At 35.2% G+C, this 144179-nt stretch overlaps 1 protein-coding gene across 1 annotated transcript; it reads right to left on the bottom strand.

Moving 5' to 3' along the window:
- Positions 1-60029: 60029 nt before the first annotated feature.
- On the bottom strand, positions 60030-119518 carry LOC122755070 (mitochondrial import inner membrane translocase subunit TIM16-like). Its single transcript, XM_044003449.1, is given in 4 exon segments — positions 60030-60130; positions 60133-60403; positions 115279-115436; positions 119503-119518. Coding segments are annotated over 4 exon segments (546 nt in total).
- Positions 119519-144179: the final 24661 nt, after the last annotated feature.

The following is a 144179-nucleotide window of genomic DNA, read 5'->3' as shown; positions in this document are numbered from 1 at the left end:
TGAGAAATAATTGTGAGTCACTGAAAAATGTCCAAGCGAGGAAGAAAAACAGCAATCTCTGTGTAAGAATGATTCTTATGTGGGAATAATAATAATAAAAAAGAAGAATGAAAGATTAAGATTGGAGCCAAGAAGACCAATAAAGGGGCTAGCACAGTAGTTAAGGCAATGAGGGATCATACTAGGGTTATGGAGATAAGAATTAAGGAGGTACTGATTCCAAGGAATATAGCAAAGATAAAATCAACAGGATTTAACAATTGATCAGATATAAATAAATGAAATAGAATGACTGTTTCATTCTTTGTATGTGAATCTTCATCACCAACTCAGTGCCTATCATATTATGGGCACTTAAGAAACAGTTGGTGACTGATTGATAGACAAGAGAGAAAAGGTAGATAGTGATATTAAAACAGAAACAGTAAAGTATCAAGGAAGGACAGATTTAAAGGAGAAAATAACTTTGGTTGTAAACATGTAGTTTGAGTAGTAAATGTGACATCCAAGTGCAGACAACCATTAGGCATTTGAGGATATTGGTCTGAAACTAAGAAAGATCAGGACTGAAGATACACATTGGGAGTGATTTTAATAGTAGGGGCAGTTTAAGCCATGGGAATGAATGGAAATTGAAAATAGTCACTGTGTAAAGAGACAAAAGAAAAGAGAAAGGAATGGGAGCTCCACGGATAGGTTACTGATGAAGGAGACAGAGGAAGATTAGTTTACTGAAGAAATAAGAGTGGTGCATAGTCCTACAATAATTGTGTCAAGGACACTGAAGCTCAGAATGAGCTGATACTGTGGGAAAAGATAAGGACAACAAAAATAACATTCTAAAGCTATATTTGTGGAGAAAGATGATTAAAAATAGGATAAGGACACTGTTCATAGTAGGTAAAATTATGATAACAGTCTATGGAAAGAAAACTTAAGTATTCAACACTTGTTTTCTCTATTGGGGGAAATTTCAGGATTGGAAAGGATAGAACCAAAATGGCTGGTAAGTAATTGAAACTCAAGATAATTAAGGCAATTACTACAGAGAAACATTTTCCCATAATAAATTAGGTCCAAGATAAACTCCATAGTAGTGAAAAAACTGTAAGATAAAATTACTGAGATGCTGTCAGTGATTTTGGAAAAATTGGGAATGGGAGAGATTGCATGGGAAAGGTTACATAAGATTGAACAGGAGAGGTGGGAGCATGGGAGAAGGACAAAGGTTCTCACAATTTTCTAAAAAAGGAAAGAATATGTGGTCTGAAAATCAAACATGCCAATAAGCTTTGACTTTGACTCCTAACAAAATTCCAAATCATTTATTATAAAGTTTGTTATTCAACATCTGCAAATGTAAGGCACAACAGTATAATGACAGAATGGTTTTACTAAGGAGGGATCATGCCAGTCTAAGCCCATTTCCTTTTTCTTTTGGCAGAAATTGGTAGATTAGGAATTGCTGTTTGTTGTCCTTTGTGCTCAAATGGCCAAAATGACATCCCTAGCTTGGAGTCAAGGTAGAATATGTCAGAATTTGTTTTATCAGACCAAGAAGAACTCAGGATGCTCTACCACAGTTTGGATATAAATAGTTGATCAAAAATTTGGAGTGGAAGGGATTCCAATGGATAGAGCAGTTGGGTGGTAGTTGGACAGAACATCAGTCTCAAAGTAAGGAAGAACTTATATCAGATGCAACCTCAGACACTTAGATATGTTGGCTGGCACAAATCATTTAAACTCTCAGTCTCAGTTTCCTTATCTGAAAAATGGAGATAATAATAGTATCTACCTTATAGGGTTTAGGTGAGGATAATATGAAATGATATAGGGTATTTCAAAAGTCTTAATGCAGTTTTAAGTTTATTAAAACTTAAGTAATATGACTAGTAACTATCCTCAACATCTAATAAAACTTAAAACTGCACTAAGACTCTGTGGACACCAGGTATTTCATAGCACTTTTCAAATTGTAAAGTGCTACAAAATGCTAATTATCTATATTGTTAATATTATTGCTGTTCTCATTATCATTATCTTATTGCATATGGTTTACCTAGATATTTCCAAAGCATTTGTCAAAAACTTATGCTGTTATCCTGTCCCATAGAATGAACACAGGTAGACAATTATGAGTATTACAAACTGAATAAATGGCTGAATACAAAGAGTTGCCACTAATGATTCAATGTCAACTAAGAAGGAAATCCCTGGTGGTTTGTATAGAAACCTGTCCTGTGTTATTTATAATATTTACATATGAAACAAACCTAGGATAGATTGCTATCATATTTTATGATAGTCAGAATATCCAAATATTTTGAAAGGGCAAAATGTTGGGCTGAATTTTGTAAGGAAAAAATAAGGATAAAAGTAGAGTCTTTTACTTGGATTAAATAAAACTCAACTTCAAAAATATAAAACTCAACCTCAAAAATATAAAGGGAGTGAAGAGACTGACTAGACAAGTAGTTTGCCAGAATAGGGTGAGTGGGTTATAGTTACCTAAAATCTCAGTGAGTAAATGGTATGATATTATAATAATCTGTATACATGTAAATAGAAATATTAAACTCATCTCCATCTGTATTATGGACAGAGAGTGGAAATTGGACAGAGATTTCGATGTTATAGGGAAATAGCAAATAAGTATATTATTGATAACAATTCAAGTCTGTGCATTCCCTAAAGGTGTCAAACACAAAACCATTTTGCAGTGTAGCCTGAATCAGATTAAAATGTAATTGAGAAATATTTGGCAAAATAAATAGAAATATAATGACACATAGATAACATCATGTGTTTTCTAAGTCAATATATTGCCTGCAGGGGTCCTCATTTATGGTATAGTGACCATTTGAGTTTGACACCACTGGCATACAGCACTGAATTTAGTAACTTACCCAGGGTGACAGTGTTTCTCAGAAGTAATTTAAAACTGTAAAATAAGACTATTTGGGGGGGATAGAAATGTAATGGCAATCTTTTCAATGATCAATAATCACAACTCAGAAAATTTGATTGCTTACAACACTGTGTTATAATAACAAAAAATGATAAAGGAAAAGATGGAAATGCTTAAATTAACTGATGGAAAATTAAGTAAGCAGAACCAGGAAAACAGTATACAGAAAGAACCATAAAACAGTCAAAATTAATGTTTTGAAATTACAAGAATATGCCTGGGACTTTTCTGATTGACTTCTCCATTATGTCCCATAAAACACATTATTGGAATAATGTCACCAACTTGTAAGATTTCATCAATATTAGTACTCCATCTCATCATTAGACTCTACCTCTATGATTAGAGGGGTGGGGCATGAACTCCAAACTTCCATTTAAGGAGAAAGCTCAGCTCAGACACCTCTTTTCTCCTCTGTCTGTATTACCATGGGACTACTCCAAATGACTTTTTCACCATGTCCCACAAATTTGTTTAATGAAATAAATATTGAACTGAACTCAAAAAAAGTGACTACCATAGTGTGGGGGAAGATCTCTGAAGATTTATTTTACAGAGTCAACTAAATTTATTAGAATCTCCAAATGGAGAATGCTTTGTCTCTTTTAAGAAAGTGAAATGGGGAATTATTACACTTGGCCTCATGAAGATAAATTCTTGCTATAGTCGAATCCCCAGTAGAGATCTTCAAGAGAGGAAGTAAAATTCCTAAAGGAAATAGGTTTGATAGATTTAATTTGTATAGTCCCACTCCTGTACCCTGACCTTATTCACAGACTTTCTTGGGGTCAATTAGTTCCCATCTTCTTGGTGGATACCCAAAAGAATGGTTTTAGACTTTATCTAAGGATCCCCCTCACCACACAATCAATCATACAGGAGTAGGGAGAATAATTGGTGAAATGTAAACAGGAATTGAGGACATTTGTGGCTTGGACAAATATTGCAGTCAGTTGGAACTGCAACTTGTAATGGAGGAAGAAGTCACAGAGCCTCTGTTGTATGGGGTGGAATCCAACAGAGATCCTAGAAATATTTCAGGAAAATAACCATATAATACCAGGTATTCATTGGGTAAAATATATTTATTTTCTAGTAATAGAGATGAAATAAGCTGCAGTGTTTTGTTATGAACTTCTTTTATAACCCCCCAAATGTTAACTATGAGTGAGGGAAAAGTATCTAGCAGCTTAGATAAGAGTACTACAGGGAGTAGAGTTGTCATGTACATCTCTACAGCTGTTCATGACCTTATTACATTCTTTTTTTTTTTTTTAGAGGCAATTGGGGTTAAGTGACTTGCCCAGGGTCACACAGCTAGTTAAGTATTAAGTGTCTGAGGCCGGATTTGAACTCAGGTACTCCTGACTCCAGGGCCGGTGCTCTATCCACTGCGCCATCTAGCTGCCCCTATGACCTTATTAATATTGTAGATTCCTAGGTAGACCAGAAGTAGGGATGAGTGGTATAAAGCAATCAACCTTGCCAATGTAATTTTTCCTCTTTTTATTAGGCTGAGACAGTTTGCTTTCACCCATGAGGGAGTTGGATATATCTTCACTATTCTTTCCCTGGGCTCCTTACCTGTCCTTTATACTGCTATGTTATATAGGTAGAGACCTGAAATAGTTATCCCTTACTATGAGTAGTAATATATTTTACTACATTTATGATATTCTGCTAGCCAACCCATATGAGGACAACATATGAGATGGATATATATATATATATATATATATATATATATATATATATATATATATATAGAGAGAGAGAGAGAGAGAGAGAGAGAGAGAGAGAGAGAGAGAGAGAGAGAGAGAGGGGGGGTATGAGGGACAAGGGGTAGGAAATCAATCTTAAGAAAATGGACCCAGTTCACTCAGTCAAGTCTGGGAGAATACAATGAGCAGTAAAAATCCACAGGATCCCAGGCACAGTACAGAATAAGATACTGAAATTTTCTTCCCCCACAATCTAAGAAGGAAACCCAGAAACTTATTGGACTATGAAAATTTTGGAGAGCATACAATCCCAACCAGGGTTTACTGATTGCTCCTATTTACCAATTTACTCACCAGTGTGCTTCTTTCAAACAAGACCCAGAATAGGCTACAATCCTGAAAGCATGATATCTAACACAATTTCCTCTTGAATACTTTATACTCTGCAAGATCCATATTTCTTTAAGTTCTTAAAGAACAGGATAAGTTAAGCCTTTGTCATGCACCAAGAGGTAGCTAGAATAAGTGACTATTGGGCTTTTGGAGGTCCAAGTTCCCCAGAGCAGGCTCTCATTATACCACTTTTGAAGACCTGCTAGTTGCCTATAATTGGACACTAGTTGTTTCTGACAATAAGATAGTTTATTATATAATATAATCACCTTTTATCCAGAATTGCCTATTATGAGTTGGATGAATCTAAAATGGTACCTCTAATAATATGGGTAGCACTAAAGGTTTCTATTGCTAAATGGAAATGCAATATTAAAAATGATGCTTGCCTGGATCTTTCTAGTATTAGTGTTCTTCACAAATAGGAGATGGCTTTCCTATGACTGAGGCCTCCCATGTCATACCCACAAACTCTGACTCCCTCACTTTTGTAATAAGCCTCTGTCTATAAAAGACCTAGTCCCTGAAGAATCACATTTTACCTAGTTTGCTGCTGGCTCCATCCTCTACAAGTGAGGCATACAGAACTGACTTTAGCAACCAATAATCCAGCAGGGAATGCATGTCCTGGCAAGGCCCTCCAATGGGAGGAGCTCCAGACTACATGCATATCATGTGAAAGATCTCTGAGGGACAGGAAAGAGAAGATCTTTACACTAATTCCTGGGCAATGACCATGAGTATGAACAATTAAACCGTACCTGGAGAACACAGGATTGAACAAGGGAAAAAAGTTCTCCTATTAGGTAGCAAGAGCAATAAAGAAATTGTGCCAATTTGTCCCCCCACTAACAGTTGCTTTGGGAGCGTTTCCACATCTCTCAGATTCATCATATGCTAAGTAAACAGTTTGAAGCCACTTCAGTAATAGCTGAGATAGGAAAGAGGGTCATTTCCAAATATGGACATTGGGATGGTAATGCCATATTTCCCTGAACCCAGTACAATATGATGCCACTAAAGACAAGGCAGTTATTCATGCAGAATCCTTTTCCTTTATTTAGCTGTATCACCCATCTAACCTGAGTGGTCTTCAACCTCTCATCAACTGGCAAAATAGTACTTTCCCTTCTCAGGCTAAGAGGTTTGCATCTGCCAATCAACAGCTTCATATTTATGTACCTGACTTCCCAGATCAGGTGTGCAACCTCACAGAAGTCATATCTATGACAAATCAGTGCCACTATTGGAAGGAAAGGACCTTTGGATCTAATGTTTTCTAGAATCATTTTACTAGGGAATAAAAATGGAATATTTTTAGACAGAGTTCTGCCAATTTATTCTGACCATGTCTAATTTCTTACCCAGAAGAGAGTTGTCTTAGCCTTAAGGACCTTGACCTTTTAGGAGTCTTTTATTTTTGCCATGGAAAAATTCTGCAGGACCCCTCCCTTGACAGATTTCCTTTTTCCTTTTTTTTAGGTTATACATTACACTCATGTTAAACACATTTCCACATTATTCATGTTGTGAGAGAAAAATCAGAACAAAAGGAAAAAGCCACTAGGAAGAAGGAACAAAGAACAAACAAAAAAGCAAGTAGTGAAAATATTATGCTTCAATCTGATTTCAGACTCCATATTTTTTTCTTCTGGATGTGGAGAACATTTCCCATCATGAGTCTTAGCATTTTCTTGGATCATTGTATTGCTGAAAATATCTGAGTCTATCGCAATTGATTATCACACAATGTTGTTGCTGTACACAATGTACACTTTTTTCTGCTCATTTCATTAAGCATCATTTCATGTAAGTTATTACAGATTTTTCTGAAATCTACATGATCATCACTTCTTATAGCACAATACTATTCCATTACATTTGTTTATCACAACTTGTTTAGTCATTCCCCAATTGATAAGCATCCTCTCAATTTCCAATTCTTTGCCACCACAAAAAGAGCAGCTATATTTTTCTTATGTGTGTCCTTTTTAACTTTTTATGATCTCTTTGGGATATGACTTCCTTTTATTTGGGAAAGAAAACTTTTTCTCAGAAAGGGTTTGGGTGACAAAGTGTTACTATTGTTTTGTATTAGTAATAGGGAGGTTAACCTATCACTATAAAACTAAGGTGGGTGTGTATTTATTTGGAAGAAATGGGAACCTTTACCTGCCTTGCTAGTAATCCCTTGGATGAGAATGAGGAAGAGTCCCTATTTAGCCCCAAGGAAGAAGGGGAAAGCCTCTCTATAGAGGCTCATAAGGGGGAAAATTTTGTATAATTCTCCCGATGTACCTATCAGGGAAAAGAAAGTTTTGGTAAGTGGGTCAGGGAATATTGAGAGGGTGGTAGTACAGAGAGAGTCTCCATATCAGCATAAGTACAGGTACAGATTGCATACAAAAGGCTTATTATGACAAATTACCCACTTTAATACAGATGACCCTAATGCATAATTAAGAATAATTGACCACACCAAATATGCCTGTGGTGTGGTCCTGATATTCCTGTAACTGCTCCTATTCATTGTCACACCAAGTGAAGAAATATGTGACTAGACATGTCATCATCTTTACTCTGGCTCCAATGTTGTAGGGGCTAAACAAGTTCAACCTCATCACCTTGCATTAGGAGACACATTGTGAATTGTAAAGATTTGGCTTCATCAAGGGGTGGAGCCAAGATAGCAGAGGAAAGGCAGTGACTTGCCTGAGATCTCTCCAAGATCCTTCTAAGTACCTTAAATTAACTCAATAAGACAATTTCTGTAGCAGCAGAACCCACAAAAAACAGGGTCAAATAATTTTTCTAACCAAAGACAACTCAGAAGGTTGGCAGGAAAGGCCTGTCATATAAGGGCATAGCCCAGTGCAAGCAACACCAGTGCACACCCAGGCCCAGAACAGACCCAGCCACAGCCAGAGCAAAGCAGGCTTTGGGAGTATATGAAAGAGCAGTGGCAGCAAATGCTTCTGGAACTCAGCCCATACAGGGTAATGGAGTTGAACAATTGGCCAGAAGGAGATTACAGAGATCTCTTTGCTAGCACTGAGGCGTGACTCTGTTGTCTTGCCCATACTAAGATCCAGGTCACAGGTTTGAGTGGCAATCCCAGGATTGGGAGAAGCACAAGCACACAAGAGATTGCAGCCACAGTGGAACAGGACTCTGTTCATAGGTCCAGGGCAGAAAAGCAGGCCTGTGTTTGCTTGCAAACCAGAGCATAGGACAGGATAGTAGTAAAAATACCTCTCCTTAAATTATACCACTTTGGAAGAACTAAAAACTTAAAAATACCTAGAAGTATCACTGAAAACAGCTGCAAAAATCCCCAGAAGCTTGAGATAATGCTACCTCCACTGTGGAAACAGTGCCCCAATTTAACAAAGTGTTAAAAGTAAAAAAAAAATAGGCTGGGAAAATAAGCAAACAGAAAAAGAAATGTTGACCATAGAAAGTTTCTATGGTGACAAGGAAGATCAAAATATACCTTCAGAAGAAGATAACAAAGTGAAAACTCCTACATCCAAAGTTTCCAAGAAAAATATGAACTAGTCTCAGTCCATAGAAGGGCATAAAAATGACATTGAAAATAAGAAAGGTAGAGGAAAAAATGGAAAAAGAAATGAGAGTGATGCAAGAAAATTATGGGAAAAAAAGTCACCAGCTTGGTAAAGGACACAAAAAATACTGAAGAAAACACCAGCTTAAAACCCAGACTAGGCCAAATGGTAAAAGAGGTTAAAAAAAGCCAATAAGGAAAATAATGGCTTGAAAGCCTGAATTGGTGAAATTGAAGAAGAGGTACAAAAGCTCTATGCAGAATATAATTCCTTAAAAATTAGGAGAAAGCAAATGAAAGCCAATGATTTTGTGAGAAATAAAGAAACAATAAAACAAGATCAAAAGAAGGAAAAAAATGTAAGGCAATGTGAAATATCTAACTGGAAAAACAACTGACTTGGAAAATAGATTCAGAAAAGATAATTTGAAAATTATTGTAGTATCTAAAAGCCATGATCAAAAAAAGAACCTAGACATCATCTTCTAAGAAACTGTCAGCTAAAATTGTCCTAATAGTCTAGAACCAGAAGGCAAATAGAAATGGAAAGAATGTACCAATCACCTGCTGAAAGAGATCCCAAAATTAAAACTTCCAGGAATATTATAGTCAAATTCCAGAGCTCCCAGGTCAAGGAGACAATACAGCAAGCACCCAGAAAGACACAATTCAAGTATTGTGGAACCACAGTGAGAATAACACAAGATCTAGCAGCTTCTACATTAAAGGATCAGAGGGGTTGGAATATGATATTCTGGGGGCAAAGGAACTGGAATTACAATCAATAATCACCTACACAGCAAAATTGAGTATAATCCTTCAGGGGAAAAAATGGAATTCAATGAAAGAGGGGGAATTTCAGGCATTCTTGATGAAAAGACTTGAGCTAAACAGAAAATCTGACTTTCAAATATAAGACTCTAGAGAAGCACAAAAAGGTAAACAGGAAAAAGAAATCATAAGGGATGTTAAAAAGTTAAACTGTTTACATTCCTAAATGGGAAGATGATACTTGTAACTCATAAGAACTTTCTCATTATTTGGGCAGTTGGATGGGGCATATTTTGACAGAAGGCACAGCTTTGATTTGAATATGAAGGGATGATATTTTTTAAAAAAATTAAGGAGAGAGGAATGCACTGAGAAAGGGAGAGGTAGAATGGGACAAAGTATCTCACATAAAAGAAACAAGAAAAAACTTATAAAGTGGAAAGATTGGGGATGTGCTGGGGAGTGAGGGAAACTTACTCTCATCAGAATTGGCTAAAAAAGGGAATAACATACATATTCAATTGGGTATAGTAATCTATCATACCCTGCAGGAAAGTAGGAGGGGAAAAAATGAATAAGGGGTTAGGGGGGAATTAATAGAAGGGAGTGCAGACTGGGGCAGGGGGTAGTCAGAAGCAAAACACCTTTCAGGAGGGACAGTATGATAGAAGATAGAAAGTAAACTAAATGTCATGGGGAGGGTATAGGATGGAGGGACATACAGTTAGCAATAGTAAATGTGAAATGTTGAGCAAGATTCTCTCAGAACAACCTGGAAAGACTTACTTGAACTGTTACTAAGTAAAGTATACATTATATAAAGTAACAGCAATATTTTAAGATGATCAGCTATGAATGACTTGGCTATTCTCAGCAATGCAATAATCCAAGCCAACTCTGAAGGATTTAGGAATAATGCAATCCTCCAGAGAAAGAACTGGTGTCTGATTACAGAATGAAGAATGTTTATTTTTTTTAAGTTTCTTTTTCTTTTTTGTCTATTTTCTTTCACAACCTGACCAATGTGGAAATGTTTTACATGACTACACATCTATAACATATTGAATTCCTTGCATTCTAAGGAGGGTGGTAGGTAGGTAGGGAGGAAGAAAATTTGGAACACAAAGTGTTAAAGATGGACATTAAAATTGTTTATACATGTAACTGGTGGAAAATAAAATTCTAAATAAATCAGAAAAAAATTGATATCTTCCACTACATGAACTATTAAGACTTTAGACTAGGTCCTTCTAAAGGGGGATGGGGGGATTGGGAGGGAAAAATCCAGGTTCTCTGATGAACTCTCTTATAAAATGGAAGCAGAAAGCAAAGTGGATTAAAAACCAAAATCCTACAATATGTTGTTTACAAGAAACCTGTTTGAGGCAAAGAGCTACACACAGAGTAAAGGTAAAAGACTGGAACAGAATATATTATACTTCAGCTGAACTTTTAAAAAAAGCAGGGGTAGCAATCCTTATCTCAGAAAAAGCAAAAGCAAAAAAAATTGATGTAATTAAAAGAGATAAGGAAGAAAACTACATCTTGCTAAAAGTTATCATAGACATCTGAAGTAATATCAATAGTAAATATGTATGCACCAAGTCGTACCGCATCCACATTTCTTAGAGAAATTAAGTGAGTTACAGGAAGAAATAGATAGCAAAACTACATTAGTGAGGGACGTCAACTTCTCCCTCTCAGAACTAGAAAAATCTAACAACAAAATTAATAAGAAAGAAGTTAAGGAGGTAAATAGAATTTTAGAAAAATTAAATATGATAGAACTTGAGAAAACTGAATGGGTATAGAGAATATACATTATTTTCAGTGGTACATGACACATACACAAAAATTAACCACGTGTTACGGCATAAAAACCTCAGTCAAATTCAGAGAGGCAGAAATAGTTAATGCATCCTTTTCAGATCATGATGCAAAAAAAATTATGTGTAATATAAGACCATGGAAAAATAGATCAAAATTAATTGGAAACCAAATAATCTCATTCTAAAGAAAGAGTGTGTCAAACAACAAATCATACAATCAATAACTTCATCAAAAATAAAGACAATGAGGGGCAGCTAGGTGGCTCAGTGGATAAGGCAATAGCCCTGGATTCAGGAGGACCTGAGTTCAAATCTGACCTCAGACACTTAACTAGCTGTGTGACCCTGGGCAAGTCACTTAACCCCAATTGCCTCACCAAAAAAAAAAAAAAGAATGACAATGAGACAACATACTAAATCTTATAGGTTGCAGGCAAAACTTTTTTAGGGGAAATTTTATATCTGTAAATGTCTACATGAATAAAATAGAGTAATAAGTGATAAATTAATTAAGCATGCAACTAAAAATGTTAGAAAAAGAACAAATTAAAAACACCCAACTAAACAACAAATTGGAACTTCTGAAAATTAAAAGATAGATTAATAAAATTTAAAGTACAAAAATTATAGAATTAATAAATAATTGTCTCATTGCCCTCTGTCTAAATTTATTCCTATCATCTGCCCTAATACTGAGAAATTTATTATGAGTTAGAAGTATCATCTTCCCATGTAGGAATGTAAGGCGTTTAACCTTGTAACATCCCTCTTGATTTCTTTTTCCTGCTTACATTTTTATGCTTCTCTAGGGTCTTGTATTTGAAAGTCAAATTTTCTATTCAGTTCAGGTATTTTCATCACAAATTCCTGAAAGTCCTCTTTTTCATTAAAGTTCCATTTTTCCCCCTGAAAGACTATATTCAGTTTTGCTGGATAGGTGATTCTTGGTTGTAATCACAGTTTCTTTGCCCTCTGGAATATCATATTCCATGCCCTCTTATCCTTTAATGTAGAAGCTGCTAGATCTTGTGCCATCATAACTGAGGCTCCATAGTACTTGAATTGTTTTTGGCTGCTTGCAATATTTTCTCCTTCACCTGAGTACTCTGAAATTTGGCTATAATATTCCTGGGAATTTTCATTTTGGGATCTCTTTCAGGAAGTAAACAGTGGATTCTTTCAATTTCTATTTTACCTTCTGCTTCTAGAATATCAGGGCAATTATTCCTGATAGGTTCCTGGAAGATAATGTCTAAGTTCTTTCCTTGATCATGGTTTTCATGTAGTCCAATCATTTTCAAATTATCTATACTGGATCTATTTTCCAGGACAGGTGTTTTTCCAAGGAGATATTTCACATTGCCCTCTTTTTTATGCATTTGGATTACCTTTATTGTGTCTTGATTTCTCATAAAGTCATTAGCTTTTATTTGCTCAATCATAATTTTTAAGCAATGATTTTCTTCAGAGAGCTTTTGTACCTCCTTTTCCACCTGGCCAATTTGGGTTTTCAAGCGATTGACTTTTTTTTTCATGACCCTTCTGCATCCCTCTCATTTCTCTTCCCATTTTTTCCTCCAGCACTCTTACTTTATCTTCAAAGTCTTTTTCAATGTCACTTTGGGCTGAGAACATTTCATATTTATCTTGGAAGCTTTGGATATAAAAGTCCTGATGTTGCTATCCTCTTCTGAGGGTGAACCTCAATCTTCCTTTTCACTAAAGAAACTATCTATGGTCTGTATCTTTCTCTGCCTACTCATCTTGCCCACCAATTTTGTGACTTTTAACTCCTTCTTAAAGTGGAACACTGCTTCTAGGCTTCACTGTCCCAAGCTTCAGGGGGTGCTAGGTGGTATTATTTAAGGAGTGGCAGATTCTTCACTTGCCTGGCCTATGGTCTGGTATATAAATAACCACAGGCCTACTTGCTCTTCAACCAGAAAACAAAATTTTTGTTTTGCTGGGTTGATAGCTCTGGTGAGCCCGCACCCCTCTCCCACCTGGGCTGCTGCCACGCACGGTTATTTTCTTGTTCCCAACAGGGATAAAACAACTGAGCTCTGACTCAGTGCCAGAAGAGACCCCTGTAATCTCACCCAGGCAACCACTCATCCCTCTCAACAGCCTGTGAGCTTAGTTCCAGAAGATAATGGTGGAGCAGCTGTTTCAGAAGCTCTGGGTGTCTTTTTCTCTGGCAAAGCATACCTGGGGCTGGATCTGTGGTGGCACAACCTCGTGCTTGGGTTCCACTCCCTCCCCAGCACAGCAGACCCCTCTTTCCAAAATTCTAAGCTAGCTTTGGCTGGAAAATAATCCTACCCTGTCCTTTTGTGGGTTCTGCTACTACAGGTATTGTCTTATGGCATTATTTTAAGGGATTCAGAGAGATTTTGGGGAGAGTACCAAGGAGTCAATGCCTGTCCTCTGTCATCTTGGCTCCACCTGAGAAGTCCTTCTAAAAAAAAGCTATATATTTACCAAAAGTTATAAATCTAAAGAAATTTTTGAGAGATAAATTTCACTAGAGGGGTATTGGCAGAAACTAGATTGCAAGGGTCCAAGGAGTCAGTAAATAGTGACGAACTATAATTATCATGTCCAGGCAACTTTTAAAAAAAGGAATTAAGTTGTAAATGGGAAGAGAAAGATATGAGAATGTGATGAAGTAGATGGGCTAAGAATGAGAATAACTTAGCCTCTCTGTAGGTTAATGAGAAGTGATGAAGAATGAAAATATATTAGAGGGCAGAGGAAAGAAATGAAATGCACAGATTTCCTGACACAATTACCCCCAAAACAGCAATAAAATAACCACTCAAGCAAAAAAAAAATACAAAAAGACAGGCTGAGATTGTTTTCCAGCCAAAGACAGATTAGCCGGGGCAGTACTGGGCTTTAAGAAGAGTCCAACCCCCTGATCACACTGAAATAGATACCAGGCATGCTTTGCCAGAGGTACTTAACCTAAGCCTCAGAATCAGCTGCAGCACCAGCATCTTCTGGAACTGAGCTTATGGTCAGGTGAGAGGGCTGAATGTCTGACCACGGGAGGGGTAATACAGGGGTGTCTATGAGACCTAAAGAGGAATTCAGCTATCATACCCCAGCAGGGAACCAGGAAGAAGTCCTGAGTGGTGGGAGGTTCAGGTTGGGGAGGAGTGCACGCTTGTAAGAAGCTAAGAACAATAGCACACAAAGTTCTGCTGGCTGGTTAATTAGCAAATTACCTTGAGGATATCTTCATACCAGAGAATAGGGCAAGTGAGAGAAACACTTGCCCTCTCTCAAACCAAAAGACCCGGGACCCTTTGAAGCTTGGGATGGTGTAGCTTGGAAGTAGAAACCCACTAAAAGACGGCAAGATGAGCAAGCAAAGAAAATATATTCTTTCAGAGGAAAAAATGGGACTTCAATGAAAAAGAGGACTTTCAGGAATTTGTGATGAAAAGACCTGACCTGAAAAGAAAATTTGACTTTCTAATACAAGACCCTAGAGAAGCAACAAAAGGTAAACAGGAAGAAGAAATCATGAGGAATATTGGAATATTAAACTGTTTACATTCCTACATGGGAAGATAACACTTCAAACTCATAAGAACTTTCTCAGTATTGGGCTAAATGAAAGGAATATACTTAGACAGAAGACAGGCCTGAACTCAATATGAAGGAATGATATCTGTAAAGCATTTATTTTTGGTTTATCCTTGTTCTTTGTGTGTCCAACAGGGTGGGGTGTCTTACGTCTGGGGCCAGATTTGGGCTTGGAGCCTCATGTGTCCAGGGCTGGTCCTTTGTTCACTGTGCCACCTAGCTAACCCATGATGACATCTTTAAAATAGGGTTGAGTGGTGGGAGGAATGCACTGGGGGAAAGGGAATGGGAGAGGTGGACTGGGCAGAGGTAGCTCACATGAAGGAAACAAGAAAAAAGCTTATGGAGGGGAGGAGAAGAGGGGGAAGGAGTGGGGGAGTGAGGAAAAGTGGGAGGGGATGGAGATAAGGGCAGGGTAGAAGAGGGGAAGTGGGGAAGGGCAGATTGGGGAAGAGAGCAGTAAAAAGGAAAAAACTTTCAAGGAAGATGAAGATATTCACCATAACTGCACATGTATGACTTATATTGAATTGCTAGATTTCACAGGAAAGGTTGAAGAGGGAGGGAGGAAGAAAAATTTAGAACACAGAACTACCTCAAAGACCTTAATCTATTAAGAGTGGGCTCAAGGAGGGAATAACATACACACCTCAGTGGGAAGAGTAATCTGTTTAGCCCTACAAGAAAGTAGGAGGGGAAGAGGATAAGGAGGGAAGGGTGAAAGAAGGGAGGGCATAGCAGGGGAGGGGGCAGTCAGAAGCAAAACACTTTTGAAGAGGAATAGGATAAAAGAAAATAGAAAACAGAGTAAATATGATGGGAACAGAATAGGATGGAGGGAAATAGTTATTATGATTGAGTATAATGGAAAAATGTATGGTACGTACTTTACTGGGATATTGTGAAGAAAATTTATCAAGTTTAAGGTACTACATATAAGTTTTGATGAACAGGATGCTATCAGAAAAACATGGAAAGACCTACATGAACTGAAGAAGAGTGAAATGTACTGTATAAAAAATAACAGTAAAAGTGTAAGATGATCTGCTGGGAAGTGTTTGGTTATTTTCAGCAATGCAATGATCTGATATAACTCTAAAGGACTTATGAAAATTGCAATCCATCTACAGAGAAAGAACTGATGTTATCTGAAAACAAATTGAAACACATTTGTTTTGACAGTTCCTTAATCTGAAGTTTTGTTTTTATTAGTTTTCTCACACCTAGCTAATGTGGAGATGTTTTTCCTGACTATTCATGTACAAGTTGTATTGAATTGCTTGAGCTCTTGAGGGGGTGGGGAGTGAGGGTGAAGGGAGGGAGGAAGTGAAGTTGGAACACAAAGTATTTTTAAAAATTATGTCAAAATTTGTTTTTACATGTAATTTGGAAAATAAAATTCTAAACTGAAAGAGAAAAAAATATAAAAGAAAATATATATAAGAGAGAGTGAATTAAGGCTAAACCAAGGTTCTGGTGAAGACATGAGAGAATATGATCAAATGCAAGTAGAGGCAGTCTGGATGACCCCTTACAAGTGTCTTAGCTGCCTGGACTCTCACTTCAAGGAAAATGGAGAATGAGCCCACAGCTGATCCGTTGGCTGATACAGTTTTATTTGTTCAGGTTCTAGCTAATTCTATTTGGCCTATGAATAGAATCTTATCTATCAGTTCTATCATCTTTCTTCAGGGTGATACAGCCATCCTGGTAAGGGTATTTCATTCAACTGAGGTCAAAGTGAGCAAGATGATCTTCAACAAGGCCAAACTGTGGCTAAACCAGGGAACCTAGGTCTTCCTGAAGTGGCTGAGAAGAGAAAACAGCTGCTGCTTTGGTATATGTGAAAGGCTATCATGCTGGGGTCCCTTCAAAAATGCATCTTTATCACAATAGTACTATACATCATTAGTGATGCTTGCTCTCTGCAGGCCTGATGCCTGAATGCTGCTTGTTACTAGTAGATTAAAGCACACCTAAGTGAACAGCATCTTGTGAGATCAACTGTACCCTCAACCTCAATGGCAGCTTTATCCTAGACACCAAAGCCAAATAGGAGAAGGGGGATCAAGCTATCCTTATCTTTACCTGGAATACCATAAACAGAATTTGCTCATGTCGACTACTAAAGGCTATATTCTGTGTTTCAGAAATATTTCATAGTACCTCAGCATGCTTCCTACCACTTTTTTACTTATTTATTAAATCTTTATTTTATTCATTTTAAACATTCATTTTAAAATTATTTTGAGTTCCAAATACTTGATCTCTCCCATTCTTCTCCCTTAACCATTGAAGAGGCAAGAAATATATCAACTATACTTGTGAAGTCATGCAAAACATTTCCATATTAGCCATTAGAAGAAAAAAACCACAATAATAAAGTGAAAATATATGAATAAATCTGCACCCAGAGTCCATCAGTTCTCTCTCTGGAGGTGGATAGCACTGTTCATCTTAAGTCCATCTTAATTAATTAAATTCATCTTAATTATATTGACTAGACTATCTAATTCATTTAGAGTTCATTATCACACAATATTGCTGTTACTATGTACAACGTCTTCTTGGTTCTGCTCACTTCTACATCAATTCATACAAGTCTTCCTAGGTTTGTTTTTTGTTTTTTGTTTTGTTTGTTTGTTTTTGTTTTTGTTTTTGTTTTTGTTTTTTGTTTTTTAAGTGAGGCAATTGGGGTTAAGTGACTTGCCCAGGGTCACACAGCTAGTAAGTGTTAAGTGTCTGAGGCCGGATTTGAACTCAGGTACTCCTGACTCCAGGGCCGGTGCTCTATCCACTGCGCCACCTAGCTGCCCCCCTAGGTTTGTTTTTAATAATCTTGCTCATCATTTCTTATAGCACAATAGTATTTCATCACAATCACATGTCACAACTTGTTCAACCATTCCCCAATTGATGAACAGCCCTTTGATTTATAATTCTCTGTCATCACAAAAAACAACAGCTATAAATATTTTTTGTAGATGTGGGCCCTTTTTCTTTGATCTCTTTAGAATATAAACCTATTAGGATTGTTGGGTCAGATCATATGCACAGTTTTATAACTCTTTGGGAATATTTCCAAATTGTTCTCCAGAATAGTTGGACCAGTTCACAACTTCACCAACAATTCATTAGTATTCCATTTTTTTCACATCACCACCAGCATTTGTCATTTTTCTTTTCTGTCATGTTAGCCAATCTGATAGGAACCTCAGAACTTTCCATTTTTTATCAAATAAATATTTATTAAAACAATTTTTCATGTAAATATAGATAACTGATTTCTTCTTTTGAAAACTATCTGCTCATATCCTTTGACCATTTATCAATTGGGGAATAACGCATATTTTTATGATTTTGTCTCAGTTTATATATATTTGAGAAATGAGGGCTTTATCAACTTTCTATAAGTTTTGCCCCCTCCCATTTTCTACTTTCCTTTTAATCGTCAATGTATTGGATTTTTTTAGTGAAAAACTTTTTTAACTTAATGTAACCAAAATTATCCATTTTACTTCCAGTAATACTCTCTATCATTTGTTTAATCATTAATTCTTCCCATATCCATTCATCTGACAGGTAAAACTTTCCACATTCCCCTAAATACCTCTTTCAATTCTAAGGAGACCTCCTCTAGGTTTGATACTTTAAGAATAAGATCTGGAATTGGAGAAACACTAGTGAATTTGGCTCTCTCTGTGACTTCCTAGTTTAATGACTTCCTGTAACATACTTAACTTCTCCAGAGGGGCCTCAGTTTCCTCCTCTGTAAAAGAAGGGATTAGAATGTATGATTCCCTAAGGTCCTTTTGCAGAACTGAACATTGTGATTGCTCTACTCCCTGCTGTTCTCTTTTCATGGCTCATGTAAAAATTTAAACAATAGTTCACTGGGGTTGAGAGGGGAAGGGAGGAGGGACAATGAGAGTGCACAGCTACAAAGCAGAGGAATTTAAGAGAAAGGTCTACGAAAATTTCGGGTATTTTTAGCCATGCACTGAAATTTTAAACTATTGTTGAAGGAAAGTCAGAAAATTGAATAAAGATCTTCAAGTTAATTCTAGGAAGGAAATGAACCATTTTAATGCATACATATCTGAAACTTGTTAAACTAAGGCTTTATATTGGATTCTGCCAAAAGAAATGGGCATAAAAGTCTCTCATTGCTTCCAAAATAATTCTGCATAGGTACACTTGGGGCACCAGCAGATGAGTAATTCAGCAACATTCAAGGTAGTAAAGAGTGAAACTATATTTAGGAGAGAATAAGATTCATTCAAATGATTTTTAAAATGTATCATCATTATTATTATTATTACTGTCATTATTTTCATATTTGCCAAAAAATGATAGGGTATTGAGCAGTTTGGTGATATAGCCAAGATTAGTAGCTTTCTAAGGCAGGTATCAACTTATTAGGATTTACTAATGAAAGTGCAGTAAAATTGACCTTTGGATTGATTACTTTTATTTACTTTTCTTTAGATGAAGACTTTAAAGTGTGCTCATTACATCTGAAGAAGATAGACTTTTCAGTGGTATATAACTCTGGAAGGTAAGAATAAAATTAAAAGTAATTATGAGAAATCAGCCAACCAAATAGGATTGGATTTCCTCAAAAACATAAATAACAAAGTTAAAAAGATTGGTTAAGAAGAGATATAACAAAGGGGGAGGATGAATAGGAGCCCTGGGCTAAATACAATGATGAGCATGTATTCATTCATTCTTTCATTCATTCATTTATTCATTTATTAATTAATTTTTTATGTGTTTGTTTAGTTATTTGTGGGGCAAACAAGGTTAAGTGACTTGCCTGGGGTGCACAGCTTATAAGTTTCAAGTATCTGAGGTCATATCAGGTCCTCCTGAATCCAGGGCTTGTTTTTATCCACTGAGCCACCTACCTGCTCTCAAGTTTCTTCATTTATAAAATAGGAATGTTATTATTAGCACTACTTCACAAATATATTAGAAGTAATATACTTTCTGAAATTTAAAGCATTATACCAATTTGAAATCTTGTTAATTATAATAAAAATAATAGCGATTTTTATTATAGTTGTCATTATTATATTATTATAGTTGTCATTGCTATTGTTATTGTTGTTAGCAAACATTCACACAATACATGATAGAATGAGGGCTAGATATGGAATCAGAGGTCCTAGATTGAGATCTAACTTCTGCCAGTTTTTATATATGTCACCAATGACATTCAGCTTTCTCATCTATAAAATTAGAAACCCAGATTATTTGATCTTTAAGGTTCATCCCAGCTCTAAATATGCCCTGACATACGCACTCCTTAAGATTAGGGAAAATGCTAGGCATAAAACTATGAAAACCAAGTACAGAACATAGTCAATATGAAAGCCAATACTAACAGGTCCTTCTAATCTCAAGACTCTTCTTTGGTAACCTATGATATTGACTGATACTTTTATAATTCAATATCAATTTATTTTAATTAAGTTTTTGGTGAACATGGACTCATTTTATTAACTAAACCAAACTGGAGGAGATATACATATCTGTCTTAGAGTGGACTAATTTATCAGATTATTAAGTCACCTATTAAGGTCCTAAAAATTAAACACAGGACAGGTAAATTGGGACTAGAAATAGTCAAAGTTGGAGAAAAATATGTTTGAAATATAAAATATAATTGGCTGTGCTGGATGTTAGATTAGGATCTCTCATTGATGGTGGTAGGTAGGGATATAAGACAATATGAGGGAACATAAGGATAAGAGTTTCCCTTTTCAGTTTTCTAACATGATTTTGGATCTCACGTATTTCAAATTTAACATGTTCTTGGTGAATGAGATAATCTGTAAAATTGTCCACCTTCATCCATTCCCTTTTTCTCCAAGTTTTAAATATTTGACATATATAAGTATTTGAGGAAGAGTAGAGAGGAAGAGTGGGAGCAGATAGAGCATTGTCCCTGAAGTCAGGAGGATCTGAATTCAAATATCACCTCAGACACTTCCTAGCTGTGTAATCATGGGCAAATCACTTAACCCCAATTTCCATAAAAAACATTCTGGGTCATCTCCAGTCATCCTGCTTTATATCTTGCCACTGGACCCAGATGGTTCTGGAGGAGGGAGTGACATTGGTGACCTTGCACAGCTCTCCCTCACTTTAATCCATTTCAGTGCAAGCTATGATATCACCCTGATGTGTGATAAAATAATGGGATTTGGCAGACACCAGGGCCCCACTTGAAGACTGATTTAGAATTATTTGAATTGGGTGAGAATGAGAAACTGACTAAGTAAGGTTAATTGGATGGAGACCACACCTGACTGGTCCTGAGTGATGTTGTTCTCAGAGGTGGTGTCCTACTGACATCAGCAAGAGACCACTCTCAACCAATCAGCTGGAAGGACCTCCCCTTTCAGGGAGGGAGAAAGGAACTAAGAAGCGAAGGTTAGTTCGCTGCCTCAGGCTTCCTTTTTCGTGAGGAATCGGGGTGTGGTGGCAGACAGGAGAAAAAGGAGGGTCCCCCTTGCCGTTAAGCCTTTCGGCTTGGTGGCAGAACTTCACTTGGGCTGCTAGGAAAGGAAAGTTTGTTTTTTTCTCTCTGGCTATACTGAATAGATCCAAGCTAGGGTTTTCCGTAATATAAGGAATCTGTTCTCAATCTCTCTCTCTCTCTTAACTTATATTTTTAATAAATCCTTAAAAGCCTAAACTCTTGCTAAATTCATCAGTGATTTTAGCCAGGTTCCCCCCCAACCGAAACTGTTGGGAGCAGATTAGAACCCACATTTAGATTTTAAACAACACAGTTGTCATGATCCTTTTTGAGAATGAAGGACAAACAAGAGAAGGGAAGAGAATCACTAACAGGTCTCACTGATGAGTAATCTCTCTCCCAGTTACATTGATATGGACTTTAAAGTCAGGGCCAAACTAAGTCTCATATAATAATACTAGCTAATGTTTACATAGTGCTTACTATGTGCCACGCACTGTATTAAGTGCTTTATAATTATTATCTCATTTTAAAATCAATTCCTCTTACCTTACCACACATCTCCAAAATGGGAAAATAAACACCAATAAGGGAAGGATCAAGGGAAAAAATAATAACAGCCTGGAAAGCAAGGAAGATATTACATTCATATTGGAGGAAAAAATGAAGAGTGTTAAAAATTATAGAGCCTAATTTTGATCTCCCTAGGTAGCCATCACCAACTAGTAAGAAAATGCCTTTTAAAGGGAATGAATATTTGGTCCCTATCCTTGAAGTTATGCTGAATCTGACAGATGGATACACAGCAGCAGTCACATGGAATGGCTGCCAAATGGGCCATGGATACCACACCGAGAATGGAAACAGTATTACAGAATGCCAAAGACCTATTGACATTTTCAAATGACTGAAGAAACTGTATGGGGATTCTCTTTTTGAGATCAGAACGGCCAGAAGATGTTAACAATGCTGGGAAGAAGGGAGCCAAAATTCTCTATGATAAGAGGGGGGAAAAGAAAGAAAGAAAGAAAGGAAGGAAAAAGGAAGTAAGGGGAAAAAAAGTTCTTAGCATCTATAGAATGCACAGTACTATATTACATGTTTCAGAATGTAAGAATTAGATTAAATATCATCTCTACTCTCAATAATTTAACCATCTAATGGATCTATTTGTTGCCAATTATACTGCTCTTCAGCTTTTGAATTTCTATATTATTTGAAACATCAAGTAAGGAAACATAAGTATCATATAAGATATTTCACTGGCCAGATGCAAATAGTTGGCTTGGCAGATTAATAAATAAGGGAATAATGAACAAAAAAGAAAAGACATTATCTATGATGGTAGTAACCTAAATAAAGAGATTTGCAGCCTCCATGATAATAAGTTATAGTCTCTAGGCCTTACCTTCTTTATTCTCTATCACCTCTACTTTATCATCCCATGACCCTATGGAAAATATAAATCTTCCCACTGGGGAATATGTACTCATAATTTTGCTTATTAAAAGAGAGAACAGGGAAAATTTAGGAAGCATGATAAAGAAAACATGGCCATGCTCAGGGACAGAAAGACTTGGGTTCAAGTCCTTCCTTTGACACATGCTGATCTTATGGACATTGACAAGTTGCTTAAACCGAAGTGCTCCAAACTGATACAATAAATTATAAAATTTCTTCTTTATATTCATTAGTAGAGGTTGTTTCCACATTGGGAATTCCTACCTTGAAGAAATTACAGTGTCTACACTACTGTCCCCAAGCATGAAAAGAATATTATCCTGGAAATTCAGAGGGCTGACCTCTGCACAGCTAGATGTATGACTTTTAATTTTTTTTTCTTCAGGTACTCCTAGCCCATCAGCTTACTCTGTCTCTCCTTTTGCTATTTTATAATCTTGACTCTATAAGTCAAGTTCAGCCATGTCAAACTCTACTCTTGAATCCTTTTCCTCCTTTTTCTTTTGTTGCCCTTGCCTTGCCAAATCACCACCCTAAACTCCTCCCATCATTTGTATTTTCTTTCTACTTGTCCTAATAAATGGTGTTTAAAATAGGGGGTTTTAACAAAGTTTCTGTCATGCATCCCTTTGTTAGTCTATTGAAGCCTATAGACCACATCTTGGGATAATATTTTTTAATGTATAAAATAAATTGCATGGAGTTACAAAGGAAACTAATTATTTTGGGGAAAAAAAGTTATCAAATTTGTATGTTCAGGGGCAGCTAGGTGGCACAGTGGATAGAGCACTGGCCCTGGAGTGAGGAGGACCTGAGTTCAAATCCGGCCTCGGACACTTAAGACTTACTAGCTGTGTGATCCTGGGCAAGTCACTTAACCCCAATTGCCTCACTAAAAAAAAAAAAAATTATATGTTCACAGACCTCATTTTATGAATCCTAAGTCTAAAGGAAATTACATCATCACGGTGACTTGCTTTTCTAAAGATCTTTCTTATAGTATCTAATCTCAACGGAACCTTCATTATAGCACATCATTTATTTTACTCTTCCTCAGTGGACTATCTCTCTCCCTACAGTGCCTACTGTAAACCTCTGTTACCATTTAAGCCTTTACATATCTCTCCCACTTCCTCTCTGCAGTGGACCCGCCTTCATATTCTACTTGAAAAAAATGAAGTACTTTTCATGAGAACTCCCTTTATCCACATTTTATAGCTCAAGACCACTGAGATCACCATTATTTTCTCTTTTTCATGGAATTTATGAGGAGTTCCAAATAATAGTGTCCTTTCACTGTGTTAAGCTATACCTTCTCTCGGATTTCAAGGTGATTTTAACATGTGGATAGATTCAGTCTTTTTTCCCCTCAAAATGAGTTGTGTATAAAGGTGCTTAGACACACTAAACAAAAGGAAGTTTCTTACCATTATTACTGCTAAAAATGTATCACCTCTCCATATGATAAAAAGATACTCAAAGACCAATCACTCTGTACAAATGTCATCATGTAAAGATTGATATAGAATTTTCAGGATTTCAAATCAGTTACAAAGAAATGCCAACTACATCAAGCATACACACATATATATGAACACTGCATATACTTGCATACATATATACATATATAATTATCATTCAAAAACCATGCTTAACTTACATCTTTTTTATTGTTCTTCAGTTGAGCTGTTCTTATGTAAGGGTATTTTTCAACATTCATTTTCATAAGAGTTCCAAATTTTTCTCCCTCCCTCCCTTCCTCCCCCATCCACAAGATCACAACCAAGTTATATATGTACAATCCACAAGTGTTCTTTTTATCAATTATTTCTATGGGGGTGGAGAGTAAGCTTCCTCATTAGTCCCTTGGGATTGTCGTGGATCATTGCATTGCTGAAAGTGGAATACTGCTGTCACTATGCACAATGTCCTCCCAGCTCTGCTCACTTCACTATACATCAGGTATAATATATTTCCAGGTTTTTCTGGGATCATCCTGTTTGTCATTTCCTATAGCACAAGACTATTCCACCACAATCATGCAGTACAGGTTTTTCCATCATTCCTCAATTGAGGACATTCCCTTGATCCTCAAGTCTTAGCCACCACAAAGAGTTGCTATATATTTTTTTACAACTTTCCCCCTTTCTCTTTTTCATGATTACTATTGTTAACTGTTTCCATTGCATCCTATTCCCTACCCCATGATATTTATTCCATTATCCATCTTGTTTCATCCTACCCCTCTTCAAAAGGGATTTGCTTCTGTCTGTCCCCTCCTCCAATCTTCCCTTCCTTCTTTTGCCCCTCTTAATCACCTTCCCCTCCTATTTTCCTGCAGGGTTAGAGAGATTACTCCACCCAATGGAGTGTGTATGTTATTCCCTCCTTGAGCCAATTCTAATGAGATTGAGGTCTTTGAGCCAATTCTGATGAGTGTTAGGCTCGTTTACTGCCCAGATTAAATAGATTACTCCACCCAGTTGTGTGTGTGTGTGTGTGTGTGTGTGTGTGTGTGTGTGTGTGTGTGTTAGTCCCTCCTTGAGGCAACTCTGATGAGTTTAAGGTCTTTGAGCCTTTTCTGATGAATGTAAAATTCATTTACTGCCCTGTTCCTCTCCCATCTCTTCCCCCACTTCAGAAGCCTTTTTCAGTCTCTTTCATGTAGGATTTCACCTCTGCCCTTCCCCCTCCTCCAGTGCATTCCCTTCACCCCTCAATTTAACCCTAAAGATGTCATCATGGGGCAGCTAAGTGACACAGTGGACAAAGCATCCATCCTGGACCCAGGGGGATCCCAGCCAAAACTGTCCTCATACCTAAAACAGTCACCCACTGCATGACCCCGGGTATGTCCCCCAACTCCCATTTTTTATGGTTCTCTAGGGTCTTGCATTTGAAAGTCAAATTTGCCATCCAGTTCAGGTCTTTTCATCACAAATACCTGAAAGTCCTCTTTTTCATTAAAGTCCCATTTTTTCCTCTGAATGATTTTGATGAGTTTTGCTGGGTAGTTGATTCTTGGTTGTAATCCCAATTCCTTTGCCCTCTGGAATATCATATTCTAGGCCCTCCAGTCCTTTAATGTAGAAACTGCTAGATCTTGTGCTATCCTGACTGGGGCTCCACAGTACTTGATTTCTTTCTTTTTGGCAGCTTGCTATATTTTCTCCTAGACCTGAGAGCTCTGGAATTTGGCTATAGTATTCCTAGGAGTTTTCCTTTTGGGATCTCTTTCTGGAGGTGATTGGTGGATTCTTTCAATTTCTATTTAAGCTTCTGCTCCTAGAATTTCAGGGCAATTTTCCCTGAGAATATCTTGGAAGATGATGTCTAAGCTTTTTCCTTGATCATGGTTTTCAGGTAGAACAATAATTTTCAAATTATCTCTCCTGGACCTATTCTCAGGGTCAGCAGTTTTTCCCCCAGAAGATATTTAACATTGCACTCTATTTTTTATTCATTTGGATTTGTTTTATTGTGTCTTGGTTTCTCATAAAGTCACTGGCTTCCATTTGTTCAATCCTAATTCTTAGGCAATTATTTTCACCAGAGAGCTTTTCCATTTGGCTTTTCAAGCTGTTGACTTTTTTCTCATGTCTTTCCTGCATCACCCTCATTTCTCTTTCCATTTTTTCTTCTATCACTCTTACTTTATCTTCAAAGTCCTTTTTGAGCACCTCTGTGCCCTGAGACCAATTCATACTTTTTTGGAAGCTTTAGATATAGAGGCCCTGATGTTGACATCTTCTTCTGAGGATGCACATCCCTCTTCCTTGTCACTAAGAAACTTTCTATGCTCCTCACCTTTTTCTGTCTGCTCATCTTGCCTTTCTTTTACTTGACATTTAGCTCCTTAAAGTGGGGCACTGTTTCCAGGCTGCAGTATCCCAAGCTTCAGAAGTCCCAGGTGGTATGCTTTAAGGAGGAGCAGGTTCTTCATTCATCTGGTCTGCTCCCTGGTCCTTAGATGGAGGACCAATTTGCTAATCAATCAGCTTTGTATGTTGTGGTTGTCAGATCTGATGAGCCTGTGCCCCTCCCCCACCTGGGCCACTGCTACTCAAGCCCACCTCCTGATTTTCAGCAGGGGTGAAAAACCCAAGTTCTGCCTCAGCACCAGCATAGACCCCTGTAATCTCCCCCCTACCAAGGGCTCAGCTCTCTCACCAGACTGTAAACTTAGTTCCACACAACACTGGTGCTTTGGCTGATTCAAAGGCTCTGGGGGATTCCTGCTCTGGTGAAGCCTTTCTGGGACTGGATTTGTGTCAGGGTGACTGTGGGGTTGGGCTCCACTCCTGTATCAGCACAGCATCTCCCTCCTTCTGACCTTCCAAGCTGTTCTTTGTTGGAAGATGATTTCAGCACACTCTTCTGTGGGTTTTGTTCTTCCAAGTATTGTCCTTTGGCATTATTTGGATCAACCTACCTCTTTCAAGATGGATTCTACTATCAGTTTCTCAGGCCAATAGCTTCAAGTTTGGTCCTAGATATTTTCTGTTCTTCCCTGCTTCCAATCAGCTCAGCACTGGAAGAAATTTGTGTCCAGCTTCCTTGATTCCTAACCTTGCATTGTTATTATTTAGCCATTATTAATATCTAACTCTTCATGTTCCATGGACCATAGCACACAAACACTATAAAAGTTATTTTTTATTGTTTTTGTTTTGTTTTTTGGCAAATTTACTGTAGTAATTTGCCATTAATTTCCCCAGTGGATTGAAATTAATAGAAGTTGAATGACTCAACCAGATTCCCACAGCTATTGTTTGAGGCTGGATTTGAACTCTGGAAGATGAGTATTCTTGACTTTAGGCCTATTGCTCTATTCACTGAGTCACTTGGCCACTCCCAACATTAAAAGTCACCATACTCTAGAGAATGAAATCCATTCCTTGGTTAAAGCAAAATTTCCTTATCCTCTCTTCCATACCTATTTCCATTAACTCTACTCCAGTTAATGAAAGACAAGACTACTGAATGATGCAAAGTGGTACAAGACAAGACAGTAAGGATTTATGAGGTGTTAATTATTTAGCATTCACTGTATTATGTACTGGGGTACAAAATATGACAATCTCTGCCTTCTGGTAGCTTATATTCTGGAAGACAACATAGAAAAAGGACCTGACAGGAGGAGGTGAGTAGGGAAGAAATGAAATTTTGAATGCAGGGGCATGGTATTGAAGTCCAGAAAGAATTACAACTCAGAGGGGGTAATAATTACTGCTCTTATGGGCATTTGCATTTGTTCAATGGATCTGGTTTATTGTTCAAGTTTTTGTTTTGTTTTCCTAACTGGTTTGTAATGTTTTATCTACATGGAAACTGAATTATCCTTTCTGTGGAGATGTTAAAAGATACCAATAGAAAGATAAGGTGCTTGAGATGCTTCAGTCAGTGGGAAAATACTGGAGAAAGTAAAGAAATGGATCTGCAAAATAGTAAGAGGCAGAGTTGCTGTAGGGCAGAGAAATGTGTGGAAGAGCCATAAATTCAATTTTATGAAGGAGAATGGGATAATGAAAAATAAAAGAAGAAAAGTCAGGGAAACAAAGATTCAGGAAGTAAGTTTATCTTTGATTCAGGGTTTCTGGGAGGAATTGAGGTAATAAGAAAAAGTATCTTCAAAGCAGTTGAGTGATTTCTGGAAAGAATGCTAGGGAAATTTGAAGGGGTATGGCTATTGAAATGGACATATAGTAGTTAAAATAACTGATATAAGGTTCCTGAATAGTAAAAGGTTAAATATTTATGTAACAAAGTGGAGGAATGTGTTCTTCAAAAGACAATCAAATATTTTTATATACAGACAAACCATCTCCAACTTGTTGGAGGCATAATCTCTCTTCTTCCCTGCCCATCATCAATATCAGTCTCTGAGGAGGGAAAAGAGTTTAGGTTCATTGTTTAGCTCACTTCCCTTAGAACATAGTCCCAGTTTTGAGTTCAAAACCTTACCATGAGTTTGAATTCCAGGTACCTTGGCTGTTCAGGGCTTTCATGCTGCTGTGAGTGGTTGCACCACCTCACCTTTAATTCTGGCTCCAAGATTTAGATAGTTCAAACTCCTGGTCCGGTGGGTAACACCCTTAGCACCAGAAAATGAAAACAGAAAACACAGAATAGAAACACCCCTAGGCCATTGCTTTGAACAGTAGATTTTTTAAAAAAGGAGAGTAGGGGAAGGGAAAGTTCTTTTTTTCATTTGCTAGATTCCTGGGCATAGCACTTAAGGAACAAATAGATTGGGATCAATACTTTAAATATCTCAGAAAATCAAGGAGGCCATACCCACTCTCCCATGTGGTAAGGATGCAATGTGCTCTACCTTTAACAAACTAGACATGCTCAATGCCAGTTTATACTTACAATGTTAATCTTCCAAGGGTGTGATACAGAACATTGCTATTTTCAGATGTTTTTCTAAACCCCATTTGGGGTTTTCTTGAAAAAACAATGGAATGGTTTGCCATTACCTATTCCAGAACATTTTACAGATAAGGAAACTGAGGCAAACGGTTAAGTAACTTGCCTGGAGTCACACAGCCAGTAAATGTCTGAGACCATATTTAAACTCAAAAAAAGTCCTCCTCTATTGACTGTACCACCTATCTACCCATGAAACAGAATGTGTAGCTTTACAAATATGTTTAATGTGAAAAATTTGTACTCTCTTTTAAAATTTTACATTTTACAACGATGAAATGCCAGAGGACATCAAGGGTAGTTTCTGACAGTCTTCATGCAATAAGTCAACATTTTAATTTTCATTTGATATTCTTACCTTCTCAGTGAAGGAAAGCATGGCACAGTGAAAACAGCATTAGATTTAGTCAGGTGAAAGTTAGGTTCAAATCCTTTCTTTACTATGTGTTAGTGGTGTGTTTGAACCTCTTCCTCATCTGTAGATATGTGGTGGTGGTGGTGATGTTGTTGTTGTTGTTGATGATGACGACGATATCTCTCTCATGGGGCTACTGCAGGGATCAATAATCTGTGTAATATGTTTTGTAAAATGTTAAGAATAAATATCACAAATTATTATTTATTTTCTTTTAAGGACTGGTCAACATTTGGGCCTATGTGCTATTAGCTCCCTTTATCTTACCAGCTCTGATCTATGTTTCCATTCTAAACTGCTAAAATATTGCTTCTTTCATGAAATCTTTCTTAGTTATAACCTAGACATTTACTACCCTTACTTGTAACTATAATAGTCACCTTTCTTTTGGTTGTGTATAATCTTAATTGGTTATGAAAAACAGTGGGCCATAGTAGATAAAATATTTTATTAATGGCATGGGAATTGAGTTAAAATTCTGCCTCTGGCTCACATTTGCTTTGTAGTCATGAATAAGTCTTTTAAATTCTCTAAGCTTCAGATTCCTCATTTGTAAAATAGGGGTTTTAATATCTGAGCTAACTAATTCTATGTGGCTCAATGGATATAGTACTGGTCCTAGAGTCAGGGATATGTGAGTTCAAATTCATCTTCAGATACTCACTGGCTCTATGACTCTGAAGTCACTTAACCTTTGTTTGCCTTAATCTATTGGAAAAGGAAATAGCAAACTATGCCAGTATCCTTGAGAAGAAAACCCCATGGGAAATTATGATTCATGAAGTCATGAAGAGTTGGACATGACTGAATGACTAAACACTACTTCATAAGATTTTTGTCAGGAAAGAGTTTTGTAAAATTTAAAAGTCTATATAATGTTGGCCATTGCAAAATATACTTAATCACTAAGTCATTCTTTCAAGTGTTTATTGATAACTTTTGTTTTTATATCACTTTCATTTCACAATATATTCTGTGAGATTTAAAATTGGATATTAGATCATAAATCTCCCCTCTTTAACCTTTCCCTTAATTTATCTCCCAGATTAGTAAATGGAAGAAGCTTTCTGGTTTTCTAGTTAGAGCTTTAGTGTGTGGTAGTTACCAGGTGATGTTGATTAAAGGGATAGGAAAGTAGAAATACAAAACAAATAGTCTTAAGTCTAAGCTTAGTCTATATTCCGTATAAAACTCACCAAAAGCCCAAGGCCACGTTTGGGGAGAGAGAGAGACCGAGTCAAGTGCGTGCTGCTAACCGCGAGCCAGGCCAAGTCGAACTCCAGTCAGCGTCTGTCTGTGCAGCACAGTCAGGAGACCAGCAGAGCAGGAAAAAGAGCTCACTTCCGTTCTCTCCTTGCCTTTTAAGCTCGCACCCCAGAAGTCGAATGCTTAGCAGGCAGTCTGGCGTGCATAGCTCATGCCATTGGTCTCTTCCCCGAAAGGGTGGTCCTTTAAAAAACTGGCGTCTCTCCATTATCGCTAACCGACTGTTAAAACTTTTTACCACAATTCCCATGTCCCTCCTCCCAAGGATTCATTCCCTATAAAAAAACTTTTATATGGAAATAAAAAAATTCCAGAAAATGAACACAGCAACAACAAAAATGTGACATTATATATCCATACTTATAATCCCATAGTTTTGCAAAAGAAGGGAGGGAGATACATTCTCATCTCTTTTCTGAAGGCAAAATTTATTTTCTCTGGTTGCCTTCTTGCTTTCAAGTTCTCCAAATTCACTCCCACCTAACACTATTGGTTACTTTATGTTCCCATTGATTAGTAAAAGACAAAAAAGGAAAATATGCAAAATTGGAAGAGCCTGTGACTGTATTGTTCAAAACCACCTTATTTCCATCATCAGTATTCCCTCATAAAAATGGAAGGCCCCTAATTCAAAGACCATTGATCTCTAAGGGTAAGAGGCCTCATCATCAAGCTGCCTTTTCCCAATACATAAATCCACCTAGAGAAACATAGTAGCAGCAACCCTTAATTCTTAAATTCAAAAGAACAATGATTTTCACAGATCCTCTCAATGTAGCAAAATTTTCCCCTGGAGACAGCTACAAAGAGAATGGCAATATCATTGTTTCTGCCTTTCTTTTATTCAAAGAAACCAATATTCATTTTTATACAAAGTAGCTCTCTTTCTCTTAACCCCCATTAATTTTCTCCAATCCAAAGGAAGCACATTCCCATTTGCCAGCAATAAGAATCTTAAGGACTCTAAACCACTCCAACAATAATAAAGAATAATAACGGGTAGGCCATTTAGACCCACATTTAATAGATTTCTTTGGGTAGAGAGATTAGGAAATTCTTCTCTCTGGGGAATTTGCTTTTAAGTGGCACGGCACTAGAGTTCAGTCCATATTCCCCTCTCAATTACTATCCATCCAGCTGAATCTGAAGCTACACAGAAATTCCTGAGGTGGCTTTTTAAAATCTAAAATAAAAGAAGAAAAGGTTATCAGGGGCTGAGGTGAAGCAAACCTTGCTCCAGGAGGGACCTAATTCCCAGAGCAAAAGAAATGATGGCATGATACCAAGCAACAATAATCTGAAATGGTCACAGCAAATAGCATTTGTGAGTTTGCTGATACTTCTATTAAAAAAAAAACAACTCATAAATGATTTGGTCTGCATTTATTTTTGCTTTTGTTTTACTAAAGGTACAACTTGAGGTGTATCTGTGTGTTTTAAAGTTATATAGATCCAAAGTAATTTACATAATGCAATAAAAAGGAATAACCAGTCTACTTCAGCCACATGTTTGTGCTGTACTGCTTTTTGTGTAATGAGAATTCTCCTAACAATGCTCTGAGGGCACTACATTTCCTATTCACCATCGACCAGGGCACTATGCCTATGCTCGCCTCCATGGCTTATTGTTTAGGCATGCTTCAGGCACCTCCAGATTCAGTATTTGATGGCTCAAAATAACAAGACGCATTTGCAAGACACAAAGCATCATCCATCAGGACGTTAACTGAAGTGAGGGGTAGAAGGTTTCTTGGGCTTCAAACTTTCATGAAATTGATGGCATCTTGATTAATTAAAACATGAAAGTAAGTTCCAGAGGTATGATGGAAGATTCAAATAATTGCCCCAAAGCTGCACATTTAAAGAGAATAGTGCAATCTGATATTCATGAAATGCCAGGTTTTTTTCCCTATAAATATTGAAATGTAAAATTCAACATTCAGTCATTAGAACTAAGGCTCTTCATCATCTATTTGCCTTCTGCACATTTACAGGGGACTACGCTGTTATCTGTACAAAAACATTCTACTGTTTCCCACAGATCTCAGTGCTCATTGGGGTGGAGGTGTTTGTTTTTAATACAGAAATGAGATATCAACAGGAATGCTCATTATAGTTACCTGGGACCTGGGATACTGTACATACAGTATGCCTTATGATTGGAAATCACATTCTGGATCATGTCCTCATTTTAAACCCATTACATCTCCTTCTTTGATTCCCGATGAGCCAGATGATCAGGACTAGATTATACTTTTTTGACAAAAATGCAATCCAGTTTTTCAAACCCAAATCATGATTGTTTATCTTTATTCAAAGAAAGAGTGTGAAATGTCACTGGTCAAAAGTCAGGAAGAACTGAGTTTGAATTCTACCCCTAACATTTATGAGCTAAATCATAGATCATTGAACTACAACTGGCTAGGACATGAGATGGCACCTCATATCAACATCTTTTTTTTACAGATGAGAGAATTGAAGCCCTAGGAGGTTACCTGATTTTTCCTAACTTTAGTGAGATACTAAATTTCCTTTGCTTTATTGAATTAAATGTATTTATTTATTTTTATTTTTCTCAATTACATGTAAAGATTTTTTGAGTTTCAAATTTTTCTCCTACCCTCTCTTCCCTCTCCCCTCCCAAAGCCACGAAGTAATCTAATACAGGTTATACATTAAAATCATGTTAAACTTATTTCCACATTAATCAAAATAAAAGGGAAAAATAAACAAGAACAATAAAAAACAACAACAAAATTGAAAATAGTATGCTTCAGTCTGCATTCAGATTCCATAGTTCTTTTTCTTCTACTGTAAGTCCTTTGGCACTGTCTTGGATCATTGCATTGCTGAGAAGAAGCAAGTCCATCACAGGTGATCATCACAAAATGTTGCTGATACAGTGCATAATGTTCTCTTGGTTGTACTCATTTCACTCAGCATCAATTAATGTAAGTTTTTCGAGTTTTTTTTTTTTTCTGAAATTCATGTGCTTATCATTTCTTACAACACAATAGTGTTCAGAGGCGGAGCCAAGATGGTGGAGGAGAGGCTGTGACTCCCACGAGCTCCAGATAAACCCATCCACTGATGCCCAAATAATGTGATAAAAAACCAAACCCAGAACAGCCTAATGCACATAAGAACAGAGTGATCCTATTTCTCCCCAAAAGAGGGCAATTCCGGTCACCTACTTATCAGGCTGAATAGCTCAGCATGAAGTCTGGACCCAGCCAGGGACAGTGCTTCCAGTGCCAGTCACATTCTTCAGCACCAACAGCTTCTGAGGTTCCAATCACGGACTGGTGAGAGGGTTTGGTGGTAGGCTGGGGTGAAGTGGAGGCAGTATCTACTGGAGTTGGGGCAAAGCGCCCTGGGTCTGAACCAGTGGGCTGAATGGAGTGGTGGTGGCCCAGTGGGGGAGGGGTAAAAGCATGCCAAGCTTCTGACCATAGAGAATCAGAGTTCAATCAGACTTCTGTTTCGGGGCAAAGAGAAAGCAGCCGTAACTACTCACAAGCCAGGCAGGCGGAGAAAAAGCCCAATCACCCCCTGGGCCATGCTGTAGCATGAACAGTGTGTCCTGGAAGCAGCGCTATACTGTAAGAAGGAGTTAAAAGCCAAGAAATAGTAAGCCAGGATGAGTAGGCAGAGAAAGCAGACCATAGAAGACTTCTTTGGTGGAAAGGTAGACCACAATACAACCTCAGAAGAAGATAATAACAGGGTCAAAGCTCCAACATCCAAAGCTCCCAAGAAAAATATGAACTGATTTCAGGCCATGGAAGCTATCAAAAGGGACTTTGAAGAGAAAGTAGGAGAGATAGAATGAAGATGTAGAGAAAGAGGAAGTAATGGAAAGAGAAATGAGAGCAATGCAGGAGTCATGAGAAAAAAGTCAACAGTTCGAAAAACCAAATGGAAAAGGAGATTAAAAAACTGTCTGATGAAAATAATTGCCTAAGAATTAGGATTGAACAAATGGAAGCTAGTGATCTTATGAGAAACCAAGACACAGTAAAGCAAATCCAATTGAATGAAAAAATAGAGGGCAATGTGAAATATCTCCTTGGAAAAATAGCTGACCTGGAAAATAAAGCCAGGAGAGATAATTTGAAAATCATTGGACTACCTGAAAACCATGACCAAAACAAGAGCTTAGACACCATCCTCCAAGAGATTGTGAGGGAAAATTGCCCTGATATTCTAGAAGCAGAAGCTAAAATAGAAATCAAAAGAAGCCACCAATCACCTCCTGAAAGAGATCCCAAAAGGAAAACCTCCAGGAATATTATAACCAAATTCCAGAACTCACAGGTCAAGGAAAAAATATTGCAAGCAGCTAGAAAAAAAGAATTCAAATACTGTGGAGCTCCAATAAGGATAAAGCAAGATCTAGCAGCTTCGACATTAAAGGACAGGAGGGCATGGAATATGATATTCCAGAGGACAAAGGAACTGGGACTACAGTCAAAAATCACGTACACAGAAAAACTAAGTATCATCTTTCAGAGGAAAAAATGGATTTTCAATGAGAAAGAGAACTTTCAGGCATTTGTTATGAAAAGACCTGAACTGAATAGAAAATTTGACTTTCAAATACAAGACCCTGGAAAAGCATAAAAAGGTAAACAGGAAAAAGACTTCATAAGGAATAATAAAAGATCAAACTGTTTATATTCCTACATGGGAACATAATACTTTGAACTCATAAGAACTCTCTCAGTAAGGAATTCACAGAGGACATAGGTCTGAACTGAATACAAAGGCTTGATATCTATAAAGCATTTATGTTTTGTTCTTCGTGGGGCAGACAGGGTGGGGTGTCTTATGTCTGGGGCCAGATTTGAGCTTGGGGCCTTCTGGGTTCAGGGCTGGTGCATTGTCCACTGCGTTACCTACTTATCCATGATTACATCATTAAAATAGGGTTTTCAGCTAGGACAGCTTCATTTGCATTTTTTTTCATTAATCTCCTTGATATTTTTGACCTTTTGTTCTTCCATAGGGATTTTGCTATTATTTTTTCTAGCACTATGAAATAATTTTTGGTAGTTTGATATGGCAGTGAATAAGTAAATTAATTTAGGTAGAATTGTCATTTTTATTATATTAGCATAGCCCATCCATGAGCAAATGATACTTTTCCATTTGTTTAGATCTGATTTTATTTGTGTGAATGGTGTTTTGTAATTGTGTTCATATAGTTCCTGGGTTTGCCTTCACAGGTAGATTCCCGAGTATTTTATATTATCTAGTTATTTTAAATGGAATTTCTCTCTCTCTTGCTGCTGGACTTTGTTGGTCACATAAAGAAGTGCTGATGATTTATGTTCAGTTATTTTATATCCTGCAACTTTGCTAAAATTGTTAATTATTTCAAGTAGTTTTTTAGTTTATTCTTTAGGATTCTCTATGTATACCATCATATCATTTCCAAGGAGTGATAGTTTTGTTTCTTCTTTGCCTACTCTAAATTATTCAATTTCTTTTTTTCTCTTGTTGCTAAGGGTAACATTTCTAGTACAATATTTAGTAGTGGTGGTGATAATAGTCATCCTTGTTTCACCCCTGATCTTATTGGGAATGCCTCTAATTAATCCCCATTGCATATAATGCTTGCTAATGGTTTAAGATAGATACCGTTTATCATATTAAGGAAAGCTCCGTTTATTCCTTTGCTCTCTAGTGTTTTGTGGGGGTTTGGGGGGGGCAGGGCAATGGGGGCTAAGTGATTTGCCCAGTGTCACAGAGCTAGAAAGTGTCAAGTGTCTGAGGTTGAATTTGAATTCAGGTCCTCCTGAATGCAAGGCCAGTGCTTTATCCACTGCACCACCTAGCTGCCCCCATTAGTGTTTTTAATAGGAATGGTGCTGTTTGTCAAAGGCTTTCTCTGCATTGATTGAGATAATCACATGAATTTTATTAATTTTGTTATTGATGTGGTTGATTATGTTGATAATTTTCCTAATATTGAACCAGTTTGCATTCCAGGTGGGCATAAATCCCAGCTATTCACAGTGCATTATCCTGGTGACATACTGCTGTAATCTCTTTGCTAATATTCTACTTAGAATTTTCACATCAATATTCATTAGGGAGATTGGTTTATAATTTACTTTCTTTGTGTTTTTGCTATTCCTGGTTTAAGTATCAGCGAAATATTTGTCTCATAGAAGGAATTTGGTAGGATTCCTTCTTCACCTATTTTTCCAAATATTTTGTGTAGTATTGTAATTAATTGTTCTTTAAAAGGTTTTGGTAGAATTCACTTGTAAACCTATCTGACCATGGAATTTTTTTTCTTAGAGAGCTGATTGATGGCTTGTTCAAATTCTTTTTCTGAAATGATCTTATTTAAGGATTTTATTTCCTTTTCTGTTAACAAGGGCAGTTTATATTTTTGTATATATTCATCCATTTCATTTATATCATCGAATTAATTGACACAGAGTTGGGCAAAATAGCTCCTAATTATTGCTTTAATTTCTTTTTTTGATGGTGGTGAGTTCATCCTTTTCATTTTTTATGCTGGTTATTTGGTTTTCTTCATTCTTTTTTAAATCAAATTACCAAAGGTAATTTTATTTTATTTTTTCATAGAAATATCTCTTAGTTTTCTTTATTAATTCTACAGTTTCCTTACTTTCAATTCTACTAATCTTACCTTTAATTTTCAGAATTTCCAATTTGCTGTTTAATTGGGGATTTTTAATTTGTTCTTTCTAGCCTTTTTAGTTGCATGTCCAAATCACTGATCTCCTCTTTCCTTATTTTATTCATGTAGGCATTTAGAGATATAAAATTTCTCCTAGGAACTGCATTTGCTGCATCCCATAAGTTTTGGTATGTTGTCTCATTATTGTTTTTCTCTTGGATGAAGTTACTGATTGTTTCTGATTTGTTGTTGACCCACTCATTCTTTAGAATATTATTTTCCAATTCATTTTTGGTCTATCTTTCCATGGCCCCTTATTACATATAATTCTTATTGCATCATCATCTGAAAAGGATTCATTTACTATATCTGCCTTTCTGTACCTGACTGTGAATTTTTTTATGCCCTAATACATGGTCATTTTTTATGTATGTGCCATGTACCACTGAGAAAAAGGTATATTCCTTTTTATCCTCATTCGATTTTCTCCAGAGGTCTATTGTATCTAAATTTTAAAAATTCTATTCACCTCCTTTCTTATTAATTTTGGTTAGATTTATCTAGTTCTTTGAGGGGGGAGGTTGAGGTCTCCCATTAATACAGTTTTGCTATTTCTTCCTGAAAGTCTCTTAACTTCTTCTCTAAGAATTTAGATGCTGTACCACTTGGTGCATACATCTTCAGTATTGATATTACTTCATTTTCTATGTTAATTTTTAGCAAGATGTAATTTCCTTTCTTATCTCTTTTAATTAGGTCATTTTTTTGCTTTTGCTTTGTCTGAGATAAGAATTGGTACCTCTGCTTTTTTTTTTTTTACTTCACCTGAAGCATAGTATATTCTGCTCCAGCCCTTTTCTATTACTCTTTGTGTATCTCTCTGCTTCAAATGTATTTATTGTAAACAACATATTGTAGGATTCTGGTTTTTAATCCACGTTGTTATCTGCTTGCATTTTATAGGAGAGTTCATCCCATTCCCATTCACAGTTATGAGTACTAACTGAGTATTTCCCTGCATTCTATGTCTCCCTTGTTTGTATTGTTCTCTTTCCTTTCTCCCTATCCCTTCTCACTAGTGTTTTCTTTCTGGCCCTCTCAGTCTACCCTCCCTTCTATCAGCCTCACCACCTTTTGCCCTTTCCCCTTTCAATTTCTAGCTTTGTCCTCCCTTCTATCAATTCCACTTTCTTTTTGTCTTTTCCCCCTTTCTCCTCCTAGTTTTACCTTCCCTTCTATCAGCACCCCACTTTTTTCTTTCCCCTTTCCCCATGTTACTTCCCTATAGGGTAAGATAGAATTCTATACTTAATCAAGTGTGTATGTTATTCCCTCTTTAAGCCAAATCAGATGAGAGTAAGGTCAAAACAAAGCTCATCCCTCCCTTCTTTCCCTCTATTGTAATAGATATTTTGTGCCTTTTCACTTGATGTGATTTACCTCATTCTGCCTTCTCTTTCCTCTTCTCCCTGTAAAATCCTTTTTGTTTCCCCTTAAGGAATTTTTAACATCACATCAGAATCTACTTATACCCACAACTTCTGTGTGTGTACTCCTATCTGACTTAATAAAGATACAGTTCTACAGAGTTTCAAGTATCTTCTTCTCATGTAGGGATGCAAACATTTTTACCATATTGAATAACATGTTGTTATCCCCCGCTTTCTATCTTTTCATGTGAATCTTGAGTCTTGTATTTGCACACTGAATTTTCTGTTTGGTTCTGGACTTTTCATTAGGAAAGGGTTAAAGTCTCCTATTTCATTAAATGTTCATCTTTTCCCCTGAAAGATTATGATTAATTTTTCTGGGTAGTAGATTTTTGATTGTAATCCCAGTTCCTTTGCTTTCTGGAATATCATATTCCAATCCCTCTGATCCTTTAATGTTGAAGCTGCCAGGTACTGTGTAATTCTGATAGCTGTTCTTTGATATATGAATTGTTTCTTTCTGGATGCTTGCAGTATTTTCTCCTATACTTGATAATTTGGGGATTTAGCTATGATATTCCTTGAAGTTTTCCTTTTGGGGTCTCTTTCAGGAGGTGATTGGTGGATTCTTTCAATTACAACTTTTTCCTCTGGATGTAAGACATCGTGGCAGTTCTCCTTGATAATGTCTTGAAGTACACTGTCTAACCTCTTTTTTGATCATGGTCCTCGGGTAGTCCAATTATATACAGGTTGTCCCTCCTAGATCTATTTTCAAGGTCTGTTGTTTTGCTGAGAGGTATTTACATTTTCTTCTACTTTTATATTCTTTTGATTCTGATTTACTTCTTCCTGTTGTCTCACTGAGTCATTAGCTTCCATCTGCCCGATTCTAATTCTTAAAGAATTATTTTCCCCGGTCAGTTTTTGCAACTCCTTTTCCATTTTACCTATTGCATTTTTTTTGGTGGTGCAATAAAGGTTAAATGACTTGCCCAGGGTCACACAGCTAATCAGTGTCAAATGTCCAAGGCTGGATTTGAACTCAGGTCCTCCTGACCGGTGCTGGTGCTTTATCCACTATGCCACCTAGCTGCCCCCTTTACCTACTGCATTTTTAATGACTTGTTTTCCTCAATTTTTGTCCTTTTTCCAAGCTATTGACTCTCCTACACAACTCTCATTTCTTTTCCCAATTTTTTTTCTACCTCTCCTATTTGGTTTATGTAATCCTTTTTGAGCTCTTCCAAGAAGGCTTTTTGGGCCTGAGACCAATTCTTCCTCCCTTTAAGGCTTTACCTGTAGGACTTTTATCATTGTTGTCTTCCTCTGAGTTTATGTTTTGATCCTCTCTGTCACCATAGTAGCTGTCAATGGTGAGGGTTCTTTTTTGTTTTTTATTCATATTTTTATTTTTATTTTAGCCTCTTTTTTGCCTTTTAAAGTTGAGTTCTACTCCAGGGGTACAGCGTATACTGTACATAGCTTCTTTTGCTGGGGCTGGGGGGCCAAGTCACCAGCTTTCTGCTCTGAGGCATCAGCAGTGTTGGGGTTGGAGACCTTATAACTGGCCTCCTGTACCACTAGCTTATTGAGCTCAAGAACCTCTGTGCTGTGACTGAATCTTTTTCTTGCTTGCACAGACACCCTCTGTGCTGAGCTGTGCCCCCCTTTTACCTAGATGAAACAGACCTTTCCTGGAGATCTTCTAGGTTATCCTAAGTTGAAAGATTGTTTCACTTCATTCGTGTGTGTGTGTGTGTGTGTGTGTGTGTGTGTGTGTTTTGTTTTGTTTTGTTTTTGCAGGTTTTACAACCCCAAAATCTGTTGAGAGGCTTAATTTAATGTTGTTTCTGAGGGAAATTTGGGAGAGCTCAGGCAGCTTCCTGGTTTCACTCTGCCATCTTGGCTCTGCTTCCAGATGATAGTAACTTTTCAAATGAAGGCTTTGAACCCAAGCGTTCTGGGTCTGGAATGAGTGCTTTTTCCAGTGTACCTGCTATCTTATACAAGTCACTTAACTGCTATGTTCCTCAGTTGAATTCTTCTACTAAGTCAAAGAGGAGCTCTGATTTGTTTAAGAAAAGGAAGTTCCACCCTGAGACCTTCCTATATTCACAAGATGCTTAGTTTCTTTGTACAGTTACATTCCCAATTCAAATTAAAATTTGCATCACATTGATTAGGATGACTAAAACAGCAGTCATTAAATTTTTGATGGCATAGTCCAAATGAATCACAGCCTTAGAGTTAAAAGGGATTTTAGAGGAAATTATGACCAACCTTTTACTAGAAGCAGGAGTCCCTTCTTTAAGGTCCTTCGCAAGTCCTCTTCCAGGTTTTGCTGGAACTCCTCCAATAATGGGAAGCTCACTACTTCAAGAGGCTATTCACTATATTTTTAGAATGCTTCAATTGGTAAAAAGTCCATCTTTATGTTGAGTCAACATCTGCCTTCCTGGAATTTCCACATTATATCAAGTCATACTTTAAAAAAATCTACATTAATTGTTTTGTGTTATGCTATATGTCATATAGATCAAGTTTAAACAGACATATTCTAAGAAACCCTTCTCTATATCATCAAGAAGTTTTCCATGAGAGGTGGAGGATATACATTTAACATCCTCAGTGCCTTCCTTGCTTCCTCATTTATTAGCAAGGATACCAGTGGATCTCACTGGTGAGTGAGATCCTTACTCTAATCATGACCAGCCCATCTTCTTTTTAATTCATACATTCCTTTGACTGCATCTGTTAATCCAGTTTCCTTTATTATTCCTCATTGTCATACTCATGTCCCTCTCCATTGTCATCTAGGTGTTTATTAACTTCAGTTCTTTGGGGAATAGCATATTACATGACTCTGGGAGAAGATTTGGAATATTAAAATAAATTGTAGAATTATTATTTTATTTTGCTCTGAGACTTTGTCTCCCTATCTCATCCAGGCTAAAGTGCAGGGACCACTCACAAGTCCCAGTCTTATAATTATTGACAAAGAAGCTTTATCAGCACTATTTCAGACCTGAGCCAGTTTGCCTGTTCTTGAGTAGCTAGGTGCCCCTCCACTCAATGGAGTCTATCATACTGGTATAAGATTTAGTGCAAACACCTGATTTGCTTTTATACCTATTGAAGATCACAGCTCATAAATTCAAACTATCTATGATTCTTATCTGGTAGGTAGGACAGGTAGTATCCTTTCTTTTATATCAATAAGAATACTGAATCTCAGATAATTTAGATTACTGCTTGTATTGTCAGTAAAAGTGAGAGGCAGGATTTGAATCCAATTCTCCTGGTTCCATTTTATCACACTTCTTCATCTATCACAGCAATTGCAAAATAATACACACACATATACATACATATATGTGTGTATATATTTATATTTATTTATATAATATATATTTATATTCATTTCAAGCAGACCAGCACTACCTCTGTATGTGTGTATGTGTGTATTTGTACAAGTGTACACTTGCACATGCCTAGTGACAAGTATTTCAAAATGAGCAGAAAATGGTGATGGGCTCACCTTAATTCATTGAGAGGATACAGCTGTCATAGGATGGAGGAATGAAGACAAGAAAGAATGGAGCTATGGTGCGTCAAATTCTTGCTAAGTAGGTGTTGAGTTTAACTATTTCTATGCCTTTGAAAGTATTGTCATCACTTTCTGAATTTCAGCATCCTGAGGCAACACCCAGACAATGTGTCCAGAGAGAGAGAGAGAGAGAGAGAGAGAGAGAGAGAGAGAGAGAGAGAGAGAGAGAGAGAGAGAATACTCTGTGGAAACAGAGTATTCTGGGAGTTAGAAAGACCACATTTCCTGGCTATGAGACCTTAGTCAAGTCACTTAATCTCTGTCTAGGTTTCCTCATCAGTAAAAGGTTAACCATAATAGTACCTACTTCCCAAGATTGCTGTGAAAATCAAATGAGATAATGTCTGTAAACTACTTTTCAAATGTTACACCACCTTGTAAATGTTAATTCTTACTATGAGTTATATTCCTTATGTCAACCACCACTATTCTGGGAAACTTTAGGGCCTGAAATTTCTGTGGACAGAGTATATTTTTTTATCTTCTAATCCAATTTTTAGAGGTGAACCTCGACATCTAAGTCCTTGGGCATCAGATTCCAAGTATTCCAAGATCTTAAGAATGCATAGTTGCCATTTTTCCTTTACCCCAGTGGTCATATACTGCTTTGCAAAGTAGGCCATGGCTTGTTTCCAGCTGTCAATCAGCCTGGGACTCCCCAAACATTTCAAACTAAAGCAGCTGCAGTACATATTCAAGTGTTTGCTACAGATAACAGTATCATTTGCATACCTACAATCAGTGTTAGAATGCCTGAGAGGCAATATGGTAAGAGTGACAAATGCAAAGTCACTTTCAGATCTGTCTTCATTTGGGTTTTAAAGGAGGACAGAAGAACTATGCTGAAAGAAGCTTCTCCTTGCGTTCATCTCACTCTTATTTAGCATGTATATATAGTATCACGCTCCCCCCATCCTTTCTAATTGCTTTTCAGCATTCTATCTACTCTTCCTCACAACAGTATAGAACATACCTGGTAGGCATTATTATACATAATTTAAATGAAAGGGAAATGGAATCAAAAGCAGGTTGAGTGACTGGCTCAGCACCCCACAGGAAGTCACTGGCACAGGCCAGGAAGATCCTACAGCTTTATACTGACTCCCCATCTGTTGCTAAGTCCCATTAGCTATGTTGCTTACCTATTTTCAGTAATTAGTACAACTAAGCTCTTCTCTGTCAGTGTCTACTTTGTTAACCTGCTCTTCATTTCAGAATTTTCCTTCCTTTTTAACAATCCAAGTCACTCATTTGGCTTGGAAAGTATTTCCAACACTAGAGGGATACAGTTGATTTAGTCAGAAACATATAGGTGTTTTAAAAGTAAGAAGAATTTTAATAGCTAAGTCTTGTGGTTTGCTGTTGTAAAACAGCACAGCAAATCTTGGAAGGACAGTGTTCTACTTAAATGACAACGACCAAGAGCTGATCAATACTCCCTGTTAAAAGGTGCCTAGTTTTAGGGTTTTTTTTCCCCTTTGGCATCTATGATTTATGGTATGTCCTTGTTTTAATTAGGTATGTGCTAGTTTTGGGGGAGGGGCATGATAAGATAATTCTTCAGTGTTTCATGACATAATGTATACTGTTTAACTAAAACAGATGGGTTTAGAAACAAGAAGGTTAAACACCTTTTCCTGGTAATATAGTAGAACATGTTGTTGTGAATAGCAATTCCCCTAGAAATAGTAACGATGATTATGATGATAATAATAATAAAGCATGTAATTTTTTATTGAAATAAAAGTTTAAAACACTGCAGCAGTCCCTGACTCAGCAAACACAAGCAGTTGATAAATGCACCTGCTTCCCTGTCTAAAGCTGATCCAGCCTTTTCTGTGTGGCCTTATCAAGTGAAAATTTTGTTGGAGAGTAATGAAGGTGAAGAAGGGATCTGCTTTTCAATTGCTCATCATTAGAGTACAGTCCTTGGTTGAGGGTGGGGAGTCAGGAAGTACACATTCTTTTTTTTCAAACTCCTGATGATTAGATTTCAACTATACATTCTTGGTAAAAATATCTTCCCTCTATTTGGCTTTCTATTTACACTGGGTCCTGGATGGCAGTGTGATCCAGGAAAATTTATACTTCAATGGAAATAGGTGATATGGGCTCCATAACAGAATCTTTGTAGGATCATAAAAAACCTCAACATGCCTCAGCTCATGTAAACACATACAGCATTTGGGTGTATACTAAAATTTATACACTTCACTTGAGTACCTTAGATTTGTTTACACTAATTTCAAGGGACACTGTGGTTCTCAGCATAACCGGCAAGTATCCACTAATATTTTTAGGGCTATTAATCAGTCAGAAGAAAGAATTCATGCAAAGCAAAAACAATTATTAAAATGTAGCAATAAAATATTTCCCCCATAAACATGGGCCCTACTTTCCCCAAAATACATTGAACATGGGTAGAACATTTGTGAAATGTAACATGGAAGAAACATATCTATGTGAGTAAATGTGTAAAGGACTACATAGAGTTTAAAGTTTCACTGGTATAGATATCTCTGGAAACGTCAAAATATTTCCTTACTTAACATAATGCATGGTATATAGTCTATAATCAAATGTTTGCTGATTGGTTGATAGAAGTGCTCCTACAGCTCCTTGCTGCAATATTCCAGTTCTCTTATCTATGACATATGTATTGTTTTCATCAGATGCTATTCCACTAAAATATAACCTCTTTTAAATATTGATTCATGGACCTATAATCTCTACTGGCCATTGTTCAATTACTTGCAGAATTTCTCTATGCTTCAAACTTCTAGCTTCATCTAAAGCTTTTGGATACAGTGCAGTCTATTTCTCATGAGAAGGGTGAGCTATGTCATACTCTTTTAATTTAAAGCTCCAAGGTTTCATGCAAATACTTTTTTTTTTAAAAGGATCATTCTTTACACTCAACAATAAGGATTAAAATATTGGTGGGAGGGGAGGTTCTCCATACATTTTCCTTGGGGAATTGTTTTGTTTTGTTTTTCCTTTTAGCTTATTTGCCAACATATGTCAAGTTTGTCTAAACAAGTTTTTCTTTGCTCCTGGTTTCAAGTTCTTTAAAACACAGTGCAGCATCACTCTTAATACCTAGTGCCAGTAAGTGTAGGTCTATATTTTGGACTCAATCCCCTGGTAACAGGCAGATTGATTCTGTCTATCAGCAGCCTCACTATAACTGAGAACAAAGATCACATAAAGAACTAGAGAAAATTCAGAGAAAGGTCAAGCAAAATATTAAAGGGGGTGGTAAAGACTATAACATATTATAACAGGGTGAAGGATGTTTGGCCTGTGGGGGGTGGTGAAGCATTTTGTGAGACAAGATGATTCCAAGTATTTGATGAACTGTTCTAAAGAAGAGATATTAATTTGACTTGTTTTGCCTTGGACCAAAGGTTTGAAATAGGAGCAATCACTGAAAGTTACAATGAGCAGATTTCATTTTAATATAACTGAAATCTTCTCAAATATTATAGATACCTATATGGTAAAATGGATTATTTCAGTAGGTAGTACAACAGAGGATTGATGACTACTTGTTAGACATAATACTGAGAGGATACTTATTTAAGTTTGGTTTGAAATAAAATTATTTCTGGATTATGCTGCCTTTTTTTCCATGTTTGCAAGTAAGAGGTCCTACCTAGGCACAGCCAAGATGGCAGAGAGAAGCCAGGAAATTGACTGATCTTTCCCAAGTTTCCCTCAAAAAGAACATTAAATAAAGCTTCTACACAAATTCTGAAACTATAGAACCTACAGAAAGACAGAGAGACACAATCTCTCAACTTGAAATAATTTAGAAGACTTCAGGAAAGGTTGGTCTCACTCTGGCAAAAGGGGAGCACAGCCTAGCTCACAGCACCTCGTGGCACAAAGTGGGTCTAGCCAAGTTGGCAGGAAGCTCTTGGCCACAGCCGAGTAACTGATCCAGGCTCAGCAAGCTGGTGGCACAGCTGACACACCAGCACCTGCAAATAGGGCAGGCTGCCAGCTGGAGGGCCACCCACAGTGGTCAGGCCTGGTCATGCCTGACCATCGCAGCACCTACAGCAAGCACAAAGAGCAAGCCCAGGGCTGTGAGAAATCCACAAGCCATAGAGGCATCAGAGAAGAAAGCCAGTGACACAGCTCCTATCCCCCAGCACAAGAATCTTGAAATGGTCATCCTTGTGTCCCAAGAGCAGACCTCAACTTTAAAACAAATAAGCTTCAATATGAATAAGAAACAGAAGAAGGCTCTTACCATTGAGAGTTTCTGTGTGGACAAGGAAGAGCCAAACAGAAACTCAGATGAGGACAATACTCTCAAATTGCCTACTGTGAACCCTCAGGAGGGAAGATGAATTGGTCTCAAGGCCAAAAAGCCTTCTTGGAAAAGCTCAAAAAGGATTTTAAAAATCAATTGAGAGAGGCAGAAGAAAAAATGGGGAGAGATATGAGTGCAAAACAAAATTATAAAAAAAAGAATCAGCAGCTTGGAAAAGGAAGCACAAAGATTGACTGAAGTAAACAATTCCTTAAAAAATTCATTGGCCAAATGGAAAGGAAGTACAAAAGCTTATTGAAGAAACAATGCCTTAAAAGTCTGAATTGGACAGATGGAAAATAATGACTCCATGAGACAGTAGAAATCGGTCAAACAGAATCAAAGGAATGAAAAAATAGAAGAAAATGTGAAATACATCATTGGAAAGACAACTGACCTCGAAAATAGATCCAGGAGAGACAATTTGAGAATTATTGAACTACCTGAAAGCCATGATCAGAAAAAGAGCCTAGATACAATATTCCAGGAAATTATCAAGGAGAACTGCCCTGATATTATAGAAGCATAGGATAAAATTATCATTGAAAGAATGCATAAACCACCTCCTGAAAGAGACCCCAAAAGGAAAATTCCAAGAAATGTTATAGCCAAATTCCAGAATTATCAGATAAAGGAAAAAATACTCTAAGCAGCCAAAAAGAAGCAACTTAAATACCATGGAGCCACAGTCAGGACTGAACAGAACCTGGCAGCTAAAGGATCACAAGGCTTGGAATACAATATTCCGGAAGGGAAAGGAGCTTGGATCACAACCAAGAATAACTACCCAGCAAAACTGATCATTCTCTTTCAGGGGAAAAGATGGACATTCAATTAAATAGGGGATGTTCAAGGTTTCCTGATGAAAAGACCTGAACTGAATAGAAAATTTGATCTTAACATACAGTATTCAAGAGAAGTTTAAAAAGATAAACAAGGGGAAAAAAGTTATTCAATATGGTTAAACTGTTTACATCCCTACATGGGAAGATAATACATATAAGTCTTGAGAACAGTATCTCTATTTGGACAGACATAAGGCATATACATAGAAGGTATAAATATAAATTGTCTTTAATGTGATGATATAAAGAAAGTTAAGGGGTGAAAAGAAAGGAATTTATGGGGAGAAGAGGAAGTAGGAGGTGGAATGGGGTTAATTATATCCCATGAAGAGGTGCAAAAACCCTATTACAATAGAGGGGAAAAAAGGGAAGAGTGAGCATTGTTTCAACCTTACTCTCATAAGATTTGGTTAAAAGAAGGAATAACATATATGTTCATTTAGATAAAGAAATTTAGCTTATTCTTTTTTTTTGTTTTTTAGTGAGGCAATTGGGGTTAAGTGACTTACCCAATGTCACACAGTTAGTTAAAGTGTCTGAGGCTGGATTTGAATTCAGGTACTCCTGACTCCAGGGCTGGTGCTCTATCCACTGCAACATCTAGCTTCCCCTTAGCTTATTCTTTAGAGAAGTAAAAGGGCAAAGGGAAAAGTTGGGTACTGATAGAAGGGAGGGCAGAAGCAGGGAAGAAAAGGGTAAAGAAAAGGGAGTGGGGCTGATAAAATGGAAGGCAGATTGGGGGAGGCAGAGGCAAGAAGAAAAGTGTTGGTGAGGAGAACTAGGGTGAAAGAAGGGGGGAAAAAGTACAAAGGGGATAAATAGAAAAAAGGGAAACAGACAGTAATAATATCTGTGAATGGGAATGGGAATCTACCATAAAACAGAAGTGAATAGCAGAGTGGATTAAAGACTAGAATCCTACAATATGCTGTTTACAGGAAACACATTTGAAGCAGAAAGATACACACAGAATTAAGGTAAAAAGTTAGAACAGAATATATTATGCTTCAGCTGAAGTAAAAAAAGCAGGGGTAGCAATCCTTATCTCTGACAAAGCAAAGGCAAAAATAGTTCTAATTAAAAGAGATAAGGAAGGAAACTATATCTTGCTAAAATTAATTATAGATAATGAAGTAATATCAATACTAAAAATGTACACACCAAGTCTTATAGCATCCACATTCTTTTTTATCCCCTTTGGCAGGGCAATGGGGGTAAAGTAACTTGCCCAGGTTCACACAGCTAGTAAGTGTCAAGTGTCTGAGGTCACATTTGAACTCAGGTACTCCTAAATCCAGGGCTGGTGCTTTATCCACTGTGCCACCTAGCTGCCCCAGCATCCAAATTCTTAGAGGAGAAGTTAAATGAGTTACAAGAGGCAAGACACCAAAACTGTAATAGTGGGAGATCTGAATCTTCCCCTATCAGAACTAGATAAATCTATCCACAAAATAAATAAGTAAGAAGTTAAACAGTTGAATAGAATGTTAGATGTCTGGAGAAAAGTGAATGGGGATACAAAGGAATATACCATTCTTTCAGCAGTACATGGCATATAGTCAAAAATTGAGCATGTATCAGGGCACAAAAACCTCATAGTTAAATGCAGAAAGGCAGAAATAGAAAATATTCCTTCTCAGGTCATGACGCAATAAAAATTACATGTAATAAAAAGCCATGGAAAGGTAGATTGAAAATTAATTGGAAACTACATAATTTTATCCTAAAGAAAGAGTGAGTCAAACAATAAATCATAGAAACAATAAATATCTTCATCTAAGAGAATAACAATAATGAGACAATATACCAAAATCTATGGGATGCAGCCAAAGCAGTTCTTAGGAGAAATTTTATACCTCTAAATGCTTACATGAATAAAAAAGAGAAAGAGGAGATCAATGATTTGGGCATGCAATTTAAAAAGCTAAAAAAAGAACAAATTAAAAATCACCAATTAAATAATAAATTAGAAATCCTGAAAAATAAAGGAGAAATGAATAAAATCGAAAGCAAGTAAACTATAGAATTAATCAATAAAACTAATAGCTGGTCTTATTTAAAAAAATAAAACAGATAAACCATTGGTTATTTTGATTAGAAAAAAGAAAGAAGAAAAACAAATCACCGGTATCAACAATGAAAGGCATGATTTCACTAACAATGAAATGGAAATTAAAGCAATAATTAGGAACTATTTTGCCCAACTGTATGCCAATAAATTTAACAATCTAAATGAAATGGATAAATATTTACAAAAATACAAACTTCCCAGGTTAACTGAAGAGGAAATAAAATCCTTAAATAAGCCCTTATTAGAAAAAGAAATTGAACAAGTCATTAATGAACATCCCAAGAAAAAAGCTCCAGGGCCAGATGGGTTTACAAGTGAAATCTACCAAACATTTAAAGAACAATTAATTCCAATATTACACAAATTATTTGGAAAAATAGGTGGAGTTCTACCAAATTCCTTTTATGACACATATATCATATTGATACAAAAACGAGGCAGAACCAAAACAGAGAAAGAAAATGATAGACCAAATTTCCTAACGAATATTGATGCAAAAATCTTAAATAAGATATTAGCAAAGAGATAACAGCAAATGATCATCAGGATAATACACTATGACCAGGTGGGATTTATACCAGGAATGCAGGGCTGGTTTAACATTAGGGAAACTATCAACATATTCAACCACATTAATAAGAAAACTAACCAAAATCATATGATTATCCTAATAGATGCAGAGAAAGCTTTTGACAAATTACTGCACCCATTCCTAATAAAAACACTAGAGAGCACAGGAATAGGTAGAGCTTTCCTTAATATAATAAGCAGTATCTCACTAAAACCATCAGCAAGCATTATATGTAATGGAGATAAGTGAGAGGCCTTCCCAAAAAGATTAGGGGTGAAACAGGGATGTCCATTATCACCTCTATTATTTAATATTGTACTAGAAATGTTAGCTTTAGCAATCAGAGAAGAAAAAGGAATTAAAGGAATTAGAATAGGCAACGAGGAAATAAAACTATCAATCTTTAAAGATGATATGATAGTATACTTAGAGAATCCTAGAGAATTAACTAAAAAAAAAATACTTGAAACAATTAACAACTTTAGCAAAGTTGCAGAATATAAAATAAATTCACAAAAATCATCAGCATTTTATACATGACCAAGAAAGTCCAGCAGCAAGAGATAGAAAGAGAAATTTCATTTAAAGTAGAGAATATAAAATACATGGGAGTCTACTTGCCAAGACAAACCCAGGAATTCTATGAACACAATTACAAAACACTTTTCACACAAATCAAATCAGATCTAAATAACTGGAAAAATATCAATTGCTCATGGATAGGCCAGGCTAATATAATAAAAATGACAATCCTACATAAATTAATTTACTTATTCAGTAATATAGCAATCAGACTACCTAAAAATTATTTTATAGAGCTAGAAAAAATAATAACAAAATTTGTATGGAAAAATATAAGGTCAATAATATCTAAGGAGCTAATAAAAAAAAAAAAAGCACGGGAAGCTGGGCTGGCTGTACCAAATCTGAACCTTTACTATAAAGTGGAAGTCATCAAAACTATTTGGTATTGGCTAAGAAATAGAGTGGAGGATCAATGAAATAGTTCAGGCACAGGAGATAGTAGTAAATGCCTGTTTAATGTACTGTTTTATAAACCCAAAGACTCCAGCTTCTGGGATAGGAACTCAGTATTTGACAAAAACTGCTGGGAAAACTGGAAGATGGTATGGCAAAAACTAGGCATAGACCAACATCTTACACATTATAGTAAAATAAGGTCAAAATGGGTACATGATTTAGACATAAAAGGTGATACCATAGGTAAATTAGGAGAGGAAGGAAAAGTTTACCACTCAGATCTTTGAATAGGAGAACAGTTTATGACCAAACAAGAAATAGAGAATATGACAAAATACAAAATGGATGATTTTGATTACATTAAATTAAAAAGTTTTTGTACAAACAGAAACAATGCATCCAAAATGAGAAGGGAGACAGAAAGCAAGGAAACAATTCTTATAGTCAGTATTTCTGATAAAAGCCTCATTTCTAAAATATATAGGGAACCAAATCAAATTTATAAGAAACCAAGTCACTCCCCTATTGAGAAATAGTCAAAGGATATGAACAGGCAGTTTTCTGATGAAGAAGTCAAAGCTATCTATTGCCATATGAAAAAAAAATGCTCTAATCCACTACTGATCAGAGAAATGCAAATTAAAACAACTTGAGTTACCACCTCACACCTATCAGATTGGCTAATATGACAAAAAAAAGTGTAGGGGCCAAATTTAATATGGGGAGAGTAAATTGGGTGGCTCACCATAATACTGGGGTTCAGAAAATAATGAGGGACCTCTAGGTCCAAAGCTTCCTCCCCTCTGAAGTACACTTTTTAGTTATTTCTCCCAGGCCAATAAGAAAGGAGCTTAACAGCCTCTTTTCCACAAACAAATCAGGTTTTATTAATAAGAATAAAATACACAACAAAGGTGAAATTAATAAAGTCAAGGATAAGGGAATAGAGAAAAAAAATGGGTAATCCCCCTAACTCTAACAAAAGCCTATACAATCCCCAAACTAGCTTCCAGCTCAGATAATTCAAAGAGCCAGACTCATTTTATTAACTCACCACCTGGGGGTCCATAGCTTCAATAGGAAACAGCTGTGCAGCCAGCACCTACAGGAAAAACTCACTGAAAAGCCCACAAGAAAGCCAACTGAAAAAGGACCCCACAGTGAGAAATCCTTTTTTTCACTTTTACTCTCCCTCCCCCAAAATGGAGGTCCTTCAAGCTGGATCATAGAGTGGATCTCCTGCTGACATCAGCAGCATACGCCAGTCAAGACAGTGCAGGTATGGCCCATATCCAATCATCCCTAGTCGGTTTTTCAAACAGTACTAGGTCATTCAGGTGGGACCCCAGGCGTTTGCCAAATTCCATTATTTTACCACATCCCCCCTTTGTTTCTTTGAAGAACACGGAGTGTTTCCTTGATGAAACAAAAGGAAAATAATAAATGTTGGAGAAGCTGTGGAAAAACTAGAACACTATTGCATTGTTGGTGGAGCTGTGCACTGATCTGACCCTTCTGGCGAGCTGTTTTGAACTATGCCCAAAGAGCTACAAAGCTGTGCATACCCTTTGACCCAGCAATACCACTATTGGGTCTTTTTCCCTAAGAGATCATAAAAAAGGGGAAAGGAGCCACATGTGCAAAAATATTTATAGCTGCTCTGTATGTGGTGGCAAGTAATTGGAAATTGAGGGGATGCCCATCAATTGGGGAATGGCTGAACAAGTTATGGTATATAAATGTAATGGAATACTATTGTGCTGTAAGAAATGATGTACAGGCAGATTTCAGAGAAACCTGAAAGGACTTACATGAACTGATGCAGAGTGATATGAGCAGAACCAGGAGAACATCGTATATAGTTATTAACAACACTGTGTATTGATCAACTGTGATAGACTTGACTATTCTCAGCAATACAATGTCCAAGATAGTTCCAAAGGACTCATGATGTAAAATGCTGTCCAAATCCAGAAAAAAAAAAGAACTGTGACATCTAGATGCAGATTGAACCATACTATTTCTACTGTTTTAGTGGTTGTTGTTGTTTTTCTTTTTTGAGGTTTTTCCTTTTTGCTCTGATTCTTCTTTCACAGCATGACTAGTGCAGAAATATGTTAAATGTGATTGTACATTGTGACAATTGGAGTGACGCCACCTGCTGGAGAGTTACTGTAGGAAAGCTCTGCCATGAGGAGAAGGCACCTGAGAGCAAGCGATGTGGCTTGGAAGGTCAGTTCCTTGGCGTCTGGAAGTGACGTTTGATGTTTCCAGTTTAGACAGGAGGCTTCTGGGAGGAGGAAGCAAGCATTGGGTCCTTTTTTCTTCCTGACCTCTCCATAGCAGGTCAGATGATGGGGTCTCTTAGAAATAGTTAGATTTTTACCTTTCTCTCTGATCATTAGATTGTAATGCTCTTTAATAAATACTTAAACGTCTAAAGTCTTGCAAAAGCTTCTAACATATTGGCAACCACTCAGATTTTTAGACAGTATAGCTAGATAGCATCTTCACAACATATATAACCTATATCAGACTGCTTACTGTCTTGGGGAGGGGGGCTAGAAGGGAGGGAGAGAGAAAAATTCTAAACTAGAAATCCTATAAAAACAGATGTTGAAAACTATCTCTACATGTAACTGGAAAATAATAAAATACTTTTATGGAAATAAAAAGAGGCCCTACCTAGTACTCATAAATTATACCTTGTAGAAAGATGTCTACTACATTTCCTTATAAATTTGGCCTTTCTGAGGGAAAAAATGAAAGCAATTATAATCCTTATTAGAGGGATAAAAAAACCCAAACAGTTGTATTTTAGGCCCTTTGAAGGGTAAAAATAGACAAGTCAGTTAACGGTTTCTTGTATCATGCAAATTCAACGCAACTTTTTATCTCAAAAACGTGATATATTGGGATGTGAGTTAAGTGAAGTTAATTCAATCCATGTATAACAAGTTAGTTTGAAAAAATATTCTGAAATATATGTAAGTATGTATGTATTGAGTGAATATGGCAAAATTAGTCCCTCAGTAAGCCAGTCATAGTTCTAGCCAATGGGTATAGTAAGACAAAAATGAAACTCACCTATATCTGAAGGAGATTAGATTATATTGAAAGTTTTAAAGAGATAATTCAGAAGTAGGAAAAGCAATTGGGATTAATTCAACTGAATATAACAATTTAGATAAACTACAATCCCTGACCTCATTGAGTTTATATGCCAGATATGGTATAAGGCACTTACATAGATAATTGAATTGCAAAGTAAAAGTGACAAGTCCATTAGTGAATTGTAAACAAAGTTCAGTGGGAGATCTGAGGGGGGCACAAAAATCATTAACAATTAAAAGTGAAAAAAGTCTTCCTTGAGGAGGTAATAAAAATTTATATTGAGAAGTTAGGTAGGGTGATAACCGATGATAGAAGCTCAAACATGCAAATGTCCTTTAAAAATATGATATTTCCTTTTGTCCCATAAATGTGTGTGTATCCATACATACACACAAACAAGCATATACAGGTTAGGCATATATAAGCAGAAAGAGTAAAACAGAAAATGCCAGGATACAGTAAAATTTTTATATCTTTAATCTTTGTGAAAGCAAATAGAATATTATCAACTGGGAAATAGCAAAACAATTTGTAGTAAATGAATTCATGTCATGAAAAATTGCTGTGGTGAAAGAAATGAAGAATATGAGGATAGGGAGAAGTAAGGGAAGACAGGAGCAAGGGAAGAGCTACAAATTGATGTGATGTGAAGTATTAGTGGAACTAGTAAAATAATGGCCACAATAATGTAAATGTAAGGAAAGATAACAATTAAAAATTTTACATGAATGTTATTATAATAATCAAAATTGTGTAGAGAATGCCTACTCTTCCCTTTTTGAAGAGTTAGGGCACTCTAGGCATAGAACACCTACTGTTGGACTAGGCTGATGTTCATAGATCATTATTTTATTAATTTACTCAACAAATATTTATTAGGTACCTACTTTTTGTAGAATATCTCTGTGCTAGTTAAAAGTTAGATATAAAATTCCTTCTTCCATGGAACTTGAAGAGTAAGAGAAGTAGTAGGACAAGACATAATCACAGATAACTATAATACACTATATAAAATAAGTGTATTAGTTAGGTACACAACAAATAGTATGTGAGTTCTCAAGGAGAAACTTTGTTATTGATGGGGGAAAAGGAGCAAAGAGAAATTTCCTTAAGTAAGTGGTATTTGATTTGGGCTTTAAAGAACAGATAGGAATTCTAAAGGTAAAGAGGGAAAAAGGAAGGCATTGAAGGTACAAATAATAATATAAACAAATGCACAGAGTACAGGTAATATCCTGGGGAAAGACCACAATTTTGGATAGAGTATGGTACCTAAAAAAAGACTAATATGGTGTCAGGCTGGAATGACTTTAAAAATATTGTTAGATTAGATTGAGCTGTACATGGCAGGAAAGGACTGTTAGATTTTAGCAGAAGAGTGGTAAGACCAGATCTTTGCATAAAGGAGATTATTCTATAAAGGACCAGCTTGGATGAAAGACAGAGGGAGAAAGGTGAGTTAGGAGGCTAAATAGCTCGTTATTTATACATCATTAGCAATGCTTATTATTAGAATATCACCCTATTCTTAGGATTCCCAGAATATAATGAAAGTATCACATACTATATGTAATAAAAACAAAATAATAATAGCATGCATGCATTAAGCTTTGCAAAGTTTTTCATAACCATCATCTAATTTGTCCTTATCATCCAATGATAGATACCGTGAGTATTATTATTCCCATTTTACAGAAAAGGAAACTGTAAAAGCATTTATTAAGAACTCACTATTCACCAAGCAATAGGATAAACAAATGGCATGATGAGAAAAGTGATGTCTAATGAATATCTAAGGCTAATGAGAGCCCATTGCTTTCAAGGAGCTAACATTACATTTGGATGAGAAAACAAGTAAAACAGGTTTCAATTTCATGGCAGATGGAAAGGCCAAATAGTACTTAGATTCTTCTAGGAAATAAGGAGGGAAAATGGCAAAGCCCTAAGAACCTCTGAGAGCAGTTAGGACAAAGAGCCCATGACCAAGAATCTATTCTAGTCCAATGAGAATACAATTGGGCCCTATTATGAATCCGGAATAATTATATGTGGGAAGGTCATTATGTAATACCTCAGAGCTATATAGTTTTTTAAGTTTTGCAAAGCACTCTCTTCACAAAAACCCTAATTTAACTATCCAAAGTAATGTACTAATATTGTCCCCATTTCAGATAAGTAAACTTCGGCTTAATAGGTTGTGTTTTACCTATGATCAACATAGCTAGATTATCCCCTTACTATCCCCTTATTAAAAATCGTTTTCCATTTTCTATATTACACTCTGTCTCTCTGTCTTCATTTTGGTTATCTATTTTTCTAACTAAAGTTTGCTAATATTTCTGATAAGATCAATACAATACAGTGATTTTTCCATTTTCTTCATTTATACAAAGTTAAGTCCAACCTATTGATTTTACTTAATGAATAAATGACTTTGTAGGAATTATTGATCTTAAATACTATGAGTGACTTCTAGAATTTAAGTCATTACAGAACATGGAATTTATTACACTAATATGGTATAAAGTAATAATTTTAATGACTCATATTCTTTTGATAACCACCCACTTAGTAATTGCTATCAAAGACACAATGTTTAAACAGAGGCTCTTTTGTTATTATTTTGGAAAAAAAACAAAACCTGAATACTTTGAGGAAGAAAAACAGAAAGAAAAACAATCCCTGATATTTTTTCTATCTTAGGGTTCATCATATATATTCAAAAAAGCCTGCTAGTGTTTCAAGGCAAATTACTTGCACAATAGCCAGGTTTATTTCTTCTATTTTTCTACAATAAATGGAATTTTTTTTACTTTATGCTCTGCCTCAATTTTGACAAATACATAGGTCCATTTTATTTAATTATCACCTCTAGTAAGATCTATTGTGTTGCAACTACTATTCTGCATTTTCTCCCTTTCCCCTGCTTAATGCTTTGAAGAAGGAAAAAATGATTCTTAATAAATGTTTGTGCATTAATTAATGGCCAAAGGAATAGTTAAAATGAAAGGGCAAAACATAAAAATGGGGTGTAGAAAAGGTAAAATCTACCTTCCCTCAATCTTAAAAAAGGTGGTAGACTATGACTGTGAAGTATTGCGTATACCATCACATTCAGTTGATACATTGCTTGGTCTTTTGAACAATTTTTTTTTCTCACTCAAAATTTTTTTTTATCATAAGAGATGGCTTTCTGGATAGGAGACAAGAGGGTTAATGTTCTGAAATAAAAGTAATGTCAAACAAATATAATATCTATGTTTGGAAGTGGTAATGCTGCTGCTGCTGCTAATGATAACTAACGTTTTTATGGTACATGGAGGCAGCTAGATGGCTCACTAGCCCGAATGCTGACCTGTGGTCAGGAAGACCTGAGTTCAAATCTGTCCTTAGACATAATTAGCTGTATAACTCTGGGAAAGTCATCTAACCTCACTTCTCTGTTATCTACTGGAGAAGGAAATGGCAAGCCACTCTAATATCTTAGTCAATATAAGCCCATATGAGGTCATGAAGAATCCGACACTATTAAACAAATGAACAACAACAATATGATGCTTATTATGTGCCAGGGACATGCTAAGTGAATTATAATTATTATGTCATCTGATCCTCATAAAAACTTTGGGGATAGGTGTATTATTATTATTATTCCCACTTTACAGATGAGAAAACTGAGGTAGATAGAGACTAAGTGACTTCCCAGAGTTATCCAATTAGTGTCTAAGGCTGGATTTTAGCACAGGTCTTCCTTACTCTAGTCATAACATTCATGATGTACATGATATGTTTTATCATTCACTTGTATGTATATATTCATACTTATGCAAATATAAACATATATGTATGTGTTTTATTTGCCTGTATGCACAAAAAAGAATTGGAAGGAGAAACAAAGGAGAGTATTAATACATTATATTGATTATTCATTTCTAAATAACCAAGAATTGACCCTAGCAGAGTAAGTTCTCTCAGAAAGTTGACAGATTACAAGTAACAGAATTAAAGATATTCTTTTAGGCTCAGTAGGAACCTGGGTAAGATTTGTTTCCACAGGATAACTGCCAAGTACCCCATTTTTCTTTTTGCCCATAAAATTTAATTCCATCATGGCCAGTAGGTTAAACAATATTTAAACCAATTAAAAATGCATAGATACATATATACATACATACACACATATATATTATATATAATTTTAGGCATACAACTTTCTAATACTAAATAGTATGATAATTTATCTCATGGCAACAGTAACCTGGAAAACTATATTACTAATGCTGTGGGGTCCATTTAGATTACATTTCTTACATGTTATACTCTGATATTTTAAATCCAGGATATTTGTGTTGAGGTCATTGGCCTATGTGCCCATATGTCTACACTTCTACTGTCCTCTATAGAATTAAAGATAATCTAGAGGAAAATGGTGTTGTCATTTGATGAGATAATGGAAGATATTGAAACTTCAATATAAGAAGGATGTGGATGGGGATAAAAGATGTCTGAAGACCATGTGGAAAAGATAAAAGAAAATAATGAAATGAAATAAAAAGCTGGATTTCTACTATTTTCTTGCAAAAAAAAAAAAACACCTAGTTACCTTTTGTTTTTATCATGAGTTGAACAGAATACTGCTAATTAATTTACAATTTTGTGAGAGGAAATGCTAGAAAGATTTGGGGGAAAAAGGCAAGAAATTTTTAGAGGTAAAGCCTTGCTTGGAAGTCCACAAACACTGAGCTTCCAATATTAATAAAAGTAATTAATCACACAAGATATCAACAAAAATACAGAGAACTGAGGAGCTTCCAACAAATATAGAAAATCAAAATATTTTTGAAGAGATCAGCAGAGTACCTAATATTTGTGTCAAGTAATGGTATAAAGCAAATCTAAAAAGTAAATTACACTACTAGTGGAAAACGGTATATGACAAGAGGAATGTTTCTCCACTAGACAGGTTATAAGGATATAGGAATTGTTTTTGTTCAGTCAATAAATAATTATTAAACACTTTCTGTGTGGCAGGTACTATGGCTAAGCACAAAGGTAAAATTATTCCCTATCCTCAATGGGCTATATTATAATAAGGGAAATAATACAATATATAAATAAGTAGGAACATAAAGTATTTCCAAAGCAAATAGAAGATAATCTCAAAAGAAAAGGTGCTGGTGGGTAGGGGATGTGGCAATAAGTAGAAGGAGGAACCAGGACAGTCCTCTTATGGAGAGGAGATTTAAGCTGCATATGAAGAAATGCCAACAAAGCTAAGGTTAGGAAGGAGAACATTCTAGATACAAAGGACATACAATACGAAGACATGGAGATAGGTCATGTAGTATCTGAGGAACAGAAGGATGATCAGGGTAAGTAAATTATGATGTACATGGACAGAGTTTAAAATGAGTGAAATGGCAGGCAAGGCCTGGTTAGAATTTTTTTTTTCCAGAAAAGAGATTTATTACCAAGCTATAAATTATTTACACTGAAGCAAAGATAGGCAAGGCTAGGAGGTCACGTTTTGGGGTGCTGCCCTCTCTCACTCTCATCCTGGGCCTGGATTTTGAATTCATCATGTAGCCTCTCCTTAGCTCAAACCACCTTTGACTGCAGGAGCCACCTACAGATTTATCATTTACCTTAAAGAAATGATCAAAGTTCTTCTGGATCTCCTCTCTGCTAAGCCTGGAGACATTGAGGATCCCCTTTGACGCAGCTGAAGATTGATAACTGCGCCCACGAGCATTTGCTGCTGCCCAGCTGGTTGCAAATTCCTGCCGGAGTGCCTGGGCAAAGGCCATTCCAACCACCTGCACCCCCATCACGATGATCTGAGCTAGGTATTTGGCCCCGCAACGTTGGGGCTGCGGTGGCTGCCGCGACTGCGGCTGGGCTCAAAGACGGCGGGTCACAGGTTGAGGAGGAGGAGCTCCAGTGCCCAAAGTTCTTACCTCACGAGATGACGCGCATGCCTCCGGAGCGCAGGGCTCCTGGGCTTACCGGAAATGTGTTTGGAAATTTTTTAAAAATAGGTTTATGTTTTATACTAGGAGTAGTAAGAAAATATTTCAATTTATTGAGTGATTGAGTGGTGAGGAGTCAATGAGGGGAGAAGGGAAAGATTGAAGTATTTGAAAAAGTACAATAAAGAAAAAATAATCAGAAGCGCTATAGTAGAGCATAATTTATATCTGTTCCAGGACTTTAGAGGTTGAATTCTTATGGAAGATATGGGAAAAATGGAGAGAGAAGAGTAACTCCTAAACTCTTGACTTTGTAATATGAATATTCTTATCAAGGTGGGAGCTCTGAGGAGGGAATGCATTTTTATGCTCCAAGAAATAATGATGCAGATCTACAGGTGCCACCAAGAAAAAAGCAATTCAGTGAAACTCACAAAAAAAAGTAGTATTAAACAATTCCTGAGGGATGCATAGGTAGCCATATATTCCCTCTGATATGGACAATAAAGAAGTATATTGTTTTCCCTGAGGCATGTGACTAAGATATGATGGAAAACTTTCTGAGACTCAAGGAACCTGACAATCACTGTCCATTTCAGACAATTTATGTGGGGTCAAATGGATCCACCTGAAAGAATCTAGAAAACTTTTCTAGGTATGATCAAAATTGTGGGAGAAAAAATAATAAATTAGGAGCACAGGAGGTTAAGTCACTGCTGTCAATTGAAAATAAAGGCTACTGGAGATGTCAGAAAAAAACAAAACATACATTTTGTAACTGATTGGCTGGTTAAGAAGGTAGTATCTGAGGACAGCTTAATTAGGATATAGTTAAATGATTGCAATGCTTGACACATCTGGACTGGAGGACTGAGAGGTTGCATAACTTGGCAGGGTCCACCGCCAGTTTGGGTCAGAAGCAGAACTTGAACCCAAGACTTCCTAGCTTTAAGGCCAGTTGTCTCTCCACTACTGCCATGTCATCACAACAGGCATCAAATTGAAAGCAGGTCTCAAGTCAAAGTGTCACTAGATTGCTGTCAAGTTCACATTTTTACCAATAAATTGATAATGTTAAAAGTTGAGTCTTATATTCAACTATTCATAATGAAATTCCCTAATAAAAAAAAAATCCCAGAACCAGTTGGATTTTGACAGATGAATTCTACCAAAAGTTAAAGAACAACTAATACCATATTTACTATTTGGGAAAAACAAGTAAAGAAGTTTTGGGGGATTTTTAATTTGCTCTTCTAGTTTTTTTTGTTTTGTTTTGTTTTGTTTTTTTCCTTTTAGCTAAATGCCCAGTTCATTGATCTGATATTTCTCTATTTTATTGATGTCTTTAGAAAGATAGATTTTCCCCCAAATACTGCTTTGGCTACCTCTAATAAATTTTGGTATGTTGTCTCATTGTTATCATTCTCTTTAATGGAATTAACAATTGTTTCTATGATTTGTTCTTTGATTTACTCATTCTTTACTCATTACTTTTTCTATTATTGTTTCCATTGACTTTTTAATCTATGTTTCAATAGTCCTTTATTTAATATATATTTTATTGCACTATAATCTTAAAAGAATCTAATATTTTTGCTTTTCATCATTTGTTTAGCAGGATTTTATATTCTAATTCATAATCAATTTTTGTGTAGGTGCCATGTATTGCTGAGAAAAAGGTATATTTTTCAATTTCCATTCTATTTTCTACAGAGATCCCTAATTTCTAACTTTTTAATAATTCCATTTGTCTCTTTAACTTCTGTTTATTTTTAGCTTAAATGTATATAGTTCTAAGAGGTGAAAGTTGAAGTCCACCACTTGTATAATCCTACTGTCTATTTCCTCTCGCAACTCATTTAACTTTTCCTTTAAAAACCTCAATGCTATACCATTTGGAGCATATGTCTTTATTATTGCTATATTTTCATTGTCTAGGGTATGTTTTAACAAAATGTAGTTTCCTTGCATGTCTCTTTATTAGATATATTTTTGTTGTTGCTTTGAATAAGATTTTGATTTCTACCCATGTTTTCCTCCCTCCCTTCTCTCTTCCTTCTCTCTCTCTCCTCTTCTCTCTCTTCCTTCCTTCCTTCCTTCCTTTCATTTTGATTGAAGCACAACAAATTCTGCTCTAGTCCCATACCTTTACTTTGTCTCTCTGCTTCAAGTGTGTTTCTTGTAAATGTCATATTGTTGGATTCTGGTGATTAATCTACTATAGTATTCTCTTCTGTTTTATGTATGAACTCATCCCATTCACATTCACAGTTATGATTAATCATCTATTTCTCTCTGTCTTATTTTTCTCATTTCTTTTCTCTCTTTTAACTGTCTCCCCTCAAAAGTGTTTTGCTTCTTACCACCATATCCCCATTCTGCCCTCCCTTCTATCAGTACTTCTGCTTTCTTAACCCCCTCATATCATATTTCCATGTAGGGTAAGATAGATTTCTATACCCTTCTGAGTATGATATTTCTTTTTTTCAGACAATTATAATAAGAGTAAGATATAAGCATTATGCCCATCCCCATCTTCCACTTCACTTTTTTTTTTTTTTCGGGGCAGTGGGGGTTAAGTGACTTGCCCAGGATCACACAGCTAGTAAGTATGTAAAGTGTCTGAGGCTGGATTTTAACTCAGGTCCTCCCAAATCCAGGGCCGGTGCTCTATCTACTGCGCCACCTAGCTGCCCCCTTCCACTTCACTTTAAAAGCTCTTTTGGCCCTCATTTATGTGAGATAACTTATCCCATTGTACCTCTCCTTACCCCTTCTCCCAGTTCATGTCTCTTTCTCACCCATTATTTTTTTTTAAATTTCATCCCAACATAGACAATTAACACCCATGCTTTCTGGGTTTAAACAGTTTAACCTTATTGAAGCCTTTATGGTTTCTCTTTCTTGTTTAGATTTTTTATGTTGCTATTGAGTCTTTTAATTAAAATCAAAATTTCTGTTCATCTCTGATCTTTTCATCAGAAACTCCTCTATTTCATTAAATATCCATTTCCCCCGAAGGAATATACTCAGTTTTGCTAGGTAGGTAATTCCTAGTTGTAATCTAAGGTACTGTGCCCTCTGGAATATTATATTCCATACCCTCTAATCATTTAATGTAGAAGCTGCTAAATCCTATGGTATCTTAATTTTGGCTCTAAAGTATTTGAGTTCTTTCTTTCTAACTGATGCAGCATTTTCTCCTTGAATAAGGTTCTCTGAAATTTGGTTATGGTATTCCTGGGAGTTTTCATTTTTGGAATCTCTTTTGGGAAGTGATCTGAGAATTCTTTCAGTTTCTATTTAACCCTTTGATTCTAGGATATTTGGGCAATTTCCCTTAATAACTTCTTGAAATATGGTTTCTATGCTTTTATTTTATCTTTGCTTTTGGGCAGTCCAATAATTCTTAAATTGTATCTCTTCAATCTATTTTCTAGATCAGTTGTATTTCCAATAAAATATTTTACATTTATCCTATTTTTTCATTCTTTTCATTTTGTTTTATTGTTCCTTTATGAAGCAATTAGATTTCCCTAATTCCATTATTTTCAGTATTTTATTATTTTCCAGTTACAAATAAGGATAGTTTTCAACATTTGTTTTCATAGGATTTTCAGTTCCAAATTTTTCTCCCATCCTCCCTTCTCTCCCTCTTCCCCAGGACAGAAAGCAATCTAATATAGGTTATATATTTGCAATCACATTAAATATATTTCTGCATTAGTTTTATTGTGACAGAAGAGTCAGAGCACAAGGGAAATACTTCAAAAAAAGAATGTTTTTTAAAAAAAGAGCCCAAAAGTAGAAACAGTATTTTCAATCTGCATTCCTAAACCACAGTTCTTTTTTCTGCATGTTGAGAACAGTTTGTATTATGAAGTTATTTGAAATTGTTTTGGACCATTGTATTGCTAAAAAGAGCCAAGTATGTTACTATTGTTCATCCCACAATGCTACTGTTACTATATACAATGTTCTCCTGGTTTTGCTTTTCTCAGTCAGCATCAGTTCATGTAAGTCCTTCGAGGTCTTTCTGACCTCCCCATGCTCATCATTACTTTTTACGTTGATTTTTAAAAAACTTTGTGTTCTAAATTTTCTTCTTCCTTCCCTCCTCATCCCTCCCTATGAAATCCAACAATTCAATTTAAGTTATACCTGTGCAGTTATGCAAAACATCTCATTAGTCAGGTTGTGAAAGAAAATAGACGAAATACCTTTAGAAAGAGGAGCTAACAAATAAAATTAAACTTCAATCTGCATTTAGATGCCATCAGTTCTATCTCTGTTGATGGTTTGCATTTTTCATACATTCTTCTGAAAGCATCCTGCTCATCATTTCTTTCATGGTTACTATTGTTAACTGTATTACCCTCCATCTTAATCCCTACCCTTGATATTTACTCTATTATCTATCTTCCTTCACCCTATCCTTCTTTGAAAATGTTTTGCTTCTTTCTGCCCCCTCCCTAAATCTGCTTTTCCTTCCATTGCCTCTCCCCTCTCCCTTATCTTCTTCCCCTACCACTTTTCCACAGGGCAAGATATAATACTATCCCCTCTTGAATGTGTAAAGATTGCCTCTTTGAGCCAATTCTGATGAGAGTTAGGCTCACTCCCCCACTCCTTTCATATCTTCCCCTCTACTCCATAATCTTTTTCTTATACCTTTTATGTGAACTACTTTTCCCCAATCTGCCTCTCCTTTTTCCTTTCTTCCAGTGCATTCCTCATACCCCTTAACTTAATTTTGAAGATGTCATCATGGGTCAGCTAACTGACACTGTGGACAAAGCACTAGCTCTAGACACAGGAGGCCCCAAGCCCACATCTGTCCCTGAACATAAGCCACCACACCCTACCTGCTCCACAAAAAACAAGGATAAACAAAAAATAAATGCTTTACAGATATCATCCCTTCATATTCAATTCATACCTGTGACCTCTAAGTATATTCCTTTCAGCTGCCTTAATACTGAGAAATATCTTATGAGTTAGGAGTATTATCTTTCCATGTAGGGATGTAAACAATTTAATCTTTTAATATCCCTCATAATTTATTTTTCCTGTTTACCGTTTTATGATTCTCTAGGGTCTTATATTTGAAAATCAAATTTTCTATTCAGTTCAGGTCTTTTCATCACAAATGCCTGAAAGTCCTCTTTTTCATTGAAGTCCCATTTTCCCCCCTGAAAGATTATACACAGTTTTTCTGGGTACATGATTCTTGGCTGTAGTCCCAGTTCCTTTGTCCTCTGGAATATCATATTCCATGCACTCCAGTCTTTTAATGTAGATGCTGCTAGATCTTGTTTATCCTTATTGTAGCTCCACAGTATTTCAATTCCCTTTTTCTAGCTGCTGGCAATATTTTCTCCTTGACCTGGCAGCCCTGGAATTTGGCTACAATAGTCCTGTAGGTTTTATTTTTGGGATCTCTTTCAGGAGGTGATTGGTGGATTCTTTCAATTTTTATTTTACCTTCTGCTTCTAGGATATCAGGAAAACGTTCCCAGACAATCTCTTGAAGGATGGTGTCTAAGCTTATTTTGGTCATGGTTTTCAGGTAGTCCAATGATTTTAAAATTATCTCTCCTGGGTCTGTTTTCCAGATCAGCTGTTTTTCCAAGGAGATATTTCATATCACCCTCTATTTTTTTTATTCATTTGGATTTGCTTTACTGTGTCTTGGTTTCCCATAAAGTCACTACCTTCCATTTGTTCAATCCTAATTATTGGGCAATCATTTTATTGAAAGAGCTTTTCTATTTCCTTTCCCATTTGGCTTTTCAAATGGTTTACTTTTTTCTCATGACTTTCCTTCGTTGCTCTCATTTCTCTTTCCATTCTTTCCTCCATCTCTCTAAATTTTCCTTCTATATTTCTTCTACTTTCTATTCAAAGTCCCTTTTGAATAATTCCATGACCTGAAACCAATTCATATTTTTCTTGGCAGTTTTGGATATTGGAGTTGTGGCTTTGTTATTATCTTCTTCTGAGGGTGTTTTCTGGTCTACCTTTCTCCCAAAGAAGTTTTTGATGGTCTGCTGCATTGTCTGCCTGCTCATCTTGGCTGCCTATTTCTTGGCTTTTAAGTCCTTCTTAAAGTGTATTGCTGCTTCCAGAACACACTGTTCTGAGCTACAGTGTGGCCCAGGGGGTTAGTGGGCTTCTTCTCAGCCTGCCTGGCCTCTGACTAACAACAGCCATTTTCTCTTTGACCTGGAAACTGAAGTCTGATTGAACTCTGATTTTCTATGGTCAGAAGCTTAGCATGTCTGTGCCCCTCCCGCACTGGGCCATCACCACTCGATTCATACCACTGGTTCAGAACCAGGGAGCTTTCACTCCAACTCCAGCAGAGACTGCCTCCACTTAACCCCGGCCCACCATCCAACCCCCTAACCCCCTCACCAGTCTGTGATCGGAGCCTCAGAAGAAGCCACTGGCGCTGAAGACTCTGAAGTACACTGGAAGCACTGTCTGTTCCTGGCTGAGTCTGGACTTCATTGCTGAGCTGTTCAGCCCAATCAGCAGGTGATCACAATTGCCCTCTTTTGCTGAAAAATAGTCTCACTCTGTTCTCACGTGTATTAGGCTGCTCTGCATTTGTTTGTTTTGTTTGTTTTTTAAGGCATTATTTGGGAGTGTGTTGATGGGTTTAACTGGAGCTTATGGGAGTTCCAGCCTCTCCTCTGCGATCTTGGCTCTGCCCTAGGAAACCTAATTCCATTATTTTCTTCAGTGAAGAAACCTTTTCCACTTGGCTAATTCTACTTTTTAAAATTCTTTTTTGTATCTCTTCCCTCACACCATTTTTTTTTTTTGGGTGCTTCCTTTACCAAGCTCTTAACTCATTTTTTTTATGATTCTCCACTATCACTATCATTTATTTTTTCCCAATATTTGCTACTACTTTATGGTTTTATTTTAAAACTCATTTTTTAAATCTTCCTGGAATTTTCACTGGGTCTGGCACTAATTCACATTTTCCTTTGAGGCTTTTCATGTAGCCATTTTGACACTGTTGTCCTCTTCGGAGTTTGTGTTTTGATCTTCCCAATCACTATAGCAATCTTCTATGATTAGATACCTTTTTGTTATTTGCTTATTTTTTCCAGCCTATTTCGTGACTTTTACTTTCTGTTAAAGTTGGGCTCTGCCCCCACAGAGGAGGGGGCACTATTCCAAGCTTCCAATTTTCAGGACTAATTCTGGGGACCTATATGTTTTCAGTTCTTCTAAGGTGGTATGCTCTAAGGAGAGATGTGGTCACTGCTCTCCTGGTCTGTGAGGGAACCCAAAGAATACTTTTCCACCTAGAATTGGAACAAGGGTTCTGACTCCTCTACAACTCTAGGTTCTATTATCCCAATTAATCCCCTACTGACCAGTTGTCCAGCAACCTTGCTGTATGTGGTCTGAGAGATCTTGAATACAAAGCTGATGATTCATTCACCCCCAAGATGTGTTTTGGCTTTCCCAGGTATTTCCTGTGATTTATTGTGCTCCACTCTCACCCCAGGTAGACAAATCTTTCCTGTAGACCTTCTATATTGTCTAAAGCTGGAAAACTGTATCACCCCATCCTTTTCTTGATTCTACTACTCAAGAATTCATTTTGAGGCATTATTTTCAATTTGTTTAGAAGAAAATCTGGAGAGCTCAAATGAGTCCCTGCCTTTACTTTGTCATCTTGGCTTCTCACTGAAACATTCTGATGAATATAAATTTTAAAAGTTCATATAAAATGGGAAATGGATGATCAAATTCTGGTATATCAATATAATGTAATACTTATACTGTAAAGAATAAAAAAAATTATGGCTTCAGATAAATTGGGGAAGACATGAACAAATTTTATTAATAATAGTAGCAGAACCAGAAGGACAAAATTAAAAATAATTCAAAAATAACAAAAAAATTGTAAAGACTAACAACTTTGAAAGATTTAAGAATCTTACCAGGATTCTAGAGGACTCTTGATAAAATACACCATCCATATTCTGAGAGAAAGGAGGTGAAATTCAGGGCTATATCCACGTCTAAAACTATATAATATAGATATGTAGGTATAAAATATGTTATGTAATAGGTATTGATAGATTAGAGAAAAAGAGGAAGAGAGGAAGGAAATGGCCAGTGTATTAATTTGTTTACCTTGTGCAATCATTTTTTTCCTTTCTTTTTTATTTGGAAGATAAGAACAAAAATATACTTTTGTTAATTGAAAACAAATAATTAAGGATCTTTGTTCCATGAAATTTGTTAATGGGAAGATTGTAGGGTTTTTTTTCATATTTGCAGAGAGGGAAAAAAAGAAAGCAACCATGCAAGGGTCATGTTTAATTATACACATGCATATGTACATATATATGTATGTATACATATGTATGTGTGTATATGTATATAAGTATATACATTTATATGTGTACATATGTTGTATATATTTATATAATATATTGATGTTGTTATATATGCACATATATACATATACATACCTATGTGTATATATGTAAAAATATTGTACATACATATATATGTATGTGTATATTTATATGTATATTCCATCTTCATAATGCTTAAACTTGAGATTCATTCAGTGGTCAAGTATATATTAATTTCATTATTGGCTGGATTCCATATGCCAGCATCTCTCCAGCCATCATAACTATGGTGTATCCTTCTTCAAACTTAGGAGGTGAAATTTATTTCCCTATATAGAAAGAATATTAGAAAAATTACAGAAGGACCTGTTATCTAGTCAGTTTTGCTCATGACTCTTTCCTTCAATTCTAGCATCTAGGCTTTTACATTGTTTTCTATGAGCAAGCTTCCATCTTTTCTCACAGTTCTAATAACATAGCTCTTACCTAATTATGCTTTCCTCTGACACTGCCTTGGTGTCAAATTCAGCAGAACTCAGTTCTCCAAGGATTAGGATTTCCAGTCTCTGGAACCCAATTTATAATTCTAGTCACTCAGCCCTCATCTTACAATCTAATGTTTCATCTGCATCAATCATACTATAGCTTAATTCCATTCAGTGTTCCTAGTGCTAGTTAATGAGGACTATTTCTGAATCAACCTTTTCAGAAGGTGTTTTTGCAACAGTGGGTATACACACACATATACATTTACATGTCAGTGTGTGTGTATATATAGATGTATATATATATATACACATATTTATGTATACTCACATATATGTACATAAACATGTATGTGTATGCAGATATGCAACAGTATATAAGTATATATTTATGCAAGTATATATACATGCATACATGTATATATGGTTTATATAAATATATATATTTATCTATATAGATAGATCCTAGGTAGGTACATAGATAGATAGATAGATAGATAGATAGATAGATAGATAGATAGATAGATAGATAGATAGATAGATAGATAGAAAGATAGATAGATAGAAAGAAATTTATAAAACTGGTATTCACCAGACTGTCACAATAATTTCAGTTAAATATTAGGGCAGTTAGAAAAGATTTACAAATAATAGATGCCATCTTCCTATTTAATGCTATGCAAATCTGTTTCAAATAAATTTGGGATTTACCTGGAATACAGAAGACAAAGCAGGTATTGAAGAAAACTCTTTAACCTTAGCTTTAGTAAGCAGGAAAGTACTTAAATTTTCAGATGTATTAGTATCCTAAAATAACCTTTTATATTACCAGTTCCTGTAGAAATGTTTCCTAAAGCTTACTAGAGTTAAGTAGAGATGGCCTCAGGATTAATTTTGACCTTCTATGGCAATGCATTTCCAGGACCCAGAATTTATGTGTGCAGAATATTAAATGTCAAATGCAAATATAAAAAATGGAGTTCTATAGTTGCAGAGAGTCCCTAATTGATATTGAGCAGACTATTTCCTTTAAATGTTAATGAAACTGTTGTAATTACTGAATGGCCAAAACAGCTCAGGAGCCAGAGTTCACAGCTGTAAACCATTACTTGTAAATTACTGGCACAGGGGCTGCATTAACAGATGGATAGACTCATGTAAGAAAACTTTCTCAAGATGCTTTTCTTTCAGCTGAGTATGAGAAAGCAAATTAGATGGGCATAGTAGAGAAATCCAGAATGACTGTTTGGACATGTCACTGGGAGATAAGCACTTCCTTTGATCTTCCTCTTTTTTCATTATAATCTTTGCAGAAAGTGCTGAATATCACTGAACCCAATGAAAGTGGTGGAAGAAAACTGTCAGAGCTTATACATATTGCATGAAGTTCTAGATACGCACATCTCTGCTGGCTTTTTTTTTCTTTTTTGAAGATGTGTGCTTCCAATATCCCAAAGCAAATGGACACTACAGAACTAAAACTGAATACTAGAAGGAACAAAGGTAAGGAGTGTGTGTGTGTATCTGTGTTTGTGTGTGTTGTAGGGTGGGAAGATTGACTAAAAAGCCAGCGGCTAAAAAGCAATTAGAAGAAAAATAAGGTTTAGAATTTTTTTGTACCTAAATTCAGTACAAACAAAAACTCTGTCTTTATTGTCAAAGGTAAATTCCACACTAGTACTATGTTAACACATTATTAATTTTGAGGAAAGAAAATAAAAGTTGTGAAGCCAAGTAACTCATTACAGCATTAATAGATATGATTAATTAAGACATTTGACAACAATAGGAGGTGGAAGGAGCTAGTGGAAGCATACATGAAAATGTACCCAACATTTTTAAGAGGAAATCACTATGTCCTGTGCCCATCCACAAACAACACTAAAGGGAGATCCAACCAAAGTAAGGAGCATAAATTGTTCCCAATTTCCAAATACAGTGTGTCCCAAGAGTTCATTTGTAAATGACTTGGAATATTTCCATACAAACATTATTATTAATGGGGGTTCAATTCCTGGACAAGGCAATAAAAATGGAAAATTCCTTTTATATAGAATAATAGGGAGTGAGTTAGAAGTCTGGTTGATCTGTATAGATACTAGCATGGTTTCCTGGCTTCAGTAAATTTCCTCATTTGTAAAATTGAAGATAATTGCATTACTTATCTCACAGAGTTTTCCTGAGTATCTAATGAGGCAATTTATGAAATATATTCTATAAGATTTAAAACACCAGGACCAAAAAACAAACAAAAATACAAAGAAGAAAAAAAACATACCAGGCAAGTTAGGTATCTAAGTAGATAGAAAAACAGAGTCAGGAAGACCTGAGATCAAATGTTGTCTCACATATCTATTAACTGTGTGAATTGAGTAATTTAAATTCTTTTAGCCACATTTTCCTTGTCAGCAGTGGTAGAGATCAAATATGAAAATTTGTATAGAATACTTTGCAAACCCTACAACACCATACAATTATGATTTTTATTAATGACATTTTATTACATTTCTTATTTTTCTGTGTTTAAAATTTAGCTCAGAATAAAAAGTGTACCTATTTGAAAACAAGGAGTTCCTAGGAGTAATTAGTAACAAAATCATATTAGCTCCTATCCTGGGCTAATCCAAATCAAATAGGCAGTTTGTCTTGGGCATCCACTCTTTCCATATTCCTCACTCCTTGTCATTTCTTTTTTTTTGGGGGGGGGGTGAGGCAATTGGGGTTAAGTGACTTGTCCAAGGTCACACAGCTAGTAAGTGTCAAGTGTCTGAGGCCGGATTTGAACTCAGCTACTCCTGACTCCAGGGCCGGTGCTCTATCCACTGCATCACCTAACTGTCCCCCGGTCATTTCTTCAAGCATCAAAGTCTTGGCATTGCCATTATCCCAGGACTGCAGTTTTTTTCGCTAGGCCTACAACAATGTTGTTTGCCCCCAAATTACCTACCTCTATTTTTCCCCAATCAAAACTACCTTCATTATAAGTGTTATCACTTAGGTATTAGGACAAAAGCAATCTGATTAAACTAATGTACACCAATGTGTGGGTACCTAACAGCCTCTTAAGCTTAATTAAGGCACGTGGTAGACAAAGTGGTTGGGGAAATAGGCCTGGCACCAGAAAAAAATAAGTGCAAATCATGGCTTCAAACATTTATATTGAACAAGTCACTTAACCTGTTTCTCTCAGTTTCTTCATCTATAAAACATGGATAAAACCAGAACTATCTCTCAAAAATTTTGTGAAGATCAAATAAAATAGTAATTGTAAAGTGTTTTTTCACAATGCCTGGCAGATACTGGGTATTGTACAAATGTGTATTATCATTATTGTTATTATTACTTTGTTGTCATCATCATTAACAACAATAATAATTAGTGGAATTGTAGAAAACTCAGAAATAATTTGCATTTGTATGTTGCTTGCACTCTGAATGTCTTCTTAGAAGGTTTTTCAGTAGCACAACAAAGTGAAAAATGCAGTCAAAATTGGGTAAATGAACCTGTATAACTAGACAGATATGGCAGAGTAGAACAAATTTTTTGACATCCAGTTTATATCTGCCATGGGTAGCAGTTACCAAAAATGTTTCTGCACTTCATAATTGTTTTTTTTTCTTCCACTGGTGAGTCTGTATATTCTTTAAAACTAACATTTTTGTTCCATAATGAGTTCTATGGCATGGACATTTGGGGCTTGAAGGTGGAAGAGATAACTGCCTATCTATCTATCTATCTATAGTTTAAAATCAATCAATAAGCAAGATTTTGTTAAGTTTTTCAGGTGCCGCACTAAACAGTAGTTATAGGAAGAAAGGCTCCCCTTAAGGAGCTCAAATTTTAATAGGGGAGACGTCATATAAAGAACTAAGTATATAAAAGACATAGATGGAATATACAGAAGGCAATTTGAGGGATGGAAATAATAGTATCTTGAAGAAACTACTAAAGGCCCTTTTTAAAAAGATGAGACTTGCTCTAGCCTTCAAGGAAACAAAGAAAATCAGGAGATAGAGATGAGTTATTAGGGACAGCCAGTGCAAAGTCATGGAGGTGAAAGATGCTATATCATCTTTAAAAAAGTACAAGTTGGCTAATGTAGCTAGATCAGAAGATGGTAGAAGGGAGAAAAGGGAAAAAGAAAACAGGAGAGGTAAGAAGAGCCTAGCTTATGGAGAGCTTTATCAAATAGAGGGAGAAGGTCAGAAGGAGGAGGCTGCTGTGCCGGGTAGGTGTGGAGCCCAACCCCAATGTCACTCTGACACAAATACAGTCCCAGACAGGCTGAGCCAGGGAAAGAGACCATCAGAGCTTCTGAATCAGCTGCAGCACCAGTGTCATCTGGAAGCAAGCTCCCAGTCTGGTGAGAGATCTGAGTAGTTGGCAAGGGGAAGATTACAGGGATCTCTGCTGGTGCTGAGGCAAGCCTTGGGTTTTTCACCCCTGCTGGGAACCAGGAAGTAGACTTGAGTAGTAGTGGCCCAGGTGGGGGAGGGGCACAGGTTCATTAGAGCTAACAACCACAGTACACAAAGGTCTCCTCTCTGGTTAATTAGCAAGTTGGTCTGGTGTTATGTACAGACCAGGGAACAGGCCAGGCAAGTGAAGAACCTGCCCCTCCTTAAATCACACCACCTAGGACCCCCTGAAACTTGGGACAGTGAAGCATGGAAACAGTGCCCCACTTTAAGGAGCTAAAAGTCAAGTAAAAGACAGGCAAGAGGAGCAGACAGAGAAAGGTGAGGAGCATAGAAAGTTTCTTTAGTGACAAGGAAGATAGAGGTGTGCCCTCAGAAGAGGATAGCAATGTCAGGGCTCCTACATTCAAAGCTTTGTGGAAAAATATGAATTGGTCTCAGGCCATAGAGGCACTCAAAAAGGACTTTGAAGATAAATTAAAAGAGGTAGAGGAGAAAATAGGAAGAGAAATAAGAGTGATGCAGGAGTGTCATAAAAAAAAAGTCAACAGCTTGAAAAGCCAAATTGGCTAAAAGGAAAAAGAAGTACAAAAGCTCTCTGAAGAAAATCATTGCTTAAAATCATTGTGTCTGAGGCTGGAATTGGGCTCAGGTCCTCCTGGGTGCTTTGTCCACTATGCCACCTAGCTTCCCCATGATGACAACTTCAGGGTAAAATTGAGGGGTGAGAGGAATGCATTGGGGGAGGGAGAAGGGGAGAGTTAGAATGGGGTGAAATCCCACATGAAATAAACAGGAATGGGCTTATGGAATGAGGGCGGGGGGAGAGATAGGTGAGGAGCAGGACAGTAAATGAACTTCACACTCATCAGAATTGGCTGGAAGACTTTAATCTAATCAGAATTGGCTCAAGGAAAGAATAACATACACACTCAATTGGGTAGAGTAATCTATCTAACTGCAGGAAAATAGGAAGGTGAGGGGATAAGGAGGAAGGGCCAAAAGAAGGGAGGGCAGATTGGGGAGGGGGCAGTCAGAAGCAAATCCTTTTTGAGGAGGAATAGGGTGAAAAAAGATAGATAATAGAGTAAATATCATGGGGAAAGGAATAGGACGAAGGGGAAAAGTTAACAATAGTGATTGTGGAAAAGAGAAAAGGGAAAAAATGTACAAAAATTACCTATAGCAACTCTTTGTGGTGGCTAAGAATTGGAAATTATGATGTTTAAAGTCTAAATTGTGGTAGCCTTAAATTAGAAGCTTTAGCACCAGTCCTTGGGCATTAAACATTTATTAAAGCATACAGATATTCCCATGGAGTTCAGAAAGTTAAGAAAAAAGCCTATTTAGCGTAGAGTCCCAGCCTGGTCTGGTTCTTCCTCAAGTCCTCTGACACAAGCCTGCTTCAATCACAAACTCTCTCCAGCAAGCTGATTGTGGAAGCTTTTTATAGGTCTGGAACAGAGGCGGTCCTTACACACTGCTTCAAGCTGATTGGTTGGTGTCATCCAAATCCATTGGTTCTGAAGGTTTTCTCAAGGTGTGATTACAATCCAGTTAACTTGAAGTAGGCTAATCAGCAGTTAATCACTCTCACTTAATTCAATCAGTCTAGATTAATCTCCAGGTGGGTGTTTGAGTATCTGCTAAATCTCATTATTTCATCACATTGCCCCCCTTTGTTTCTTCTAGGAACAGGTGTTCCTTGATGAAACAGTAAAACATAGCTTTTTCAAATAAAACAATGAGAGTTCTTAAAAACATGAATTGAGAAGACAAGAATTTTTTTAAATCTTCATTTCATCACTTTTTGTATCATCTGCCTAATTATCTTTATGCCATTATGAGAAATTTTAAAATCTAATATAATTGGTAACAAATGTCAAGGCCAAATCCAACACTGTATTTATCATGATATCTGAGATAATTATGGGGATTACCCTTGAGCAATATATACAGCACATGCAGTATGCCAGGCTTAAAATAGGTGGATGGGATATACGTCCATGCCACCGAACATATTGGAGGAAACTGAGTCAGGCTTAATCAGATGCATGGGATTGAGACATCCATGGTATCAGGCATATTGTAGGGGAATAGAAGCTAGGTGTAGAATGAGATGGGTGGGATGAAAACTTCCAGCCATCTGTGCAGTACCTGAACTTCCTAAGTGTCTACCCTTCTGTGAGAATTTTAATTAGTCAATACTGGGATTGAAGAGTTCATATAGATATATTATGAATGTTAAAACAATAAGATTTGGCAACAAATTTGATACACAGGTAAGTTAGAGTGAGGAGTAATAATGAGGTGAGGAGGGTAGGTCATTAGAGTATAGTGATAACCTTGCCTTTAATTGTGTTGTTTAGTCCTTTCAATCTTGTCCGTCTCTGTGACCCTATTTGGGGTTTTCTCAGGAAAGATACTGGAGCCAAACAGGGTTAAGTGACTTCCCAGGATCACACAACTAGTAAGTATTTGAGGCCATAATTGAACTCAGGTCTTTCTGACCCCAAGCCTGGCACTCTATCCACTGTATCACATAGCTGTTCTCAATTGAAATAGAGTTAAGGGGCCAGCTAGGTGGTACAGTGGATAGAGCACCATCCCTGGATTCAGGAGGACTTGAGTTCAAATCCGGCCTCAGACACTTAATACTTACTAGCTATGTGACCCTGGGCAAGTCACTTAATCCTCATTGCCCTGCCAAAAAAAAAAAAAAAGAAAGAAAGAAAGAAAGAGTTTAAAAGAAGGGATGGTTTGGGGTGAAAGAGAAAGGGTTCTTTGTTGGTAATATTGAGTTTAGGATGCTTAGAGAATATCCATTTTAAGATATCAAAATGGTACTTGTTTGTTTTTTAATCTGGACCAGCTATTTCATTTCAGCCTGAGTCTTCCCCCAGTTGAAGTGATTTTTGCATGGTCACACAGTCTTTGTGTCAGAGACAACTTGAAGCCAAATATTCCTAATTTTGAGTCTGACCTAAACTAGTACTGATCTTTATTAATGGCTGAAAATAATTTCATGTAAGGTAATCATCATTAAGTGTAGACTGATGATTTACCTTTCAAAATATAAATTCATAATTATATTAATATTATTGATTATTTTATAATATAAACATGAAATTGTAAAAATATTGTACCTATAAATGTAGGTTACATTATTTTATCATGTTAAAATATATATTATAAACTGAAATACAATTAATTTTATTTAAATTAAACAGATAAAATTATTTATATAGATATATTTATGAAAAACATAAAGGGACTATTTCATTTTATAGTGTGTTTTTTAAAGTACATGTCAACTTTTAAAAACCAATTGGGTTTCTATGCCACTGATAGATACTAATTTGGATAATAATGTAGAGGAAAGTGTTATTTATTCAAAAATACCACATCCAACTATAGTCCTTTAAAGGAATTAGAGGTAATACTTGACTTAGCACTTCTCATTAACAACATAGATATTTCTATCACATTGGATCCAAGAGTATTTTTCTTGGTTACTATGATAATTTGCTTTGCTGTTCAAAGCAGTAATCTTTATGCTCTTTGACATTGATTAGTTGTCATTGTTGTGAAAATAGATGGTCTTTGAAAGAGTTTATAGGTGACAAAAATGTCTGAAAGGGAGCCAATACTTTTAAAATATATTTTAATTTTTTTAAAGATTTTCCAATTATATGTAAATTTTTAAAGATTCATTTAAAAAAATGAGACTCAAACTCTTTCCCTCCCTTTCATAAATCCTTCCTCTTTGAGATGGCAAGCAATTTGATATCAGTTATACATGTGAAGTCTTGTAAAACATAATTCTATATTAGTTGTATTACAAAAGAAAAGACAGAAAAATAAAGTACATGCTTCAATTTGCATTCAGAGTTTAACGGTTTTCTCTCTCTACAGGCAGGTGCCATTTTTCATCATGCATTCTTTGAAATGAATGGTTTTCAGTTGTTGTCTTGATCAGAGTAGCTGGGTTTTTCACAGTTGATCATCCTTATAATATCGTTGTTATTGTGTTCCGTGTTCTCCTGGTTCTGCTCATTTCACTTTGCATCAGTTCATCTAAGTCTTCCTGGGATTTTCTGAAACCATCCGACTCATCATTTCTTACAATGTAATAGTATTCCATTACTATCATATACCACAAATTGTTCAGCCACTGTCCAATCAATTTCCAATTCTTTGTCATAATAAAAAAGAGCTGCTATAAACATTTTTGCAAATATATGTCCTTTTCCTTTAAAAAAAATATCTTGGAGGGGCGGCTAGGTGGCACAGCGGATAGAGCACTGGCCCTGGAGTCAGGAGCACCTGAGTTCAAATCCGGCCTCGGACACTTGACACTTACTAGCTGTGTGACCCTGGGCAAGTCACTTAACCCCAATTGCCTCACTAAAAAAAAAAAAATAATAAAAAATAAAAAAAAAAATCTTGGAGATAACAGATTTAATAGTGCTATTTCTAGGTAAAGGCATGTACACAGCTTTATAGTCTTTTGGGCACAGTTCCAAAGTGTAATCCAGAATGGTTAGATTAGTACAAAACTCCATCAACAGAGAATATGTCCCTTTTTTTCCCCACATACCCTACAGCATTTGTTATTTTCCTTTTCTGTGTCATATGAATCAATCAGATGGGTGTAAGGTGGTACCTCAGAGTTGTTTTAATTTGTATATCTCTAATCAGTAATGATTTAGAACCTTTTTATGTGAATATTTATAGGTTCAATTTCTTTCAAAACCTACCTTTTTGTATCCCTTGACCATTTATAAACTTGGAATTGGCTCTCATTTTTTTTTAATAAATTTGGCTCAATTCCCTATTTGTATAAGAAATGAGGCCTTTATAAGAGAAACTTGTTGCAATTTTTTACAAGCTTCCATTTTTCTTCTAATTTTAGCTGCATTTGCTTTATTTGTGCAAAAGTCTTAATACATTTTAATCAAAATTAGCCATTTTACTTCATATGATCTTCTTTTTCTTGTTGGCTCATAAATTCTTAAATTATCTATAGATTTTCCCCCCAATGTCCCTTATTTCACCTATATTATTTTTTCTTTTTCTTTCTTTCTTTCTTTCTTTCTTTCTTTCTTTCTTTTTTTTTTGTGGGGCAATGAGGGTTAAGTGGCTTGCCCAGGGTCACATGGCTGGTAAGTGTGAAGTGCTTGAGGCTGGATTTGAACTCAGATCCTCCTGAATCCAGGGCTGGTGCTTTTTCCACTGCACAACCTAGCTGCCCCACTATGATATTACTTTTGATTTCAAATCATATACCCACTTTGACCATCTCTCATTCTATAGTGTGCAGTGTTGGTCTAGGCCTAGTATTTGCAAAACTGCTTTCTAGTTTCCCTAGAAATTTTTGTCAAATAGTGAGTTCTTGCTTCCAAAGCTTGGATCTTTGAATTTATCAAATACTAGATTATTCATTTACTACTGAATATTGCATACTTAATGTATTCACTAATCCATTACTTTATTCCTTACCAGCAATAATTTTTTCAATAATTATAATTTTCTAGCATAGTTTGAAATCTGGTACTGCTAGGCCACTTTTCTACAATTTGTTTTTGTTGATTCCTTTGAAATTCTTGACCTTTTGCTCTTGAAGATGAATTTTGGTATTTTTTTCCCTCTAAAATTAATTGTATGCCATTTTAATTGGTATGGCACTGAAGAAGTAAATTAATCATTTTATTTTATTGGGTTGTTGGTTTGGCTTTCCAATGAGCCAAGAATTTTTCTACTTCTTTAGATTTGTGTGAAAAGTATGTTATAATTGTGTTCATGTAATAACTGGGGTTTTTTTGGCTGACAGAATCGACAACATTTTATTTTTTTTTTGAAACAATTTAGATCTGTGTGAGCTTCACTCCTCCCTCTGTTACCATATTTATTTCCAATGTAAAAACTCTTCCTTTGGTGATTCTTTTATGTGACAAAATTTCCCACATTCTTCTCCCTTCTCCCAGGGCACTGCTCTTTCTCACCCATTCATTTCTTTCTTGCAGCATTTCAACATAATCAACACACTTCTACAAAACCTTTCTATGTAGTATCATTTTAACTGTCCTAATAGTATTATTAACAGAAACATGTATCATTTTCCCAGATAGAAATGTCAATATATTGAACTTATTGAATCCCTTATGATTTATCTTTTATGTTTTTTTTTATTCTTTTGAGTCTTATATTTGAAAGTATTTTTTTTCTCTTCAGCTCTAGTCTTTTCATCAGGAATGCTTGACAGTCCTCCATTTCATTAAGTGACCATTTTCCCTTGTAGATTTATATTAGGTTTTGTGGGGCAGGTTATTCTTGATTGGAATTCTAGCTCCTTTGCCTTTTGGAACACCATTTTCTGAGCTTTCCACTCTTTCAGAATGGTAACTACTAAATGTTGTATAATATTAACTGTGGGTCCATAGTATTTACATAGTTTGAAGTATTTTCTGGCTTCTTGAAGAATTTTCTCTTTGCCTTAGGAGCTCTGGAATTTTGTATAGTATCTGTCAGTGTTTTCATTTTGAGTGGTGATCAATGAATTCTTTCAATTTCCATTTACTTTATGCCCCCAGGATTTCAGGACAGTTTACCATGATAATTTATTAAAATATCATGTCTAGGCTCTTACTTTAATCAGCATTTTCAGGTAGTCTGATAATTTTAAAATTATCTCTCCTCAATATATTTTCCAGGTTCTTTGTTTTTCCAATGAGATCTTTTACATTCAATTCTATTTTTCCCATTGATTTGAGTTTGTTTTATTGTTTCTTGAAATCTTATAAAGTAGTTAGCTTAATCCACTGTTATTGGAATTGTGAAGGAATCCCACCATTCTGGAGAACAATATAGAACTATGCCCAATGGGCTATCAAACTGTGCATACCCTTTGATAAAGCAATATGAATGCTAGGCTAATATCCTAAAGACACATCCAAAAAAGAAGGAAAAAAAGACTTATTTGTACAAAAATATTTCTAGCAGCTCTTTTCATAGTGGCTAAGAATTAGAAATCAAAAGAATGCTCATCAATTGAGGAATAGATAAATAATTGGTGATATGTAATGGTGATGAAATATTATTGTGCTCTAAGAAATAATAGACAGCATGATTTAAGAAAGGCCTGGGGGCAGCTAGGTGGCGCAGTGGATAGAGCACGGGCCCTGGAGTCAGGAGTACCTGAGTTCAAATCCAGCCTCAGACACTTAACATATACTTACTAGCTGTGTGACCCTGGGCAAGTCACTTAACCCCAATTGCCTCACTAAAAAAAAAAAAAAAAAGAAAGGCCTGGAAAGATTTGTATGAACTGATGTATAGTGAAGTGAGCAGAAACAGGAGAACATTGGGCACAGTGACAGAAATTTTGTTTGATGAAGACCTATGAATGACAACTATTCTTACCAATACAGTGATCCAAGATAATCCCAAAGGACTAATGATGAAGCATACTATCCACCTCCAAAAAATGAACTAATGTTGATTGAACACAGATTGAAGAATGCCATTTTCAATTTCTTTCATTTTTTCCTTTTATTCAAGTTTTCTTATATGAAATTACTAATATGGTAATGTTTTAAGTAATTACACATGTATAACATATCTGATTGCCAACACCTAAGGGAGGGGGGAAGGGAAGGGGGAGGAGGGATAAAATTTGGAATACAAAGATTTAAATGAAAATGTTTTATATGAAAATGGAAAAAATAACTTCTGATTATCCAGTTCTAAATTTTTAAAAATATATTTTCTTAAGTGAGTGCCTCATTTTCATTTGGTCAATTCTGTTTTTTAAAGACTTATTTTCCTTAGTGAATTTTTGTGTATCTTCCCTTTTGACTAATATTTTTTTAAGATGTCATTTTCTATAATATTGGATTTTTGTAATCATTTTCCTTTACTCTGATTTTTTTACCTACTTTTTCTCTTCCACTCTCTTCATTTTTAAAATTTATTTTTAGCTCTTCCAGAAATTCTTGTTAGGCTTGTATCTATCACATTTTTTTTTTCCTTTTTAGACTTTGCCTATATGACTTTTGACTGTATTGTCTTCTAAGTGTGTGTCTTAATGTTCCCTGTCACTCTAGTATCCATTTATTGTCAGACTTTTTTTTTTGCTTTTTTCCCATTATATTCATTGATTTTTGAATGTTATATTAATGTTGGATTCTGTTCCAGTTATGGAGATGGAGGGATACTATCTAAAGCTTTAGACTTTTTCCCAATGTTATTTTCAGAGCTACTTCTGGGATACTGAATGTTTTCCTTTTTTAAAAATTTTTAACGTAAATACAAAATGAGACAAGAAAAAAATTGCCATATACACAGAACATAGGAGAGGTGTCAATGTAAAACAAATAAATTTCCATTTCAAAATATCTATATAAGTACTAAACATTGTTTTCAAATCAGCCCAGTTTTTCTTTACTACCTTTTTGGTTTTCTTTTGTTATCTCAAGTGTACTTTTTACTTTGTTATTTTCCCCTTCTCTTCTCCCCACCTAAATAAGGCTACAATTAAGTGTGGATAGATAGATAGATAGATATGGAATGTATTTGAATATATAGTATATGTATATCTACTTATACATAGATATCTATACACATACATATATACACATATACACCCATACACATATATGTAAGACTGTACTATGATTATTTCCATTCATCATCTGCTTCTCTGAAGTTGGATAGGATCTTCCTTTACAAATCCAAGTCCTTCCATCCCTTTCCAAGTCAACCAGTTCATCATCTCCTATACCATAGCAATATTCCATCCCAATCACCTCCTATCTGGCATATTGTCCAAGAAAGTTTCTTTCCCCAAATTGCTGCATTATTTCTATTCTTATCTAAATAGGTTTTATTTATACAAGAAAAAATTAAAATAATAGAAATAATCCATTTTACATTTCAACAATGCTCTCACTTTACAATATAGTTTAAGGTCTGATATTGTGGTAATGATTTCATTGACATCTTTTTTCCTGGTTTCTTTGAAACTCCTGACCTTTTGTTCTTCCAAATGAACTTTGTTAACTCTTTATTTCTAACTCAATAATTTTTTTTAATTTAATTGGGATGACATTAAGTCCATAGATTAGTTAGGTAAAATCATCATTTGAAAAATTATATTGGCTTTACCTGCCCATAAACAATAAATGTCCCTTCAATTATTTGGATCTGAGTTTATTCATATAAAAATATTTTATTTTATTCTCAGATAATCACTGTGTCTGTTTTCACAGGGGTACACTCAGGTATTTTATACTGTCTAGTTATTTTATTTTATTTTAGTGAGGCAGTTGGGGTTAAGTGACTTGCCCAGGGTCACACAGCTAGTAAGTGTTAAGTGTCTGAGGTGGTATTTGAACTCAGGTACACTTGACTCCAGGGCCAGTGCTCTATCCACTGAGCCACCTAGCTGCCCCCTGTCTAGTTATTTTAAATGGTCTAAAACAATATGGAATACTATCGCTGAGACATAATGTAGTTTCTCTATTTTTCTATTTTTATAAAGCTTTAACTTTGAGATCATGATAACTATCCCTGCTTTTTATATAAAAAATTATAATCCTGCCCGTTATTTTATCTTTGTGCATATCTCTCATTTTATAATGTTTCCTGAAAGCTACATATTCAAATTTTTATTCTGCTATCCATTCCCATTTTATGGGTAAATTCATCCCATTCACATTCTAAACTACAATTACTTGTGTATTTTCCTTCTTCCTATTTTTTCCACAGTATCCTTCTCACCCTATTTACCCTATACCTCCTCACTCTTCTACTTTATTTCTACATGTTACCTTGCCCTTCTATTCTTTGACCTACCCGCCCCTCTAAAAGTGCCCTGCCCCTTGTCCTCTACCCCTTCCTATTCTGTTTTAATCCATTCATGATGAGAGAAGGTTCCATCACTACACACCCTCCACCCTACTAATTTCTGAATTTTTTTTTCCATTTTTACCTCATTTTCATGAGGTAGTTACTCCCTTTCAACTCTCTCTTCAGTGTTTTCTTTTGTTTTGTTTTGGAATCACCCCATCATACTTAGGCCAGCCAAAGCATTTCTTTCAAACTACTCAAGTAATAATGACAGTTATAAAGATATTGTTAATAATTTTACATATAAGAAGTAAATACTTTGTCCTTATTAAATACCTTATAATTGGTGTTTAATGTTTATTTTATATTTCTCCTGTATGTTCTATGTTGAATTTTCCCTTAAGTTCTGTTTTTGTGTATATATGTGTGACACAGAAACCTGAAAGTCCTTCAGTTCATTGAATGTGCACTTTTTTTCCATTCAGGATTGGGTGCTAGATTTTGTATAATCCTTATTGTAGGTCCATTTTATTTAAATTGTGTTTTTTCTTGTTACTTCCAATATTTTCACCTTAAAATGGGAGCTTTGAAATTTGGCTATGATATTCCTGTAGGTTGTTCTTCTGGGATCTCTTTCAAGTGGTGATCAGTCTATTTTTTCTATTTCAGCCTTGCCTTCTTGATATAGACCTTCAGGGTGAGTTTTTTCTTTTTCTTTCTTTCTTTCTTTCTTTCTTTTTTTTTTGGAGGCAATTGGGGTTAAGTGATTCACCCAGGGTCACACAGCTAGTAAGTGTTAAGTGTCTGAGGATGGATTTGAACTCAGGTCCTCCTGACTCCAGGGCTGTTGCTCTATCCATTGCACCACCTAGCTGCCCCAGGGCAAGTTTTCTTAATAATTTCTTGTAATATTTATCAATATTCTTTTTTAGTGTATTTTTCAGGTAGTCCTATTATTCTTATATTCTTTCTCCTCAATCAGTTCTACAGATCAGGATTTTTTGTTTTGTTTTGTTTTTTTCCTGATGAGATGTTTCACTTTCTCTTCTTTTTCTTTTCCTATTCTTTTGGTTTTGTTTTATGATTTCTTGTTGTCTTATACATCATTATCTTCCCCTTGATGAATTCTAGTTTTCAAGGAATTATTTTCTTTCTTAAGTTTGTGGTTCAAGTTGGTAGACTTTCTTTTAATAGTTTGCTTGATTTTCTTGTATTGCTTTTACTTTCCCCCACCCAATTTTCCCTCAGTCTCAATTATTTTGTTTTTAAAGTCTTTTCTGAGTTCTTCTAAAAACTCTTTCTGTTCTTGAGACCATTTGATGTTTCTCACTGAAAAAGGAGTGGCTTTTTTAGCCTCATTTTCTTCCTCTCAATATGAACCCAAATCTTCTCTATCCCCATAGAAATTATCTATGATTGGGTTTTTCTCCTTTGCTTGCTCATTTTATTTATTTGTTTGTTTTTTATCAATTATTTACTGAGGTCTGTTTTGGGGCCTAATACTCTTCACTCCTAAGCCACAGTGAGGCCTCCGGACACAAATGATCTTGCTCCCTGAGATCTCACTGGGTGTTTCAAGCTATAACTACCTTCTCTACCCTGAAAGTGAAACCAGGGACTATGCTCTCCTACACATGGCCACAGCCCACAGGATCTCTGCCCCTTACTACTGCACCCACCAGGTGCAAAGCCTGGTGGTGGTCAGGATCTGTGCTTGGCATTCCTTGACAGTGGCAGGTCATTCAATATTCTTCTCTTCAACTCTCATACACTAATCCCACCTTCTGTGAAATGAAAAATTTAAGGCTTAGGCTATCTCTCCACTCAGCTGCCTACAGGGTTTGTTGTTTGTTGATTCTGCAGTCAGTCTGGAGGTGTTTGCACTTTACTCAGGCTATACCTCCACCCCTGAAGGTCAGGTCTCTCCTGGGGTCTTCTCAAATTATCTTAGGAAGACATCTGCTTAAACCAAGTTTATTTCTGCTGCTCTGAAGCTATGTCCTCTTTGTGTATGTGTGTGTGTGTGTGTGTGTGTGTGTGTGTGTGTGTGTGTGTGTGTGTGTGTGTGTAGGAAATTTGGGGAGCTGAAAGTTTTCTGACCTACTTTTAGTCTGCAATCAGGTTCTTACTAAGGGAGGGGCCCTGATCCCTTGGGTTTGTAATTGATACCACTCCTCAGTGCACCTACTCCCTTAGAACCAGAAGTGATATTGTTTATTAGGTGTCCTATGCCCTTGGGGCTGGTATTGATACTGTTCCTCAGTGTTCCTCATCCTATCTAAACAAAAATGTTATTGTTCCTCAAGGGTCTTGCTCCTTCTATAGTCAATGGATTAGTCAAACAGCATCTGGTCCTAGTTCCAGTGCTAGAACAGGAATCCATTATAATATCTTTCTTACCAGTTGGTAAATCTTCATATTGCCTATGGCTTGAGGGCTTTTAAAGTTGCTGGTTCTTCTATTGCCAATACTTAGTCCTACCACTGGTGTTTCTTTCACATGGTCTCCAGGACAAGCTCTATCCCTGTGTCACATATCAAGTTAATGTGATGTTTTGCAAATTAGTGATATCATCTAGGATTTTGAAAACAGTAAGCTCTGCAATGACAGAAAATGCCTTTTTTGTTCCACATTCATTTATGATCTGGTTTTACTCTGACAATGTACTTGCAAGAAGTTGAAACATTGGACAAAGCCATTTGATTTTTGCATGAGAGTAATCATGCCCAGATGTTCCATGGGAGTGAAGGAAAATTACTTAGGACTTGGCAATATGATCTCTTCTTGATAGGAAAATTTTGATAGTCAGAATTAGAGATATTGTTTGGATCACTGACCATTAAGGCCTTCCAATTATATCATCCGTCAATCAACAATTATTTATTTAGTATGTACTATATGCAAGACATCATATTGGGGCCTGAAAATACAAAGGGAAGTAAACAAGTCCTGCATTCAAGAGCTTATATGCTAATGAAAAAGACAATGCACACATGCACACATAGATATATGAAAAATCACCTAAAAACTGATATAAAATATTGTTGTTTGTTCTTTCTCCTCAAAGAAGACCAATGATATCATAAGAAAGATGTTTATACTTTAGCATGAATTGGATTTAAGTGAGGCCGAGTTGCACACAAAGGCATCAGTCTCACTCTCTCCTCCAGAATCAGTGACCTCCAATGCCAAAGACAAAAGGCAAGATGACAGGTGATGGCCTAGGATGCAGTAGGTGACCTTGGCCTTTCTAATTTAAAGTTTTTTCCAGCTCTCAGTTTGTCTGAGGTAAAGCCCATTATGTGACTGACACCTCCAGTAAGGATTGAAACAAAAGATGGCCTGATTTTCCATCACAAACTGTCAATCTGTGAAGGGAAAACTCTTAAGTGTTTCTGCCCAAAAAAACTTATTCTAAGTCATCAAACAGTGAGGCACAAAGGCTTGGGTTGGGGGGTAGGCAGGCTATTGTTGCCCAATTAAATAAAGTCAGAGTGATTTGGGTTTAAAATATATAGTCAAGCAGCTCCATTTGAAATACAGTAAACTTTTTTTTAAAAAAATCTGTTTTTTCAGAGCCATATTTCAAGAAATCATAAATGAAAACTGTGCAGGCCAAAAAGTAAATTGTCTCAGCATTTTAAAAGAGCAAATAAGAAGAAGAAGGAGGAAGAGGAGGAGGAGGAGGAGGAGGAGGAGGAGGAGAAACAGTTTTTTTTAAATAGGTTCAAAACCCCAAATATCATACGAAATACAAGCAAACAAAAGTTATATTCCTATGGATCGAAAACCCATGTGTAACAATGAGGATGGCATTTGATAAGGGAGGAAGGAAGAGGAGAATTAGGAGGCTAAGAAAGAAGAGGAAGAGACAAAAGAGTAGAAGATGGAGGAAAGGGAGAAAAGGGAGAAGGAGGAATAGGAGAAAGGAGAAAAAGGAAGAGGAAGAAGAAAGAGAAGGAGGACGAGAAGGAGGAGGAAGAGGAGGGGGAAGGGGAGGAAAAGGAGGAAGAGGAGGAAGAAGAAGAAAGAAGAAGAAGAAGCATCTCCTGACTTCTGGTTGAATTGATACATGGATTCCCCAAAAGATAAATACTACTTAGATAAGATGGTAAAGACGATTAATACAAAATGTTCTAAAACCTGGTTTACTCCTTTCCAGAAACACACACAGCCTTCACTGGGGGAGGGGAAAGCTTAAAATTAGACCATAATAGTAGTGAGACACACATGTAAGAAATATGTGTGAGAAAGGCTTAACTCACAACACCTGTTTTGTTTCTTCTCTTTTTGTAGAAGCCTTATGCAAGGTAATCTTTAAAAGGAAGGCATTATCAGTTAGTGGCCCCAGTAAAGCCTCATACAGAATGTGGCATATGAGCTAAATATTGAAAGATATAAGTGATTACAATATGTAAAAAATGAAGAGGGAGTGAATTACTTTTATGCATGATTACAGAGACAGGAAATGAACTATTAGGGATGAAGAAAAGAAAGATTTCCAATTTGAGTGTAAAGTGGAATGTGGGAAAGAGGATAATGTGAAATATCTGGGAATGTAGGATGAAGTCAAGTTTTGAATAACTTAATATAAGAAGAATTCATATGTGATCTCAAAAGTAAGCCAAGTGAGTTTATCTTCCCCATTGAACCTCTCCAGAGAAATTTTAAAGATCTGTCTTTAGATATTTTACAGTCATTTGACTCTAGAGCTAAGCATGCTAATTAGTTTGTTATTTTTTCTCTTTCTTTCTTTTGAATGCTAACTATTTATTTGGCTCCTATATTTGGAGTTTTAGAAAGAAGGAGGAAGAGGAGGAAGAGGAGGAGGAACAGCAGGCAGAACAAGAGAAGGAGAGGGTAGAACAAGAACAGCAATGATGAACATAATGATAATAACAACATCAATGTGAAATATTCCAAGACTAAAATCTCTGTTTTGAGTACATACATGAAAAATAATTTTAAAAACCTAATAGAAATATTATCTTTTGTTTCTACATTATCAGTGCAATCCATATAAATAGTTTTGATATTCCTGTATCAAATACACACACACACACACACACACACACACACTGCCAACTCCAACCCCTTTTCTATCCAAGATGTGTCCCCAAAGTTCAAAAGTTTTTCCCCTTGGAAAGGACGGCCATTTTCTAATACAGCCCCATCAATAATTTAATACTACACTTTGGGAGTTCAGTAAAGTCCACTTTTTAACAACAATATCAAAATTGAGCTTGAAATGAAGCATCTTTTTACCTTCATATTTTGTTTTCACTTGCCTTGAAACTTAAAATTTTAGAATCACAAAAGTTGTGAGCTACAAGGGACCTTACAGATCATTTTAATTCAGTTCCTTTGTTTAACAGATGAGAACAGAATAGACCACAGAGCTTACATAACCTGCTAAAGATCACCTGGCTGATTAGTGACAGAGCAAGGACACATCTGACTCTTTTTGAAATTCTTTCCATTACTCCATGCTTAGTTTCAAGTACCTTCACAACAGGATAAAGATGGATCAAACTGCTAGTATATCCCAAGACACTCATCAGAAGACTAAAATTAAAAGAGGTCTGTTTTATTGTGGGAGGGAAGAAATAACTTCCACAAATAAAAGTACCATAAGCAAACTAAGTAACTGTGGATGTGAATATGAATTTAGAGATTCACCTACAGTCACTTGGCAAATCTGGCTGTTAAGCTATCTATCATAAAATTCGCTGTACTTAAATATATAACAAATTATGTTATCATAAATCAAAGCATTTTAATAGACCCAAGTAGATTCAAATTCCTTCACTCTACCTTGATGAGTTTGTAGCAAGTTAAATTACTAAGAAAAAAAACTTTGGATTTACAAATGGATCATATAGTTTATAATTAGTAACCTAATAATAAACGCTGGAATTCTCTATCAGGAATTTTGTTCACAAATCTGTTTAAAGGCCAAAAAATTTCTCTCCACTGATTCTATAGTGTAATACACATTTCATATGCCTAATTATTTCTGTGGATGCAGCTTCATGCCCATACCACAAAAGATATAAGGGCCAAATAACTCATAAAATGCAGAGTTTATTGCTGGTCACATGAGCCCTTTGAGGAACACTGGTATTTCACTTTGATATGGGTTGCTTGACTATAACTTACTATATTCTCTTTGCTCCATTTCTCCAGTGGATGGATTGCTCTAGTACATGAAGTACATCAAGAAAATGTGGGACCTTCCTCTGACTAATCAGTTCCCACAGCATCTATCCCCTGAAGGACTGGGCTAAGTTCCATTTTCCCATTGGAGCTTCCTTCTGATCACAAGATATACCTCCTGCTGTGCACCCTTAATCTTCAGCCTCATATGAGAAGAGTAGCAAGGCCTTCCTCTTAACCTTTGATTCTGTGTTTGGCTCCAGAGAGAAGGCTTGTAGGGGGCATTGGCATGACTTCCATCCATGCCATTTCAAGGCAACATCCACATTCTGATATCAATTCAATTTCCCATGCAAGATGTAGAGATTGCTGCTGCTAAGATAGCAACCTCCATTTTGATGCATTTATGGGTGACATCAAGATTGAGGGTATGACCATCTTTGTATGTGGATAAGACGGGAAATGAGTAGGTTGCAGAACTGAGTTGTTAAGTCATTGAATGAGAATCAGTCAATATCTTTGCTAAAGATATTCCTGGTATGAGGGCAGGAACTGGATAATGAGGGAAAAATATGTGTTCAGGTACTGAAAACTCAATTGGAAGGCATGCAGTCAGATGGTCAGATGGGAGACCTCATTTCACTACTCCTGCTCCATCCAAATGTTGGGAGATTGGTAAGGAGACACCACAGGGGGAGTTGGATATTGAACCTACACATCAAAAGATGGAAATCCCCATTGACTTTCCTTCCATCTCCTTCTGTATAATATGCATATACATGTGTACTACAGGTAAAGCATAAAAATGTAGAGGTATGAATAATTTTACTTAAAGGTAATGTAATCATATCCACATATGATAGGCTGCATGTTCTTTTTTTCCAAAAATATTTATTTTTTCCTTAATAGTATTTTATTTTTTTGCAATTACATGTAAAGATATATTTGAACATTAATTTCTGTAAGATTTAGAGTTCAAAATTTTTCTCCCTCCCTTCTCTCCTACCTCCCCAAGTCAGCAATCAATCTGATATAGGTTATATATGTACAATCATGTTAAAAATATTTCCAAATTAGTCATGTTGTGAAAGAAGAATCAGAAGAAAAGAGGAAAACCACAAGAAAGAAAGAAAAACTACAAATAAAGTAAAAATAGCATGCTTTGATCTGCATTCGGAATCCAGAGTTCTTTTTGTGGGTGTGGATAACATTTTCAATTATAAGTCTTTAGGCATTGTCTTAGTTCATTGTATTTCCAAGAAGAACTAAGTCTATCACAGTTGATCACCACACAATGTTGCAGTTACTATTTACAATTTTCTCCTGGTTCTACTCACTTCACTCAGCATTAGTTCTTGTAAGTGTTTCCAGGTTTTTCTGAAATCTGCCTGCTCATCATTTCTTATAGCAAAATAGTATTCCATTGCATTTATATACCACAACTTATTCCACCATTTCTTAATTGATAGACATCCACTCAATTTATAATTCTTTGCCACCATAAAAAGAGCTGCAATAATTATTTTTGTCCATGTGGACTTAGTGGAGGTATTGCTGGAACACAGGATATGCATAGTTCTATAGTCCTTTGGGCATAATCCCAAACTGATTTCCAGAATGGGTGGATCAACTCAAACTCCACCAACAATGCATTAATATTCCAATTTTCCCACATCTCCAACATTTATCATTTTCCTTTTATGTCACAGTAGCTAAACTGATAAGTGTACCTCAAAATTGTTTTAATTTGCAAATTCTTTACAGTGATTTAGAACATTTAAAAATATTACTATAGATAGCTTTAATTTCTTCATATGAAATGATTATTTTGTTTTTGTTTTACAAAAGTGGATTACCTACAGTGGAACCTCTGCCACAGTGCATCTATACTCAGTGTGGATAGGATAATGATAATGGATAAAAATTAGATGATAGAAGTACTCACCTCTTATTTAGCTTCTGTTTTCTCTACAAAGGAAAACAAACTTTGGAGCAAATAGATAAACATATATATGTAGAGAGAGTCAGAGATAGAGTTACATAGAAAAAATAGATAATATATAGATAGCTATAGTCAGAAAGATTACAGATGTTAGATATAGATATAGATTGACAAATAGATTCACAATAGTGTTTTGAATATTTATGTTACCATATGTCTATATTGGCATCATGTAATAATATCATTAAACTTGGTTTTACACAGTTCAGGTACTCCAGAGAAAGCAGTGTGGAATAAAAATCATTATTTTCCTCTTTACTTTCACTATAATTCCAGATATATTTTCCAATTAATTTAATTCTAATTGAAGTGGTTCCTAATATTTTACCTATTTGCATGTATATGCCTTCCCACCCTTAATCACACTAAGTAAACTTACTATTTAGAATAATCTTTGTTAAATCATACTAATTCTACTCTAATGTATATTTTTATAAGTAAATTTTAATTTTGTGTGAGACAGACCTAGTAATGCTTTCCATTCAAATTAATTTCTTTTTCATAAGCTATTTCAAGAAATAAAAATTCTGTCTTTTTATTCCTTAAAATTCTCACATATAAATTTATTCAATCTTCATCACTAAAAGTTTCAATGTCATGCTTCTAGATGGGAGGGTTTAGAGGCACTGCTAACTAGGAGTAGGCCAGGAATATTCATGAATTTCTTCTCATTGTGTCTCTAATTTTAAGGACCAAGATAAAAGGTTATACTAAATTGATCCTTCACTACAACAATAACTGATATTTAAATATAAAAGTTAGTTAATAAAAAAGTAGGGGCAATATGTTGTAATAGAAAAAGAACTAAAGTAGAATATATGCATTTGAGTCATGGCCCTGCTATTTAATTAGCTTTCTGACTTTTGTCTGAACCTCAAGTTTCTCATAGGAAGATAGGGACAATATGATATATCTTCTAGAAGGTTTTTGGTAGGGAACATTTTAGAGACCTTCTAGTATATTAGAAACAAATAATTTTGTTATGTACTAATTATCATCTCATCTACCCCTAGACTATATAATGAGGTCCTGTTAGCCACTAAATGTGTAAGGATGCCACTTGATCAATCATGTAACATTGGGAGAAAGGATTTTTTGAAATTGCAGGATAATTTGGTTTTGCAGGAGAGAAGGGAAGTATAATTATTTTATGTGAAAATTTTCAGATATTTTAATGTGCATTTGAGAATGAGAAAATCCAGTTAGGACTCCTATTTTCCCACACTTTGCTTTTAAGATTCATTGGTAGGTATGGTCATAATGTATAGCTCACAATCCAAAAAAATGGGTAGCTATATCTAGGAATTTTTTGAAGCCCAAATGAGATCTGAAGCATTTTGCAAACCTTAAAGTGTTATTTAAAATATGGTAGTATTAGTAGTAGTAGTGGTGGTGGTAGTGGCGGTAGTTATACATCACCAGTAATTTATTCTGATGAAACTTTCATTGCACTCCTACTGAGCTTAAGCAATTTTTTTATAAAACATTACAGAGATGTGTTTGTAAATGTTTATTAAATGAGTATTTGTGCATTTTTATGTTTAACCTATATTATTAACACATTTTCAAGTCAAAATGATAAACAAAAGAATAAATCAAGCCCTCGTTTTTAGAAATTGCATGAGAAAATACCATCATGTTAGAGGTAGCTCCAGCACATTCCTGGATAGACTTACCTACTCAGACAATAACTTGCCACTTTGTTCTTACTTCTTACTGGTATTGACTTTTTAACCTATTTGTTTTTCCCAAGTGACTTAGCTTCTCTCATTATCTAATTTAGGTCAACTAACTCTTAACTATTGTTTTCCTTTCTTGTGCTATGTTTTTGAATAAAACATTCCTGGTTAATCCTTTAATTTTCCCACTTTTCTTCCCTGGATATTGGAATCCATTTGTCTTCCATATGTACACCTCCCCTGCTCTTAGATATGGAAGAGGATATACCTACTTCTTTCTCTGATCTGTGTTTGGGTTGGGTGACAGTAAGTGGCAGAATTTTAATAAGGAGAATACTTAATATCTTCAATTGCAAAATATAAACCAAGTTAACTGCCATATTCTTGCCATAGAGGCAATCTTGAGCCAATATGAATTTTATGAGGCATCTGAGATCCTATAAAAATAAGGAAAATAAACAGATTTTTTGAAGTCTCTGGTATAAATCAGATGTTACCTTTAAATATGAAAAGATGTGTGTGATATATATCCATTAGGATCTCAGATTTGTTTAACGGGTTATCACTAATGTCCCATAGAAATGTGACTAGAAATGAGTATATCTGGCAGTAAAAAATATATAGCCATTAAAGAAAGTTCACGCATGACATTTTTATAGACTTGTCAAGTCTCATGAATTCAGAATGTGGGACAGATGGTCACATGGTGAATTGTTCTCACTCACTAATGATTTCTGCTGCTTCATGGATTTTTGAGTTTCAGATGACATCAGACTTATTTGGAATGGATAGGAAGTGAAAAGATATCTAATTGTCCTCAGAAAAGATAAAAACCTAGCAAAACTCTAGCAAGAAATCTTATAACCTGAGCAGCTTTCATCTAAACCAAAGTTAGACAAATTGTCTATGTCTAAATTTTACTAATAGTGAGTTTGTATGCAGGGATGAAAAGAATATTCCAGCTACTATTAAAGTTAAAGCTAATCCTTTTTGATGTTTATTTCTTGCCTCAGATACCCATTATGTATCATTATAAAATAAAGGCTCATACTATCATGAAAACACAAGATTTCTTTGGATGGTTCATATGAAACAAGGGGCAAAACTACATATTTCTAATTAAGGGGCAAATATAACTAAGTGATAGAAAAAAGCACATCCATACATTAATTTTCAACCACACCTATGCACATATATTGCAAACAATGTCCACAATAGCATCAAAAATAAATAACAAATAGTCTTATGACTCTTAAATAACAAGAAGTTTTCTCATGTGTTTAATGGAAATAAATCATAATGTCATTGTCACGTAAGCAAGTAGGTTTATCTTCCACCATGACTGAGAATTGAGAAGGATTATATTTGGAATGCAAATGGTTTCCAACATCTGAGGAAGAGAACTGGGAAAATTAGAGAAGAAAGTGAAGAATGTTATACCCACAGATATAGTAAAAGAAGGAAAATCAGTGATGTATAAGTTGATCTACAGGAGACAATGAGAGAAGTTCATCAAGTCACATAAGACAAACAGGCTGAAGACCCTTTAGGTCTAAAACTTGAGAAACAGGAGAAATAAGCTGCCTGAGGAGGTAGGTATATCCAGGGGCATGCAAGAGCCAACTTTTTCCGATGAGCATTTATTCTGGAAATTGCTACAAATCGAGGCCTGGTTTATTATTTTATTATTCATTTAGCTTTGGGAAAGTGTAAATAATGCAAATTAAACTTTTATTGGTTAGGCAATTGGGGTTAAGTGACTTGCCCAGTGTCACTAGTAAGTGTTAAGTGTCTGAGGCTGGATTTGAACTCAGGTCCTCCTGACTCCAGGGCTGGCGCTCTATCCACTGTGCCACCTAGCTGTCCCATTTTAAGATTTTTCGGGGGGTGGATTGGGCAATGAAGGTTAAGTGACTTGCCCAGGGTCACAGAGCTAGTATGTGTCAAGTGTCTGAGGCTGGATTTGAATTCAGGTCCTGATGAATCCAGGGCCAGTGCTTTCTCCACTGCGCCACCTAGCTGCCCCCACAAATTAAACTTAACAGTGTGTTTCCATGTATTTTTTTTTTTTTCTGGACAGCCCAGTTGTCAAACATTTACAAACAAATCCCAGGACTCGTTTATGAACATTACTTGAACTCATCAAGAGTGCAGTAGAGGTTTCAGGGAATTATCAGCACACCAGAGAAATATACTAATAATATTAATAATAGTAATACTAACTCATTTTTACATAACACTTTAAGGTCCACAAGTCTGTTACATATATTATCTCATTTGAGCCTCACAACACTCCTTGATTATATTTGACTATGAGGTAACCATTATATTCCGATAGACTGATAAAGCTTAAGAGAAATGTGTAAGAGATCAGGAGTCTTAAGTGAATTCATTCTCAAATATACATTAAGATATTTGACAAATTACATACAAAATAATCACACTCTTCCCTCTCACTTGTAAAATTGAACTATTCTCTATTTAAAAAAAAATTCCCCTATTGCATGACTGATTGAATAAGTCACAGCCTAGAGAAGATAAAGGAGTCTTCTTCCATAATTGTTGGGTAGATAGAATTGATAATTTATAAGTGTTTCCATAGCAATTAAATATCTACAAAAATACTTCCTGCCAATAACCTTCTCAAGTACATATGTATTATTATCTCTATTTTGTTTATGAAGAAGCTGACATTCAGAAAATTTAAGTGACTTGACCAAAGTCATAATGCTATTTAAATATCAGGGTCAGGTTCCATCTAGTGTTCTGTTTCCAATGAACACCTACAAGCTAAATGAAAGACAAGCCTTGGTCTAATGCAGCTTGCATTCTAATGAAGGCAAGTAATATATAAAAAGTTGCAAAGTTGTAGTTGAAAGGATTGATGCAATGGGTAGTCAAGAGAATTCAGACAAGGAGTGGATGCAGAAGAACAATGAAGGTATGGCTGGCCAAGACATTTTACTTAAAATGAAGGTTTGGGGAAGAACAAACAAATTGGAGGAAGGGACTCCAGGAATGGATAGTATGTCCAGTATGCTAAGGATATTGGGTAGAGTAAACTTCAGGGTGAGGAAGCTACTATGTTTTGGTAAAGAAAGTCCAGAGTGTAAGGAGTAGAGCACAGAGCGTAATGCATAGCATGGCCTTGAGAGACAATAAATCAGTTTACAATCCAATCTCTATTACATCCATGTGATGCTGATCGAGTTACATTACCTGTGTGAGTCTCACTTTCCTCAACACTTTTAAAACTAAATAATGGGCCATTTGTATTTACCTAAGTATAATGCTATCCTGTTCAAAGTAAATTGTAATTTTATGTATATATATATATATATATAGAGAGAGAGAGAGAGAGAGAGACAGACAGAGAGACAGAGACAGAGACAGAGAGACAGACAGAGACAGAGACAGAGAGACAGAGATAGAGAGAGAGACAGAGACAGACAGAGAGACAGAGACAGAGACAGAGAGAGAGAGAGAGAGAGAGAATAAGAAATTAGAGGAGCAAGGTTGGAATATCAATTGTTTGACTTATTATCTGCTCATATGACCTCAGAATAGTCAATTAATCTTTTTGAGGCTCAATTTCTCCATCTATACAATAAAGAGTTTGAACTATAAGACAACTTTGGTCATTATTATCTAAAGCTTTAATACTACCAATTGTAATATCTGTGCTTGACCAGAAAAGGCCTCACAGTACAGAGGAACACATATTCAGAGCCTGTAAAGTGGAACAAGTTAACAAAAAATATGTTGACTTTCTTTCAGGCCTTATAATACAAATCTTTCTATTGACACTATCACCATCCTTATGCAGATCCCTATCAGGTCATGTCTGGTGCATTACAATAGCCAGCTGGTTGGTCTCCCTGCCCCAAGTGTCTCCCCAATTCAATCCAGCCTCCATTAATCTGTCAAATTGATATGCCTCATGCCTAATTTTAACTATGTCATCTGAACCTCTCATTTAATATATTGCACTTACTCCCTATCACTTTGGTATCAAATATAACATCTTCTGTTGAATTTTAAAAACCCTTTGTAATGTGACCTTTTCTTGACTTTCTGGTCTTCTTATACCTTATATTCCACATACTCTCCTTGCACAGAATTCTCTCTCTCTCCTGACTCCCAGCATTTTCACTGAATATCAACAATTTGTTTCTCTCCCTTGACATTCTTTACCTCTTTGTTTTCATAGTTTCCTTTAAGTTTCAGCTAATATCCATCATTTTTCAAGAAAGATTCCCCATTTCCTTAATCTTAGTGTCTTCCCTCTGAGATTATTCCAATTTGTCCTGTCTATATCTTGTTTGTACCTAGTTTTTGCATGTTGTCTCCCTCATCAGATTGTTAGCTCTCTGACAGTAGGAACTGTGTTTTGTAATCCCTCCTTTCTTTGTATTTGCAGTATCTGGCACGTAAAGTACCGGTGGGTTACTGATCCTGAGGTACTATCCTCAACAATAGAATTTAACAAGAAGGCATCATCTTCATCAATATAAACAAATATCCATATTTGGTTAGTTGATTAAAAAGAAAGAGGATGGATTTAGAGAGATTAGACAGATGTATGTATCGATGCATGTATGTATGGATGTATAGATATTTACATATACACATATATGTGTGTACATTTAACACAGAAAGCATAGTTTCTATGTGTATATGCACATGTATGTGTGCATGTGTGTATATATTTTTTCTTCTCCCTTATTTGATGTCTATACCCACCTGCATCACAATGCAAGGAATTAATTAAATTAAACTAATTTTCTAGTTTTCAATTTCTTTTATTTCAAAGAAACTTTTCTGTTCTGTGAATCTTCTCTAACCAGGAGGGTCCTTTTTTTTAAAACATATTTATATTTCAAACAAATCTACCTTTGTTAATCACCAAAAAGTATTTTTCCTTAATAAGTGAATCATTAAAAACCCTGCAGCTGTGTTGTTTATTTGCTACCAAGCACAAAGACAATTTATTTAAAAAAAAAACTATAATTAGATTAGTGTTCTTTTTACTGAAGCATGTGTAGGAAAATAAGAGTGTGTGTCTTTGGATGAGTGAGCAGTTACATTTACTTATATTAAATCTAAACTCGTCCTCTGAGATAGCCAGATTTAATTTTATGTTCTCATACAACATTCAGTATTCCAGATCTTTTCAGAAAAAGGTGTGTTCCAAATGAGAAAGGGGAGGAGAGATCCAGAGTTTGCATTTAATTTTAATGGTGACTAAATTGAAGCTTACAATTTCAGTTTTATGAACTGCATGAAAATATCTCTTACAATTCTAGTGTTATGAACTGCATGAACATATCTCTCTTGAGTAGGACTATGTTTTCATTGAAGAATTGATAAGTTACAATATGCACTTACCTAGATAAACATACATATTAGAAGGTCTTACTCATGTTCCTTATACTACTAAGAGAGATAATTATAAAAATATTTAAATGTTATAAGAAAACAAATACAGGACTGCTTCTGTATATGTCTACTACAAATCTTAGAGTCCAAGTGTCAAATACACAATACTTCCAAACCATGTTAAAATGAAATTTGGAAATATTTAACAAAAATATGATAAAAATAGATGATGTTACTGTGTAATTTTCTAAGTCATTATGTGTCTCACAGGGATGCTTATATATTATTTAGTGGTCCCAATTTCTATTAAAATTTGACACCACTCTCTTAGAAGGATTCCTATTATAAAGCAAAACAAGTTAATTCTTCAAATACAGGCATCCTCCTTTTCATGAACACTAGTATACACAAATCAAATGTAAATTTAACAATATTATAATGATCAAGCTGGAGTAGAATGAAAAGGTATGAGATAACACTCTCAACCCACAATTTGTGGAAGTAGGAGGTCCACAGGTGTGATATATTTCATGTTTTGTCTTGTTTTGTCTTTTTTTTGTTTGTTTCTTCAATACACTGTGAGTTGTCAATGCAAAAAAAATCATTTATGTTGATTTTTTCCTTTCTAAAAGTACTAAGAAAAAGTAAATACTACTAATAAAATATTTAAAAATAAAATAGTTTTTGCATCTATACACAGCAAGGGGCTACCTTACAAACACACATTACCTATATGAACACAAATACAAAATAGTATTTATACAAGTAGGGAAAACAAGATAATTAATAGAGGTATTCATCACTCATTGTTGGACTAATGATATTTTTGAAAATATTTTCAAATTTTCTTTTCATTCCTATTAAGTTACCAAAAAGACTCTGTAATATAGTGAGCAAAATAATTATTTTGTACCAAAAAAAAAGGTAGTAATATCATGGGTATGTTTTAAACAATTGAGGAATAAAGAGAAAATATCATTACCATATTTTGACCTATAAAAAATAATGTAAATAATTATTAAAATAATTATCTTATTAAAATTAAGAAAATATATTAATGAAACATACTAGGTAGAGAAGAAACAGAAGTTTTTAATTTAGAATCTTAGTGCTAATTATTCAATCCTCATTTCCCCCATAAAAAAAAATCAAGCAGTAGTTTAAGTACTCCTTATTTACGAAAAACCAGTGAAAAAATTGGAAAGCATCTTTGAAAAATTTAGGTTTTGACCAAAATATTTTATCATATACCACTTTAAATTTCAAGTAGATCTGAGATTTGAAAATAGATAATAACACCATTCAAAAGATAAGAACTGAAAGGCAATGAAAGGAAGTACTTTGCACAGTTATGACCCAACAGAATTATTAACTAAAGATTAAACTAATAATAGAGGAGAAAAGAGAAAATTTTCATTCAACATAAGTGAAAATCTGCTGAAGAAGAAAGAAGCTACATATTAAATCAGAAAAGTGATCTATTAGAACATGAACAAATGCCAACAATCACTAATAAGAAAATGTAAATTACAACAACTCTGAAGTTCAACTAACAGTAAAAAAGAAATTAAAGGTGATAAAAATGAAAATAGTAATTGTCAAGAAGGATAGGGGAAGACACAGGCTCATGCACTATTTATAGAGCTATGAATTGGTCTCATCATTATGGAAACTATGCACAATTTCTTATGTATTGGAATAATGGCTTGGGATAATGTGCCAAATTCTTATAAATTAAATTTACTCTTCTATCTATGGATGCTACTATTAGACATAACCCTCCTAAAAGCTCAAATTAAAAGGGAAAACTCTCAGTATTGGCAACTTTTGTAATAGTAAAGAATAGAAATTAAATAAGTACCCATGCATTGAATACTAAGTTATAAATATAAAGAACTCAGAAAAAATGTAGAATTTTAGGAATTAATGTACAGTGAAGTAAGTAGAACAAAAATAAATTCATATGGTTAACAAATTATAATAAAGGAATGAATAATTGAAGGAAAAAAAACCTCTAAACTCTGTTAAATATAGCAATCAATAATGACATCTTAGGAATGCAAAACATTCTGTTGGAATAGAGGAGAATGATATAGTTGCGGTTATCTCCAGTAATGATCAAAGGGCTTATTTGTATAGTAATTATATCCATTTATTACAAAGTAAGATTCTATTATATTAAGATGGATAATTATTAAGAAATAAAAGTGAAGTTTTACATGAAGGATATAGTAATTGCTTGCACAAATGGAATCCAATGAGTTAACAAATTAAAAAAAAATATTCATACTGACCATTATCTTCAAATTTTGAAGGGCAGTCCTGCATTATTGAATTTATCCATCTGAATAACAGCTGCAATCCCTACATTTACTTTTCCAATATTCTCTCTTTAATTTATTTCTTAACGTGAACCATTCTCTGTCTTTAAGTTTCAAACATTATTTTATGTATTTTATGTATTTACACCATTATCTTTTCTTACATTATTACTTTGGTTCAACCTTCTATCACTTCATTCCTGGATTGCTTTAAAAGCCTGCCAGTTCTTTGTGAATCAATTATCTCTCCATGTTAGTCTATCCTACATTCAGCTGTCAAATTGATCTTCTTTATCCAAACTTGAGGAAATTATTTACTTCTTGAGCACCCAAAATGAGAAATAAAAGAAGAATAAACAAATATAATAACCCATGGAAACAACAACAAAAATTGAAAAACATATACCATTAAAGGATTTAATTCCAAATGTACAGAATGAGACAAGGATAAAAATAAAAGTCAAATAGAAGTTATAGTGGAGAAAAAGTGTCTGAAACATCATGGACTACACTCAGTACCCCACAACTACAGGGGAATAATTTTGTTGTGGTGGTTTGAAATAAAATTAAAATAAAATAAGATGACAAATAAAAGAGGAGGAGGAGATATAAGGGGGTTGTCTGAAGTGTGCTAAATCAGCCAAAGGCTAACTATGAAGGGAAATTAACTTTAGTCTTTCAGAAAGAAGAAAAGCTACAGTGAAATTGTTTGTTGTCCTTCATTCTTGAAGAAGACCAAATTACACCACTATGTTAGAGTCAAGTTATAGTGTGTCCTACTGTGGCTGATCAAAGGAATAAGAGCTCTGTATGCTCTACCACAGGCCAGGCACAAATAAGCAACATAGAATTAGTGAGTAGGCAAAGGCAAAGATTGGAAATTGGGGGAGAGGGGCCGAAAATCTTGTTTCAGTAAAGAGAGAGTTATGACAGATGAATGTTTTTATGGGAAAATAGGTATATTCTATAATTGGAGGTGGAGACCATTCAATGTCTATTATCTGGAGAGATACTGTGCTTAAGGAGAACACTGCTTCAGGAGAAAAGAAATTAGAATCCCTAGGGGATAATGGCATACACACACAAGAGTAGGAGAGGGTGGATTCAGGGGGAAAAAAAATCTGAGATAAATGTGAAAAAATATAAAAGCTCATGTAAAAGGTTAGTTAGAGAGTGCACAATCATTAATATGGACAGAGGATTCCACCTGTGAGACAATATCCTCTCTATCACCTGTAAGATCTGATATTTATAATAATGAGGTACAACATAAAAAGAGATCCATGGGACAAGATCTACAAGGAAATTATAGAATCTATTTAGAAGAGGTAATCCAAAGTAAGTATCTCTAAAATTTTAATTCCACAAGAGATACAAATAAAAAAGAGGAAAGAAGTATAAGGACCATGGATTAAAGAATAAAATTCTAGAATATACAAAAAGAAAAAAATAATGAAGTGAAGAAAGGAAGTAATTCCTTTCTTAAAAAAAAGCAAGTAGGGGCAGCTAGCTGGTGTAGTGGATAGAGAACTGGCCCTGGAGTCAGGAGGACCTGAGGTCAAATCTGGCCTCAGACACTTAATACTTACTAGCTATGTGACCCTGGGCAAGTCACTTAACCCCAACTGCCTCATTAAAAAGAAAAAAAAAGCAAGGAGGGGGCAGCTAGACTGTGCATTGGATAAAGCACCAGCCCTGGATTCAGGAAGACATGAGTTCATATCAGGCCTCAGACACTTGACACATGCTAGCTGTGTGACCCTGGGTAAGTCACTCAACCCCCATTGCCCTGCCAAAAAAAACCCTCAAGGAAAATGAAGCAAAACTAATAAAATAATTTGAAGGAGAGAAGAGTGAGATTCTACTTGACTTCATAACTGAAAAGGGGAAAAGATGAAAATAAAATAACTAGATAAATACAAAGAAGAAAACAGTAACTCATAATCAAAACTATAAAACTAGGGAAAGGGATAATAAATGTGTGGGGTTGCTGATTGAGTCATATGAGTGATAAGAAGAAGTCCAGTAAGAATGGGGCCATTTTATTAAAAAAAAAAAAAAGGTTAAGAGTAATAGTACTGTGTTTATAGAGGTAGTGGGTAGGAAAACCTATTTAGAAACAATTCAACATTAGAAACACATGAAGGAAAACATAAAACTAATTCTCATAATGCTAAATGTTAATGGATTAAGCAATGTAATAAAATACAGAAGAGGAAAATATTCAACAAGGAAACAAAATCCCATGATTTGTTGTTTGGAAGAAACTGTGATGTTTAAAATCTAAATGTGTGGTCACCTTAAATTAGAAGCTTTAGCACCAGTCTTTGGGCATTAAGCATTTATTAAAGCATACTAGGTATTAGAAAAAAAAAACACACACACATTGAGTTAAGAATAGGCCTATCTAGCCTAGAGTTCCAGCCTGGGCTGGTTCTTCCTCAAGTTCTCCACGAGCTTGCTTCAACTATGAACTCCTCTCAAATTGAGTGTGGAAGCTTTTTATAGGTCTGGAGCAGAGGTGGTCCTTACATAATGCTTCAAGCTGATTGGTAGGCGTCATCAAAATCCATTGGTTCACTGGACTTGAAGGTGGTCTCGAGTTGAGTTCAAAGTCCTTAGCTTTTGAGAACAATACTTTCTTAAGTGCTATCCAGGTGTGGTTGCAATCTAACTAACTTGAAGTAGGCTAATTAGGAAAGTCAATCATTCTCCCTTGATTCGATCAGTTTAGAATAATCTCCACTGAGCCTTTGAGTATCTGCCAAATCACATTATTTTCTCACAAAATTCATTTAAAGAGTAAAGACATACACAGAATAAAAATCAGGTTCTGTAAAAAAAATTACCATGCATGTAGTTAATATTTCTAAAAAATCAAAAGTTACAATCATGTCACCACAAAAAGAAAAAAAATATTCAAAACATAAAAAGGAATAAACAAAGAAACTTCATTATAAAAGGAACAACAAAGAACAAAGCAATAACAATGTTAAACATGTGTGGTACAAATATTGTAGCATATAAACATATAAATATAATATTAAATGAGCTTTAAAAATATATAGTAACATAATAGTGAAAGGAGATTTCAATGTCCCTTTCCCAGCTTCAGGTTTGTCTATCAGCAAGGAGAAAGAAAAGTGAAAATATACAACCATGAACCAATTCCTGAAGACACTAGGGCTAAAAGACATGAGATCATATAAATGGTACAGCTAAAACATGCATATTTCTCGGCACCATATGGAACTTTTACAAAAATTGTCAAAGTGTTGAGGCACTGATATATTTCAAACAACTAAAAAAAGCCAGAGATGGTAAATGTAGCATCTCTAGACCATAATGCAATAAAAAATAGTAATCACTTCAGGGACCATAAACAAATGATAGAGACGCAAACTGAGACTTTACTAAGATGATAAAGATTTTTTGTTGCTTTAATCATGCTGTCCTGAGGAGACCACTGGAGAACTCTAGAAACCCTTTTATAATTCCTCAATTTTGCTATATAATCATCCCGTCTTTTCATTCTTATACTTACTAGTTTCTAGCCTGTGAATATTCATTCATCATGATTTTGTCCATTAACTTCTGAGAGATATCTATCTTTTGTCCTATAGAAGTGCTCCAAGTTTCACTACCAAAAAGATATACCTATTAGATATAGACATTGAAAAGATGGGCTTTTGATATTATGGGAAATTAATAACTATATTATATATGTATGTATATGTTTGTATGTATATGTACACATACATGTATAAGTTTATATACACACACATATTTTATACTCACATATGTGATATTTTACGTACTCCAATTCAGGAAGAGACATTAAAATAGTTTTAAGGAACTAAGTAAGAAGACTTGTTCCAAAAACATTTCCTTTTTATTTTTAAAAATTGTTTAAATTAAAAAGTGTTTATTTTCTCAACCTTCTACTTCTCCCAGAAAAGGAAAACACATTTTATGACAGAAATGGATAGTCTAAAAAACAAGTAAGAAAATTGGTCAAAACCAAAAGTTTACTTTTCAATCTACATTCTGAGTCCACAATATCTCTTGTAGGAAATGGGGAGTATGCATCATCATTATTCTCCTTGTTCATTCCATTGATAAGAGATTTTAAGTCTTACCAATTATTTTAGCTTTACATTTCTTTCCAGGTTTCCTTGTAATAGTAACTTTCATCATCATTTCCCCCCTTCAATATAATAGTAAAGACAAGATGGCAAGTAGTTATTTAGCACCTACAATGTGCCATTTTATATATAATAAAACTAGGAGAAAGTATTGTCACTAAAACCTAAGAGGAGAGTATCATGAAAAAGTATTAAATAACAGTTTTGAACCCTTCAGATGAATGGGGGAGCTGTGAATGAACAAACTGTTTATATGATTATGATCAAATACTATTTTAATGTAAGAAATTTTGTTAAAAAAGGGGATTTTTTTCAGCAAAACCTGGCAAGATATATATGAACTGACAAAAATGAAGTAAGTAAATTTAAGAGAATATTGTACACAGTAACAACAATATTATAATGGTAGTCAACTGTGAAAAACTTAGCTACCCTGACCAATATTAGATTCTCTACAATTCTAAAGTAAAATGAAAAATTTTATCCAAATTCAGAGAAAGATTGATGGACTCTAGGGTGTGTATTGAAATATACTTTTTTCACTTTCCTTACTATTCTTGCTTTTGGGGGAGTGCAACATAGGTAGTACATGGATGTTTGACATGACTCTGTGTGTATATGTGTGTATGCATATATACATATATATTCCATCATAATCATATACACATTGTTCATTCTTTTTCAACCACAAAGAGAGCTGCTATAAATATTTTTTAATATATAGGTCCTTTTTCTCTTATCTTTTTTGTAGATAGATGAAGTAGTTGCAAATTGTTGCAACTTGGTTGCAAACTGGTCTCCATTTAGACCAATTCACAGCTCCACCAATAGGGCATTATTCACTCTATTTTTTCACAACCACTGCAACATTTGTCATTTTTCTTTTTCATGTTATCGCATCTGATACATGTTAGGTGGCTCCTCAAAGTAGGCTGAATTTTTAGTTATCTAATTGTTAATTATTTAGAAAAACGTTCATGTAATATTGATATTTTTGGTTTCCCCTGAAAGTTGCCTGTTCATATGATTTGACCATTTGTCAATTAAGAAATAGCTCTTATTTTTAATAAAGTTTTCTTAGTTCCCTATATATTTAAGAAACTAGGCTTTTTTTCAGAGAAACGTGCTATAAATTATTTCCCCACATTTCTGTGTTTCTTCAAATTTTAGCTGTGTTTATTTTATTTGTGCAATATCTATTTACTTTCATGTAATCAAAATTGTTTGTTTTACTTCCAATGATGTTATCTCTTTATTTGTCATAAAATCTTTCCTTATCCAAAGATCTGATCAGTATTTTTTCCTATGATCATGTAATGTGCTTTTCTTCTCATCATCTACATCTAAATCATGTAAAAATGTTGACCTTAATTTTGTATATGATGTGAGATGTTGGTCTTGCCTGGTTTTTGCCAGAATACTTTCCAGTTTTCCAAGCAGTTTTTCTTAAATGGTTTATTCTTGTGCCAATAGCTTGGATCTTTGGGTTTATCAAACATTAGATTACCATAGTAATTTACTTCTATATATAATATACATCATATAATTCACTGATCAATTCTATTTCTTATCCAGTACCAGATTATTTGGGTGATTACTGCTTGGTAATATAGTTTGAAAATTGGTACTGCTTGGCTTCCTTCAACTATTTTTACTTGATTCCCTTGATATTCATCATCTTTTTGGGGGGAGGTGGTGTGGGGCAATGAGGGTTAAGTGACTTGCCCAGTTTCACATGGCTAGTAAGTGTCAAGTATCTGAGGCCAGATTTGAACTCAGGTCCTCCTGAATCTAGGGCCATTGCTTTATCCACTGTGCCACCAAGTTGCCCCATCATCTTCTGTTTTTCAAGTAAAATTCTGTAATTTATTTAGCTCCATAAAGTGATTATTTGGTAGTTTCATTGGTGTGGCACTGAATAAATTAATTTATGTAGAAATGTCATTTTTATTTTATTGAATGTGCCTACCCATGAACAATTTATATTTCTCCAATGATTTAGATCTGTGTTTATTTGTATGAAGATGTTTTAATTATGAACATATAGATCCTGGATGTATCATGGAAAGTACAGTCCCAAATATTTTAATCTCTCTATAGTTATTTGAAAATGAATTTACCTTTATACATCTTCCTAAATTTTTGGTAATAAGCAGAAAATTTAATAATGTGTGAGGTTGTATTTTATATTCTGAAATGTTGTTAAATTTGTTAATTGTTTCCATTAGCTCATCAGTTAATTATCTAGAGTTCTCTAAGTACATTACCATATCAAATGCAAAAAAATAAATTTTGTTTCATTGTCAATTTTTATTATTTCCATTTCTTTATCTTGTGTTATTGATATAGTTTTTTTTTTTGTTTGGTTTGGTTTTTGAGTTTGTTTCGCAGGGCAATGAGGGTTCAGTGATTTGCCAATGGTCACACAGCTAGTATTCAAGCATCTGAAGGGGGATTTGAACTCAGTTCCTCACAAATTCAGTTCTGGTGCTTTATCCACTGCATCACCTAGCTTTCCTACAGCTGGTCTCCCCCACCCCTCCCCATCTGCTTCTCTCCCACTTTCCCTCAGGGCAAAATATATTACTATACCAACTTGAGTGTGTATGTTATTCAGTCTCTGAACTAATTCTGATCAGAATAAGGCTCACTCACTCCCCCACTCCATCCCCATTTTCTCCTCCACTCCATAAGCTTTTTTTGTTTCTTTTTAGTGAGCTGCTTTACCACATTGCATCTCTCCCATTCCCTTTCATCCAGCGTATTCCTCTTACCCCATAACTTTATTTTAAAGATGTCATCATGAGTTAGAGAAGTGACAGAGTGGACAAAGCACCAGCCCTGGACCCAGGGGGCCCTGAGCCCAAATCTGGCCCCAGACATAAAGCACCCCACCCTTCCTGCCCCACCAAAAACAAAGATAAACAAAAAATATATGTTTTGTAGATATCATCCCTTCAAATTAAATTCACAACTGTGCCCTCTAAGTATATTCCTTTCAGCTTCCCTAATACTGAGAAAGTTCTTATGAGTTAGAAGTATTATCTTCCCATATAGGAATGTAAAGAGTTTATCCTTTTAATATCCCTCATGATTTATTTTTCCTGTTTACCTTTTTATGCTTCTTGTATTTGGGTCTTGTATTTGAAAGTCATATTTTCTATTCAGTTCAGGTCTTTTCATCACAAATGCCTGAAAGTCCTCTTTTTCATTGAAGTCCTATTTTTACCCTGAAAAATTACACACAATTTTGCTGGGTAGGTGATTTTTTTGGTTGTAGTCCCAGTTCCTTTGCCCCCTGGAATAACATACCCCATGCCCTCCAGTCCTTTAATATAGAAACTGCTAGATATTGTGTTATCCTGACTGTAGCTCCACAGTATTTGAATTCCTTTTTTCTAGCTGCTTGTAATATTTTCTCCTTGACCTGTGAGTTCTAAAATTTGGCAATAATATTCCTGGAGGTTTTCCTTTTGGGTTCTCTTTCAGGAGGTGATTGGTGGATTCTTTCAATTTCTATTTTACATTCTGCTTCTAGAATATCTGGCCAATTTTCCCTGACAGTTTTTGTCTGTTTGAGTAGAAGCTTCCTGCAGGACAGGAAGAGGGGCAGTCACCACACACAGCTCCAAGGTAATTGGCTGGTAGCATTAAAGTCCATTGATTGACATGACTTGAAGGTGGTCTATGAATTGTGAAGTGATTTCCAGATGCTGGGATGAGAAAGGTCATCTAATGCTTTTTCAACAGGGGGTTGGTTCTCATTATATATATATATATATATATATATATATATGTGTGTGTGTGTGTGTGTGTATGTATGCATATATATACATACATACACACACACACACACACATATATATATATATATATATATGTAGATAGATATTTGTTTTCCCCATAAATCTAGTTCCAGTTTTTATATATTAGTGTTTTTTTTTTACTTTCAATTTAATTGCATTCTTCTTTATTCCTCAGAATATCTCTTTTGGTATTTAATTGGGGACATTTTATTCTTTTTCTGGTTCTTTTAGTTGCAAGTCCAATTTATTGATCTGCCCTTTCATCCTTGAACTAGACATATAAATCCTGCCCTGACTTTACATGATGTAAATAGATGGTCAATTACTGTGAAGGTGCCAGGCACATATTAAAAAAACATATTTTTCTTTCTCTTTCCATTTATTTTCTTCTAGACAGATATTATATCTAGAAGTCTAGTCATTTCCTTAAATTCTTTTTTATTTATTTTCTAGTTCACCTTGTCTAATTCTGAGAGTAATAAATTGAGTTCCTCTACGAGTATATTTTTACTATTTCTTTTATAACTCATCTAATATTTCCTCTAATAATATGGATATATATACATACATATATATAATACACATATACATATGCATACACACACACGCGCACACACACATATATATATGGTATTGATTTTACTTCATTGTCCATGGTATCTTTTAGCAAATATATTTTCTATTACTGTCTCTTTTAATTAGATCTATCTGTACTTTTACTTATCTGAGTTCATGTTTGCTTCTAGATTTCTTTTTTACTTCAACTGAAAGATCAGATTCTTCTTCAGCCCCTTATTTTAACTCTGTGTGTGTCTTTCTCTTTCAAGTATGTTTCTTGTACACCACATATTATTGAATTCTGGCTTCAAATTCATTCTTCTATCCACTTCCATTTTATGGATTGTTTCATCTCATCCACATTCACAACTATGTCTGTATTTCTCTCTACTCCATTCTCTCTCATATATGTGTGTCTTTCTCTCTGTCTCTTTTATCTCTCTGTCTTTGCCTTTGTCTATCTTTGTATCTCTCTGTTTCTATCTCTATGTTTTTCTCCCACTTTCTTTAAAATCTGCTTTGTTTCTGACCACTGCCTTTATCTTAATCTGCCCTTTCTCTTATGATCCACCCCTTTCTCTTAGCCTCTTCCCCTTATAGTTCCCTTTTGGATAAGATAGATTTCTATATCAAGATGAACTTTATTTATATATTCCTCACTTTTTTAAGCAATTAATATAAAAGTAAGTATAAATAATTGCTAACTCCGTCCCTTTTCCTTCTTAAAACTATTCTTCATAAGCCTCATTTATGTGATATAATTATCTTCTGTCTTGTTCCTTCTTCCCCATCTCCCTGACCACCCCTCTTTAAAAGCTCATCCTATTTTCTTTTGAGATCAGCTCAGTGGAATAGATTTACAGACATGCCTTCTAAGTAGATGACTAATTGTTCTAATCATGCTAAAGTTCTTGGGGGTTATGTGCATCACTTTCCCACTTGGAATTATAAAGGTTAATCTTAATAGTTTCCTCATGATATTTCACTCATTTTTTGCATTGTTTTAATCTTGTGTTTGAATATCACATTTTCTATTCAGCTACAGTATTTTCATCAGAAATTCTTGGAAGACATGTATTCATTACCTGTACATCTCCCCTACCCTCAAAGGATTACAGTCAGTTTCACTTTGTAGGTTAATTTTGGTTAATATCCTAGTCCTTTTAACTTCTGGGATATCCTATTCCAAAATTTGTGCCCCTTTTATTGCTTCAAGATATATCTTAAGTGTTCCTGAAAATAACAGAATTCTTTTCTCTTTGACCTCAGAGTTCTGAAATTTTACTATTTTAAGAAATGTTTATATTTGTGTCTGTTTTCAGGAAGTGATAAGTTGATTCTTTTCAATTTTACCCTATTTTGAAATGTTTGAGCATGTTTCTTTTATAATTTCTTTTAAGATGATGTTAATGTGATAGACTTGATTCGTCTCAGCAATCTAATGGTACAAGATAGTTTCAAAGGACTCATGATGGAAAATGTTCTCCAAATCCAGAAAAAAAAGAACTTTTGAATATGGATGCAGATTCAACCATACTATTTCTTTTGTTTTTGGTGCTGTTGTTTTTCTTTTTTTTTTTTTGAGGTTTTTCCTTTTTGCTCTGATTCTTCTTTCACAGCATGAATAATGCAGAAATATGTTTAATGTGATTGTACATATATAACCTATATCAGATTACTTGCTGTCTTGGGGAGGGTGGAGGGAGAAAAATTTGAAACTAGAAATATTATAAAAACAAATACTGAAAACTATCTCTACATATAACTGGAAAATAATAAAATAATTTTATAAATAAAAAAAGAAAGATGATGTTTGTTTGTTTATCATGGCTTTCAGAGAGTATAATGAGACTAAATTTATCTTCCATTTTCTCTTTTCCAAGCAAGTAGTATTTTTTATTAGCTATTTTCTCTTTGTTCTATTCTCCTTTTTACTTTCTCTTCTTGTTTCTTCATGTCCCATTGTGCTATAAAATTCCATTTCACCAATAATATTTTAATTAATTCTTTTCTTCAGTGAGTTTTTTTTAAATCCCTTTTCCATATGGCAAAGTCTGCTTTTTGAGAATTTCTTTTTTCTTTTTCTTTTTTTAAAGGGTTGGCAGTGATACCCTCACTAGTTCATTCATTTTTGTGGGGTGGGCAGGGCAATGAAGGTTAAGTGACTTGACTAGGGTCACACAGCTAGTAAGTGTCAAGTGTCTGAGGGTGGATTTAAACTCAGGTCCTCCTGAATCCAAGGCCAGTTCTTTATCCAATGTGTCACCTATCTGCCCTGAGATTTTATTTTCTTCAGTGAAGTTTTCTATCATTTTTTTTTCATTCAGCCAATTCTGCTTTCAAAGAGTTATTTTTGGTATTTCTGTGTCTCTTTTTATAAAGCTGTTAATTCTGTTTTCATAATTTTCTCTCTTTGCTCTGATTTCCTTTCCAATTTTTTTCTACTTTTTTTACTTGATTTTAGAATTATTTTTCTTCTTTAAAAATTACTTCCTATAATAACAAAATTCATCTGGAAGAGCAAAAGTTCAAGAATATCAAGGGAACTAATAAAAAATGCACAGGAAGGTGAGGTAGCTATACCAAATCTGAAGCAATACTATAATGTGGCAGTCATCAAAATTATTAGGTACTGGCTAAGAAATGGAGTGGAGGATCAATGGAATAGGTTAGGCACAGGAGACACAGTAGTAAATGACTATAGTAATATACTGTTCAATAAACCCAAGGACTCCAGCTTCTGGGATAGGAACTCAGTATTTGACAAAAACTGCTAGGAAAACTGGAAGATAGTATGGCAGAAACTAGGCATAGACCAACATCTTACACTGTATATTATAGTAAGGTCAAAATGGGTACATGATTTAGACATAAAGAGTGATATAATAAGTAAATTAGGAGGGAAAGAAAGAGTTTACCTCTCTGATCTATAAAGAGGAGAGCAATTTATGGCCAAAAAAGAGACAGAGAATCTTATGAAATGTAAAATGAATGATTTATATTATATTAAATTAAAAAGGTTTTGTACAAACATAAGCCATGCAGGAAAAGTTAGAAGGGAAGCAGAGAGCTGGGAAACAATTTTTAAAGCCATTGTTTCTGATAAAGGCCTCATTTCTAAAATATATAGGGAACCAAATCAAATTTATAAGAATGCAAGTAGTTCCCCAAGTCCAAATAATATGAACAGGCTCTTTTCAGATGACGAAATTAAAGTTATCTATTGCCATATGAAAAAATGCTCTAAATCGCTATTGATTAGAGAAATGAAAATTAAAACAACTCTGATGTACTACCCCACACCTATCAGATTGGCTAATATGACCACAAAAAGAACATTATAGATGTTAGAGAAGCTGTGGAAAAATTAGAACACTAATGCATTATTGGTGGAGTTGTGAACTGATCCAACCATTCTAGAGAACAATTTGGTACTATGCCCAAAGGGCTGTGGGACTGTGCATACCCTTTGACCCAGTAATACCACTACTAGGTCCATATCTCAAAGAGATCATAAATGGAATGGAAAAGGACCCACATGTCCAAAAATATTTATAGCACCACTCGTTGTGATGGAAAAGAATTGGAAATTGAGGGAATGCCCATCAATTGGGGAATGGCTGAACAAGCTGTGGTATATAAATATAATGGAATACTATTGTGCTGTAAAAAATGATGAGCACATGGATTTCAGAAAAACCTGGAAATATGCTGAGTGAAGTGAGCAGAACCAGGAGAACAGTATACATAGTAACAGCAACAGTTTGTGATAATCAACTGTGATAGACTTTGCTTTCCTTAGGAATACAATGATCCAAGATAATTCCAAAGAACTCATGATGGAAAATGTTCTCCCCATCCAGAAAAAAGAGCTGTGGATTCTGAATGCAGATTGAATTATAATGTTTTTACTTTTGTTTTTGTTTTGTTTTTTCTTTTTTGAGGATTTTCCTTTGTGTTTTGATTTTTCTTTCACAACATGACTAATGCAGAAATATGTTTAATGTGATTGTACATATATAACCTATATCAGATTGCTTTCTGTCTTGAGGTGGGGAGAGGGAAGAGAGTGAGAGAGAAAATTTTGGAATTAAAAATCTTATTAACACAAATGTTGACAACTATCTTTACATGTAACTGAAAAATATTAAAATGCTTTTATTATTTTAAAAAATTATTTCCTGATTTTCTTAGGAATTCTTGTTAGACTTTTGTCCACTCACATTGTTTGAGGCTGTACTTTTAGATATGTTGTCTTCTTCAGAGTTTGTGAATTGATTTTCCCTGTCACTACAGTAACTTTTTATGATTAGTTATTATTTTTTCATTTTTGTTCCATTTGAGCCTATTTTTTTTCATTTTGGGCTTTATTTTCTGTGCAGACCCTTTGACCCAGCAATACCACTGTTAGGTCTTTTTTCTCAAAGAGTTCATAAGAAAGGGAAAAGGACCCACATGTACAAAAAACATTTATAGCTGCTCTTTTTGTGGTGGCAAGGAATTGGAAATTGAGGGGATGTCCATCAATTGGGGAATGGCTGAATACGTTGTGTTATATGAATGTAATGGAATACTATTGTGTTGTAAGAAACAATGAGCAGGTGGATTTCATAGAAACCTGGAAGGAGTATGAAGTGATGTTTAGTGAAATGAGCAGAACCAGGAGAACATTGTACATAGTATCAACAATCTTGTGTGTTGATCTACTGTGATGGACTTGACTCTTCTCAACAATACAATGGTCCAAGATAGTTCCAAAGGACTCATGATGGAAAATGCTCTCCAAATCCAGAAAAAAAGAACTATGGAATCTAGATGCAGATTGAACCATACTGTTTCTCCTTTTTTTCTGTTTCTTTCTGTTTTCCCTTTTGTTCTGATTCTTCTTTTACAGCATGACTGATTCAGAAATATGTTTTACGTGATTGTACATAGATAATCTATATCAGATTTCTTGCTGTCTTGGGAAGGGGAGAGGAAGGGGGGGGATGGAGAAAACAAATTGGAACTAGAAATCCTTTAAAAACAAATGTTGAAAACTATCTCTACATGTAACTAGAAAATAATAAAATACTTTTATGATTAAAAATAAATAAATAAAATAAAATAATATGTAATTTCAAAGATTGAATTGGTGTCTGCTCACCTCTAGAGGCTCAAGAGGTAAGGAGGTCAATGTCTCAACCTATAGGTTTTTTGTTTTGTTTTGTTTTGCTCTTTTTACAGCAATTCTGGTTAGGCTGTAAGTTGGGTACTTCCAAAATTTTGTGATATGGGGAGAGGTTTAGTCACTACTCTTCTGGTCTGAATTCTTAACCTTACCTAAGAATGGCCCCTCTTCCCTTGAGATTCAGGTGCTATCACTCCTCTACACACTGCAACTGACACCAAACACCAGGGCCTCTGCTCCTTCTCTACCATGGAATTCTATTCAGCATCTAGGTCTCCTGATTCTGCTCTCTAGTAACCATAAACACTATTCTGAACTCTGGATTTGAGACCCAGAACTCAATAACAGACAATGGATTTGTCAAATGGTACCAAGCCCTGTACCTGTTGCCCACACAGGTATTCCCTGTAGTCTTTTTTGATCAGATATCTAATTGCCTTACTTTCTCTGAGCAGTAAGTTGTCCTAATGCTACTACTGGTGTTGGTTACTGTTGTCAGTCCTGTCTCTTTCAAAATCAAGAGATGCTGTTGTGTCCACTCTGCTGTATTACCAGTCAGTCCCCATACCAGTGCCAAAAATATTGTCTCCTGCCAAACTCCTACATTTTTTATGAGGTGAAGCAGAAAAATGTTTTAAGCTGACCTTTTGGTTATGCCAATTTGGAATTCTATTTAATGCATTATTTTAAAATTGTTTGGAGGGAAATTTTGGGAAAGTTCTGCCAGAATGATCCCTTTATTCCACCGTCTTGGCCCACTATACTTTTAAATATGATTGATGTGGTTTCCATACTTACCTCATTTAAGTATTATTTTTTTTACTGTTTTCATCCTTTAAATCATTACCCCTGCAGATGTTTTTATTCAGCTAAAAATAGTTCAAACCCCTCATTTCAACTCATTGTAAATATATTTATTTTCTGTATATATATATGTATATATTCACACATATATATACCCATACATATATATGTGTATGTACTTATGTATATGTATGTGCATATGTATGTATATATGTACACACATATATGCATGTCATATATTGTTTAATATTATTTATCCTTTCTTCCCCTTTTCTAGTTTATGTGAGTACATCAAATTCACCTCAATGTTTCTTCTCTTACTGTCTATTCCACTTATTAAATTGAAAATGAAAGTGGGGAAGGAAAGAGACTTTGTCATTTCCACTGATAAAGTCAAATAAGGTTCTGGTGTTGAACCACTTCACAGTATCAAGGAATTTGACACTAGGAGTGATACACATATAATAGAATATTAATGGAAACTTTAGCCTGGTGGTCTCCTCCATCTCCTATCCCTCTCCATAAGCAATCCTCTCTTGGGAGGGGGGCTTTAACAAGTTCATGGAAGCCACGATATATACTTGACATTATTAACTGTGGTGTTTATATAATGCTTGAAATGGAAGAGATAAGATCTAAACACTGACCTTCACAAAGACATTCACTTGACATGGTATATCTTATTTTAGAGCTAAGAATTCCCAAGTCTCAAGGTAATCCTTTTATTCATCATTTTTAGCTAAGTATTAAACCACAAATTAAATTTCTATAAACAGCTGTGGCTTTTAATATATGCAGCATGGTGAATGATCTATCCCTTTTTATAACCCTACAGTCTTTTTAAAATTGTGAATGTGCTCATAAGGACACTGAAAAGTGTATTATGGATCAAGGGATAAGCTGACTCTTTAGCACATCCATAGCAATCCCTTGGCATGTCAAAAGAAATAATATACTCCAGGAAACTCAAACTTTTGAATTGGCTGATCAGACCAAAATAGTTTGGCTGTCACTTCCTTATTTTACTTTCTAACAAACATCACATTCCTGATATTGACATTTCCAGGGCATATTCTCAAACTTAAAAAAAAAAAATCCAGGTTATTTATTTATTTAATTTTAGAAGGAAGAAAGTGAAACAATTAAATTTCAATTACTAGAAATCTATAAAAAATCATCAAATAGAACACTGAGAACATAGTAGATATATCATTTAATTAATGAACTAGAAAATCAGTTAAAGAAAATTAGTGACAAAATCAGTTTCACACTACTCTTCAAAAAAAAATCATTCATTGATTCATTCAATATTTGTAGTGCTTATTTTGTGAATAGAGCCAATGAAAGAAATTATGGAGTTATGACACATCATCTTTTTCCTCAAGGGCTTTGAATGAGCGTTAGAAAAGGCAAGATTTGTTTCATAATTTCATCCAGTCAATTATAATATGGCTCATTGAGATGCAAAATAGGCCAGTAGTGATTTTGCTTCACTCTACTTTGAAGAAGTGATGGCATAGCAATTTACAGGCTCATAGAGACCTCAAAAGTCAACTTCTAGACAGGAGGTAGGGCATGCTTAAGAAAGTAGATATCTATCTTTTGGAGAATATCCAGAGGGGAAAAAAATTTCTAAACATTCTTTGATAACATATTATGGGTTTTCATATCCTACACAATCAAGAACTAAATTGTCTCCTTTCATAGTTTTAACCCAAGTAATTTGCTCAGTGAGGAGAACAACTTACCATAACTCAAACCATCTGGTTTTATCAACTATTAAGTAATTGAATTGCAGGATTTATAGCTGAAAGGAACTTAAGAGATTTCTCCCCCAATCCCATCACTTTATTTTATCCCAGACAAATTGGGCCCATCAATGTAAGTCTGAAATCTCTGTGGGGAATCTTCATGTGGGCATATTAAACCTGTAAATCATTCCTTCTAAAATCTAAAAGGGATTACATTATGTCATAATTTCAGTCATATAGATCCATCACATTTTAAAGTGTTGTTGGCCAATTCTTTTTATCCCCTCCAATGAACTATCTTCAAATTTTGTACGTCTTACCTAAGATCTCTTATTCAATAATGAACACAAGTGTAGTAAAGTCTTAATAAAATCATTAGTGGGAGATAATATTCACAATGGTGATGGTGGAGGTGGTAGTGATAGTAGAAGTGATGATAATGATAGTTGTGATGGTGATAGCACTAATGATTATTCAGGCATAACAATAAATGAAAAAATAGAAATAACATTTTAATAGATATTCCCATACCAAACACTAATAACTTCTAACCTTTATGAAATAAAAGCTCTCAAAATATTGGTGCCTAGAGGGAAAAACAACACCATGTGAAAATAGAAAGAGGAATAATAATTGTTATGTTTGATATTGAAGTTGTTCCAAAGATCTTTTCCATGAATCTACAGCTTTCATCCTAGCACTTTCATTTGATAAAAAATAATTAGCGAGAGATACCTTTCCACTATTCTGGTTCTCTCCCTGTGATCACTCACAGTATTGCAATAAAACTTGGGAAACTAAAAAAAAAAAGGGGGGGTCAGCTAGGTGGCATAGTGGATAGAGCACTGGCCCTGGATTCAGGAGGATCTGAGTTCAAATCCGGCCTCAGACACTTAACAATTACTAGCTGTGTGACCCTAGGCAAGTCACTTAATCCCAATTGCCTCACCAAAAAAAAAAAAAAGAAATTAGCAACTTGTTCAGTAATAGTCTATACATTACTTAATATAAAGGAATAGCAATGACAGTGACATATGATAGAATTATTTTCCTTTGAACTCAATTGATCATAAAGATGAGAAACTAGCAAAATTAGCACTAATACTATTAATAATAATTTTAATTTTAATCTCAATGAAAAGTTCAGAATGATTCATATAAGTTTGCAAATCATTTTATTTTCATTATCCTATTGGAGTGTCACAACCATCTTCTGAGGTATGGTGGATGCAATAGACATCATTAAAGAAGAAAAAAATAAGACTCAAAAAAGTTTTATGACTTACTCATGGTTACACAGTAAGTTTATTTTCTGTCCTGACATGTTTAATGTGTATGTAGTGTCATCATTTTCATGAGCATTTCTTCATTTCCTTTTCTTTTCAAGTGAGAGAAATGAAGACTTTTTCTGCACAGTGCTTCATATGCTCAGGTCTTCTTTTCACCAATTGTCACTATACAACCAATCTTCAAAACCCACTAGATTTCTCCTCTAATGTCAGTGGGTGCCCTGTACAGAGTACCATAATGTGCTGATTAACTGTCAGATCTTTTCTCAGCTCTGCTCATTTTCCAGTAAGCCTTCATTTGTATCTTAAAAGGAAATTTGTTCCTTGGAGACATGGTAAAATAGCCTTAAAGTGATGTCATAGATGCTTTTATAAGTCTCTCAGTAGTGGTTTCTAGGCAATAAAGGCAAAGTAATAGATGGACTGAGATACATTGACATTGCACTTTGTGGAGTTGTTTTAGGTTTTGTTTCTATTTCATGCTGAATTTTTCTAGGTGTTCTGTAAGATCTATTTAAGTGTTCCAAACTGCTGACACCATATGCTTTATGAGTGAATCTCATTTCTAAACTATTTTTCAGAGACTTAGAATGAGATAGATCATAAACACCATCTTTATTCTTAAGGTTTATCACAATTTAGCACTGCTGGATTGTTTTAAAATTTAAAAAAAAACTGTCCCTGGTCAAGTTTCTATGTGTAAATAATATTTCCTTCATACGTCAACCTGTATAGATACTGCTCAACTAATCATTTCTGGAGAATAGTTCATCAAATCTCACTCATGTTCTTCTAGTTTGTATTCATTGCCTCCTGACTTACCTTTCTCCCCACCCATGACCTCAAGCCCACATTTTACTCTAGTCACAAATTTGAGTTAGTGGAAAAATGAGTGTTGACTAGTTGACGGATATATAACAAAGGATGTTCCTCTTGACATGAAGACAAGTGCTTCTTTCAACTGTGTAGCAAGAAAGAACAGTTCTGTCCACAGATGAGGTATCTTTTTTTTCCAACAAAAATAATCAGTTTTAGTGACTTGGACTGAGCAACAATTTCCCCTCAGAGTGTATATTATTTGGGCTTAATTGCATTTAAGTATATTTAAGGCCTTGAGAGTAGCACATTTCCCTCCTAACTACTATAAGACAAGCTGAAACAAGGGCCAAGCACAAGTTGCAGACAGTTTGAGTAAATTAAATAAATTCACCAATCATTGGGCACTGGCTTATTTTTCCCCATTCAGATAAGAAAGTGTGTTCCCCAAAGGTTCTCTAGCTCTAAATAATTCAATGAAGAAAACTGCTGACTTTCTGGTTACCAAAACATCCAATCCAATGAACTTTTATTAAGCACCTAGACAGGTATTGTACTAGAAGCTGGAGGAAAAAAGGAAAACAAGGGGGTGGGAAGGCCAATTTATGCAACAAAAATGTATATTCTATTTCCTCTGGGAGGTTAGCTTTATGATTTCACATTCTTTCCACTATAATTCAAGAGCTATCAGATAACTGATTTAGAAATGGAAAGGACCTTAGAGACCATCCAGTTCAAACTCTTGTGCATATTCTAGATGAGGAAGCAAGCCTAGAAAATGTTATAGTTGCCTAGGGCCACATACTAGTTAATGATAGAAGAAAAATTTGAACCCAAGTTCTCCAACTCCAAAGTCAAAGTTATTTCTCTGAAGTTACATTCCTTCCTCATTTAAAAAACAAACAAAATAGTTTATTCTAAAGTGGATTACTTTTAATAATCCTGAAAAGGAATCTAGACAAAGTAAAAAAGCAACTACAACAGCCTAATATTTTGACACTATTTTTTTTGGTTGATCTAATAATCAAACCCTAAGTGGATGGTACTAATAAATAGAGCATTATTGTATCAATTCATCTCCCCAATTCTATGGTCCTCTAGTACAGAGATAGCTATGTACAGCTCCAAAGGAAGTACTAGCAAGACACCCCAGTTTAAAATTCTCCAACTGTCAAGGGCTGTTTTACTAATTATCCAGATTCCAAGGCAATCATACAACCGTAATCATTCACCTCACGCCTGGAAACATAAGTCTTGTTCTTTTGATGAATATTTATAAGACAGTGTAAAGCAGTCTACTTTCTTTTCCCTTCAGGCAAGACAATTTGGAGTTCATCAATATGTATTACCAAGGACTTTTATAAAAGGCACTTCAAAGGAAATTCATCAGGCATTCCTTTTGTCTTGATTTCTGTTAGACTGATACTTCCTTTTGACAAGTATCAATAAATTATCCTCTGATGGCTAGAAACTTGATGTCTTATTCAGAAACTTCCTCACACAGCAAAATCTGGGCTTGGAGTTTCCAGTGAAATTATTAAGATCCTGCATCTAATTTAAGGACAGACTAAAGATGTGCAAATTAAAAACAATAAAGCCAATATGTATATAGTCACCCTAAAGCACACGGGAAAGAGCCTTTCCAAAGCTGTTTGTTGCCTTGCCATGCACAATGTGCAACTTTTTCCCCTATTTGACATTCAAACATATTTAGAATTCCTCTCCAAGTAAAAATGAAAACTCTTAGGCCTGAGCTGTCTAGAGGAACCATAGCAAATTAAAACCAGATTAATGTAGATATGAATAGTGGTGAATGACAGGCTGTCTTTCTCTCTAAAGCCTATAGCTTTTCTCATTTGGGGCCTAGTGGTTAGATTCATGTTTCTGGAGGAGGAGGGCACACAAACTTGCCCCTAATGCGAATAGGGAAAAACACCATTCTGTTTAATCAGTGATTGAAAAAGAATGTTTTTAAAATAAGTGTTCTCATTTTCTTCTTCTCTGACAAGTGTCCCACCATTTTGTTTTGTTAATTTGGTTCCATAAAATGAAAGAATTGGCATGATAGCAGTGATAGCTCTAAAAGTGAATGAATAAACTAACATGCCAAGAAGAGAATGTAAATCTACTTTTGTGTGTTTTACTTACTGTTTTGATTCCATGGTTTAATAGGAAATGTATTCATGAAAAAGAAAACATTTTTCCATGAAATCATTATTTCAATGTGATATAGGACAGAAAATGAACATTGACTTGTGGATTAATTCTAATCAAAGGAAGAGAAAAGAGTAAAAAGTGCCATGTAAGCTTAAATCTAGATTCACAAAGTAAATGGAATATTAATACAATATCCATTGTATCAATTTAGCTGTAAATGCATGGCTTAGTGGATAGAAAGCTGGGCTTGGAGACTAGGATGAAAGAAAAAATGAATTATTCCTTTCCAGGCTGAAATCCAGGTGCCCTCTACCATGTTCCAACTCTTTGTCCTGAAGCCTCACTCTTGCCCTAGAATTAACATATTGCAATTACCTTCGACCCTGTGGCTTCTCCTTCTTATTGTATGGCTCCTCTCAGAACAATTTAAGGAAGGTATTTTGGACATCCATGTCTAATTCCTCTCCAGAACACCCTGCAAACTTCCTTTGTTGTGATCTCATTGAGTACTTTACTACCATTCCTCTTTCAGCATCATTTTTTTTATTGTGAGGCAACTGGGGTTAAGTGACTTGCCAAAGTCACACAGCAAGTAAGTGTTAAGTGACTGAGGCTGGGTTTGAACTCAGGTCCTCCTGACTCTAGGGCCGGTGCTCTATCCACTGCGCCACCTAGCTGCCCCTCAGCATCCTTTTATTTTCTGTCTTTACCCATTAGAATTTAAGCCCCTTCTGGGCAGACTGTCTTTCTACCATATTTGTATTTCACAGTGTTTAGCCCAGTCCCTGGCACATGGTAAGGGTTTAATAAATGTTATTGAATGAGTGAATGAATGCATGAATGAATGAAAGAATGAATGGATGGATGGATAGATGGATGGATGAATGAATAGCATTTATTAAGTGCTGACTTTCTGCCAAGCAGGCTGCTAAGCACAACAAACTCTGTTATTAAGGTGCTTACACATAAGAGACATATTTGAGTTCAGCTTCAGGAAAGATAGAAAGTCTACAATGATCTAAGGCTAAATCTTTGGGGTCAACTGTAATATTCAAGGATCCTTAAGGTTTAAGGGAGTTCCTGGGGCCTGGAGAACATATCATAAAGGCAGATGTTAAGAAGTAAAAGACTATAGGGGCAGCTAGGTGGCACAGTAGATATAGCACCGGCCCTGGATTCAGGAGGACCTGAGTTCAAATCTAAACTCAGACACTTAATACTTACTAGTTGTGTGACCCTGGGCAAGTCACTTAATCCCAATTGCCTCACCAAAAAAAAAAAAGAAGTAAAAGATTATAGAAGGAAATGTTGGGCCAAGTGGTAACTCCAGAAGACCTTCTATTTTAGCTCAAGGATTGTAGGTGGTGATTATCTGCTCATCCAAATGATTTAAGCAAACATGTATCCACTACAGTGTGGGGAACTAAAAGGCTATCTTCATCATCTTTGGGAAGGTGAAACCTAGCCAAAGGCTTCTGCTAGAATAGGGATTTTATGATCCTTCTCATAGAGATGAGAATGCAGAAAGTGGATGGAATCAGTGTCTAGCCTGGAGAGGTAAATAGGAAAAGAGTATATGTAGGAAGTTTGGAGAAACTTAACAATAATAGTTGTTCTTTCCAGTGCTCCTGAGCTGAGATGATTAGTGCATAGCCTTGTAGTTGTTGTTTGTCCTTCATAAAGATGACTATGACATCAAGGGTGATGTCATGACTTGTAATGAATTGAATTTAAGTGAGGTAAGGCTATGAAAAGTCACCATCCTAACTCTCTCCTCCACAGCCATCTGAGTCCAGCATGAAGATATGTATCAGGACTACTGGAGATGACTCCAGATGTATAAAGCAAATGGGGTTAAGTGACTTGCCCAGGTTCACATAGCTAGTAAGTGTCGGAGATGAGTGGCAAGATATACATCAATATCAGGAGGATGACTTCCTGTGGATAGCCTGGAGAAATGAGGAAGAAAGAAATTCTTATCCTCTCCAAGGTAGCTTGCTCCCAAAAGACGTAAATTTATATATCATCCATGGCACTAACTAGCAGTATGACCTTGGGTAAGTGACTTAATCAGTATCCACCTAAGACAACAATGTAGGAATTATCTATTGAATTAGAGCTTGGAAGGTCATCAAAGGTCATCAGTTCTAAGCCCTACCAGTCTAATTTTGCAACTCTATTTTTATGATATTGATGCTTTTTGTTTATAAATAAATGAGCTTTTCTAAAACAAAATACCTTGCAGGTACTGTACACATTCTTTTAATGCAAAAAAAAGCTTAGAAGACTATAATAAGATCAATGTTTTCTTATCTCTTCTGGTAGCTTTTTTTTAATACCTATCTCACAAGTTAAATCTCTCTTCAGTGTATATATGAAAAGTAATGTGTCAATATCAGAATAAAGTTTTTATTAGATGATGCCTATAAAATCATGCTAGACCAAACAACTAATCTATGCAAAGTTCATGAAAAACAATGAATTCTATTTTTTAAAAAATCAATCGAACCAATTCCATGGGGATACTGGCCAGCCTGTACAACATGGCACTAAAAGCACTTGATATATGATGCTTCCATAGAACAAAGAATTCAATTTGATCATTTCTTTATTCATTCAATTTTTTTTGCAGTATAATGATGTGTAAATCACTGGATTGTGATGCATAATATGTCAAGTGATAAGCACACATTAAGCACCTAATATATGATTGCCTTCTAGATGTTGGTAGTTGGCAGATGCCTTTAGAAGTTGGTAGTTACATAGTAGCTTCTATACATATGCTTGTCACTTAACATGCATCAGAGCCCAGTGACTAAAAAACAGTTGAGTGAATGAATGATGGAATGACCAAATTAGTTCTTTGATGTCTGGAAGCATCATGTACTAAGTGTATCTAATGCCCTATTATCTAGGTTTCCTGGCATTCTGATTGAATATGTTTTTCACACATGTTACTACTATTTCAGATGATGCATATTGACTGCATATCATACAAAATTATATCATAAGAGATGTTTGTAAAAGATCTTAGAACAATACCTGGCACATAATAGACAGTATATAAATTCTAATTCCCTCCCTTTCCTTTATCATTTATACATTTAAAAGGAGACACTGATTCCTGCAAGCATGACATTGTAAAAGAGATGAGATTTGAATTAGCACCAATCTCCAAAACAAAACAAAGAAACAAATAAATGAATGAATGAATGAATAAAATACTTTTTTTTGGTTAAAAAAACATTACTATTGGCTTGGCCCATGAGGGGTTATTTTCACTAATATTACAATTTCTTTCCTAAACATTAAGAAATATGTAGCTTCCTTTTATGAAGACATAACATATGGAGATGGGATGGTAATTAGGTCAGGAGAAAAAACACAGTTAAAGAGACAGTGGCAAGAACATATGACAGGTAGGGGATATCAGGGATAGTAATTTGTTTCAAATGGAGATTTAATGCAGAAGTTTAGGAAACCATAAATCTGTTAAGGTAATGGGAAGGGATTTTGGAGAGGCTTAAATTATAGACTAAGGGGTTTAGATTTTATCCCATAAAAAATGAGGAGTAACTAAAAGGGTTTGAGCAATGGAAACATCAGGAAATTGATGTTTTAGTAAGAATCATCTGGAGACAATGTGTAGAATTGATTAGAGCAGATAGAAATGCCAGATAACAAAACCATTATATCATAAGATTGAAGGGATTTAGTGATTATTTTACTCTACTTTACCTACTAATTTTATAGATGAGCAACCAGAGGCCCACAGACACTTGACAGAAGTCACACAGGTAGCAAACAAAAGAACTGGATACAAATGTAAATTTTCTGTCTCTAAACCCATTGCTCTTTCCACTATATAATATGGCTTCTCCAATTAGATGTCTTTTTCAATAATCCAGCAAGACATATTACCAAACTCAAACCAGGGGAGTTTTGTAAGGAACAGAAAACAAATAAGGATTCATGAGAAATTGTGAAACAAGCAGGATTTAAGTTGCTGATTTGATGAAAATGGGATAAAGACTAGAAAGTAATCCAATTAAATTCCATACTTATTAAGCGTGTATTCAATTAAAATCTATCCTTAAACAATTATTAATGGGGCAGCTAGGTGGCACAGTGGATAAACCACCGGCCCTGGATTCAGGAGGACCTGATTTCAAATCCTACCTCAGACACTTGACACTTACTAGCTGTGTGACCCTGGGCAAGTTACTTAACCCTCATTGCCCCACAAAAAAACAAAACAAAACAAACACAAAAACAATTACTATCTTTGTGATGCTAGGCAAGTGACTTAAACTATCTGCTTCAATTCCCTCATCTGTAAAATGGAGATAATAATAGCATCTGCATCCCAGCATCATTATGAGGATCAAATGAGATAATAATTGTAAGTAGCTTAGCACAGTGACTGGAACATAGTAATATATAAATGTTAGTTATTGTTGTTATTACCTATTTTGTAAGCCTCTTAAATAAATGTTAGAGAATTACACAAAATATGACTTTCTTGCATTCAAAGAGCTAATATTCAAGTGGGGGATAGAGCACACAGATAAAAGAGTAAAAGTTAATTGAAGAAGGAAAAGGACATTAAAAATGGATAAGAGCAGGAAATTTTCTCCAGGAAGTCACAACTAAAAAAGTACTTGAAGAAGCAAAGGATTTTCAGAGGTGGAAGTGAGGAGGGTACCCATTTCATATGACAGATTGAAGTCACAGAGGCATACCTTGGTGTACTGAATGGCCTATGAGTTAGTTTTGCTACTAGTTAGGATATATGATGGGGAGTAATATGGAATACATCTGTAAGAGTTGGGGAATCTAGATTTGTGGGGCTTAAACTGGAGAGATTATGTTTTATTTTAAATAGATAACTAGAGAATGGAAACTAGGGGAATTGATGTCATCAGATTTTTTGAATATGAATAAATCATTCAAGTGGAAGATAAATTATAGAAAGGATATAAGCAAAAAGAAGAATTGGACTGGTACTGTAATAACATAGAGACATATTGAACTGCTGAATGAGGTTAATGTTTTTATGAGTAAAGGGGACAGATAGAAGAGATAATGCTATGGTAGAATTTATAAGATTAGGTAATTAATTGGATATAGGGTGAGTATTGAGGGAGAGAAAAATGTCAAAGATGGGTCTGAGGTCATAAACTTGGGAGACTAGAAGTGTGGTTGAGACTAAAACTGAAAGGATGTTTTGATGAAGTATGATTTAAAAAAAATAAATAAAATGAATTATTTGCTCCTAATAAAAAGAAAAAATAAATGATAAAAAAACAAGCAAAGGGCAATCAAAATTATCCCTACTTGCTGCTGACATGATGATATACTTAGAATACCCCAGAATATCAGCAAAAAATAAAAGTTATTAACAGTATCTGAATTGCCAAATTGAATGGCATTTTCTCAATTCTCCTCCCTCTTGATCTCTCTGTAACCAGTGACACTGTCAATTACCTTCTTCTCCTTGCTCTCTTCTCCCTAGGTTTTGTGACACTACTCTCTCTTGGTGCTCCTCATACCTATACAAGTGTTCCTTTTCAGTCTCCTTTCTTCAGTCATGCATTCAAATTATGGTATATCAAAGCACTCTATCCTGAGCCCTTTTCTATTTTCCTTCTAAACTATTTCAATTGGTGATCTAATCACTGCCAATGGATTCAATTATCTCTATGTTGATGATTTTCAAATCTACTTATTCAGTCCAATCAAATTTGCCAACTTCCAGAATCACATCTCCAAATGAGTATTGGACATCTCAAAATGGATATCCCATAGATTATCTTAAATTCATAGAAAATCTTAAACTCAACACATCCATTAACTCATTATCTTCTGCCACCCAAAACCTATTCCTCTTCCTATCTTTCTCATTACTGTCATGGTTATCACCATTCTCCCAGTCACCTCAGGCTTTCAACTTAGACATCATTCTTGATTTCTCTCTCTCTCTCTCTCTCTCTCTCTCTCTCTCTCTCTCTCTCTCTCTCTATGTATGTATGTATGTATGTATGTATGTATGTATGTATGTATGTATATATCTCATCCCTATATCCAGGTTTTGTCAAGGTCTGTTGATTTCTTTTCTTAACATTTCTTAGAGAGGAACTAAGATTACAGAGAAAAAGCAAAGACTTGTGTGAGTTCCTCCACAAACTCCTTAAAAAAATTTTTAAATAATCCCCCTAAAAATCTAGAGTAGCAGAACAAAATAATGGAATGAAATAATTTTCCAGTCCAAGACAATTTAGGTCAGTAGAAAAGATCTGTTGCATCAGAGTGAGGGTGGAGCTCAGGCTACTGCAGACTGTGCCAAAAGAGTCCAGGCCCTAACAAACCAGGACAAGGTTGTGGGGGCAATTAAATTAGTGGAAGCACTGGTAGTTTCCAGTCTTCTCAGCTCACAGACAGTAAAGGGATGGATAACTGATCAGTAGGAGATTAAAGGCATCCCTTTGTCGGCACCAGAGGCAGGAATTTGTTGCACTGCCCATACTTAGATCTGGGTCACTGTCTTAGGTCTCAGTCCCAGGGTAAAAAGGAACTTGTGGTCACAGGGGAGCAGGGACCCTGGTCATAGTTCCAGGGTAGAAAGGGGTTCTTGGGGTCTCTCACAGACCAGAGCACAGGCTCAAAGAATACTAAACACACCTCTCCTTAGATCATGTCACCTGAGAACTATAAACTTACAGGTCCTCTGAATTACCTGAAAACAAGCTACACAAAAAACAAAGTTTGTGACAATGCCACTTGTACTCCAGAAGCAGAACCCCAACTTAGGATAGAATTATAAGAAAAAAATAGGATGGGAAATGAGCAAACAGAAAAATATCTGACTTCTGAAAGATACTATGCTGACAAGGAAGTTCCAAACAAAAACTCAAAAGACAACAAAGTCAAAACCCATACATTCAAAGCCTTAAAGAAAAATATGAACTGTGCCCAGGCCATGGAAGAGCTCAAAAAGTATTTGACAAATCAAGTAAGAGAGATAGAGGAAAAAATGGGAAGAGAAATGAAAGTGATGTAAAAAAATGCAGCAAAAGAATCAAGAGTTACATAAAGTAGGCACAAAAAATACTGAAGAAAACAACACATGAAAACATAGAACAGGCCAAATGGTAAAAAGAGGCACAAGCATCCAATGGAGAGAAGAATGCCTTAAAAAGCAGAATTGGACAAATGGAAAAAGTGGTACAAAAATCCACTGAAAAGATCATCACCTTAGAAAGTGAACTGGTCAATGGAAAAGGAAGTAAAAAAGGTCACTGAAGAAAATAATTCCTTAAAAATAAGAATTGATAATTCCAATATTATATAAATTGTTTGGAAAAAATAAGTAAATAAAAGGTCCTACCAAATTCCTTTTATGACACAAATATAGTGTTGATACCCAAATCAGGAAGAGCCAAAGCAGAGAAATATAATTATAGATTTATAGATCAATTTCACTTATACACACACACACACACACACACACACACACATATTTTGCGGGCCAATAAGAGTTAATTGACTAGGCTAGGGTCACACAACTAGTAAGTGTCAAGTGTCTAATGCCGGATTTGAACTCAAATCCTCCTGAAACCAGGGCTGGTGCTTTATCCACTGTGCCACCTAGCTGCCCCACTTAATAAATACTGATGCAAAAAAAAAAGACAAATAAAATTTTAGCAGAGAAATTATAGCAATTTATCATGAGAGGACAATACACTATGACAGGTGGGATTTATTTCAGGAACACTGGGGTGGTTCAATATTAAGGAAATTGTCAGCATAATTGACCATATCAATAACAGCACTAAAAGAAATCATATGATTATCTCAATAGGTGCTGAAAAAGCTTTTGACAAAATGTAGCACCCATTCCAATTCAAAAGACTATAGAACATAGAAATAAAGGGAGTTTTTCTTAAAATGATAATTAGTATCTATCTAAAACTATCAGCAAGCATTATATGTAATCAGGAGAAGTTAAAGGTCTTCCCAATAAGATTAGGAGTGAAAAAAGATACCCATTTTGGCTACTATTATTTAATATTTTAGTGGTTATGTTAGTTTCAGCAATAAGAGGAAAAAAAGAAATGGAAGAAATTAGTCTAGGCAATGAGGAAATAGAACTATTACTTTTTGCAGATGATATGATGCATAATTAGAGAATCCTAGAGAATCCACTAAAAAAAGCTACTTGAAATAATTAACAATTTTAGCAAAGTTGGAGGATATAAAATAATCCCACATAAATCACACCATTTCTATATATGACCAACAACGCCAAGCAGAAAGAGATAGAAAGAGAAATTCCATTTAAAATAACTGTTGTCAATATAAAATATTTGGGAGTCTATGTACTAAGATAAAGATAGGAACTATACAAACATAATTATAAAACACTGTTCACACCAATAAGTCACATCTAAATAATTGGAAAAATATCAGTTATTCATGAATAGGCTGAGTTAACATAATAAAAAATGACAATTCTACCTAAATTAATTTACTTATTTAGTGTTATGGCAGATTACCAAAAGCCTAATTTTTGGAGCTTGAAAAAATAATATCAAAATTCATCTGGCAGAGAAAAGGTCAAGAATATCAAGGAAAATAATGAAAAATGCAATGAAAGGTGGCCTAGCTGTACCAGTTCTAAAATTATATTATAGAGAAGTAATCAACAAACTATTTGGTACTAGCTAAGAAATAGTTTAGGCACATAAGACACACTAGTAAATTACTTCTGGGATAAGAACTCATTATTTGATAAAAACTGCTGGGAAAACTGAAAAAGAATATGGCAGAAATCTTACACCTTATACCAAGATAAGATAAAAATGAGTGCATGATTTAGACATAAATGGCAATACCATAAGGAAACTAGAATATGAAGGAATGGTCCACCTATCAGATCTGTGGGGAAGGGAAGAATTTATAGCCAAGCAAGAGCTAGAGAACATTATGAAATGCAAAATAAATAATTCTGATTACATTAAATGAAAAAAAAAACACATTTTTTTCACAAACAGAATTCAACCAAGATTCTAAGGAAAGCAGAAAACTGGGAAACATTTTTTTACAGTCTGTGTTTCTGATAGAGGCCTCATTTCTCAAATATACAGAACCCAGTCAAATTTATAAGAATAAAAGTCATTCCTCATTTGATAATGGTCAAAGGATATAAATGGGAAGTTTTCAGATGAAGAAATTAAAGCTATCTATGGTCATATGAAAAAATGCTCTGAATCACTATAGAGAAATGCAAATCAAAACAACAATAAGGTACTACCTCACATGTATCAGATCGATTAATATGACAAAGAAAAGATATGATAAATGTTGGAGAAGATATGGGAAAATTGGAACACTGATGCATTGCTGGTGGAGTTTTGAACTGGTCCAAATATTCTCAATAGCAATTTGGAACTATGTCCAATGGGCATACTGTTTAAACTACATACCTTTTAATCCAGCAATACCATTAGTAGGTCTTTATCCCAAAGATATCATTAAAAAAGGGGAAAGGCTCCACATTTACAAAAATATTTATAGCAACTCTTTATTGTTGTGGTAAAGTATTGGAAATTGAGGGGATGCCCATTAACTGGGGGATGACTGAATAAGTTATAATAAATATAATGGAATACTATTGTGCTATGAGAAATGATGAGCAGGCAGCTTTCAGGAAAAAAAAAAACACAACAGAAAAGGCTTACATAAACTGAAGTAAAGTGAGCAGAACCAGGAGAACATTGTAGATAACAACAGCAACCTTGTGTGATAATCAACTGTGATAGGTTTAGCTCTTCTCAACAATACAGTGATCAAGGATGAGCAAATGGATACTTTGATTTGCTTGTGTCCCACACTTACCCAAGTAATCAGAACAACTTATGCTGTATTGGTTAACACACCAGCAATCCTTTGCAATGGTGAATGCCAACCTAGCTGGAAAATTAGTAAGTCTGAAGCCAATTAAACTTATACCAGCACTGAAACAGATCCTGAAGTATTCAGTGATGTTGGGTTATAGACCTTCAAGGGATATTCCTATATGACCTGACTGCAAGATATGAGAATATGAACATGTCCTGTGTATGGTCTTATTGTCTCCAGCTCTGCCACAACTCTGCTTATGGGACTCTCAGAATTATCTTTTTTTTTTTTTCTAAAAGAAATCTTCTTATCAAGATGACATGGGGAAAATAGGGTTTGGGGTAGGGATTAGGGATAGGGGTTTGGGGTTCTTGGGAATTCCTCTTTAAAGAATTATACCCTCTTGCACACAAAAACAATTAGAATAAGATAGTAATTTATTTAGGGTTGGGGAAGGGAAGGGAAACCAAGAGAGAAATCATTGGACTTCTTCTCATAGGGAGAAAGGCATGGCACAGAGAGCGGCTCTGGGATACCAATCTCCTCAAGCCAGAGACTGGCAGGTACTTTTATAGAGGACTGATGGGGGTGACCATCTGACTGTGGAAAATTCCCTTAGTGAGGGAGGACCATCTCCCATATATGGTGGCTGGAGGAGTTGGGTGAGGGGTGGCTGCATATCTTTCAAACCATCTCTCTACACAAATGCATTAGCCACACCCAAATCTGATTCCACTTATCTCTTTAGGTGTGTCTGTCCTTTGGTTTAGTTTCTCAAAGAGAAGGCTCCTTGATGTGCCCCAGAGAACTTCTGGGGTGCTCAGGGCCCATAAAAAAGATATCTCCTAATCAATCCTTGAACTGTGAATTGCTTAGCACCAAAGGTGCTTTCTGATCTGTGTATCAAAAGACACCTCTTTGAAGCCTAGAATTCCTCACTCCCCCTCCTATTGATAATGGAACCCACTGACTAAGCCCAACTCTCCCTCCAAAATTCATTAACTGCCTTTGTTTAAAATGTATAAAAACTCATGCAATCTATTATCTTGCATCCTATTTAGGATAGGTTGGTTAGTACCCATGCAGTATGCTGTATTTTTCTTTTGTTGCCTGCTTAATAAAAACCTTTCTTTAATTTTATAGGCATTGTCTTTTCTCTGGTTTCCTTCCATTTTCGGGAGAAAATGATTTAGATCTCAAGAACTGGCTTTTGTGTTTTCCAGTCTTCCTGTTTGGGGGATGAGAGATCTAATTTACATTAAAAGAGGTTTGTCTCAGTTTACAAAGACAATTCCAAAAGACTCCCAATGGAAAATTCTATCCACATCCAGAGAAGGAACTGTGGAGTCTGATTTCAGATCAAAGCATACTATTTCCCTTTTTTTTAAAAAAAAAGTTTTTTTGGGGGGCAGCTAGGTGGTGAAGTGGATAGAGCACTGGCCCTGGAGTCAGGAGGAACTGAGTTCAAATCCGGCCTCAGACACTTAACAATTACTAGCTGTGTGACCCTGGGCAAGTCACTTAACCCCAATTGCCTCACCAAAAAAAAAAAAAAAAAAGTTTTTTCTTGTGTTTTTTTCCTTTTGTTTTGATTATTTTTTCACAACATAAATAATGTGGAAATATGTTTAACATGATTGTAGAAGTATAACCTATATTAAATTACATGCTATATTAGGGAGTGTGGAACAGAAGGAGGGAGGAAGAAAAATTTGGAACCCAAAATCTTATACAAATGAATGTTGAAAAATATCTTTTTATGTAATTTTAACAATTTCTTTCTTTTTTTTTTTTTTTTTGCGGGGCAATGGGGGTTAAGTGACTTGCCCAGGGTCACACAGCTAGTAAGTGTCAAGTGTCTGAGGCCAGATTTGAACTCAGGTACTCCTGAATCCAGGGCCAGTGCTTTATCCACAGTGCCACCTAGCCGCCCCCTTTTTATGTAATTTGATAAAATAAAATAATATTTAGTGGAAAAAAATAGATTTAGGCAAGTGGAAGCTAATTACTTTATGAGACAACAAGAAACCATAAAGCAAATAAAATAATGGAAAAAATAGAAGACTGAAATATTCATTAGAAAAACAACTGAGGAGGAAAATAGTTTTCTGAGAAATAATGTATGAGCCTGAGAACACAGAAATGGTGAAGGACAGAAGTGGGACTAGAATCCAGGTCTCTTGATTCCTACTTAATTTTTCCTACAACATTCTTACAACAGTCTTTTATTCTGGTGATTTTCATTTTACTTAAGGGGAATAAGCCAATACTTACAAGAGGTGACATTAGTATTCCTTTTACTAGTGCATGTTGCTAATTTATATAACTTAAATGCAGCATGTAGTTGTAATGGTACTAGGTAATTTTTGTGTGACCACTTCTTTTTTTTTAATTAATAATTTTATTTTTTTCCATTACATATAAAGATAGTTCTCAACTTTTGTTTATACAAGCTTAACAATTTCAGATTTTTCTCCCTCCCTCCCCTCCCTCCCCCCTCCCCTAGACAGCAGGTAATCTGATATAGGTTATATATATATATACACACACATAATAACATTAAACATATTTCTGCATTCGTCATGTTATAAGAGAAAAAATCAGAGCAATGATTGAAAACCTCAAATAGAAAAAAACAACAGCATCAAAAACAAAAGAAATAGTATGGTTCATTCAGCATCTATACTCTGCAGTTCTTTTTTTTTTTTCCTGGATTTGGAGATCCTCTTCCATCACAAGTTCCCTGGAACTCTTCTGTGCCATTGCATTGGTGAGAAGAATATAGTCCATCACAGTAGGTCAACACTCAATGTTGATGATACTGTGTACAATGTTATTCTGGTTCTGTTCATCTCACTCATCATCAGCTCACGTAAGACCCTCCAGGTTTCTCTGAACTCCTCCTGCTCATCATTTCTTATAGCACAATAGTATTCCATTGTACTCATATACCACAACTTGTCCAGCCATTCCCCAATTGATGGGCACTCCCTCAACTTCCAATTCCTTGCCACCACGTAAAGAGCAGCTATAAATATTTTTGTACATGTGGGTCCCTTTCCCCTTTCCATGATTTCTTTGGGAAAAAGACCCAAAAGTGGTGTTGCTGGGTCAAAGGGTATGGTGTGACCACTTCTAAAATAAAAATTTGCTTTTTTAAAAGAAAAATGACTACTACTTTTGTTTCAAAAATGGACAAAACAAAAATTTATACAAAAATATTTCTAGCAGCTCAGTTAGTGGTGGCAAAGAATTGGAAATTGAGAAAGATGTCCATAAATTGAAGAATGGATAAACAAGTTATTGTATATGATTATTATGGAATACTATTGTATTATAAGAAATGATGAATAGGATGCTCTTAGAAAAACCTGGAAAGATTTATGTGCAGTGAGGCAAAGTGAAATGAGCAGAACCAGGAGAATATAACTTACAATAAGAGCAATAGTATATGATGATCTACTGTGAATAACAGCTATTTATAGCAATACAATGGACCAAGACAATTCTGAAGGATTTAGGATGGAAGGTTCTGAGGATCTCAAGAGAAAGGACTGATGGAGTCTGAATGCAGATTAAAGATATTTTTCTTTACTTTTGAAATTTGGGGTGGGGGTTGTTTGTGTTTTTTTTCACAGCATGACCATCCATAGAGATGTTTTTTTGAATAACTACACATGTATAACCTATGTCAAACTAGTAACCTCAATGAGGGGGAAAATGGAATGAGAAAATTTAGACTTTGAAATTTGAAAGAGAGAATGTTGAAATCTTTACATGTAGTTATGGAAAATAAAATATTAAATCAAGAAAAAAAGCATTTATCACATGCAGACAATTCATTTGTAGCCATTTGCTACATCTTTCCTTTTCCAAGTTATGTTCCATTCAGCTGCCAATATGATCTTCCTAAAGTATAAATGTGACCAAATCAACTCCCCCTTCCTTGAATCCTCCTTAGGGTCTCTGTATAAGCTCTGGGATCAAATATATAGTTTTCTATTTGGCTTTCAAAGCCCTTCATAACCTGTACCTAAACCTTTTCAGTGTTATTATACATTAATCCTCTTTCCCCCAAAACACACACACTTATTCTGTGATCCTGTGCCTCTGGATGCTAAACTGCTACTAGAACAAGACATTCTACCTTCCAACTCCCAGAATTTTCTTTGTCAATCATGCCTTGGATAATGTCTCATCTGTACTTCCTTGCATCCTTAGCTTCCTTCAAGTCGACCTAAAAGTCTATCTTCTCTGGGAAGCCTTTCCCCAATCCCTTTAATTCTAGTGCTTCTGCTGATTGTTTCTAGCATATTCTTTATATAGGACCATAGCAAAGTAGCGAGAAAAAATTATAGACTTAGACAAAATAACAAAATTCATTTGGAGGAAAAATATCTTGATTTCCAAGAAAGTAGTGGGGGCATGGGGAGATGTCACTGTGGAATAGCATTTCCACACTTCAAATTATACTACAAATAATAATAATCAAAAAAGTATCTAGAACTAATAGATAGATAAACATAGATATATAGATATAGAAGAGAGGAGATGAGGAGCAATAAAAAACACAACTGAACACAATAAGCTGAAGTTCAATAAACTCAATAACATAATTATTTGGGTAACTGACTATATTTAGTGAAAACAAGAAGGAAAATGGAAAGGAGTTTGGCAGGAATTAGATATAGACAATCATTTTACACCATGTGCCAAGAAAAGATTAAAATGGATAGCTGAACTCATTATAAACTGTAACATTATTTAAAAAAAGCTAATCAGGTAACTTTCACAGCTAAGGCTATGAAAAGGTTTCTTAATCAAACAAGGGAAAGAAATAATCACCAAAGATAAAATAAATAATTTTAACTGCAAATCCTTTTTTCATATTCCTTATTATCCTCTGAACCATCTTTACCTAAATGTTTTTTCATGATAATAAGTTTTCAAAACAATACATGCTAAAATGCAAGTTACAAATGAGTTTCTCATCTGTTTATGTAGTATTTCTTTCATAAACAATATTTTAATCACTCTAACTTTTTATCAGTTCCTCACATATGTCCCTACATGTCCAAGGTCTATGCCTTTTAATTGACATCATAGTATGTGGGCAATTCACTTTCTCTTCTCTTCTGCTTCTTAGACTTCATAGACTTCATCCAATCTAGGCTTAAGGACCATTTCCTACATAATATTGTCCTGATGTTAGTGCCTTCTCCCGGAAGTGAACTTATATTTTTTATACAAACACACATATATACAATAGTATATGCAAAATAAATATAATTATATGCATGACTATATAAAATATATGCTTCTATACATGCAGAAATAAATATACTAAATCACTAAGGTATGAATGATTCATAAAACATATGTACATATACATGTGTGATTATGAGTATATACACATGCATATATGTATACACATATAAATATGTGTGTGTATAAATATTATAAATATGTGTGTGTGTGTGTGTGTGTGTGTGTGTGTGTGTGTGTGTGTAAGAAAAGAGAGAGAGAGAAAAGTTCCTTGAGAGCTATGATTATGTCATTTTGCCTTTTCATCTCCTACCATGGTGCTTAGCACATAATAGACACAATAAATTGTTGTTCATTCATTGGTTCTTGGAATAGATAAACTTCAAATGTTATATGTTTTTAGTGCTAAAACCTTTATCCAATGATTGAGTGATAGACTGATAAGTTGTAAAGACATTTATTGATGAAAGGACTTATTACACTGGAAATCCTTCACACTAATAAAATTACAGGTCTGGAAAAGAGAAAAAAAAGTTATTCCTTTTTAAAGTAGTTCAACTGTACTAATGCAAATTTTATTTGACACTAATTTTTTTTAAACAGCTTAATAAATGTTGTCATTATGTCTATTAATTAGAATTAAAAGAGCACAATGCATAGTAAAATTCATTGTATTTTTGGAAAATGAATGGCATTCAAAATTATTGTCTATCTCCTTTCATATTTTAACAAATGACTTTATTGATCCATTCTGATTTATTTTATTTATGAAAAGTTAAAACTTCACAAATATTGAATTATTTATATACATTTGTGAATAGAAAATTATTCTTTTCATTTTGTTCTTGCTGAATGTTAAATTATTATAATAAGATTTACTATTTCATTAATTTATTGTTTGGATATGATTATCAGTGAAAAGCTGTTAAAGAATCTTTCTAAGCTGGCATAAATCAGACTTTCCAAATTTCCTTGTTAACAAGTTTTCTCTCACTTTAATTTACTTCAGAGATGTTCATGTTGTTTTAATCAAATTTGGTGAGAGAAAACATTGTATAATGCAGGGGTATCAAACACTAAGGGCAACAGGTGGATGTGGCCCATGATGCTCCCAATTGTAGCCAAAGCTAGATTAAAATGTAATTAGGAAAAAATAACAAAATATATAAAATACAATAAAAAACATATGATATCAATACATGTTTTTTAAGAAGCCAATATTCCCCCACAGGCAATCCTATGTGCAATATAGTATCTATTATTTCTATTTAAGTTTGCACCATTGGAGTATTATATTTAGAGGTGGCCTCTGAGCTGAGAAGAATTGTGTTCAAGTCTCCTCTCTGATATATACAGAGTGAGTAACACTGAACAAATGATTCAATTCCTTTAATGCTATAGGCAGCTCTCTAAAATGACAAAACATATTGGTAGGAGTTTTCTCACTCAGGATTTAGTTGTCCAAATTAAATCAGAGATCTATATCTTCATTCAAATAAAATACATCATTACTGTATTTATAATAAACCTTTTCCAAAAGAAATAATTCATTTTTTTCTGTTAGTATGTTATAATATTCAGGAGAGCATTTTAAAAATAAATACTATCTTTGGTATTTCATGATAATACAAAATTCAGTACACAACATTCAGACTAAACATTAAAGTATTATATTTAAGAGTCACACTTTATCACCAAAATGCATAAATTCCTCATCTAACTCTAGTCCTTTCTTTGTTTATAGTCTGTAACAACTGTTTACCTACATTTAGTTTCCCTACATATTTTCAGCTTGCCATCTTCTATGGTATTACTCATGCTGTTTCCCATATTTATAAGATCCCGTATGCCACCAATTTCTTTGGACCTTTTCATTTTTCACTAGTTGATACAAATGTCTAATAATTCTTCTCTGATCTTCCACTTCAGTCAAATTGTATTTTTCTAAACAGTTGTATGGTCCAGGCACTCTACTAAGCATTGGAGTATAGAAAAAGCAAATTCTTAAAGATTTTGAAATCTTAGGGAGACTATTGTTGAAATGGTCTAACACACCTCTAAATTCTTGTAACATCTTTGTCATTCCTTCCTTATACAATCTATCTAATGCTATTATATGTAGGTCTTTTCTCCTGTATCATGACATACACTCTCCTCACTGATTTTTATAGTTCTTCACCACCTATCCCCAGTTTGCCCTTCCAGCCCAACCAAAACATTACTTTTAATTCCCATTCTACATTTGAGTTATTAATGCTCTTGCTGTTCCTCACATGATACTCTTCATCTAGTCCTTTGCTTTTTCCCTAGATACCTAGTCCCTCAACTGACAGAATGATTTTCTTCTTTCAAGACTCAGTTGAAGTAATATTTTTCGTAATGTGTTTCTTGATCACTTTCAATTGCTAGTGAATACCCTCACTAAAGTATCTTATATTTATTTTGCTATTATTCCCTTTTTTTCTTTTTCTTTTTTTTTTTTGCAGGGCAATGAGGGTTAAGTAACTTGAACAGGGTCACACAGCTAGTAAGTGTAAAGTGTCTGAGGCCAGATTTGAAGTCAGGTCCTCCTGAATCCAGGGCCAGTGCTTTATCCACTGTGCCACCTAGTTGCCCCATGAATTTATTCTCTATTTACATATATTGTACATGCTGCCCCTCCAGGTATGATCTAAGTTCATTGAAAGCAGGCAATGTTTTAGTTTTACCATATAACCCCAGTGCCTAACACAGCCTCTGAAACCTAATTGAACTTAATGCTTGATTGGTATTTGATTCATCACAATAACCTTCTTTATTTTCAGTCTCATGAGTTCCAGAACCATGTTTTATTTATATTCATATTGCAGAGACAGAAAAATAGAAAGGAGTGGAGAAGAAAGAGAGGGAGAGAGGAGAAAAACTGTTGAATAAAAATTTATTTTGAAGATTATATTCTAAGAAATAAGGCAAAAAAGTAGCCTAGAGAATAGAGTGTTGGACCTTGAATCAAGAGAGTCTGAATTCAAATCTGACTCAATTGTTTAACTAGCTGTGAAATTGGGTGAGTTGACCAAACAAGAGATAGAGAATATTATGAAATGCAAAATGGATTATTTTGATTACATTAAATTAAAAAGGTTTTGTACAAACAGAAGCAATGCATCCAAAATGAGAAGGGATGCAGAAAGCTGGGAAATAATTTTTATGGCCAGTACTTCTGATAAAGGCCTCATTTCTAAAATATATAGGGAACTAAATCAAATTTATAAGAATCCAAGTTGGGGCATCTAGGTGGCATAGTGGATAGAGCACTGGCCCTGGATTCAGGAGGACCTGAGTTAAAATCTGGCCTCAGACAGTTAACACTTACAAGCTGTGTGACCCTGGGCAAGTCATTTAACCCCAATTGCCTCACCAAAAAAAAAAAAAAAAAAAGAATACAAGTCATTCCCCAATTGAGAAATGGTCAAAGGATATGAACAGGCAGTTTTCTGATGAAGAAATCAAAGCTATCTATTGTCATATGAAAAAATTCTCTAAATCACTATTGATTAGAGAGATGCAAATTAAAACAACTCTGAGGTACCACCTGACACATATCAGATTGCATAATATGACAAAAAAGAGAAATAACAAATGTTGGAGAACCTGGGGAAAAATTGGAACACTAATGCATTGTTTGTGGAGCTGTGAACACATCCAACCATTCTGGAGAGCAATTTGGAATTATGCCCAAAGGGCTATAAAGCTGGGTATACCCTTTGACCCAGCAATACCACTTTTGGGTCTTTTTCCCAAAGAGATCATGGAAAAGGGAAAAGGACCCACATGTACAAAGATATTTATAGCTGCTCTTTTTGTGGTGGCAAGTAATTGGAAATTAATGGGATGCCCATCAATTGGGGAATGTCTAGACGAGTTGTGGTATATGAATGTAATGGAATTCTATTGTGCTGTAAGAAACAATGAGCAAGAGTTCAGAGAAACCTGGAAGGACTTCCATGAACTGATGATTAGTGAGATGAGCAAAGCCAGAAGAACATTATACACAGTATCATCGACATTATGTGTTGATCAACTGTGATAGACTAGATTCTTCTCACCAATCCAGTAGTACAAGAAAGTTCCAAAGGACTCATGATGGAAAAGGCTCTCCAAATCCAGAAAAAAAAAAAAGGAACTGTGGAATATGGATGCTGATTGGACCATATTATTTCTTTTGTTTTTGGTGCTGTTGGTTTTCTCTTTTGAGGTTTTTCCTTTTTGCTCTGATTCTTCTCTTATAGCATGACTAATGCAGAAATATGTATAATGTTATTATGTATATATAACCTATATAAGATTGCCTGGTGTCTAGGGGAGGTGGGGAGGGAGGGAAGGAGAAAAATTTGAAATTGGTAATCTTATATAAACAAATGTTGAAAACTATTTCTACATGTAACTGGAAAATAATAAAATACTTTTATTAAGAAAAAGAAATTGGGTGAGTTACTTAACTTTTTGCACCTGCCATGCACTATTATTGTTAAAATCAAAGATGATATTTAAAGCATTTCTGTAAACCTTAAAATGTTATATGCTATCTATGATTGGAATTACTTAGACTGAAGCAGATGATGAATTAAGTAGAAGAATAAACTGCCTAAAATGATTTTATTTTCAACATTTACAGATAGTGAAATGAAATATACTATCATTTCATTCCCTTATTCCCTTTTTATTGGATTCAGAAGGATTTTGTGAATAATTATTGGTGCTCTTGTTCCCAAAGGTGACACACTAAAATGGCAACAACAGCTTCTGTGCTATTACCACTTTTATTCTTCAAAAGCTCATGGTGATGCTTTAAAGCACAGCTCTTCCCAAGAATGGGAGAATGACATCCAAAATAGATGTATCATCTTCCTTTATAATATGTTTTCAAGGGACTACAAATGTGACTAGGAAGACTACCCAGTAGTTTAGCATGTATACTTCAAAAATTTTTAAAATTGACATACTCTTCACATTTACTGGTATTCCAGATTATTAAATTGACAAGAAAGAAAAATGACAAATGCTGAAGGGGCTGTGGGAAATCTGACACATTAATGCACTATTGGTGGAACTCTGAATCAGTCTAGATATTTTTAACTATGGCTAAAAAGGTGCTAAACTGTGAATTCAAGGCCTATGCCCTCAAATAAATTAAAGAAAGAGGGAGAGTTTCACCTGTACAAATATATTTATAGCAGTCCTTTTAGTGGTAGCAAGAACTGGAAATTAAGGGATAGCCATTAAATTCTCAATGCTTAAATAAATTATGGGGCATGAATAAAAATACACACTCTTTGCTGCAAAAATGATGGGAAGGATAATTTTAGTGAATTCTGAGAAAACTTGTATTAAGGAATGTAGAGTTTATAAGAATGGAGAGAACAACATAGACAAAATTGTAAAATAAAATAAAACACTGAAATACAACTCTGATCATTACAATAACCTATTGATATTTCAGGGGACTAGTAATGAAAATTGATGAACCTTAAATGTATCACCTCTCACTAGAGGTGAAAAGCAGAAAGCAGGATTAGCCAAATGGAAAAAGAGGCATAAAAATTCACTGAAGGAAAAGAAAAAACTCTTTAAACAGTAGAATTGTCCAAATGGAAAAAGAGGTACCAAAGCTCACTGAAGAAAATCATGTCTTAAAAATTAAAATTGAACAAATGGAAGCTAATGACTTTGTGAAAAATAAAGAAACAATAAAACAAAACCAAAAGAATGAAAAAACAGAAGGCAATGAGAAATATCTCAGTAAAAAAACAACTGACCTGGAAAATAGACGCAGGAGGAAAAATTTTAAAAATTATTTGACTACCTGAAAGCCATGATAAAATAAAACAAACAAAAAACTTAGACATCATCTTTCAAGAAATTATCAATGAAAACTGCCCTGATATTCTACCAAATATTTTACCAGAGAGTAAAATACAAATTGAAAGACTCTGCCAATCACCTCCTGAATGAAATCCCAAAATGAAAACTCCCACAAATCTTATAGCCAAATTTCAGAGCTCTCAGGTAAAGGAGAAAATATTGCAAGCAGCCAGATATAAACAATTCAAATATTGTGTAGCCACACTTAGGAAAACACAAGAGTTAGCAGATTTACCTTAAAGGATCAGAGGGCTTAGAATACGATATTGTAAAGGTCAAAGGAACTGGAGTTACAAGTAACAATCACCTCTCCAACAAAACTGAATATAATCCTTCAAGGAGAAAAATGGGTATTCCATGAAAATGAGAACTTTTAGACATTCTTGCTGAAAAGACTAGAACTGAATAGAAATTATGACTTTCAAATGCAAGACTGAATAGGAAAAGGAAATCATAAGGGATTTACAAAAAGTTAAACTGTTTACATTTCTACATGGGAAGATGATACTTGTAACTCATAAGAACTTTCTTATTATTAGGCACTTGGAAAGAGTATATATAGACAGAACACACTGGTGTGAGTTGAATATGAAGGGATGATATCTAAAAACATGGAGAGGAATTCACTGAGAGAAAGGGAAAGGGAGAAGTGAAATAGGGTAAATTATTGCACATAAAATAGGCAAGCAAAAGTTTTACACTGGAAGGTAAGAAGGTGGATTTGAGGGGGAGTGAGTGAACCTTATTCTCATCAGAATTGGCTCAAAGAGGGAATGACATAAATACTCAGTTGGGTATAGAAATCTATCTTACTCTTCTTGATAATAAGAGGGGAAGAGGATAAGAGGTGATAAAAGGGAAGGCAGATTGGGGGAGGGGTAGTCTGAAGCAAAACCCTTTTGAGGAGGGACAGGCTGAAAGGAGAAAGAATAGAATAAATGGGATAAATAGGATGGAAATAAATAGAGTTAGCAAAAGCAACTGAAAAAAATTGTAGTGAATTTCTCTGGTAAAGGCCTCATTACTCAAACATATAGAGAACAGAGTCAAATTTCTAAAAATAGAAGCCATTCCTCAAATGATAAATGACCAAAAGGTAAGAAAAATTACAGATGAAGTAATCAAAGCTACCTATAACCACATGAAACAAATATTCTAATTCACTATTGATTGGAGATATGCAAATCAAAATAATTCTGGGGTATTACCTTATAGCTATTTTATTGGATAATAGGATAGAAGTGGAAAATCACAAATGTTAGAGGTGATGTTCAGAAAATGAGACCGTAATACACTGTTGGTGGATAGACTGTAGAGAAATTTGGAACTTTGGCCAAAGGGCTATAAAAGTATGCTTAATCTTTGGCCTAGTATTACCACTATTAGGTCTGTATCCAAAGAGTTAAAAAAGAAAAAGGAAAAGGACCTATAGGGACAATATCTCTAGTACCTCTTTTCTG

Source organism: Dromiciops gliroides, chromosome 4 (genome assembly GCF_019393635.1).
Source record: "Dromiciops gliroides isolate mDroGli1 chromosome 4, mDroGli1.pri, whole genome shotgun sequence".
NCBI classification, from domain to species: domain Eukaryota; kingdom Metazoa; phylum Chordata; class Mammalia; order Microbiotheria; family Microbiotheriidae; genus Dromiciops; species Dromiciops gliroides.
Note: the sequence above shows the minus strand (reverse complement) of the source record. Positions and strands in the feature narration are given on the sequence as shown.